This window comes from Euwallacea fornicatus, unplaced genomic scaffold (genome assembly GCF_040115645.1).
Source record: "Euwallacea fornicatus isolate EFF26 unplaced genomic scaffold, ASM4011564v1 scaffold_61, whole genome shotgun sequence".
Lineage (NCBI taxonomy): Eukaryota > Metazoa > Arthropoda > Insecta > Coleoptera > Curculionidae > Euwallacea > Euwallacea fornicatus.
Window position 1 is genome coordinate 317531 of NW_027096029.1, and position 144179 is coordinate 461709.

Consider the following 144179-nt stretch of genomic DNA (forward strand, 5'->3'; position numbering starts at 1 on the left):
GCATCTTGTTGCATTTCCAAGAAAAATAGTACTTTATGTGCTCAAACACACAACTTTCGTAACATTTCAAACTTCGAAGCTCGATAACTTCGGCAAACAAACTCCAAGATTCTTAAACGAAGTGTCAAATTAATCTGCTCCACGAGATCTTTGAGACGACACAACAAATCATGATTGCATCTTGTTGCATTTCCAAGAAAAATAGTACTTTATGTGCTCAAACACAGAACATTTGTAACATTTCAAATTTCGAAGCTCGATAACTTCAGCAAACAAACTCCAAGTTTCTTAAACGAAGTGTCAAATTAATCAGCTCGTCGAGATCGTTGAGATGTCACAATAAATGATAATTGCATCTTGTTGCATTTCCAAGAAAAATAGTACTTTATGTGCTCAAACACAGAACATTTGTACAATTTCGAATTTCGAAGCTCGATAACTTCGACAAACAAACTCCAAGTTTCTTAAACGAAGTGTCAAATTAATCAGCTCCACGAGATCTTTGAGACGTCACAACAAATCATGATTGCATCTTGTTGCATTTCCAAGAAAAATAGTACTTTATGTGCTCAAACACACAACTTTCGTAACATTTCAAACTTCGAATCTCGGTAACTTCGGCAAATGATCACAAAATTTCTTAAACGAAGTGTCAAATTAATCACCTCCACGAGATTTTTGAGACGTCACAACAAATCATGATTGCATCTTGTTGCATTTCCAAGAAAAATAGTACTTTATGTGCTCAAACACACAACTTTCGTAACATTTCAAACTTCGAAGCTCGATAACTTCGGCAAACAAACTCCAAGATTCTTAAACGAAGTGTCAAATTAATCTGCTCCACGAGATCTTTGAGACGACACAACAAATCATGATTGCATCTTGTTGCATTTCCAAGAAAAATAGTACTTTATGTGCTCAAACACAGAACATTTGTAACATTTCAAATTTCGAAGCTCGATAACTTCAGCAAACAAACTCCAAGTTTCTTAAACGAAGTGTCAAATTAATCAGCTCGTCGAGATCGTTGAGATGTCACAATAAATGATAATTGCATCTTGTTGCATTTCCAAGAAAAATAGTACTTTATGTGCTCAAACACAGAACATTTGTACAATTTCGAATTTCGAAGCTCGATAACTTCGACAAACAAACTCCAAGTTTCTTAAACGAAGTGTCAAATTAATCAGCTCCACGAGATCTTTGAGACGTCACAACAAATCATGATTGCATCTTGTTGCATTTCCAAGAAAAATAGTACTTTATGTGCTCAAACACACAACTTTCGTAACATTTCAAACTTCGAAGCTCGGTAACTTCGGCAAATGATCACCAAATTTCTTAAACAAAGTGTCAAATTAATCACCTCCACGAGATTTTTGAGACGTTACAACAAATCATGATTGCATCTTGTTGCATTTCCAAGACAAATAGTACTTTATATGTTCAAACACACAACTTTTGTAACATTTCAAATTTCGAAGCTCGATAACTTCGGCAAACAAACTTCAAGTTTCTTAAACGAGGTGTCAAATTAATCACCTCCACGAGATTTTTGAGACGTCACAACAAATCATGATTGCATCTTGTTGCATTTCCAAGACAAATAGTACTTTATATGTTCAAACACACAACTTTTGTAACATTTCAAACTTCGAAGCTCGATAACTTCGTCAAACAAACTTCAAGTTTCTTAAACGAGGTGTAAAATTAATCAGCTCGTCGAGATCTTTGAGACGTCACAACAAATCATGATTGCATCTTGTTGCATTTCCAAGAAAAATAGTACTTTATGTGCTCAAACACACAACTTTCGTAACATTTCAAACTTCGAAGCTCGTTAACTTCGACAAATGATCACCAAGTTTCTTAAACGAAGTGTCAAATTAATCAGCTCGTCGAGATCTTTGAGACGTCACAACAAATCATGATTGCATCTTGTTGCATTTCCAAGAAAAATAGTACTTTATGTGCTCAAACACACAACTTTTGTAACATTTCAAACTTCGAAGCTCGATAACTTCGGCAAACAAACTCCAAGTTTCTTAAACGATGTGTCAAATTAATCAGCTCGTCGAGATCTTTGAGACGTCACAACAAATCATGATTACATCTTGTTGCATTTCCAAGAAAAATAGTACTTTATGTGCTCAAACACAGAACATTTGTAACATTTCAAATTTTGAAGCTCGATAACTTCGGCAAACAAACTTCAAGTTTCTTAAACGAGGTGTAAAATTAATCAGCTCGTCGAGATCTTTGAGACGTCACAACAAATCATGATTGCATCTTGTTGCATTTCCAAGAAAAATAGTACTTTATGTGCTCAAACACACAACTTTTGTAACATTTCAAACTTCGAAGCTCGATAACTTCGGCAAACAAACTCCAAGTTTCTTAAACGAGGTGTCAAATTAATCAGCTCGTCGAGATCTTTGAGACGTCACAACAAACGATAATTGCATCTTGTTGCATTTCCAAGAAAAATAGTACTTTATGTGCTCAAACACAGAACATTTGTAACATTTCAAATTTCGAAGCTCGATAACTTCAGCAAACAAACTCCAAGTTTCTTAAACGAAGTGTCAAATTAATCAGCTCGTCGAGATCTTTGAGATGTCACAATAAATGATAATTGCATCTTGTTGCATTTCCAAGAAAAATAGTACTTTATGTGCTCAAACACAGAACATTTGTACAATTTCGAATTTCGAAGCTCGATAACTTCGACAAACAAACTCCAAGTTTCTTAAACGAAGTGTCAAATTAATCAGCTCGTCGAGATCTTTGAGATGTCACAACAAATCATGATTGCATCTTGTTGCATTTCCAAGAAAAATAGTACTTTATGTGCTCAAACACACAACTTTCGTAACATTTCAAACTTCGAAGCTCGGTAACTTCGGCAAATGATCACCAAATTTCTTAAACAAAGTGTCAAATTAATCACCTCCACGAGATTTTTGAGACGTTACAACAAATCATGATTGCATCTTGTTGCATTTCCAAGACAAATAGTACTTTATATGTTCAAACACACAACTTTTGTAACATTTCAAATTTCGAAGCTCGATAACTTCGGCAAACAAACTTCAAGTTTCTTAAACGAGGTGTCAAATTAATCACCTCCACGAGATTTTTGAGACGTCACAACAAATCATGATTGCATCTTGTTGCATTTCCGAGACAAATAGTACTTTATATGTTCAAACACACAACTTTTGTAACATTTCAAACTTCGAAGCTCGATAACTTCGTCAAACAAACTTCAAGTTTCTTAAACGAGGTGTAAAATTAATCAGCTCGTCGAGATCTTTGAGACGTCACAACAAATCATGATTGCATCTTGTTGCATTTCCAAGAAAAATAGTACTTTATGTGCTCAAACACACAACTTTTGTAACATTTCAAACTTCGAAGCTCGATAACTTCGGCAAACAAACTCCAAGTTTCTTAAACGAGGTGTCAAATTAATCAGCTCGTCGAGATCTTTGAGACGTCACAACAAATGATAATTGCATCTTGTTGCATTTCCAAGAAAAATAGTACTTTATGTGCTCAAACACACAACTTTCGTAACATTTCAAACTTGGAAGCTCGTTAACTTCAACAAATGATCACCAAGTTTCTTAAACGAAGTGTCAAATTAATCAGCTCGTCGAGATCTTTGAGATGTCACAACAAATGATAATTGCATCTTGTTGCATTTCCAAGAAAAATAGTACTTTATGTGCTCAAACACACAACTTTCGTAACATTTCAAACTTCGAAGCTCGTTAACTTCGACAAATGATCACCAAGTTTCTTAAACGAAGTGTCAAATTAATCAGCTCGTCGAGATCTTTGAGACGTCACAACAAATCATGATTGCATCTTGTTGCATTTCCAAGAAAAATAGTACTTTATGTGCTCAAACACACAACTTTTGTAACATTTCAAACTTCGAAGCTCGATAACTTCGGCAAACAAACTCCAAGTTTCTTAAACGATGTGTCAAATTAATCAGCTCGTCGAGATCTTTGAGACGTCACAACAAATCATGATTACATCTTGTTGCATTTCCAAGAAAAATAGTACTTTATGTGCTCAAACACAGAACATTTGTAACATTTCAAATTTTGAAGCTCGATAACTTCGGCAAACAAACTTCAAGTTTCTTAAACGAGGTGTAAAATTAATCAGCTCGTCGAGATCTTTGAGACGTCACAACAAATCATGATTGCATCTTGTTGCATTTCCAAGAAAAATAGTACTTTATGTGCTCAAACACACAACTTTTGTAACATTTCAAACTTCGAAGCTCGATAACTTCGGCAAACAAACTCCAAGTTTCTTAAACGAGGTGTCAAATTAATCAGCTCGTCGAGATCTTTGAGACGTCACAACAAACGATAATTGCATCTTGTTGCATTTCCAAGAAAAATAGTACTTTATGTGCTCAAACACAGAACATTTGTAACATTTCAAATTTCGAAGCTCGATAACTTCAGCAAACAAACTCCAAGTTTCTTAAACGAAGTGTCAAATTAATCAGCTCGTCGAGATCTTTGAGATGTCACAATAAATGATAATTGCATCTTGTTGCATTTCCAAGAAAAATAGTACTTTATGTGCTCAAACACAGAACATTTGTACAATTTCGAATTTCGAAGCTCGATAACTTCGACAAACAAACTCCAAGTTTCTTAAACGAAGTGTCAAATTAATCAGCTCGTCGAGATCTTTGAGATGTCACAACAAATCATGATTGCATCTTGTTGCATTTCCAAGAAAAATAGTACTTTATGTGCTCAAACACACAACTTTCGTAACATTTCAAACTTCGAAGCTCGGTAACTTCGGCAAATGATCACCAAATTTCTTAAACAAAGTGTCAAATTAATCACCTCCACGAGATTTTTGAGACGTTACAACAAATCATGATTGCATCTTGTTGCATTTCCAAGACAAATAGTACTTTATATGTTCAAACACACAACTTTTGTAACATTTCAAATTTCGAAGCTCGATAACTTCGGCAAACAAACTTCAAGTTTCTTAAACGAGGTGTCAAATTAATCACCTCCACGAGATTTTTGAGACGTCACAACAAATCATGATTGCATCTTGTTGCATTTCCGAGACAAATAGTACTTTATATGTTCAAACACACAACTTTTGTAACATTTCAAACTTCGAAGCTCGATAACTTCGTCAAACAAACTTCAAGTTTCTTAAACGAGGTGTAAAATTAATCAGTTCGTCGAGATCTTTGAGACGTCACAACAAATCATGATTGCATCTTGTTGCATTTCCAAGAAAAATAGTACTTTATGTGCTCAAACACACAACTTTTGTAACATTTCAAACTTCGAAGCTCGATAACTTCGGCAAACAAACTCCAAGTTTCTTAAACGAGGTGTCAAATTAATCAGCTCGTCGAGATCTTTGAGACGTCACAACAAATGATAATTGCATCTTGTTGCATTTCCAAGAAAAATAGTACTTTATGTGCTCAAACACACAACTTTCGTAACATTTCAAACTTGGAAGCTCGTTAACTTCAACAAATGATCACCAAGTTTCTTAAACGAAGTGTCAAATTAATCAGCTCGTCGAGATCTTTGAGATGTCACAACAAATGATAATTGCATCTTGTTGCATTTCCAAGAAAAATAGTACTTTATGTGCTCAAACACACAACTTTCGTAACATTTCAAACTTCGAAGCTCGTTAACTTCGACAAATGATCACCAAGTTTCTTAAACGAAGTGTCAAATTAATCAGCTCGTCGAGATCTTTGAGACGTCACAACAAATCATGATTGCATCTTGTTGCATTTCCAAGAAAAATAGTACTTTATGTGCTCAAACACACAACTTTTGTAACATTTCAAACTTCGAAGCTCGATAACTTCGGCAAACAAACTCCAAGTTTCTTAAACGATGTGTCAAATTAATCAGCTCGTCGAGATCTTTGAGACGTCACAACAAATCATGATTGCATCTTGTTGCATTTCCAAGAAAAATAGTACTTTATGTGCTCAAACACAGAACATTTGTAACATTTCAAATTTCGAAGCTCGATAACTTCAGCAAACAAACTCCAAGTTTCTTAAACGAAGTGTCAAATTAATCAGCTCGTCGAGATCTTTGAGATGTCACAACAAATCATGATTGCATCTTGTTGCATTTCCAAGAAAAATAGTACTTTATGTGCTCAAACACACAACTTTCGTAACATTTCAAACTTCGAAGCTCGGTAACTTCGGCAAATGATCACCAAATTTCTTAAACAAAGTGTCAAATTAATCACCTCCACGAGATTTTTGAGACGTTACAACAAATCATGATTGCATCTTGTTGCATTTCCAAGACAAATAGTACTTTATATGTTCAAACACACAACTTTTGTAACATTTCAAATTTCGAAGCTCGATAACTTCGGCAAACAAACTTCAAGTTTCTTAAACGAGGTGTCAAATTAATCACCTCCACGAGATTTTTGAGACGTCACAACAAATCATGATTGCATCTTGTTGCATTTCCGAGACAAATAGTACTTTATATGTTCAAACACACAACTTTTGTAACATTTCAAACTTCGAAGCTCGATAACTTCGTCAAACAAACTTCAAGTTTCTTAAACGAGGTGTAAAATTAATCAGCTCGTCGAGATCTTTGAGACGTCACAACAAATCATGATTGCATCTTGTTGCATTTCCAAGAAAAATAGTACTTTATGTGCTCAAACACACAACTTTTGTAACATTTCAAACTTCGAAGCTCGATAACTTCGGCAAACAAACTCCAAGTTTCTTAAACGAGGTGTCAAATTAATCAGCTCGTCGAGATCTTTGAGACGTCACAACAAATGATAATTGCATCTTGTTGCATTTCCAAGAAAAATAGTACTTTATGTGCTCAAACACACAACTTTCGTAACATTTCAAACTTGGAAGCTCGTTAACTTCAACAAATGATCACCAAGTTTCTTAAACGAAGTGTCAAATTAATCAGCTCGTCGAGATCTTTGAGATGTCACAACAAATGATAATTGCATCTTGTTGCATTTCCAAGAAAAATAGTACTTTATGTGCTCAAACACACAACTTTCGTAACATTTCAAACTTCGAAGCTCGTTAACTTCGACAAATGATCACCAAGTTTCTTAAACGAAGTGTCAAATTAATCAGCTCGTCGAGATCTTTGAGACGTCACAACAAATCATGATTGCATCTTGTTGCATTTCCAAGAAAAATAGTACTTTATGTGCTCAAACACACAACTTTTGTAACATTTCAAACTTCGAAGCTCGATAACTTCGGCAAACAAACTCCAAGTTTCTTAAACGATGTGTCAAATTAATCAGCTCGTCGAGATCTTTGAGACGTCACAACAAATCATGATTGCATCTTGTTGCATTTCCAAGAAAAATAGTACGTTATGTGCTCAAACACAGAACATTTGTACAATTTCGAATTTCGAAGCTCGATAACTTCGGCAAACAAACTTCAAGTTTCTTAAACGAAGTGTCAAATTAATCAGCTCCACAAGATCTTTGAGACGTCACAACAAATCATGATTGCATCTTGTTGCATTTCCAAGAAAATTAGTACTTTATGTGCTCAAACACACAACTTTTGTAACATTTCAAACTTCGAAGCTCGATAACTTCGACAAATGATCACCAAATTTCTTAAACGAAGTGTCAAATTAATCAGCTCGTCGAGATCTTTGAGATGTCACAACAAATGATAATTGCATCTTGTTGCATTTCCAAGAAAAATAGTACTTTATGTGCTCAAACACACAACTTTCGTAACATTTCAAACTTCGAAGCTCGTTAACTTCGACAAATGATCACCAAGTTTCTTAAACGAAGTGTCAAATTAATCAGCTCGTCGAGATCTTTGAGATGTCACAACAAATGATAATTGCATCTTGTTGCATTTCCAAGAAAAATAGTACTTTATGTGCTCAAACACACAACTTTCGTAACATTTCAAACTTCGAAGCTCGTTAACTTCGACAAATGATCACCAAGTTTCTTAAACGAAGTGTCAAATTAATCAGCTCGTCGAGATCTTTGAGACGTCACAACAAATCATGATTGCATCTTGTTGCATTTCCAAGAAAAATAGTACTTTATGTGCTCAAACACACAACTTTTGTAACATTTCAAACTTCGAAGCTCGATAACTTCGGCAAACAAACTCCAAGTTTCTTAAACGAAGTGTTAAATTAATCAGCTCCACGAGATCTTTGAGACGTCACAACAAATCATGATTGCATCTTGTTGCATTTCCAAGAAAAATAGTACTTTATGTGCTCAAACACACAACTTTCGTAACATTTCAAACTTCGAAGCTCGGTAACTTCGGCAAATGATCACCAAATTTCTTAAACAAAGTGTCAAATTAATCACCTCCACGAGATTTTTGAGACGTTACAACAAATCATGATTGCATCTTGTTGCATTTCCAAGACAAATAGTACTTTATATGTTCAAACACACAACTTTTGTAACATTTCAAACTTCGAAGCTCGATAACTTCGTCAAACAAACTTCAAGTTTCTTAAACGATGTGTCAAATTAATCAGCTCGTCGAGATCTTTGAGACGTCACAACAAATCATGATTGCATCTTGTTGCATTTCCAAGAAAAATAGTACTTTATGTGCTCAAACACAGAACATTTGTAACATTTCAAATTTCGAAGCTCGATAACTTCGGCAAACAAACTTCAAGTTTCTTAAACGAGGTGTCAAATTAATCAGCTCGTCGAGATCTTTGAGACGTCACAACAAATGATAATTGCATCTTGTTGCATTTCCAAGAAAAATAGTACTTTATGTGCTCAAACACACAACTTTCGTAACATTTCAAACTTGGAAGCTCGTTAACTTCGACAAATGATCACCAAGTTTCTTAAACGAAGTGTCAAATTAATCAGCTCGTCGAGATCTTTGAGATGTCACAACAAATGATAATTGCATCTTGTTGCATTTCCAAGAAAAATAGTACTTTATGTGCTCAAACACACAACTTTCGTAACATTTCAAACTTGGAAGCTCGTTAACTTCGACAAATGATCACCAAGTTTCTTAAACGAAGTGTCAAATTAATCAGCTCGTCGAGATCTTTGAGATGTCACAACAAATGATAATTGCATCTTGTTGCATTTCCAATAAAAATAGTACTTTATGTGCTCAAACACACAACTTTCGTAACATTTCAAACTTCGAAGCTCGTTAACTTCGACAAATGATCACCAAGTTTCTTAAACGAAGTGTCAAATTAATCAGCTCGTCGAGATCTTTGAGACGTCACAACAAATCATGATTGCATCTTGTTGCATTTCCACGAAAAATAGTACTTTATGTGCTCAAACACACAACTTTTGTAACATTTCAAACTTCGAAGCTCGATAACTTCGGCAAACAAACTCCAAGTTTCTTAAACGAGGTGTCAAATTAATCAGCTCGTCGAGATCTTTGAGACGTCACAACAAATGATAATTGCATCTTGTTGCATTTCCAAGAAAAATAGTACTTTATGTGCTCAAACACACAACTTTCGTAACATTTCAAACTTGGAAGCTCGTTAACTTCGACAAATGATCACCAAGTTTCTTAAACGAAGTGTCAAATTAATCAGCTCGTCGATATCTTTGAGATGTCACAACAAATGATAATTGCATCTTGTTGCATTTCCAATAAAAATAGTACTTTATGTGCTCAAACACACAACTTTCGTAACATTTCAAACTTCGAAGCTCGTTAACTTCGACAAATGATCACCAAGTTTCTTAAACGAAGTGTCAAATTAATCAGCTCGTCGAGATCTTTGAGACGTCACAACAAATCATGATTGCATCTTGTTGCATTTCCAAGAAAAATAGTACTTTATGTGCTCAAACACACAACTTTTGTAACATTTCAAACTTCGAAGCTCGATAACTTCGGCAAACAAACTCCAAGTTTCTTAAACGATGTGTCAAATTAATCAGCTCGTCGAGATCTTTGAGACGTCACAACAAATCATGATTACATCTTGTTGCATTTCCAAGAAAAATAGTACTTTATGTGCTCAAACACAGAACATTTGTACAATTTCGAATTTCGAAGCTCGATAACTTCGACAAACAAACTCCAAGTTTCTTAAACGAAGTGTCAAATTAATCAGCTCCACGAGATCTTTGAGACGTCACAACAAATCATGATTGCATCTTGTTGCATTTCCAAGAAAAATAGTACTTTATGTGCTCAAACACACAACTTTCGTAACATTTCAAACTTCGAAGCTCGGTAACTTCGGCAAATGATCACCAAATTTCTTAAACAAAGTGTCAAATTAATCACCTCCACGAGATTTTTGAGACGTTACAACAAATCATGATTGCATCTTGTTGCATTTCCAAGACAAATAGTACTTTATATGTTCAAACACACAACTTTTGTAACATTTAAAATTTCGAAGCTCGATAACTTCGGCAAACAAACTTCAAGTTTCTTAAACGAGGTGTCAAATTAATCACCTCCACGAGATTTTTGAGACGTCACAACAAATCATGATTGCATCTTGTTGCATTTCCAAGACAAATAGTACTTTATATGTTCAAACACACAACTTTTGTAACATTTCAAACTTCGAAGCTCGATAACTTCGTCAAACAAACTTCAAGTTTCTTAAACGAGGTGTAAAATTAATCAGCTCGTCGAGATCTTTGAGACGTCACAACAAATCATGATTGCATCTTGTTGCATTTCCAAGAAAAATAGTACTTTATGTGCTCAAACACAACTTTCGTAACATTTCAAACTTCGAAACTCGTTAACTTCGACAAATGATCACCAAGTTTCTTAAACGAAGTGTCAAATTAATCAGCTCGTCGAGATCTTTGAGACGTCACAACAAATCATGATTGCATCTTGTTGCATTTCCAAGAAAAATAGTACTTTATGTGCTCAAACACACAACTTTTGTAACATTTCAAACTTCGAAGCTCGATAACTTCGGCAAACAAACTCCAAGTTTCTTAAACGATGTGTCAAATTAATCAGCTCGTCGAGATCTTTGAGACGTCACAACAAATCATGATTACATCTTGTTGCATTTCCAAGAAAAATAGTACTTTATGTGCTCAAACACAGAACATTTGTAACATTTCAAATTTCGAAGCTCGATAACTTCGGCAAACAAACTTCAAGTTTCTTAAACGAGGTGTAAAATTAATCAGCTCGTCGAGATCTTTGAGACGTCACAACAAATCATGATTGCATCTTGTTGCATTTCCAAGAAAAATAGTACTTTATGTGCTCAAACACACAACTTTTGTAACATTTCAAACTTCGAATCTCGATAACTTCGGCAAACAAACTCCAAGTTTCTTAAACGAGGTGTCAAATTAATCAGCTCGTCGAGATCTTTGAGACGTCACAACAAATGATAATTGCATCTTGTTGCATTTCCAAGAAAAATAGTACTTTATGTGCTCAAACACACAACTTTCGTAACATTTCAAACTTGGAAGCTCGTTAACTTCGACAAATGATCACCAAGTTTCTTAAACGAAGTGTCAAATTAATCAGCTCGTCGAGATCTTTGAGATGTCACAACAAATGATAATTGCATCTTGTTGCATTTCCAAGAAAAATAGTACTTTATGTGCTCAAACACACAACTTTCGTAACATTTCAAACTTGGAAGCTCGTTAACTTCGACAAATGATCACCAAGTTTCTTAAACGAAGTGTCAAATTAATCAGCTCGTCGAGATCTTTGAGATGTCACAACAAATGATAATTGCATCTTGTTGCATTTCCAATAAAAATAGTACTTTATGTGCTCAAACACACAACTTTCGTAACATTTCAAACTTCGAAGCTCGTTAACTTCGACAAATGATCACCAAGTTTCTTAAACGAAGTGTCAAATTAATCAGCTCGTCGAGATCTTTGAGACGTCACAACAAATCATGATTGCATCTTGTTGCATTTCCACGAAAAATAGTACTTTATGTGCTCAAACACACAACTTTTGTAACATTTCAAACTTCGAAGCTCGATAACTTCGGCAAACAAACTCCAAGTTTCTTAAACGAGGTGTCAAATTAATCAGCTCGTCGAGATCTTTGAGACGTCACAACAAATGATAATTGCATCTTGTTGCATTTCCAAGAAAAATAGTACTTTATGTGCTCAAACACACAACTTTCGTAACATTTCAAACTTGGAAGCTCGTTAACTTCGACAAATGATCACCAAGTTTCTTAAACGAAGTGTCAAATTAATCAGCTCGTCGATATCTTTGAGATGTCACAACAAATGATAATTGCATCTTGTTGCATTTCCAATAAAAATAGTACTTTATGTGCTCAAACACACAACTTTCGTAACATTTCAAACTTCGAAGCTCGTTAACTTCGACAAATGATCACCAAGTTTCTTAAACGAAGTGTCAAATTAATCAGCTCGTCGAGATCTTTGAGACGTCACAACAAATCATGATTGCATCTTGTTGCATTTCCAAGAAAAATAGTACTTTATGTGCTCAAACACACAACTTTTGTAACATTTCAAACTTCGAAGCTCGATAACTTCGGCAAACAAACTCCAAGTTTCTTAAACGATGTGTCAAATTAATCAGCTCGTCGAGATCTTTGAGACGTCACAACAAATCATGATTACATCTTGTTGCATTTCCAAGAAAAATAGTACTTTATGTGCTCAAACACAGAACATTTGTACAATTTCGAATTTCGAAGCTCGATAACTTCGACAAACAAACTCCAAGTTTCTTAAACGAAGTGTCAAATTAATCAGCTCCACGAGATCTTTGAGACGTCACAACAAATCATGATTGCATCTTGTTGCATTTCCAAGAAAAATAGTACTTTATGTGCTCAAACACACAACTTTCGTAACATTTCAAACTTCGAAGCTCGGTAACTTCGGCAAATGATCACCAAATTTCTTAAACAAAGTGTCAAATTAATCACCTCCACGAGATTTTTGAGACGTTACAACAAATCATGATTGCATCTTGTTGCATTTCCAAGACAAATAGTACTTTATATGTTCAAACACACAACTTTTGTAACATTTCAAATTTCGAAGCTCGATAACTTCGGCAAACAAACTTCAAGTTTCTTAAACGAGGTGTCAAATTAATCACCTCCACGAGATTTTTGAGACGTCACAACAAATCATGATTGCATCTTGTTGCATTTCCAAGACAAATAGTACTTTATATGTTCAAACACACAACTTTTGTAACATTTCAAACTTCGAAGCTCGATAACTTCGTCAAACAAACTTCAAGTTTCTTAAACGAGGTGTAAAATTAATCAGCTCGTCGAGATCTTTGAGACGTCACAACAAATCATGATTGCATCTTGTTGCATTTCCAAGAAAAATAGTACTTTATGTGCTCAAACACAACTTTCGTAACATTTCAAACTTCGAAGCTCGTTAACTTCGACAAATGATCACCAAGTTTCTTAAACGAAGTGTCAAATTAATCAGCTCGTCGAGATCTTTGAGACGTCACAACAAATCATGATTGCATCTTGTTGCATTTCCAAGAAAAATAGTACTTTATGTGCTCAAACACACAACTTTTGTAACATTTCAAACTTCGAAGCTCGATAACTTCGGCAAACAAACTCCAAGTTTCTTAAACGATGTGTCAAATTAATCAGCTCGTCGAGATCTTTGAGACGTCACAACAAATCATGATTACATCTTGTTGCATTTCCAAGAAAAATAGTACTTTATGTGCTCAAACACAGAACATTTGTAACATTTCAAATTTCGAAGCTCGATAACTTCGGCAAACAAACTTCAAGTTTCTTAAACGAGGTGTAAAATTAATCAGCTCGTCGAGATCTTTGAGACGTCACAACAAATCATGATTGCATCTTGTTGCATTTCCAAGAAAAATAGTACTTTATGTGCTCAAACACACAACTTTTGTAACATTTCAAACTTCGAAGCTCGATAACTTCGGCAAACAAACTCCAAGTTTCTTAAACGAGGTGTCAAATTAATCAGCTCGTCGAGATCTTTGAGACGTCACAACAAATGATAATTGCATCTTGTTGCATTTCCAAGAAAAATAGTACTTTATGTGCTCAAACACAGAACATTTGTACAATTTCGAATTTCGAAGCTCGATAACTTCGACAAACAAACTCCAAGTTTCTTAAACGAAGTGTCAAATTAATCAGCTCCACGAGATCTTTGAGACGTCACAACAAATCATGATTGCATCTTGTTGCATTTCCAAGAAAAATAGTACTTTATGTGCTCAAACACACAACTTTCGTAACATTTCAAACTTCGAAGCTCGGTAACTTCGGCAAATGATCACCAAATTTCTTAAACAAAGTGTCAAATTAATCACCTCCACGAGATTTTTGAGACGTTACAACAAATCATGATTGCATCTTGTTGCATTTCCAAGACAAATAGTACTTTATATGTTCAAACACACAACTTTTGTAACATTTCAAATTTCGAAGCTCGATAACTTCGGCAAACAAACTTCAAGTTTCTTAAACGAGGTGTCAAATTAATCACCTCCACGAGATTTTTGAGACGTCACAACAAATCATGATTGCATCTTGTTGCATTTCCAAGACAAATAGTACTTTATATGTTCAAACACACAACTTTTGTAACATTTCAAACTTCGAAGCTCGATAACTTCGTCAAACAAACTTCAAGTTTCTTAAACGAGGTGTAAAATTAATCAGCTCGTCGAGATCTTTGAGACGTCACAACAAATCATGATTGCATCTTGTTGCATTTCCAAGAAAAATAGTACTTTATGTGCTCAAACACACAACTTTTGTAACATTTCAAACTTCGAAGCTCGATAACTTCGGCAAACAAACTCCAAGTTTCTTAAACGAGGTGTCAAATTAATCAGCTCGTCGAGATCTTTGAGACGTCATAACAAATGATAATTGCATCTTGTTGCATTTCCAAGAAAAATAGTACTTTATGTGCTCAAACACACAACTTTCGTAACATTTCAAACTTGGAAGCTCGTTAACTTCGACAAATGATCACCAAGTTTCTTAAACGAAGTGTCAAATTAATCAGCTCGTCGAGATCTTTGAGATGTCACAACAAATGATAATTGCATCTTGTTGCATTTCCAAGAAAAATAGTACTTTATGTGCTCAAACACACAACTTTCGTAACATTTCAAACTTCGAAGCTCGTTAACTTCGACAAATGATCACCAAGTTTCTTAAACGAAGTGTCAAATTAATCAGCTCGTCGAGATCTTTGAGACGTCACAACAAATCATGATTGCATCTTGTTGCATTTCCAAGAAAAATAGTACTTTATGTGCTCAAACACACAACTTTTGTAACATTTCAAACTTCGAAGCTCGATAACTTCGGCAAACAAACTCCAAGTTTCTTAAACGATGTGTCAAATTAATCAGCTCGTCGAGATCTTTGAGACGTCACAACAAATCATGATTACATCTTGTTGCATTTCCAAGAAAAATAGTACTTTATGTGCTCAAACACAGAACATTTGTAACATTTCAAATTTCGAAGCTCGATAACTTCGGCAAACAAACTTCAAGTTTCTTAAACGAGGTGTAAAATTAATCAGCTCGTCGAGATCTTTGAGACGTCACAACAAATCATGATTGCATCTTGTTGCATTTCCAAGAAAAAGAGTACTTTATGTGCTCAAACACACAACTTTTGTAACATTTCAAACTTCGAAGCTCGATAACTTCGGCAAACAAACTCCAAGTTTCTTAAACGATGTGTCAAATTAATCAGCTCGTCGAGATCTTTGAGACGTCACAACAAATCATGATTACATCTTGTTGCATTTCCAAGAAAAATAGTACTTTATGTGCTCAAACACAGAACATTTGTAACATTTCAAATTTCGAAGCTCGATAACTTCGGCAAACAAACTTCAAGTTTCTTAAACGAGGTGTAAAATTAATCAGCTCGTCGAGATCTTTGAGACGTCACAACAAATCATGATTACATCTTGTTGCATTTCCAAGAAAAATAGTACTTTATGTGCTCAAACACAGAACATTTGTAACATTTCAAATTTCGAAGCTCGATAACTTCGGCAAACAAACTTCAAGTTTCTTAAACGAGGTGTAAAATTAATCAGCTCGTCGAGATCTTTGAGACGTCACAACAAATCATGATTGCATCTTGTTGCATTTCCAAGAAAAATAGTACTTTATGTGCTCAAACACACAACTTTCGTAACATTTCAAACTTGGAAGCTCGTTAACTTCGACAAATGATCACCAAGTTTCTTAAACGAAGTGTCAAATTAATCAGCTCGTCGATATCTTTGAGATGTCACAACAAATGATAATTGCATCTTGTTGCATTTCCAATAAAAATAGTACTTTATGTGCTCAAACACACAACTTTCGTAACATTTCAAACTTCGAAGCTCGTTAACTTCGACAAATGATCACCAAGTTTCTTAAACGAAGTGTCAAATTAATCAGCTCGTCGAGATCTTTGAGACGTCACAACAAATCATGATTGCATCTTGTTGCATTTCCAAGAAAAATAGTACTTTATGTGCTCAAACACACAACTTTTGTAACATTTCAAACTTCGAAGCTCGATAACTTCGGCAAACAAACTCCAAGTTTCTTAAACGATGTGTCAAATTAATCAGCTCGTCGAGATCTTTGAGACGTCACAACAAATCATGATTACATCTTGTTGCATTTCCAAGAAAAATAGTACTTTATGTGCTCAAACACAGAACATTTGTACAATTTCGAAGCTCGATAACTTCGACAAACAAACTCCAAGTTTCTTAAACGAAGTGTCAAATTAATCAGCTCCACGAGATCTTTGAGACGTCACAACAAATCATGATTGCATCTTGTTGCATTTCCAAGAAAAATAGTACTTTATGTGCTCAAACACACAACTTTCGTAACATTTCAAACTTCGAAGCTCGGTAACTTCGGCAAATGATCACCAAATTTCTTAAACAAAGTGTCAAATTAATCACCTCCACGAGATTTTTGAGACGTTACAACAAATCATGATTGCATCTTGTTGCATTTCCAAGACAAATAGTACTTTATATGTTCAAACACACAACTTTTGTAACATTTCAAATTTCGAAGCTCGATAACTTCGGCAAACAAACTTCAAGTTTCTTAAACGAGGTGTAAAATTAATCAGCTCGTCGAGATCTTTGAGACGTCACAACAAATCATGATTGCATCTTGTTGCATTTCCAAGAAAAATAGTACTTTATGTGCTCAAACACACAACTTTTGTAACATTTCAAACTTCGAAGCTCGATAACTTCGGCAAACAAACTCCAAGTTTCTTAAACGAGGTGTCAAATTAATCAGCTCGTCGAGATCTTTGAGACGTCACAACAAATGATAATTGCATCTTGTTGCATTTCCAAGACAAATAGTACTTTATATGTTCAAACACACAACTTTTGTAACATTTCAAACTTCGAAGCTCGATAACTTCGTCAAACAAACTTCAAGTTTCTTAAACGAGGTGTAAAATTAATCAGCTCGTCGAGATCTTTGAGACGTCACAACAAATCATGATTGCATCTTGTTGCATTTCCAAGAAAAATAGTACTTTATGTGCTCAAACACAACTTTCGTAACATTTCAAACTTCGAAGCTCGTTAACTTCGACAAATGATCACCAAGTTTCTTAAACGAAGTGTCAAATTAATCAGCTCGTCGAGATCTTTGAGACGTCACAACAAATCATGATTGCATCTTGTTGCATTTCCAAGAAAAATAGTACTTTATGTGCTCAAACACACAACTTTTGTAACATTTCAAACTTCGAAGCTCGATAACTTCGGCAAACAAACTCCAAGTTTCTTAAACGATGTGTCAAATTAATCAGCTCGTCGAGATCTTTGAGACGTCACAACAAATCATGATTACATCTTGTTGCATTTCCAAGAAAAATAGTACTTTATGTGCTCAAACACAGAACATTTGTAACATTTCAAATTTCGAAGCTCGATAACTTCGGCAAACAAACTTCAAGTTTCTTAAACGAGGTGTAAAATTAATCAGCTCGTCGAGATCTTTGAGACGTCACAACAAATCATGATTGCATCTTGTTGCATTTCCAAGAAAAATAGTACTTTATGTGCTCAAACACACAACTTTTGTAACATTTCAAACTTCGAAGCTCGATAACTTCGGCAAACAAACTCCAAGTTTCTTAAACGAGGTGTCAAATTAATCAGCTCGTCGAGATCTTTGAGACGTCACAACAAATGATAATTGCATCTTGTTGCATTTCCAAGAAAAATAGTACTTTATGTGCTCAAACACAGAACATTTGTACAATTTCGAATTTCGAAGCTCGATAACTTCGACAAACAAACTCCAAGTTTCTTAAACGAAGTGTCAAATTAATCAGCTCCACGAGATCTTTGAGACGTCACAACAAATCATGATTGCATCTTGTTGCATTTCCAAGAAAAATAGTACTTTATGTGCTCAAACACACAACTTTCGTAACATTTCAAACTTCGAAGCTCGGTAACTTCGGCAAATGATCACCAAATTTCTTAAACAAAGTGTCAAATTAATCACCTCCACGAGATTTTTGAGACGTTACAACAAATCATGATTGCATCTTGTTGCATTTCCAAGACAAATAGTACTTTATATGTTCAAACACACAACTTTTGTAACATTTCAAATTTCGAAGCTCGATAACTTCGGCAAACAAACTTCAAGTTTCTTAAACGAGGTGTCAAATTAATCACCTCCACGAGATTTTTGAGACGTCACAACAAATCATGATTGCATCTTGTTGCATTTCCAAGACAAATAGTACTTTATATGTTCAAACACACAACTTTTGTAACATTTCAAACTTCGAAGCTCGATAACTTCGTCAAACAAACTTCAAGTTTCTTAAACGAGGTGTAAAATTAATCAGCTCGTCGAGATCTTTGAGACGTCACAACAAATCATGATTGCATCTTGTTGCATTTCCAAGAAAAATAGTACTTTATGTGCTCAAACACACAACTTTTGTAACATTTCAAACTTCGAAGCTCGATAACTTCGGCAAACAAACTCCAAGTTTCTTAAACGAGGTGTCAAATTAATCAGCTCGTCGAGATCTTTGAGACGTCATAACAAATGATAATTGCATCTTGTTGCATTTCCAAGAAAAATAGTACTTTATGTGCTCAAACACACAACTTTCGTAACATTTCAAACTTGGAAGCTCGTTAACTTCGACAAATGATCACCAAGTTTCTTAAACGAAGTGTCAAATTAATCAGCTCGTCGAGATCTTTGAGATGTCACAACAAATGATAATTGCATCTTGTTGCATTTCCAAGAAAAATAGTACTTTATGTGCTCAAACACACAACTTTCGTAACATTTCAAACTTCGAAGCTCGTTAACTTCGACAAATGATCACCAAGTTTCTTAAACGAAGTGTCAAATTAATCAGCTCGTCGAGATCTTTGAGACGTCACAACAAATCATGATTGCATCTTGTTGCATTTCCAAGAAAAATAGTACTTTATGTGCTCAAACACACAACTTTTGTAACATTTCAAACTTCGAAGCTCGATAACTTCGGCAAACAAACTCCAAGTTTCTTAAACGATGTGTCAAATTAATCAGCTCGTCGAGATCTTTGAGACGTCACAACAAATCATGATTACATCTTGTTGCATTTCCAAGAAAAATAGTACTTTATGTGCTCAAACACAGAACATTTGTAACATTTCAAATTTCGAAGCTCGATAACTTCGGCAAACAAACTTCAAGTTTCTTAAACGAGGTGTAAAATTAATCAGCTCGTCGAGATCTTTGAGACGTCACAACAAATCATGATTGCATCTTGTTGCATTTCCAAGAAAAAGAGTACTTTATGTGCTCAAACACACAACTTTTGTAACATTTCAAACTTCGAAGCTCGATAACTTCGGCAAACAAACTCCAAGTTTCTTAAACGATGTGTCAAATTAATCAGCTCGTCGAGATCTTTGAGACGTCACAACAAATCATGATTACATCTTGTTGCATTTCCAAGAAAAATAGTACTTTATGTGCTCAAACACAGAACATTTGTAACATTTCAAATTTCGAAGCTCGATAACTTCGGCAAACAAACTTCAAGTTTCTTAAACGAGGTGTAAAATTAATCAGCTCGTCGAGATCTTTGAGACGTCACAACAAATCATGATTACATCTTGTTGCATTTCCAAGAAAAATAGTACTTTATGTGCTCAAACACAGAACATTTGTAACATTTCAAATTTCGAAGCTCGATAACTTCGGCAAACAAACTTCAAGTTTCTTAAACGAGGTGTAAAATTAATCAGCTCGTCGAGATCTTTGAGACGTCACAACAAATCATGATTGCATCTTGTTGCATTTCCAAGAAAAAGAGTACTTTATGTGCTCAAACACACAACTTTTGTAACATTTCAAACTTCGAAGCTCGATAACTTCGGCAAACAAACTCCAAGTTTCTTAAACGAGGTGTCAAATTAATCAGCTCGTCGAGATCTTTGAGATGTCACAACAAATGATAATTGCATCTTGTTGCATTTCCAAGAAAAATAGTACTTTATGTGCTCAAACACACAACTTTCGTAACATTTCAAACTTCGAAGCTCGATAACTTCGGCAAACAAACTCCAAGTTTCTTAAACGAGGTGTCAAATTAATCAGCTCGTCGAGATCTTTGAGACGTCACAACAAATGATAATTGCATCTTGTTGCATTTCCAAGAAAAATAGTACTTTATGTGCTCAAACACACAACTTTCGTAACATTTCAAACTTGGAGGCTCGTTAACTTCGACAAATGATCACCAAGTTTCTTAAACGAAGTGTCAAATTAATCAGCTCGTCGAGATCTTTGAGACGTCACAACAAATCATGATTGCATCTTGTTGCATTTCCAAGAAAAATAGTACTTTATGTGCTCAAACACACAACTTTCGTAACATTTCAAACTTCGAAGCTCGTTAACTTCGACAAATGATCACCAAGTTTCTTAAACGAAGTGTCAAATTAATCAGCTCGTCGAGATCTTTGAGACGTCACAACAAATCATGATTGCATCTTGTTGCATTTCCAAGAAAAATAGTACTTTATGTGCTCAAACACACAACTTTTGTAACATTTCAAACTTCGAAGCTCGATAACTTCGGCAAACAAACTCCAAGTTTCTTAAACGATGTGTCAAATTAATCAGCTCGTCGAGATCTTTGAGACGTCACAACAAATCATGATTACATCTTGTTGCATTTCCAAGAAAAATAGTACTTTATGTGCTCAAACACAGAACATTTGTAACATTTCAAATTTCGAAGCTCGATAACTTCGGCAAACAAACTTCAAGATTCTTAAACGAGGTGTAAAATTAATCAGCTCGTCGAGATCTTTGAGACGTCACAACAAATCATGATTGCATCTTGTTGCATTTCCAAGAAAAATAGTACTTTATGTGCTCAAACACACAACTTTTGTAACATTTCAAACTTCGAAGCTCGATAACTTCGGCAAACAAACTCCAAGTTTCTTAAACGAGGTGTCAAATTAATCAGCTCGTCGAGATCTTTGAGACGTCACAACAAATGATAATTGCATCTTGTTGCATTTCCAAGAAAAATAGTACTTTATGTGCTCAAACACAGAACATTTGTAACATTTCAAATTTCGAAGCTCGATAACTTCAGCAAACAAACTCCACGTTTCTTAAACGAAGTGTCAAATTAATCAGCTCGTCGAGATCTTTGAGATGTCACAATAAATGATAATTGCATCTTGTTGCATTTCCAAGAAAAATAGTACTTTATGTGCTCAAACACAGAACATTTGTACAATTTCGAATTTCGAAGCTCGATAACTTCGGCAAACAAACTCCAAGTTTCTTAAACGATGTGTCAAATTAATCAGCTCGTCGAGATCTTTGAGACGTCACAACAAATCATGATTACATCTTGTTGCATTTCCAAGAAAAAGAGTACTTTATGTGCTCAAACACACAACTTTTGTAACATTTCAAACTTCGAAGCTCGATAACTTCGGCAAACAAACTCCAAGTTTCTTAAACGAGGTGTCAAATTAATCAGCTCGTCGAGATCTTTGAGATGTCACAACAAATGATAATTGCATCTTGTTGCATTTCCAAGAAAAATAGTACTTTATGTGCTCAAACACACAACTTTCGTAACATTTCAAACTTCGAAGCTCGATAACTTCGGCAAACAAACTCCAAGTTTCTTAAACGAGGTGTCAAATTAATCAGCTCGTCGAGATCTTTGAGACGTCACAACAAATGATAATTGCATCTTGTTGCATTTCCAAGAAAAATAGTACTTTATGTGCTCAAACACACAACTTTCGTAACATTCCAAACTTGGAGGCTCGTTAACTTCGACAAATGATCACCAAGTTTCTTAAACGAAGTGTCAAATTAATCAGCTCGTCGAGATCTTTGAGATGTCACAACAAATGATAATTGCATCTTGTTGCATTTCCAAGAAAAATAGTACTTTATGTGCTCAAACACACAACTTTCGTAACATTTCAAACTTCGAAGCTCGTTAACTTCGACAAATGATCACCAAGTTTCTTAAACGAAGTGTCAAATTAATCAGCTCGTCGAGATCTTTGAGACGTCACAACAAATCATGATTGCATCTTGTTGCATTTCCAAGAAAAATAGTACTTTATGTGCTCAAACACACAACTTTTGTAACATTTCAAACTTCGAAGCTCGATAACTTCGGCAAACAAACTCCAAGTTTCTTATACGATGTGTCAAATTAATCAGCTCGTCGAGATCTTTGAGACGTCACAACAAATCATGATTGCATCTTGTTGCATTTCCAAGAAAAATAGTACTTTATGTGCTCAAACACAGAACATTTGTAACATTTCAAATTTCGAAGCTCGATAACTTCGGCAAACAAACTTCAAGTTTCTTAAACGAAGTGTCAAATTAATCAGCTCCACAAGATCTTTGAGACGTCACAACAAATCATGATTGCATCTTGTTGCATTTCCAAGAAAAATAGTACTTTATGTGCTCAAACACACAACTTTCGTAACATTTCAAACTTCGAAGCTCGTAAACTTCGACAAATGATCACCAAGTTTCTTAAACGAAGTGTCAAATTAATCAGCTCGTCGAGATCTTTGAGACGTCACAACAAATGATAATTGCATCTTGTTGCATTTCCAAGAAAAATAGTACTTTATGTGCTCAAACACACAACTTTCGTAACATTTCAAACTTGGAAGCTCGTTAACTTCGACAAATGATCACCAAGTTTCTTAAACGAAGTGTCAAATTAATCAGCTCGTCGAGATCTTTGAGACGTCACAACAAATCATGATTGCATCTTGTTGCATTTCCAAGAAAAATAGTACTTTATGTGCTCAAACACACAACTTTTGTAACATTTCAAACTTCGAAGCTCGATAACTTCGGCAAACAAACTCCAAGTTTCTTAAACGATGTGTCAAATTAATCAGCTCGTCGAGATCTTTGAGACGTCACAACAAATCATGATTGCATCTTGTTGCATTTCCAAGAAAAATAGTACTTTATGTGCTCAAACACAGAACATTTGTAACATTTCAAATTTCGAAGCTCGATAACTTCGGCAAACAAACTTCAAGTTTCTTAAACGAGGTGTAAAATTAATCAGCTCGTCGAGATCTTTGAGACGTTACAACAAATCATGATTGCATCTTGTTGCATTTCCAAGAAAAATAGTACTTTATGTGCTCAAACACACAACTTTTGTAACATTTCAAACTTCGAAGCTCGATAACTTCGGCAAACAAACTCCAAGTTTCTTAAACGAGGTGTCAAATTAATCAGCTCGTCGAGATCTTTGAGATGTCACAACAAATGATAATTGCATCTTGTTGCATTTCCAATAAAAATAGTACTTTATGTGCTCAAACACACAACTTTCGTAACATTTCAAACTTCGAAGCTCGTTAACTTCGACAAATGATCACCAAGTTTCTTAAACGAAGTGTCAAATTAATCAGCTTGTCGAGATCTTTGAGACGTCACAACAAATCATGATTGCATCTTGTTGCATTTCCACGAAAAATAGTACTTTATGTGCTCAAACACACAACTTTTGTAACATTTCAAACTTCGAAGCTCGATAACTTCGGCAAACAAACTCCAAGTTTCTTAAACGATGTGTCAAATTAATCAGCTCGTCGAGATCTTTGAGACGTCACAACAAATCATGATTGCATCTTGTTGCATTTCCAAGAAAAATAGTACTTTATGTGCTCAAACACAGAACATTTGTAACATTTCAAATTTCGAAGCTCGATAACTTCGGCAAACAAACTTCAAGTTTCTTAAACGAAGTGTCAAATTAATCAGCTCCACAAGATCTTTGAGACGTCACAACAAATCATGATTGCATCTTGTTGCATTTCCAAGAAAAATAGTACTTTATGTGCTCAAACACACAACATTCGTAACATTTCAAATTTCGAAGCTCGATAACTTCGACAAATGATCACCAAATTTCTTAAACGAAGTGTCACATTAATCAGCTCCACGAGATCTTTGAGACGTCACAACAAATCATGATTGCATCTTGTTGCATTTCCAAGAAAAATAGTATTTTATGTGCTCAAACACACAACTTTTGTAACATTTCAAATTTCGAAGCTCGATAACTTCAACAAACAAACTCCAAGTTTCTTAAACGAGGTGTAAAATTAATCAGCTCGTCGAGATCTTTGAGATGTCAAAACAAATGATAATTGCATCTTGTTGCATTTCCAAGAAAAATAGTACTTTATGTGCTCAAACACACAACTTTTGTAACATTTCAAACTTCGAAGCTCGGTAACTTCGGCAAATGATCACCAAATTTCTTAAACGAAGTGTCAAATTAATCACCTCCACGAGATTTTTGAGACGTCACAACAAATCATGATTGCATCTTGTTGCATTTCCAAGAAAAATAGTACTTTATGTGCTCAAACACACAACTTTCGTAACATTTCAAACTTCGAAGCTCGGTAACTTCGGCAAATGATCACCAAATTTCTTAAACGAAGTGTCAAATTAATCACCTCCACGAGATTTTTGAGACGTCACAACAAATCATGATTGCATCTTGTTGCATTTCCAAGACAAATAGTACTTTATATGTTCAAACACACAACTTTTGTAACATTTCAAACTTCGAAGCTCGATAATTTCGTCAAACAAACTTCAAGTTTCTTAAACGAGGTGTAAAATTAATCAGCTCGTCGAGATCTTTGAGATGTCAAAACAAATGATAATTGCATCTTGTTGCATTTCCAAGAAAAATAGTACTTTATGTGCTCAAACACACAACTTTCGTAACATTTCAAACTGTGAAGCTCGTTAACTTCGACAAATGATCACGAAATTTCTTAAACGAAGTGTCAAATTAATCACCTCCACGAGATCTTTGAGACGTCACAACAAATCATGATTGCATCTTGTTGCATTTCCAAGAAAAATAGTACTTTATGTGCTCCAACACACAACTTTCGTAACATTTCAAACTGTGAAGCTCGTTAACTTCGACAAATGATCACGAAATTTCTTAAACGAAGTGTCAAATTAATCACCTCCACGAGATTTTTGAGACGTCACAACAAATCATGATTGCATCTTGTTGCATTTCCAAGACAAATAGTACTTTATATGTTCAAACACACAACTTTTGTAACATTTCAAACTTCGAAGCTCGATAATTTCGTCAAACAAACTTCAAGTTTCTTAAACGAGGTGTAAAATTAATCAGCTCGTCGAGATCTTTGAGATGTCAAAACAAATGGTAATTGCATCTTGTTGCATTTCCAAGAAAAATAGTACTTTATGTGCTCAAACACACAACTTTTGTAACATTTCAAACTTCGAAGCTCGGTAACTTCGGCAAATGATCACCAAATTTCTTAAACGAAGTGTCAAATTAATCACCTCCACGAGATTTTTGAGACGTCACAACAAATCATGATTGCATCTTGTTGCATTTCCAAGAAAAAGAGTACTTTATGTGCTCAAACACACAACTTTTGTAACATTTCAAATTTCGAAGCTCGATAACTTCAACAAACAAACTCCAAGTTTCTTAAACGAAGTGTCAAATTAATCAGCTCGTCGAGATCTTTGAGATGTCTAAACAAATGATAATTGCATCTTGTTGCATTTCCAAGAAAAATAGTACTTTATGTGCTCAAACACACAACTTTTGTAACATTTCAAACTTCGAAGCTCGGTAACTTCGGCAAATGATCACCAAATTTCTTAAACGAAGTGTCAAATTAATCACTTCCACGAGATTTTTGAGACGTCACGACAAATCATGATTGCATCTTGTTGCATTTCCAAGAAAAATAGTACTTTATGTGCTCAAACACACAACTTTCGTAACATTTCAAACTTCGAAGCTCGTTAACTTCGACAAATGATCACCAAGTTTCTTAAACGAAGTGTCAAATTAATCAGCTCGTCGAGATCTTTGAGACGTCACAACAAATCATGATTGCATCTTGTTGCATTTCCAAGAAAAATAGTACTTTATGTGCTCAAACACACAACTTTTGTAACATTTCAAATTTCGAAGCTCGATAACTTCAACAAACAAACTCCAAGTTTCTTAAACGAAGTGTCAAATTAATCAGCTCGTCGAGATCTTTGAGATGTCTAAACAAATGATAATTGCATCTTGTTGCATTTCCAAGAAAAATAGTACTTTATGTGCTCAAACACACAACTTTTGTAACATTTCAAACTTCGAAGCTCGGTAACTTCGACAAATGATCACCAAGTTTCTTAAACGAAGTGTCAAATTAATCAGCTCGTCGAGATCTTTGAGACGTCACAACAAATGATAATTGCATCTTGTTGCATTTCCAAGAAAAATAGTACTTTATGTGCTCAAACACACAACTTTCGTAACATTTCAAACTTGGAAGCTCGTTAACTTCGACAAATGATCACCAAGTTTCTTAAACGAAGTGTCAAATTAATCAGCTCGTCGAGATCTTTGAGACGTCACAACAAATCATGATTGCATCTTGTTGCATTTCCAAGAAAAATAGTACTTTATGTGCTCAAACACACAACTTTTGTAACATTTCAAACTTCGAAGCTCGATAACTTCGGCAAACAAACTCCAAGTTTCTTAAACGATGTGTCAAATTAATCAGCTCGTCGAGATCTTTGAGACGTCACAACAAATCATGATTGCATCTTGTTGCATTTCCAAGAAAAATAGTACTTTATGTGCTCAAACACAGAACATTTGTAACATTTCAAATTTCGAAGCTCGATAACTTCGGCAAACAAACTTCAAGTTTCTTAAACGAGGTGTAAAATTAATCAGCTCGTCGAGATCTTTGAGACGTTACAACAAATCATGATTGCATCTTGTTGCATTTCCAAGAAAAATAGTACTTTATGTGCTCAAACACACAACTTTTGTAACATTTCAAACTTCGAAGCTCGATAACTTCGGCAAACAAACTCCAAGTTTCTTAAACGAGGTGTCAAATTAATCAGCTCGTCGAGATCTTTGAGATGTCACAACAAATGATAATTGCATCTTGTTGCATTTCCAATAAAAATAGTACTTTATGTGCTCAAACACACAACTTTCGTAACATTTCAAACTTCGAAGCTCGTTAACTTCGACAAATGATCACCAAGTTTCTTAAACGAAGTGTCAAATTAATCAGCTCGTCGAGATCTTTGAGACGTCACAACAAATCATGATTGCATCTTGTTGCATTTCCACGAAAAATAGTACTTTATGTGCTCAAACACACAACTTTTGTAACATTTCAAACTTCGAAGCTCGATAACTTCGGCAAACAAACTCCAAGTTTCTTAAACGATGTGTCAAATTAATCAGCTCGTCGAGATCTTTGAGACGTCACAACAAATCATGATTGCATCTTGTTGCATTTCCAAGAAAAATAGTACTTTATGTGCTCAAACACAGAACATTTGTAACAGTTCAAATTTCGAAGCTCGATAACTTCGGCAAACAAACTTCAAGTTTCTTAAACGAAGTGTCAAATTAATCAGCTCCACAAGATCTTTGAGACGTCACAACAAATCATGATTGCATCTTGTTGCATTTCCAAGAAAAATAGTACTTTATGTGCTCAAACACACAACATTCGTAACATTTCAAACTTTGAAGCTCGTTAACTTCGACAAATGATCACCAAATTTCTTAAACGAAGTGTCACATTAATCAGCTCCACGAGATCTTTGAGACGTCACAACAAATCATGATTGCATCTTGTTGCATTTCCAAGAAAAATAGTATTTTATGTGCTCAAACACACAACTTTTGTAACATTTCAAATTTCGAAGCTCGATAACTTCAACAAACAAACTCCAAGTTTCTTAAACGAGGTGTAAAATTAATCAGCTCGTCGAGATCTTTGAGATGTCAAAACAAATGATAATTGCATCTTGTTGCATTTCCAAGAAAAATAGTACTTTATGTGCTCAAACACACAACTTTTGTAACATTTCAAACTTCGAAGCTCGGTAACTTCGGCAAATGATCACCAAATTTCTTAAACGAAGTGTCAAATTAATCACCTCCACGAGATTTTTGAGACGTCACAACAAATCATGATTGCATCTTGTTGCATTTCCAAGAAAAATAGTACTTTATGTGCTCAAACACACAACTTTCGTAACATTTCAAACTTCGAAGCTCGGTAACTTCGGCAAATGATCACCAAATTTCTTAAACGAAGTGTCAAATTAATCACCTCCACGAGATTTTTGAGACGTCACAACAAATCATGATTGCATCTTGTTGCATTTCCAAGACAAATAGTACTTTATATGTTCAAACACACAACTTTTGTAACATTTCAAACTTCGAAGCTCGATAACTTCGTCAAACAAACTTCAAGTTTCTTAAACGAGGTGTAAAATTAATCAGCTCGTCGAGATCTTTGAGATGTCAAAACAAATGATAATTGCATCTTGTTGCATTTCCAAGAAAAATAGTACTTTATGTGCTCAAACACACAACTTTTGTAACATTTCAAACTTCGAAGCTCGGTAACTTCGGCAAATGATCACCAAATTTCTTAAACGAAGTGTCAAATTAATCACCTCCACGAGATTTTTGAGACGTCACAACAAATCATGATTGCATCTTGTTGCATTTCCAAGAAAAAGAGTACTTTATGTGCTCAAACACACAACTTTTGTAACATTTCAAATTTCGAAGCTCGATAACTTCAACAAACAAACTCCAAGTTTCTTAAACGAAGTGTCAAATTAATCAGCTCGTCGAGATCTTTGAGATGTCTAAACAAATGATAATTGCATCTTGTTGCATTTCCAAGAAAAATAGTACTTTATGTGCTCAAACACACAACTTTTGTAACATTTCAAACTTCGAAGCTCGGTAACTTCGGCAAATGATCACCAAATTTCTTAAACGAAGTGTCAAATTAATCACTTCCACGAGATTTTTGAGACGTCACGACAAATCATGATTGCATCTTGTTGCATTTCCAAGAAAAATAGTACTTTATGTGCTCAAACACACAACTTTCGTAACATTTCAAACTTCGAAGCTCGTTAACTTCGACAAATGATCACCAAGTTTCTTAAACGAAGTGTCAAATTAATCAGCTCGTCGAGATCTTTGAGACGTCACAACAAATCATGATTGCATCTTGTTGCATTTCCAAGAAAAATAGTACTTTATGTGCTCAAACACACAACTTTTGTAACATTTCAAACTTCGAAGCTCGATAACTTCGGCAAACAAACTCCAAGTTTCTTAAACGATGTGTCAAATTAATCAGCTCGTCGAGATCTTTGAGACGTCACAACAAATCATGATTGCATCTTGTTGCATTTCCAAGAAAAATAGTACTTTATGTGCTCAAACACACAACTTTTGTAACATTTCAAACTTCGAAGCTCGATAACTTCGGCAAACAAACTTCAAGTTTCTTAAACGAGGTGTCAAATTAATCAGCTCGTCGAGATCTTTGAGATGTCACAATAAATGATAATTGCATCTTGTTGCATTTCCAAGAAAAATAGTACTTTATGTGCTCAAACACAGAACATTTGTACAATTTCGAATTTCGAAGCTCGATAACTTCGGCAAACAAACTCCAAGTTTCTTAAACGATGTGTCAAATTAATCAGCTCGTCGAGATCTTTGAGACGTCACAACAAATCATGATTACATCTTGTTGCATTTCCAAGAAAAAGAGTACTTTATGTGCTCAAACACACAACTTTTGTAACATTTCAAACTTCGAAGCTCGATAACTTCGGCAAACAAACTCCAAGTTTCTTAAACGAGGTGTCAAATTAATCAGCTCGTCGAGATCTTTGAGATGTCACAACAAATGATAATTGCATCTTGTTGCATTTCCAAGAAAAATAGTACTTTATGTGCTCAAACACACAACTTTCGTAACATTTCAAACTTCGAAGCTCGATAACTTCGGCAAACAAACTCCAAGTTTCTTAAACGAGGTGTCAAATTAATCAGCTCGTCGAGATCTTTGAGATGTCACAACAAATGATAATTGCATCTTGTTGCATTTCCAAGAAAAATAGTACTTTATGTGCTCAAACACACAACTTTCGTAACATTTCAAACTTCGAAGCTCGTTAACTTCGACAAATGATCACCAAGTTTCTTAAACGAAGTGTCAAATTAATCAGCTCGTCGAGATCTTTGAGACGTCACAACAAATCATGATTGCATCTTGTTGCATTTCCAAGAAAAATAGTACTTTATGTGCTCAAACACACAACTTTTGTAACATTTCAAACTTCGAAGCTCGATAACTTCGGCAAACAAACTCCAAGTTTCTTATACGATGTGTCAAATTAATCAGCTCGTCGAGATCTTTGAGACGTCACAACAAATCATGATTGCATCTTGTTGCATTTCCAAGAAAAATAGTACTTTATGTGCTCAAACACAGAACATTTGTAACATTTCAAATTTCGAAGCTCGATAACTTCGGCAAACAAACTTCAAGTTTCTTAAACGAAGTGTCAAATTAATCAGCTCCACAAGATCTTTGAGACGTCACAACAAATCATGATTGCATCTTGTTGCATTTCCAAGAAAAATAGTACTTTATGTGCTCAAACACACAACTTTCGTAACATTTCAAACTTCGAAGCTCGTTAACTTCGACAAATGATCACCAAGTTTCTTAAACGAAGTGTCAAATTAATCAGCTCGTCGAGATCTTTGAGACGTCACAACAAATGATAATTGCATCTTGTTGCATTTCCAAGAAAAATAGTACTTTATGTGCTCAAACACACAACTTTCGTAACATTTCAAACTTGGAAGCTCGTTAACTTCGACAAATGATCACCAAGTTTCTTAAACGAAGTGTCAAATTAATCAGCTCGTCGAGATCTTTGAGACGTCACAACAAATCATGATTGCATCTTGTTGCATTTCCAAGAAAAATAGTACTTTATGTGCTCAAACACACAACTTTTGTAACATTTCAAACTTCGAAGCTCGATAACTTCGGCAAACAAACTCCAAGTTTCTTAAACGATGTGTCAAATTAATCAGCTCGTCGAGATCTTTGAGACGTCACAACAAATCATGATTGCATCTTGTTGCATTTCCAAGAAAAATAGTACTTTATGTGCTCAAACACAGAACATTTGTAACATTTCAAATTTCGAAGCTCGATAACTTCGGCAAACAAACTTCAAGTTTCTTAAACGAGGTGTAAAATTAATCAGCTCGTCGAGATCTTTGAGACGTTACAACAAATCATGATTGCATCTTGTTGCATTTCCAAGAAAAATAGTACTTTATGTGCTCAAACACACAACTTTTGTAACATTTCAAACTTCGAAGCTCGATAACTTCGGCAAACAAACTCCAAGTTTCTTAAACGAGGTGTCAAATTAATCAGCTCGTCGAGATCTTTGAGATGTCACAACAAATGATAATTGCATCTTGTTGCATTTCCAATAAAAATAGTACTTTATGTGCTCAAACACACAACTTTCGTAACATTTCAAACTTCGAAGCTCGTTAACTTCGACAAATGATCACCAAGTTTCTTAAACGAAGTGTCAAATTAATCAGCTTGTCGAGATCTTTGAGACGTCACAACAAATCATGATTGCATCTTGTTGCATTTCCACGAAAAATAGTACTTTATGTGCTCAAACACACAACTTTTGTAACATTTCAAACTTCGAAGCTCGATAACTTCGGCAAACAAACTCCAAGTTTCTTAAACGATGTGTCAAATTAATCAGCTCGTCGAGATCTTTGAGACGTCACAACAAATCATGATTGCATCTTGTTGCATTTCCAAGAAAAATAGTACTTTATGTGCTCAAACACAGAACATTTGTAACATTTCAAATTTCGAAGCTCGATAACTTCGGCAAACAAACTTCAAGTTTCTTAAACGAAGTGTCAAATTAATCAGCTCCACAAGATCTTTGAGACGTCACAACAAATCATGATTGCATCTTGTTGCATTTCCAAGAAAAATAGTACTTTATGTGCTCAAACACACAACATTCGTAACATTTCAAATTTCGAAGCTCGATAACTTCGACAAATGATCACCAAATTTCTTAAACGAAGTGTCACATTAATCAGCTCCACGAGATCTTTGAGACGTCACAACAAATCATGATTGCATCTTGTTGCATTTCCAAGAAAAATAGTATTTTATGTGCTCAAACACACAACTTTTGTAACATTTCAAATTTCGAAGCTCGATAACTTCAACAAACAAACTCCAAGTTTCTTAAACGAGGTGTAAAATTAATCAGCTCGTCGAGATCTTTGAGATGTCAAAACAAATGATAATTGCATCTTGTTGCATTTCCAAGAAAAATAGTACTTTATGTGCTCAAACACACAACTTTTGTAACATTTCAAACTTCGAAGCTCGGTAACTTCGGCAAATGATCACCAAATTTCTTAAACGAAGTGTCAAATTAATCACCTCCACGAGATTTTTGAGACGTCACAACAAATCATGATTGCATCTTGTTGCATTTCCAAGAAAAATAGTACTTTATGTGCTCAAACACACAACTTTCGTAACATTTCAAACTTCGAAGCTCGGTAACTTCGGCAAATGATCACCAAATTTCTTAAACGAAGTGTCAAATTAATCACCTCCACGAGATTTTTGAGACGTCACAACAAATCATGATTGCATCTTGTTGCATTTCCAAGACAAATAGTACTTTATATGTTCAAACACACAACTTTTGTAACATTTCAAACTTCGAAGCTCGATAATTTCGTCAAACAAACTTCAAGTTTCTTAAACGAGGTGTAAAATTAATCAGCTCGTCGAGATCTTTGAGATGTCAAAACAAATGATAATTGCATCTTGTTGCATTTCCAAGAAAAATAGTACTTTATGTGCTCAAACACACAACTTTCGTAACATTTCAAACTGTGAAGCTCGTTAACTTCGACAAATGATCACGAAATTTCTTAAACGAAGTGTCAAATTAATCACCTCCACGAGATCTTTGAGACGTCACAACAAATCATGATTGCATCTTGTTGCATTTCCAAGAAAAATAGTACTTTATGTGCTCCAACACACAACTTTCGTAACATTTCAAACTGTGAAGCTCGTTAACTTCGACAAATGATCACGAAATTTCTTAAACGAAGTGTCAAATTAATCACCTCCACGAGATTTTTGAGACGTCACAACAAATCATGATTGCATCTTGTTGCATTTCCAAGACAAATAGTACTTTATATGTTCAAACACACAACTTTTGTAACATTTCAAACTTCGAAGCTCGATAATTTCGTCAAACAAACTTCAAGTTTCTTAAACGAGGTGTAAAATTAATCAGCTCGTCGAGATCTTTGAGATGTCAAAACAAATGGTAATTGCATCTTGTTGCATTTCCAAGAAAAATAGTACTTTATGTGCTCAAACACACAACTTTTGTAACATTTCAAACTTCGAAGCTCGGTAACTTCGGCAAATGATCACCAAATTTCTTAAACGAAGTGTCAAATTAATCACCTCCACGAGATTTTTGAGACGTCACAACAAATCATGATTGCATCTTGTTGCATTTCCAAGAAAAAGAGTACTTTATGTGCTCAAACACACAACTTTTGTAACATTTCAAATTTCGAAGCTCGATAACTTCAACAAACAAACTCCAAGTTTCTTAAACGAAGTGTCAAATTAATCAGCTCGTCGAGATCTTTGAGATGTCTAAACAAATGATAATTGCATCTTGTTGCATTTCCAAGAAAAATAGTACTTTATGTGCTCAAACACACAACTTTTGTAACATTTCAAACTTCGAAGCTCGGTAACTTCGGCAAATGATCACCAAATTTCTTAAACGAAGTGTCAAATTAATCACTTCCACGAGATTTTTGAGACGTCACGACAAATCATGATTGCATCTTGTTGCATTTCCAAGAAAAATAGTACTTTATGTGCTCAAACACACAACTTTCGTAACATTTCAAACTTCGAAGCTCGTTAACTTCGACAAATGATCACCAAGTTTCTTAAACGAAGTGTCAAATTAATCAGCTCGTCGAGATCTTTGAGACGTCACAACAAATCATGATTGCATCTTGTTGCATTTCCAAGAAAAATAGTACTTTATGTGCTCAAACACACAACTTTTGTAACATTTCAAATTTCGAAGCTCGATAACTTCAACAAACAAACTCCAAGTTTCTTAAACGAAGTGTCAAATTAATCAGCTCGTCGAGATCTTTGAGATGTCTAAACAAATGATAATTGCATCTTGTTGCATTTCCAAGAAAAATAGTACTTTATGTGCTCAAACACACAACTTTTGTAACATTTCAAACTTCGAAGCTCGGTAACTTCGACAAATGATCACCAAGTTTCTTAAACGAAGTGTCAAATTAATCAGCTCGTCGAGATCTTTGAGACGTCACAACAAATGATAATTGCATCTTGTTGCATTTCCAAGAAAAATAGTACTTTATGTGCTCAAACACACAACTTTCGTAACATTTCAAACTTGGAAGCTCGTTAACTTCGACAAATGATCACCAAGTTTCTTAAACGAAGTGTCAAATTAATCAGCTCGTCGAGATCTTTGAGACGTCACAACAAATCATGATTGCATCTTGTTGCATTTCCAAGAAAAATAGTACTTTATGTGCTCAAACACACAACTTTTGTAACATTTCAAACTTCGAAGCTCGATAACTTCGGCAAACAAACTCCAAGTTTCTTAAACGATGTGTCAAATTAATCAGCTCGTCGAGATCTTTGAGACGTCACAACAAATCATGATTGCATCTTGTTGCATTTCCAAGAAAAATAGTACTTTATGTGCTCAAACACAGAACATTTGTAACATTTCAAATTTCGAAGCTCGATAACTTCGGCAAACAAACTTCAAGTTTCTTAAACGAGGTGTAAAATTAATCAGCTCGTCGAGATCTTTGAGACGTTACAACAAATCATGATTGCATCTTGTTGCATTTCCAAGAAAAATAGTACTTTATGTGCTCAAACACACAACTTTTGTAACATTTCAAACTTCGAAGCTCGATAACTTCGGCAAACAAACTCCAAGTTTCTTAAACGAGGTGTCAAATTAATCAGCTCGTCGAGATCTTTGAGATGTCACAACAAATGATAATTGCATCTTGTTGCATTTCCAATAAAAATAGTACTTTATGTGCTCAAACACACAACTTTCGTAACATTTCAAACTTCGAAGCTCGTTAACTTCGACAAATGATCACCAAGTTTCTTAAACGAAGTGTCAAATTAATCAGCTCGTCGAGATCTTTGAGACGTCACAACAAATCATGATTGCATCTTGTTGCATTTCCACGAAAAATAGTACTTTATGTGCTCAAACACACAACTTTTGTAACATTTCAAACTTCGAAGCTCGATAACTTCGGCAAACAAACTCCAAGTTTCTTAAACGATGTGTCAAATTAATCAGCTCCACAAGATCTTTGAGACGTCACAACAAATCATGATTGCATCTTGTTGCATTTCCAAGAAAAATAGTACTTTATGTGCTCAAACACACAACATTCGTAACATTTCAAACTTTGAAGCTCGTTAACTTCGACAAATGATCACCAAATTTCTTAAACGAAGTGTCACATTAATCAGCTCCACGAGATCTTTGAGACGTCACAACAAATCATGATTGCATCTTGTTGCATTTCCAAGAAAAATAGTATTTTATGTGCTCAAACACACAACTTTTGTAACATTTCAAATTTCGAAGCTCGATAACTTCAACAAACAAACTCCAAGTTTCTTAAACGAAGTGTCAAATTAATCAGCTCGTCGAGATCTTTGAGATGTCTAAACAAATGATAATTGCATCTTGTTGCATTTCCAAGAAAAATAGTACTTTATGTGCTCAAACACACAACTTTTGTAACATTTCAAACTTCGAAGCTCGGTAACTTCGGCAAATGATCACCAAATTTCTTAAACGAAGTGTCAAATTAATCACTTCCACGAGATTTTTGAGACGTCACGACAAATCATGATTGCATCTTGTTGCATTTCCAAGAAAAATAGTACTTTATGTGCTCAAACACACAACTTTCGTAACATTTCAAACTTCGAAGCTCGTTAACTTCGAAGCTCGTTAACTTCGACAAATGATCACCAAGTTTCTTAAACGAAGTGTCAAATTAATCAGCTCGTCGAGATCTTTGAGACGTCACAACAAATCATGATTGCATCTTGTTGCATTTCCAAGAAAAATAGTACTTTATGTGCTCAAACACACAACTTTTGTAACATTTCAAACTTCGAAGCTCGATAACTTCGGCAAACAAACTCCAAGTTTCTTAAACGATGTGTCAAATTAATCAGCTCGTCGAGATCTTTGAGACGTCACAACAAATCATGATTGCATCTTGTTGCATTTCCAAGAAAAATAGTACTTTATGTGCTCAAACACAGAACATTTGTAACATTTCAAATTTCGAAGCTCGATAACTTCGGCAAACAAACTTCAAGTTTCTTAAACGAGGTGTCAAATTAATCAGCTCGTCGAGATCTTTGAGACGTCACAACAAATGATAATTGCATCTTGTTGCATTTCCAAGAAAAATAGTACTTTATGTGCTCAAACACACAACTTTCGTAACATTTCAAACTTGGAAGCTCGTTAACTTCGACAAATGATCACCAAGTTTCTTAAACGAAGTGTCAAATTAATCAGCTCGTCGAGATCTTTGAGATGTCACAACAAATGATAATTGCATCTTGTTGCATTTCCAAGAAAAATAGTACTTTATGTGCTCAAACACACAACTTTCGTAACATTTCAAACTTGGAAGCTCGTTAACTTCGACAAATGATCACCAAGTTTCTTAAACGAAGTGTCAAATTAATCAGCTCGTCGAGATCTTTGAGATGTCACAACAAATGATAATTGCATCTTGTTGCATTTCCAAGAAAAATAGTACTTTATGTGCTCAAACACACAACTTTCGTAACATTTCAAACTTCGAAGCTCGTTAACTTCGACAAATGATCACCAAATTTCTTAAACAAAGTGTCAAATTAATCACCTCCACGAGATTTTTGAGACGTCACAACAAATCATGATTGCATCTTGTTGCATTTCCAAGACAAATAGTACTTTATATGCTCAAACACAGAATATTTGTAACATTTCAAATTTCGAAGCTCGATAACTTCGGCAAACAAACTTCAAGTTCCTTAAACGAGGTGTCAAATTAATCACCTCCACGAGATTTTTGAGACGTCACAACAAATCATGATTGCATCTTGTTGCATTTCCAAGACAAATAGTACTTTATATGTTCAAACACACAACTTTTGTAACATTTCAAACCTCGAAGCTCGATAACTTCGTTAAACAAACTTCATGTTTCTTAAACGAGGTGTAAAATTAATCAGCTCGTCGAGATCTTTGAGACGTCACAACAAATCATGATTACATCTTGTTGCATTTCCAAGAAAAATAGTACTTTATGTGCTCAAACACAGAACATTTGTAACATTTCAAATTTCGAAGCTCGATAACTTCGGCAAACAAACTCCAAGTTTCTTAAACGAGGTGTCAAATTAATCAGCTCGTCGAGATCTTTGAGACGTCACAACAAATCATGATTGCATCTTGTTGCATTTCCAAGAAAAATAGTACTTTATGTGCTCAAACACACAACTTTCGTAACATTTCAAACTTGGAAGCTCGTTAACTTCGACAAATGATCACCAAGTTTCTTAAACGAAGTGTCAAATTAATCAGCTCGTCGAGATCTTTGAGACGTCACAACAAATCATGATTGCATCTTGTTGCATTTCCAAGAAAAATAGTACTTTATGTGCTCAAACACAAAACTTTCGTAACATTTCAAACTTCGAAGCTCGTTAACTTCGACAAATGATCACCAAGTTTCTTAAACGAAGTGTCAAATTAATCAGCTCGTCGAGATCTTTGAGACGACACAACAAATCATGATTGCATCTTGTTGCATTTCCAAGAAAAATAGTACTTTATGTGCTCAAACACATAACTTTTGTAACATTTCAAACTTCGAAGCTCGATAACTTCGGCAAACAAACTCCAAGTTTCTTAAACGATGTGTCAAATTAATCAGCTCGTCGAGATCTTTGAGACGTCACAACAAATCATGATTGCATCTTGTTGCATTTCCAAGAAAAATAGTACTTTATGTGCTCAAACACACGACATTCGTAACATTTCAAACTTTGAAGCTCGTTAACTTCGACAAATGATCACCAAATTTCTTAAACGAAGTGTCACATTAATCAGCTCCACGAGATCTTTGAGACGTCACAACAAATCATGATTGCATCTTGTTGCATTTCCAAGAAAAATAGTACTTTATGTGCTCAAACACAGAACATTTGTAACATTTCGAATTTCTAAGCTCGATAACTTCGACAAACAAACTCCAAGTTTCTTAAACGAAGTGTCAAATTAATCAGCTCCACGAGATCTTTGAGACGTCACAACAAATCATGATTGCATCTTGTTGCATTTCCAAGAAAAATAGTACTTTATGTGCTCAAACACACAACTTTCGTAACATTTCAAACTTCGATGCTCGGTAACTTCGGCAAATGATCACCAAATTTCTTAAACAAAGTGTCAAATTAATCACCTCCACGAGATTTTTGAGACGTCACAACAAATCATGATTGCATCTTGTTGCATTTCCAAGACAAATAGTACTTTATATGCTCAAACACAGAATATTTGTAACATTTCAAATTTCGAAGCTCGATAACTTCGGCAAACAAACTTCAAGTTTCTTAAACGAGGTGTCAAATTAATCACCTCCACGAGATTTTTGAGACGTCACAACAAATCATGATTGCATCTTGTTGCATTTCCAAGACAAATAGTACTTTATATGTTCAAACACACAACTTTTGTAACATTTCAAACTTCGAAGCTCGATAACTTCGGCAAACAAACTCCAAGTTTCTTAAACGATGTGTCAAATTAATCAGCTCGTCGAGATCTTTGAGACGTCACAACAAATCATGATTGCATCTTGTTGCATTTCCAAGAAAAATAGTACTTTATGTGCTCAAACACACAACATTCGTAACATTTCAAACTTTGAAGCTCGTTAACTTCGACAAATGATCACCAAATTTCTTAAACGAAGTGTCACATTAATCAGCTCCACGAGATCTTTGAGACGTCACAACAAATCATGATTGCATCTTGTTGCATTTCCAAGACAAATAGTACTTTATATGTTCAAACACACAACTTTTGTAACATTTCAAATTTCGAAGCTCGATAACTTCAACAAACAAACTCCAAGTTTCTTAAACGAAGTGTCAAATTAATCAGCTCGTCGAGATCTTTGAGACGTCACAAGAAATCATGATTGCATCTTGTTGCATTTCCAAGAAAAATAGTACTTTATGTGCTCAAACACACAACTTTCGTAACATTTCAAACTTCGAAGCTCGTTAACTTCGACAAATGATCACCAAGTTTCTTAAACGAAGTGTCAAATTAATCAGCTCGTCGAGATCTTTGAGACGTCACAACAAATGATAATTGCATCTTGTTGCATTTCCCAGAAAAATAGTACTTTATGTGCTCAAACACACAACTTTCGTAACATTTCAAACTTCGAAGCTCGGTAACTTCGGCAAATGATCACCAAATTTCTTAAACGAAGTGTCAAATTAATCACCTCCACGAGATTTTTGAGACGTCACAACAAATCATGATTGCATCTTGTTGCATTTCCAAGACAAATAGTACTTTATATGTTCAAACACACAACTTTTGTAACATTTCAAATTTCGAAGCTCGATAACTTCGTCAAACAAACTTCAAGTTTCTTAAACGAGGTGTAAAATTAATCAGCTCGTCGAGATCTTTGAGATGTCAAAACAAATGATAATTGCATCTTGTTGCATTTCCAAGAAAAATAGTACTTTATGTGCTCAAACACACAACTTTTGTAACATTTCAAACTTCGAAGCTCGGTAACTTCGACAAATGATCACCAAGTTTCTTAAACGAAGTGTCAAATTAATCAGCTCGTCGAGATCTTTGAGACGTCACAACAAATCATGATTGCATCTTGTTGCATTTCCAAGAAAAATAGTACTGTATGTGCTCAAACACACAACTTTTGTAACATTTCAAACTTCGAAGCTCGATAACTTCGGCAAACAAACTCCAAGTTTCTTAAACGAGGTGTCAAATTAATCAGCTCGTCGAGATCTTTGAGACGTCACAACAAATGATAATTGCATCTTGTTGCATTTCCAAGAAAAATAGTACTTTATGTGCTCAAACACACAACTTTCGTAACATTTCAAACTTGGAAGCTCGTTAACTTCGACAAATGATCACCAAGTTTCTTAAACGAAGTGTCAAATTAATCACTTCCACGAGATTTTTGAGACGTCACAACAAATCATGATTGCATCTTGTTGCATTTCCAAGAAAAATAGTACTTTATGTGCTCAAACACACAACTTTCGTAACATTTCAAACTTCGAAGCTCGTTAACTTCGACAAATGATCACCAAGTTTCTTAAACGAAGTGTCAAATTAATCAGCTCGTCGAGATCTTTGAGACGTCACAACAAATCATGATTGCATCTTGTTGCATTTCCAAGAAAAATAGTACTTTATGTGCTCAAACACACAACTTTTGTAACATTTCAAACTTCGAAGCTCGATAACTTCGGCAAACAAACTCCAAGTTTCTTAAACGATGTGTCAAATTAATCAGCTCGTCGAGATCTTTGAGACGTCACAACAAATCATGATTGCATCTTGTTGCATTTCCAAGAAAAATAGTACTTTATGTGCTCAAACACAGAACATTTGTAACATTTCAAATTTCGAAGCTCGATAACTTCGGCAAACAAACTTCAAGTTTCTTAAACGAGGTGTCAAATTAATCAGCTCGTCGAGATCTTTGAGACGTCACAACAAATGATAATTGCATCTTGTTGCATTTCCAAGAAAAATAGTACTTTATGTGCTCAAACACACAACTTTCGTAACATTTCAAACTTGGAAGCTCGTTAACTTCGACAAATGATCACCAAGTTTCTTAAACGAAGTGTCAAATTAATCACTTCCACGAGATTTTTGAGACGTCACAACAAATCATGATTGCATCTTGTTGCATTTCCAAGAAAAATAGTACTTTATGTGCTCAAACACACAATTTTTGTAACATTTCAAACTTCGAAGCTCGATAACTTCGGCAAACAAACTCCAAGTTTCTTAAACGAGGTGTCAAATTAATCAGCTCGTCGAGATCTTTGAGACGTCACAACAAATCATGATTGCATCTTGTTGCATTTCCAAGAAAAATAGTACTTTATGTGCTCAAACACACAACTTTTGTAACATTTCAAACTTCGAAGCTCGATAACTTCGGCAAACAAACTCCAAGTTTCTTAAACGATGTGTCAAATTAATCAGCTCGTCGAGATCTTTGAGACGTCACAACAAATCATGATTGCATCTTGTTGCATTTCCAAGAAAAATAGTACTTTATGTGCTCAAACACAGAACATTTGTAACATTTCAAATTTCGAAGCTCGATAACTTCGGCAAACAAACTTCAAGTTTCTTAAACGAGGTGTCAAATTAATCAGCTCGTCGAGATCTTTGAGACGTCACAACAAATGATAATTGCATCTTGTTGCATTTCCAAGAAAAATAGTACTTTATGTGCTCAAACACACAACTTTCGTAACATTTCAAACTTGGAAGCTCGTTAACTTCGACAAATGATCACCAAGTTTCTTAAACGAAGTGTCAAATTAATCACTTCCACGAGATTTTTGAGACGTCACAACAAATCATGATTGCATCTTGTTGCATTTCCAAGAAAAATAGTACTTTATGTGCTCAAACACACAACTTTCGTAACATTTCAAACTTCGAAGCTCGTTAACTTCGACAAATGATCACCAAGTTTCTTAAACGAAGTGTCAAATTAATCAGCTCGTCGAGATCTTTGAGACGTCACAACAAATCATGATTGCATCTTGTTGCATTTCCAAGAAAAATAGTACTTTATGTGCTCAAACACACAACTTTTGTAACATTTCAAACTTCGAAGCTCGATAACTTCGGCAAACAAACTCCAAGTTTCTTAAACGATGTGTCAAATTAATCAGCTCGTCGAGATCTTTGAGACGTCACAACAAATCATGATTGCATCTTGTTGCATTTCCAAGAAAAATAGTACTTTATGTGCTCAAACACACAACTTTTGTAACAATTCAAACTTTGAAGCTCGTTAACTTCGACAAATGATCACCAAATTTCTTAAACGAAGTGTCAAATTAATCAGCTCCACGAGATCTTTGAGACGTCACAACAAATCATGATTGCATCTTGTTGCATTTCCAAGAAAAATAGTACTTTATGTGCTCAAACACACAATTTTTGTAACATTTCAAACTTCGAAGCTCGATAACTTCGGCAAACAAACTCCAAGTTTCTTAAACGAGGTGTCAAATTAATCAGCTCGTCGAGATCTTTGAGACGTCACAACAAATCATGATTGCATCTTGTTGCATTTCCAAGAAAAATAGTACTTTATGTGCTCAAACACACAACTTTCGGAACATTTCAAACTTGGAAGCTCGATAACTTCGGCAAACAAACTCCAAGTTTCTTAAACGAAGTGTCAAATTAATCAGCTCGTTGAGATCTTTGAGATGTCACAACAAATGATAATTGCATCTTGTTGCATTTCCAAGAAAAATAGTACTTTATGTGCTCAAACACACAACTTTCGTAACATTTCAAACTTCGAAGCTCGTTAACTTCGGCAAACAAACTCCAAGTTTCTTAAACGAGGTGTCAAATTAATCAGCTCGTCGAGATCTTTGAGACGTCACAACAAATGATAATTGCATCTTGTTGCATTTCCAAGAAAAATAGTACTTTATGTGCTCAAACACACAACTTTCGTAACATTTCAAACTTGGAAGCTCGTTAACTTCGACAAATGATCACCAAGTTTCTTAAACGAAGTGTCAAATTAATCACTTCCACGAGATTTTTGAGACGTCACAACAAATCATGATTGCATCTTGTTGCATTTCCAAGAAAAATAGTACTTTATGTGCTCAAACACACAACTTTCGTAACATTTCAAACTTCGAAGCTCGTTAACTTCGACAAATGATCACCAAGTTTCTTAAACGAAGTGTCAAATTAATCAGCTCGTCGAGATCTTTGAGACGTCACAACAAATCATGATTGCATCTTGTTGCATTTCCAAGAAAAATAGTACTTTATGTGCTCAAACACACAACTTTTGTAACATTTCAAACTTCGAAGCTCGATAACTTCGGCAAACAAACTCCAAGTTTCTTAAACGATGTGTCAAATTAATCAGCTCGTCGAGATCTTTGAGACGTCACAACAAATCATGATTGCATCTTGTTGCATTTCCAAGAAAAATAGTACTTTATGTGCTCAAACACAGAACATTTGTAACATTTCAAATTTCGAAGCTCGATAACTTCGGCAAACAAACTTCAAGTTTCTTAAACGAGGTGTCAAATTAATCAGCTCGTCGAGATCTTTGAGACGTCACAACAAATGATAATTGCATCTTGTTGCATTTCCAAGAAAAATAGTACTTTATGTGCTCAAACACACAACTTTCGTAACATTTCAAACTTGGAAGCTCGTTAACTTCGACAAATGATCACCAAGTTTCTTAAACGAAGTGTCAAATTAATCACTTCCACGAGATTTTTGAGACGTCACAACAAATCATGATTGCATCTTGTTGCATTTCCAAGAAAAATAGTACTTTATGTGCTCAAACACACAATTTTTGTAACATTTCAAACTTCGAAGCTCGATAACTTCGGCAAACAAACTCCAAGTTTCTTAAACGAGGTGTCAAATTAATCAGCTCGTCGAGATCTTTGAGACGTCACAACAAATCATGATTGCATCTTGTTGCATTTCCAAGAAAAATAGTACTTTATGTGCTCAAACACACAACTTTTGTAACATTTCAAACTTCGAAGCTCGATAACTTCGGCAAACAAACTCCAAGTTTCTTAAACGATGTGTCAAATTAATCAGCTCGTCGAGATCTTTGAGACGTCACAACAAATCATGATTGCATCTTGTTGCATTTCCAAGAAAAATAGTACTTTATGTGCTCAAACACAGAACATTTGTAACATTTCAAATTTCGAAGCTCGATAACTTCGGCAAACAAACTTCAAGTTTCTTAAACGAGGTGTCAAATTAATCAGCTCGTCGAGATCTTTGAGACGTCACAACAAATGATAATTGCATCTTGTTGCATTTCCAAGAAAAATAGTACTTTATGTGCTCAAACACACAACTTTCGTAACATTTCAAACTTGGAAGCTCGTTAACTTCGACAAATGATCACCAAGTTTCTTAAACGAAGTGTCAAATTAATCACTTCCACGAGATTTTTGAGACGTCACAACAAATCATGATTGCATCTTGTTGCATTTCCAAGAAAAATAGTACTTTATGTGCTCAAACACACAACTTTCGTAACATTTCAAACTTCGAAGCTCGTTAACTTCGACAAATGATCACCAAGTTTCTTAAACGAAGTGTCAAATTAATCAGCTCGTCGAGATCTTTGAGACGTCACAACAAATCATGATTGCATCTTGTTGCATTTCCAAGAAAAATAGTACTTTATGTGCTCAAACACACAACTTTTGTAACATTTCAAACTTCGAAGCTCGATAACTTCGGCAAACAAACTCCAAGTTTCTTAAACGATGTGTCAAATTAATCAGCTCGTCGAGATCTTTGAGACGTCACAACAAATCATGATTGCATCTTGTTGCATTTCCAAGAAAAATAGTACTTTATGTGCTCAAACACACAACTTTTGTAACATTTCAAACTTTGAAGCTCGTTAACTTCGACAAATGATCACCAAATTTCTTAAACGAAGTGTCAAATTAATCAGCTCCACGAGATCTTTGAGACGTCACAACAAATCATGATTGCATCTTGTTGCATTTCCAAGAAAAATAGTACTTTATGTGCTCAAACACACAATTTTTGTAACATTTCAAACTTCGAAGCTCGATAACTTCGGCAAACAAACTCCAAGTTTCTTAAACGAGGTGTCAAATTAATCAGCTCGTCGAGATCTTTGAGACGTCACAACAAATCATGATTGCATCTTGTTGCATTTCCAAGAAAAATAGTACTTTATGTGCTCAAACACACAACTTTCGTAACATTTCAAACTTGGAAGCTCGATAACTTCGGCAAACAAACTCCAAGTTTCTTAAACGAAGTGTCAAATTAATCAGCTCGTTGAGATCTTTGAGATGTCACAACAAATGATAATTGCATCTTGTTGCATTTCCAAGAAAAATAGTACTTTATGTGCTCAAACACACAACTTTCGTAACATTTCAAACTTCGAAGCTCGTTAACTTCGGCAAACAAACTCCAAGTTTCTTAAACGAAGTGTCAAATTAATCAGCTCGTTGAGATCTTTGAGATGTCACAACAAATGATAATTGCATCTTGTTGCATTTCCAAGAAAAATAGTACTTTATGTGCTCAAACACACAACTTTCGTAACATTTCAAACTTCGAAGCTCGTTAACTTCGACAAATGATCACCAAGTTTCTTAAACGAGGTGTCAAATTAATCAGCTCCACGAGATCTTTGAGACGTCACAACAAATCATGATTGCATCTTGTTGCATTTCCAAGAAAAATAGTACTTTATGTGCTCAAACACACAACTTTCGTAACATTTCAAACTTCGAAGCTCGTTAACTTCGACAAATGATCACCAAGTTTCTTAAACGAAGTGTCAAATTAATCAGCTCGTCGAGATCTTTGAGACGTCACAACAAATCATGATTGCATCTTGTTGCATTTCCAAGAAAAATAGTACTTTATGTGCTCAAACACACAACTTTTGTAACATTTCAAACTTCGAAGCTCGATAACTTCGGCAAACAAACTCCAAGTTTCTTAAACGATGTGTCAAATTAATCAGCTCGTCGAGATCTTTGAGACGTCACAACAAATCATGATTGCATCTTGTTGCATTTCCAAGAAAAATAGTACTTTATGTGCTCAAACACAGAACATTTGTAACATTTCAAATTTCGAAGCTCGATAACTTCGGCAAACAAACTTCAAGTTTCTTAAACGAGGTGTCAAATTAATCAGCTCGTCGAGATCTTTGAGACGTCACAACAAATGATAATTGCATCTTGTTGCATTTCCAAGAAAAATAGTACTTTATGTGCTCAAACACACAACTTTTGTAACATTTCAAACTTCGAAGCTCGATAACTTCGGCAAACAAACTCCAAGTTTCTTAAACGAAGTGTCAAATTAATCAGCTCGTCGAGATCTTTGAGATGTCACAACAAATGATAATTGCATCTTGTTGCATTTCCAAGAAAAATAGTACTTTATGTGCTCAAACACACAACTTTCGTAACATTTCAAACTTGGAAGCTCGTTAACTTCGACAAATGATCACCAAGTTTCTTAAACGAAGTGTCAAATTAATCAGCTCGTCGAGATCTTTGAGATGTCACAACAAATGATAATTGCATCTTGTTGCATTTCCAAGAAAAATAGTACTTTATGTGCTCAAACACACAACTTTCGTAACATTTCAAACTTGGAAGCTCGTTAACTTCGACAAATGATCACCAAGTTTCTTAAACGAAGTGTCAAATTAATCAGCTCGTCGAGATCTTTGAGATGTCACAACAAATGATAATTGCATCTTGTTGCATTTCCAAGAAAAATAGTACTTTATGTGCTCAAACACACAACTTTCGTAACATTTCAAACTTCGAAGCTCGTTAACTTCGACAAATGATCACCAAATTTCTTAAACAAAGTGTCAAATTAATCACCTCCACGAGATTTTTGAGACGTCACAACAAATCATGATTGCATCTTGTTGCATTTCCAAGACAAATAGTACTTTATATGCTCAAACACAGAATATTTGTAACATTTCAAATTTCGAAGCTCGATAACTTCGGCAAACAAACTTCAAGTTCCTTAAACGAGGTGTCAAATTAATCACTTCCACGAGATTTTTGAGACGTCACAACAAATCATGATTGCATCTTGTTGCATTTCCAAGACAAATAGTACTTTATGTGCTCAAACACACAACTTTCGTAACATTTCAAACTTCGAAGCTCGTTAACTTCGACAAATGATCACCAAATTTCTTAAACAAAGTGTCAAATTAATCACCTCCACGAGATTTTTGAGACGTCACAACAAATCATGATTGCATCTTGTTGCATTTCCAAGACAAATAGTACTTTATATGCTCAAACACAGAATATTTGTAACATTTCAAATTTCGAAGCTCGATAACTTCGGCAAACAAACTTCAAGTTCCTTAAACGAGGTGTCAAATTAATCACTTCCACGAGATTTTTGAGACGTCACAACAAATCATGATTGCATCTTGTTGCATTTCCAAGACAAATAGTACTTTATGTGCTCAAACACACAACTTTTGTAACATTTCAAACTTCGAAGCTCGGTAACTTCGGCAAATGATCACCAAATTTCTTAAACGAAGTGTCAAATTAATCACTTCCACGAGATTTTTGAGACGTCACAACAAATCATGATTGCATCTTGTTGCATTTCCAAGAAAAATAGTACTTTATGTGCTCAAACACACAACTTTCGTAACATTTCAAACTTCGAAGCTCGTTAACTTCGACAAATGATCACCAAGTTTCTTAAACGAAGTGTCAAATTAATCAGCTCGTCGAGATCTTTGAGACGTCACAACAAATCATGATTGCATCTTGTTGCATTTCCAAGAAAAATAGTACTTTATGTGCTCAAACACACAACTTTTGTAACATTTCAAACTTCGAAGCTCGATAACTTCGGCAAACAAACTCCAAGTTTCTTAAACGATGTGTCAAATTAATCAGCTCGTCGAGATCTTTGAGACGTCACAACAAATCATGATTGCATCTTGTTGCATTTCCAAGAAAAATAGTACTTTATGTGCTCAAACACAGAACATTTGTAACATTTCAAATTTCGAAGCTCGATAACTTCGGCAAACAAACTTCAAGTTTCTTAAACGAGGTGTCAAATTAATCAGCTCGTCGAGATCTTTGAGACGTCACAACAAATGATAATTGCATCTTGTTGCATTTCCAAGAAAAATAGTACTTTATGTGCTCAAACACACAACTTTTGTAACATTTCAAACTTCGAAGCTCGATAACTTCGGCAAACAAACTCCAAGTTTCTTAAACGAAGTGTCAAATTAATCAGCTCGTCGAGATCTTTGAGATGTCACAACAAATGATAATTGCATCTTGTTGCATTTCCAAGAAAAATAGTACTTTATGTGCTCAAACACACAACTTTCGTAACATTTCAAACTTGGAAGCTCGTTAACTTCGACAAATGATCACCAAGTTTCTTAAACGAAGTGTCAAATTAATCAGCTCGTCGAGATCTTTGAGATGTCACAACAAATGATAATTGCATCTTGTTGCATTTCCAAGAAAAATAGTACTTTATGTGCTCAAACACACAACTTTCGTAACATTTCAAACTTGGAAGCTCGTTAACTTCGACAAATGATCACCAAGTTTCTTAAACGAAGTGTCAAATTAATCAGCTCGTCGAGATCTTTGAGATGTCACAACAAATGATAATTGCATCTTGTTGCATTTCCAAGAAAAATAGTACTTTATGTGCTCAAACACACAACTTTCGTAACATTTCAAACTTCGAAGCTCGTTAACTTCGACAAATGATCACCAAATTTCTTAAACAAAGTGTCAAATTAATCACCTCCACGAGATTTTTGAGACGTCACAACAAATCATGATTGCATCTTGTTGCATTTCCAAGACAAATAGTACTTTATATGCTCAAACACAGAATATTTGTAACATTTCAAATTTCGAAGCTCGATAACTTCGGCAAACAAACTTCAAGTTCCTTAAACGAGGTGTCAAATTAATCACTTCCACGAGATTTTTGAGACGTCACAACAAATCATGATTGCATCTTGTTGCATTTCCAAGACAAATAGTACTTTATATGTTCAAACACACAACTTTTGTAACATTTCAAATTTCGAAGCTCGATAACTTCGTCAAACAAACTTCATGTTTCTTAAACGAGGTGTAAAATTAATCAGCTCGTCGAGATCTTTGAGACGTCACAACAAATCATGATTGCATCTTGTTGCATTTCCAAGAAAAATAGTACTTTATGTGCTCAAACACACAACTTTTGTAACATTTCAAACTTCGAAGCTCGATAACTTCGGCAAACAAACTCCAAGTTTCTTAAACGAGGTGTCAAATTAATCAGCTCGTCGAGATCTTTGAGACGTCACAACAAATCATGATTGCATCTTGTTGCATTTCCAAGAAAAATAGTACTTTATGTGCTCAAACACACAACTTTCGTAACATTTCAAACTTGGAAGCTCGTTAACTTCGACAAATGATCACCAAGTTTCTTAAACGAAGTGTCAAATTAATCAGCTCGTCGAGATCTTTGAGACGTCACAACAAATCATGATTGCATCTTGTTGCATTTCCAAGAAAAATAGTACTTTATGTGCTCAAACACAAAACTTTCGTAACATTTCAAACTTCGAAGCTCGTTAACTTCGACAAATGATCACCAAGTTTCTTAAACGAAGTGTCAAATTAATCAGCTCGTCGAGATCTTTGAGACGACACAACAAATCATGATTGCATCTTGTTGCATTTCCAAGAAAAATAGTACTTTATGTGCTCAAACACATAACTTTTGTAACATTTCAAACTTCGAAGCTCGATAACTTCGGCAAACAAACTCCAAGTTTCTTAAACGATGTGTCAAATTAATCAGCTCGTCGAGATCTTTGAGACGTCACAACAAATCATGATTGCATCTTGTTGCATTTCCAAGAAAAATAGTACTTTATGTGCTCAAACACACAACATTCGTAACATTTCAAACTTTGAAGCTCGTTAACTTCGACAAATGATCACCAAATTTCTTAAACGAAGTGTCACATTAATCAGCTCCACGAGATCTTTGAGACGTCACAACAAATCATGATTGCATCTTGTTGCATTTCCAAGAAAAATAGTACTTTATGTGCTCAAACACAGAACATTTGTAACATTTCGAATTTCTAAGCTCGATAACTTCGACAAACAAACTCCAAGTTTCTTAAACGAAGTGTCAAATTAATCAGCTCCACGAGATCTTTGAGACGTCACAACAAATCATGATTGCATCTTGTTGCATTTCCAAGAAAAATAGTACTTTATGTGCTCAAACACACAACTTTAGTAACATTTCAAACTTCGATGCTCGGTAACTTCGGCAAATGATCACCAAATTTCTTAAACAAAGTGTCAAATTAATCACCTCCACGAGATTTTTGAGACGTCACAACAAATCATGATTGCATCTTGTTGCATTTCCAAGACAAATAGTACTTTATATGCTCAAACACAGAATATTTGTAACATTTCAAATTTCGAAGCTCGATAACTTCGGCAAACAAACTTCAAGTTTCTTAAACGAGGTGTCAAATTAATCACCTCCACGAGATTTTTGAGACGTCACAACAAATCATGATTGCATCTTGTTGCATTTCCAAGACAAATAGTACTTTATATGTTCAAACACACAACTTTTGTAACATTTCAAACTTCGAAGCTCGATAACTTCGTCAAACAAACTTCATGTTTCTTAAACGAGGTGTAAAATTAATCAGCTCGTCGAGATCTTTGAGACGTCACAACAAATCATGATTGCATCTTGTTGCATTTCCAAGAAAAATAGTACTTTATGTGCTCAAACACACAATTTTTGTAACATTTCAAACTTCGAAGCTCGATAACTTCGGCAAACAAACTCCAAGTTTCTTAAACGAGGTGTCAAATTAATCAGCTCGTCGAGATCTTTGAGACGTCACAACAAATCATGATTGCATCTTGTTGCATTTCCAAGAAAAATAGTACTTTATGTGCTCAAACACACAACTTTCGTAACATTTCAAACTTGGAAGCTCGATAACTTCGGCAAACAAACTCCAAGTTTCTTAAACGAAGTGTCAAATTAATCAGCTCGTTGAGATCTTTGAGATGTCACAACAAATGATAATTGCATCTTGTTGCATTTCCAAGAAAAATAGTACTTTATGTGCTCAAACACACAACATTCGTAACATTTCAAACTTTGAAGCTCGTTAACTTCGACAAACAAACTCCAAGTTTCTTAAACGATGTGTCAAATTAATCAGCTCGTCGAGATCTTTGAGACGTCACAACAAATCATGATTGCATCTTGTTGCATTTCCAAGAAAAATAGTACTTTATGTGCTCAAACACACAACATTCGTAACATTTCAAACTTTGAAGCTCGTTAACTTCGACAAATGATCACCAAATTTCTTAAACGAAGTGTCACATTAATCAGCTCCACGAGATCTTTGAGACGTCACAACAAATCATGATTGCATCTTGTTGCATTTCCAAGAAAAATAGTACTTTATGTGCTCAAACACAGAACATTTGTAACATTTCGAATTTCTAAGCTCGATAACTTCGACAAACAAACTCCAAGTTTCTTAAACGAAGTGTCAAATTAATCAGCTCCACGAGATCTTTGAGACGTCACAACAAATCATGATTGCATCTTGTTGCATTTCCAAGAAAAATAGTACTTTATGTGCTCAAACACACAAGTTTCGTAACATTTCAAACTTCGATGCTCGGTAACTTCGGCAAATGATCACCAAATTTCTTAAACAAAGTGTCAAATTAATCACCTCCACGAGATTTTTGAGACGTCACAACAAATCATGATTGCATCTTGTTGCATTTCCAAGACAAATAGTACTTTATATGCTCAAACACAGAATATTTGTAACATTTCAAATTTCGAAGCTCGATAACTTCGGCAAACAAACTTCAAGTTTCTTAAACGAGGTGTCAAATTAATCACCTCCACGAGATTTTTGAGACGTCACAACAAATCATGATTGCATCTTGTTGCATTTCCAAGACAAATAGTACTTTATATGTTCAAACACACAACTTTTGTAACATTTCAAACTTCGAAGCTCGATAACTTCGTCAAACAAACTTCATGTTTCTTAAACGAGGTGTAAAATTAATCAGCTCGTCGAGATCTTTGAGACGTCACAACAAATCATGATTGCATCTTGTTGCATTTCCAAGAAAAATAGTACTTTATGTGCTCAAACACACAATTTTTGTAACATTTCAAACTTCGAAGCTCGATAACTTCGGCAAACAAACTCCAAGTTTCTTAAACGAGGTGTCAAATTAATCAGCTCGTCGAGATCTTTGAGACGTCACAACAAATCATGATTGCATCTTGTTGCATTTCCAAGAAAAATAGTACTTTATGTGCTCAAACACACAACTTTCGTAACATTTCAAACTTGGAAGCTCGATAACTTCGGCAAACAAACTCCAAGTTTCTTAAACGAAGTGTCAAATTAATCAGCTCGTCGAGATCTTTGAGACGTCACAACAAATCATGATTGCATCTTGTTGCATTTCCAAGAAAAATAGTACTTTATGTGCTCAAACACACAACTTTTGTAACATTTCAAACTTCGAAGCTCGTTAACTTCGACAAATGATCACCAAGTTTCTTAAACGAGGTGTCAAATTAATCAGCTCCACGAGATCTTTGAGACGTCACAACAAATCATGATTGCATCTTGTTGCATTTCCAAGAAAAATAGTACTTTATGTGCTCAAACACACAACTTTTGTAACATTTCAAACTTCGAAGCTCGATAACTTCGGCAAACAAACTCCAAGTTTCTTAAACGATGTGTCAAATTAATCAGCTCGTCGAGATCTTTGAGACGTCACAACAAATCATGATTGCATCTTGTTGCATTTCCAAGAAAAATAGTACTTTATGTGCTCAAACACACAACTTTTGTAACATTTCAAACTTCGAAGCTCGATAACTTCGGCAAACAAACTCCAAGTTTCTTAAACGAAGTGTCAAATTAATCAGCTCTACGAGATCTTTGAGACGTCACAACAAATCATGATTGCATCTTGTTGCATTTCCAAGAAAAATAGTACTTTATGTGCTCAAACACACAACATTCGTAACATTTCAAACTTTGAAGCTCGTTAACTTCGGCAAATGATCACCAAATTTCTTAAACGAAGTGTCACATTAATCAGTTCCACGAGATCTTTGAGACGTCACAACAAATCATGATTGCATCTTGTTGCATTTCCAAGAAAAATAGTACTTTATGTGCTCAAACACACAACTTTCGTAACATTTCAAACTTCGAAGCTCGTTAACTTCGACAAATGATCACCAAGTTTCTTAAACGAAGTGTCAAATTAATCAGCTCGTCGAGATCTTTGAGATGTCACAACAAATGATAATTGCATCTTGTTGCATTTCCAAGAAAAATAGTACTTTATGTGCTCAAACACACAACTTTCGTAACATTTCAAACTTGGAAGCTCGTTAACTTCGACAAATGATCACCAAATTTCTTAAACGAAGTGTCAAATTAATCAGCTCCACGAGATCTTTGAGACGTCACAACAAATCATGATTGCATCTTGTTGCATTTCCAAGAAAAATAGTACTTTATGTGCTCAAACACACAACTTTCGTAACATTTCAAACTTCGAAGCTCGTTAACTTCGACAAATGATCACCAAGTTTCTTAAACGAAGTGTCAAATTAATCAGCTCGTCGAGATCTTTGAGATGTCACAACAAATGATAATTGCATCTTGTTGCATTTCCAAGAAAAATAGTACTTTATGTGCTCAAACACACAACTTTCGTAACATTTCAAACTTCGAAGCTCGTTAACTTCGACAAATGATCACCAAGTTTCTTAAACGAAGTGTCAAATTAATCAGCTCGTCGAGATCTTTGAGACGTCACAACAAATCATGATTGCATCTTGTTGCATTTCCAAGAAAAATAGTACTTTATGTGCTCAAACACACAACTTTTGTAACATTTCAAACTTCGAAGCTCGTTAACTTCGACAAATGATCACCAAGTTTCTTAAACGAGGTGTCAAATTAATCAGCTCCACGAGATCTTTGAGACGTCACAACAAATCATGATTGCATCTTGTTGCATTTCCAAGAAAAATAGTACTTTATGTGCTCAAACACACAACTTTCGTAACATTTCAAACTTGGAAGCTCGTTAACTTCGACAAATGATCACCAAATTTCTTAAACGAAGTGTCAAATTAATCAGCTCCACGAGATCTTTGAGACGTCACAACAAATCATGATTGCATCTTGTTGCATTTCCAAGAAAAATAGTACTTTATGTGCTCAAACACACAACTTTCGTAACATTTCAAACTTGGAAGCTCGTTAACTTCGACAAATGATCACCAAATTTCTTAAACGAAGTGTCAAATTAATCAGCTCCACGAGATCTTTGAGACGTCACAACAAATCATGATTGCATCTTGTTGCATTTCCAAGAAAAATAGTACTTTATGTGCTCAAACACACAACTTTTGTAACATTTCAAACTTCGAAGCTCGATAACTTCGGCAAACAAACTCCAAGTTTCTTAAACGAGGTGTCAAATTAATCAGCTCGTCGAGATCTTTGAGACGTCACAACAAATCATGATTGCATCTTGTGGCATTTCCAAGAAAAATAGTACTTTATGTGCTCAAACACAGAACATTTGTAACATTTCAAATTTCGAAGCTCGATAACTTCGGCAAACAAACTTCAAGTTTCTTAAACGAAGTGTCAAATTAATCAGCTCCACGAGATCTTTGAGACGTCACAACAAATCATGATTGCATCTTCTTGCATTTCCAAGAAAAATAGTACTTTATGTGCTCAAACACACAACTTTCGTAACATTTCAAACTGTGAAGCTCGTTAACTTCGACAAATGATCACGAAATTTCTTAAACGAAGTGTCAAATTAATCACCTCCACGAGATTTTTGAGACGTCACAACAAATCATGATTGCATCTTGTTGCATTTCCAAGAAAAATAGTACTTTATGTGCTCAAACACACAACTTTCGTAACATTTCAAACTTGGAAGATCGTTAACTTCGACAAATGATCACCAAATTTCTTAAACGAAGTGTCAAATTAATCAGCTCCACGAGATCTTTGAGACGTCACAACAAATCATGATTGCATCTTGTTGCATTTCCAAGAAAAATAGTACTTTATGTGCTCCAACACACAACTTTCGTAACATTTCAAACTGTGAAGCTCGTTAACTTCGACAAATGATCACGAAATTTCTTAAACGAAGTGTCAAATTAATCACCTCCACGAGATTTTTGAGACGTCACAACAAATCATGATTGCATCTTGTTGCATTTCCAAGAAAAATAGTACTTTATGTGCTCAAACACACAACTTTCGTAACATTTCAAACTTGGAAGATCGTTAACTTCGACAAATGATCACCAAATTTCTTAAACGAAGTGTCAAATTAATCAGCTCCACGAGATCTTTGAGACGTCACAACAAATCATGATTGCATATTGTTGCATTTCCAAGAAAAATAGTACTTTATGTGCTCAAACACACAACTTTTGTAACATTTCAAATTTCGAAGCTCGATAACTTCGGCAAACAAACTCCAAGTTTTTTAAACGAAGTGTCAAATTAATCAGCTCCACGAGATCTTTGAGACGTCACAACAAATCATGATTGCATCTTGTTGCATTTCCAAGAAAAATAGTACTTTATGTGCTCAAACACACAACTTTCGTAACATTTCAAACTTCGAAGCTCGTTAACTTCGACAAATGATCACCAAGTTTCTTAAACGAAGTGTCAAATTAATCAGCTCGTCGAGATCTTTGAGACGTCACAACAAATCATGATTGCATCTTGTTGCATTTCCAAGAAAAATAGTACTTTATGTGCTCAAACACACAACTTTTGTAACATTTCAAACTTCGAAGCTCGATAACTTCGGCAAACAAACTCCAAGTTTCTTAAACGAAGTGTCAAATTAATCAGCTCGTCGAGATCTTTGAGATGTCACAACAAATGATAATTGCATCTTGTTGCATTTCCAAGAAAAATAGTACTTTATGTGCTCAAACACACAACTTTTGTAACATTTCAAACTTCGAAGCTCGATAACTTCGGCAAACAAACTCCACGTTTCTTAAACGAAGTGTCAAATTAATCAGCTCTACGAGATCTTTGAGACGTCACAACAAATCATGATTGCATCTTGTTGCATTTCCAAGAAAAATAGTACTTTATGTGCTCAAACACACAACTTTCGTAACATTTCAAACTTGGAAGCTCGTTAACTTCGACAAATGATCACCAAGTTTCTTAAACGAAGTGTCAAATTAATCAGCTCGTCGAGATCTTTGAGATGTCACAACAAATGATAATTCCATCTTGTTGCATTTCCAAGAAAAATAGTACTTTATGTGCTCAAACACACAACTTTTGTAACATTTCGAATTTCGAAGCTCGATAACTTCGACAAACAAACTCCAAGTTTCTTAAACGAAGTGTCAAATTAATCAGCTCCACGAGATCTTTGAGACGTCACAACAAATCATGATTGCATCTTGTTGCATTTCCAAGAAAAATAGTACTTTATGTGCTCAAACACACAACTTTCGTAACATTTCAAACTTGGAAGATCGTTAACTTCGACAAATGATCACCAAATTTCTTAAACGAAGTGTCAAATTAATCAGCTCCACGAGATCTTTGAGACGTCACAACAAATCATGATTGCATCTTGTTGCATTTCCAAGAAAAATAGTACTTTATGTGCTCAAACACACAACTTTCGTAACATTTCAAACTTGGAAGCTCGTTAACTTCGACAAATGATCACCAAATTTCTTAAACGAAGTGTCAAATTAATCAGCTCCACGAGATCTTTGAGACGTCACAACAAATCATGATTGCATCTTGTTGCATTTCCAAGAAAAATAGTACTTTATGTGCTCAAACACACAACTTTCGTAACATTTCAAACTTCGAAGCTCGTTAACTTCGACAAATGATCACCAAGTTTCTTAAACGAAGTGTCAAATTAATCAGCTCGTCGAGATCTTTGAGATGTCACAACAAATGATAATTGCATCTTGTTGCATTTCCAAGAAAAATAGTACTTTATGTGCTCAAACACACAACTTTCGTAACATTTCAAACTTCGAAGCTCGTTAACTTCGACAAATGATCACCAAGTTTCTTAAACGAAGTGTCAAATTAATCAGCTCGTCGAGATCTTTGAGACGTCACAACAAATCATGATTGCATCTTGTTGCATTTCCAAGAAAAATAGTACTTTATGTGCTCAAACACACAACTTTTGTAACATTTCAAACTTCGAAGCTCGTTAACTTCGACAAATGATCACCAAGTTTCTTAAACGAGGTGTCAAATTAATCAGCTCCACGAGATCTTTGAGACGTCACAACAAATCATGATTGCATCTTGTTGCATTTCCAAGAAAAATAGTACTTTATGTGCTCAAACACACAACTTTCGTAACATTTCAAACTTGGAAGCTCGTTAACTTCGACAAATGATCACCAAATTTCTTAAACGAAGTGTCAAATTAATCAGCTCCACGAGATCTTTGAGACGTCACAACAAATCATGATTGCATCTTGTTGCATTTCCAAGAAAAATAGTACTTTATGTGCTCAAACACACAACTTTCGTAACATTTCAAACTTGGAAGCTCGTTAACTTCGACAAATGATCACCAAATTTCTTAAACGAAGTGTCAAATTAATCAGCTCCACGAGATCTTTGAGACGTCACAACAAATCATGATTGCATCTTGTTGCATTTCCAAGAAAAATAGTACTTTATGTGCTCAAACACACAACTTTTGTAACATTTCAAACTTCGAAGCTCGATAACTTCGGCAAACAAACTCCAAGTTTCTTAAACGAGGTGTCAAATTAATCAGCTCGTCGAGATCTTTGAGACGTCACAACAAATCATGATTGCATCTTGTGGCATTTCCAAGAAAAATAGTACTTTATGTGCTCAAACACAGAACATTTGTAACATTTCAAATTTCGAAGCTCGATAACTTCGGCAAACAAACTTCAAGTTTCTTAAACGAAGTGTCAAATTAATCAGCTCCACGAGATCTTTGAGACGTCACAACAAATCATGATTGCATCTTGTTGCATTTCCAAGAAAAATAGTACTTTATGTGCTCAAACACACAACTTTCGTAACATTTCAAACTGTGAAGCTCGTTAACTTCGACAAATGATCACGAAATTTCTTAAACGAAGTGTCAAATTAATCACCTCCACGAGATTTTTGAGACGTCACAACAAATCATGATTGCATCTTGTTGCATTTCCAAGAAAAATAGTACTTTATGTGCTCAAACACACAACTTTCGTAACATTTCAAACTTGGAAGATCGTTAACTTCGACAAATGATCACCAAATTTCTTAAACGAAGTGTCAAATTAATCAGCTCCACGAGATCTTTGAGACGTCACAACAAATCATGATTGCATCTTGTTGCATTTCCAAGAAAAATAGTACTTTATGTGCTCCAACACACAACTTTCGTAACATTTCAAACTGTGAAGCTCGTTAACTTCGACAAATGATCACGAAATTTCTTAAACGAAGTGTCAAATTAATCACCTCCACGAGATTTTTGAGACGTCACAACAAATCATGATTGCATCTTGTTGCATTTCCAAGAAAAATAGTACTTTATGTGCTCAAACACACAACTTTCGTAACATTTCAAACTTGGAAGATCGTTAACTTCGACAAATGATCACCAAATTTCTTAAACGAAGTGTCAAATTAATCAGCTCCACGAGATCTTTGAGACGTCACAACAAATCATGATTGCATATTGTTGCATTTCCAAGAAAAATAGTACTTTATGTGCTCAAACACACAACTTTTGTAACATTTCAAATTTCGAAGCTCGATAACTTCGGCAAACAAACTCCAAGTTTTTTAAACGAAGTGTCAAATTAATCAGCTCCACGAGATCTTTGAGACGTCACAACAAATCATGATTGCATCTTGTTGCATTTCCAAGAAAAATAGTACTTTATGTGCTCAAACACACAACTTTCGTAACATTTCAAACTTCGAAGCTCGTTAACTTCGACAAATGATCACCAAGTTTCTTAAACGAAGTGTCAAATTAATCAGCTCGTCGAGATCTTTGAGACGTCACAACAAATCATGATTGCATCTTGTTGCATTTCCAAGAAAAATAGTACTTTATGTGCTCAAACACACAACTTTTGTAACATTTCAAACTTCGAAGCTCGATAACTTCGGCAAACAAACTCCAAGTTTCTTAAACGAAGTGTCAAATTAATCAGCTCGTCGAGATCTTTGAGATGTCACAACAAATGATAATTGCATCTTGTTGCATTTCCAAGAAAAATAGTACTTTATGTGCTCAAACACACAACTTTTGTAACATTTCAAACTTCGAAGCTCGATAACTTCGGCAAACAAACTCCACGTTTCTTAAACGAAGTGTCAAATTAATCAGCTCTACGAGATCTTTGAGACGTCACAACAAATCATGATTGCATCTTGTTGCATTTCCAAGAAAAATAGTACTTTATGTGCTCAAACACACAACTTTCGTAACATTTCAAACTTGGAAGCTCGTTAACTTCGACAAATGATCACCAAGTTTCTTAAACGAAGTGTCAAATTAATCAGCTCGTCGAGATCTTTGAGATGTCACAACAAATGATAATTGCATCTTGTTGCATTTCCAAGAAAAATAGTACTTTATGTGCTCAAACACACAACTTTTGTAACATTTCGAATTTCGAAGCTCGATAACTTCGACAAACAAACTCCAAGTTTCTTAAACGAAGTGTCAAATTAATCAGCTCCACGAGATCTTTGAGACGTCACAACAAATCATGATTGCATCTTGTTGCATTTCCAAGAAAAATAGTACTTTATGTGCTCAAACACACAACATTCGTAACATTTCAAACTTTGAAGCTCGTTAACTTCGACAAATGATCACCAAATTTCTTAAACGAAGTGTCACATTAATCAGCTCCACGAGATCTTTGAGACGTCACAACAAATCATGATTGCATCTTGTTGCATTTCCAAGAAAAATAGTATTTTATGTGCTCAAACACACAACTTTTGTAACATTTCAAATTTCGAAGCTCGATAACTTCAACAAACAAACTCCAAGTTTCTTAAACGAAGTGTCAAATTAATCAGCTCGTCGAGATCTTTGAGACGTCACAAGAAATCATGATTGCATCTTGTTGCATTTCCAAGAAAAATAGTACTTTATGTGCTCAAACACACAACTTTCGTAACATTTCAAACTTCGAAGCTCGTTAACTTCGACAAATGATCACCAAGTTTCTTAAACGAAGTGTCAAATTAATCAGCTCGTCGAGATCTTTGAGACGTCACAACAAATGATAATTGCATCTTGTTGCATTTCCCAGAAAAATAGTACTTTATGTGCTCAAACACACAACTTTCGTAACATTTCAAACTTCGAAGCTCGGTAACTTCGGCAAATGATCACCAAATTTCTTAAACGAAGTGTCAAATTAATCACCTCCACGAGATTTTTGAGACGTCACAACAAATCATGATTGCATCTTGTTGCATTTCCAAGACAAATAGTACTTTATATGTTCAAACACACAATTTTTGTAACATTTCAAACTTCGAAGCTCGATAACTTCGGCAAACAAACTCCAAGTTTCTTAAACGAGGTGTCAAATTAATCAGCTCGTCGAGATCTTTGAGACGTCACAACAAATCATGATTGCATCTTGTTGCATTTCCAAGAAAAATAGTACTTTATGTGCTCAAACACACAACTTTCGTAACATTTCAAACTTGGAAGCTCGTTAACTTCGACAAATGATCACCAAGTTTCTTAAACGAAGTGTCAAATTAATCAGCTCGTCGAGATCTTTGAGATGTCACAACAAATGATAATTGCATCTTGTTGCATTTCCAAGAAAAATAGTACTTTATGTGCTCAAACACACAACTTTCGTAACATTTCAAACTTCGAAGCTCGTTAACTTCGACAAATGATCACCAAGTTTCTTAAACGAAGTGTCAAATTAATCAGCTCGTCGAGATCTTTGAGACGTCACAACAAATCATGATTGCATCTTGTTGCATTTCCAAAAAAAATAGTACTTTATGTGCTCAAACACACAACTTTTGTAACATTTCAAACTTCGAAGCTCGTTAACTTCGACAAATGATCACCAAGTTTCTTAAACGAGGTGTCAAATTAATCAGCTCCACGAGATCTTTGAGACGTCACAACAAATCATGATTGCATCTTGTTGCATTTCCAAGAAAAATAGTACTTTATGTGCTCAAACACACAACTTTTGTAACATTTCAAACTTCGAAGCTCGATAACTTCGGCAAACAAACTCCAAGTTTCTTAAACGATGTGTCAAATTAATCAGCTCGTCGAGATCTTTGAGACGTCACAACAAATTATGATTGCATCTTGTTGCATTTCCAAGAAAAATAGTACTTTATGTGCTCAAACACACAACTTTTGTAACATTTCAAACTTCGAAGCTCGATAACTTCGGCAAACAAACTCCAAGTTTCTTAAACGAAGTGTCAAATTAATCAGCTCGTCGAGATCTTTGAGATGTCACAACAAATGATAATTGCATCTTGTTGCATTTCCAAGAAAAATAGTACTTTATGTGCTCAAACACACAACTTTTGTAACATTTCAAACTTCGAAGCTCGATAACTTCGGCAAACAAACTCCAAGTTTCTTAAACGAAGTGTCAAATTAATCAGCTCTACGAGATCTTTGAGACGTCACAACAAATCATGATTGCATCTTGTTGCATTTCCAAGAAAAATAGTACTTTATGTGCTCAAACACAGAACATTTGTAACATTTCAAATTTCGAAGCTCGATAACTTCGGCAAACAAACTTCAAGTTTCTTAAACGAAGTTTCAAATTAATCAGCTCCACAAGATCTTTGAGACGTCACAACAAATCATGATTGCATCTTGTTGCATTTCCAAGAAAAATAGTACTTTATGTGCTCAAACACACAACATTCGTAACATTTCAAACTTTGAAGCTCGTTAACTTCGACAAATGATCACCAAATTTCTTAAACGAAGTGTCACATTAATCAGCTCCACGAGATCTTTGAGACGTCACAACAAATCATGATTGCATCTTGTTGCATTTCCAAGAAAAATAGTACTTTATGTGCTCAAACACACAACTTTCGTAACATTTCAAACTTCGAAGCTCGTTAACTTCGACAAATGATCACCAAGTTTCTTAAACGAAGTGTCAAATTAATCAGCTCGTCGAGATCTTTGAGATGTCACAACAAATGATAATTGCATCTTGTTGCATTTCCAAGAAAAATAGTACTTTATGTGCTCAAACACACAACTTTCGTAACATTTCAAACTTCGAAGCTCGTTAACTTCGACAAATGATCACCAAGTTTCTTAAACGAAGTGTCAAATTAATCAGCTCGTCGAGATCTTTGAGACGTCACAACAAATCATGATTGCATCTTGTTGCATTTCCAAGAAAAATAGTACTTTATGTGCTCAAACACACAACTTTTGTAACATTTCAAAATTCGAAGCTCGATAACTTCGGCAAACAAACTCCAAGTTTCTTAAACGATGTGTCAAATTAATCAGCTCGTCGAGATCTTTGAGACGTCACAACAAATCATGATTGCATCTTGTTGCATTTCCAAGAAAAATAGTACTTTATGTGCTCAAACACAGAACATTTGTAACATTTCAAATTTCGAAGCTCGATAACTTCGGCAAACAAACTTCAAGTTTCTTAAACGAAGTGTCAAATTAATCAGCTCCACGAGATCTTTGAGACGTCACAACAAATCATGATTGCATCTTGTTGCATTTCAAAGAAAAATAGTACTTTATGTGCTCAAACACAGAACATTTGTAACATTTCGAATTTCGAAGCTCGATAACTGCGGCAAACAAACTCCAAGTTTCTTAAACGAGGTGTCAAATTAATCAGCTCGTCGAGATCTTTGAGACGTCACAACAAATCATGATTGCATCTTGTTGCATTTCCAAGAAATATAGTACTTTATGTGCTCAAACACACAACTTTCGTAACATTTCAAACTGTGAAGCTCGTTAACTTCGACAAATGATCACGAAATTTCTTAAACGAAGTGTCAAATTAATCACCTCCACGAGATTTTTGAGACGTCACAACAAATCATGATTGCATCTTGTTGCATTTCCAAGAAAAATAGTACTTTATGTGCTCAAACACACAACTTTCGTAACATTTCAAACTTGGAAGCTCGTTAACTTCGACAAATGATCACCAAATTTCTTAAACGAAGTGTCAAATTAATCAGCTCCACGAGATCTTTGAGACGTCACAACAAATCATGATTGCATCTTGTTGCATTTCCAAGAAAAATAGTACTTTATGTGCTCAAACACAGAACATTTGTAACATTTCAAATTTCGAAGCTCGATAACTTCGGCAAACAAACTTCAAGTTTCTTAAACGAAGTGTCAAATTAATCAGCTCCACGAGATCTTTGAGACGTCACAACAAATCATGATTGCATCTTGTTGCATTTCCAAGAAAAATAGTACTTTATGTGCTCCAACACACAACTTTCGTAACATTTCAAACTGTGAAGCTCGTTAACTTCGACAAATGATCACCAAATTTCTTAAACGAAGTGTCAAATTAATCAGCTCCACGAGATCTTTGAGACGTCACAACAAATCATGATTGCATCTTGTTGCATTTCCAAGAAAAATAGTACTTTATGTGCTCAAACACACAACTTTTGTAACATTTCAAATTTCGAAGCTCGATAACTTCGGCAAACAAACTTCAAGTTTCTTAAACGAAGTTTCAAATTAATCAGCTCCACAAGATCTTTGAGACGTCACAACAAATCATGATTGCATCTTGTTGCATTTCCAAGAAAAATAGTACTTTATGTGCTCAAACACACAACATTCGTAACATTTCAAACTTTGAAGCTCGTTAACTTCGACAAATGATCACCAAATTTCTTAAACGAAGTGTCACATTAATCAGCTCCACGAGATCTTTGAGACGTCACAACAAATCATGATTGCATCTTGTTGCATTTCCAAGAAAAATAGTACTTTATGTGCTCAAACACACAACTTTCGTAACATTTCAAACTTCGAAGCTCGTTAACTTCGACAAATGATCACCAAGTTTCTTAAACGAAGTGTCAAATTAATCAGCTCGTCGAGATCTTTGAGATGTCACAACAAATGATAATTGCATCTTGTTGCATTTCCAAGAAAAATAGTACTTTATGTGCTCAAACACACAACTTTCGTAACATTTCAAACTTGGAAGCTCGTTAACTTCGACAAATGATCACCAAGTTTCTTAAACGAAGTGTCAAATTAATCAGCTCGTCGAGATCTTTGAGACGTCACAACAAATCATGATTGCATCTTGTTGCATTTCCAAGAAAAATAGTACTTTATGTGCTCAAACACACAATTTTTGTAACATTTCAAACTTCGAAGCTCGATAACTTCGGCAAACAAACTCCAAGTTTCTTAAACGAGGTGTCAAATTAATCAGCTCGTCGAGATCTTTGAGACGTCACAACAAATCATGATTGCATCTTGTTGCATTTCCAAGAAAAATAGTACTTTATGTGCTCAAACACACAACTTTCGTAACATTTCAAACTTGGAAGCTCGTTAACTTCGACAAATGATCACCAAGTTTCTTAAACGAAGTGTCAAATTAATCAGCTCGTCGAGATCTTTGAGATGTCACAACAAATCATGATTGCATCTTGTTGCATTTCAAAGAAAAATAGTACTTTATGTGCTCAAACACAGAACATTTGTAACATTTCGAATTTCGAAGCTCGATAACTGCGGCAAACAAACTCCAAGTTTCTTAAACGAGGTGTCAAATTAATCAGCTCGTCGAGATCTTTGAGACGTCACAAGAAATCATGATTGCATCTTGTTGCATTTCCAAGAAAAATAGTACTTTATGTGCTCAAACACACAACTTTTGTAACATTTCAAAATTCGAAGCTCGATAACTTCGGCAAACAAACTTCAAGTTTCTTAAACGAAGTGTCAAATTAATCAGCTCCACGAGATCTTTGAGACGTCACAACAAATCATGATTGCATCTTGTTGCATTTCAAAGAAAAATAGTACTTTATGTGCTCAAACACAGAACATTTGTAACATTTCGAATTTCGAAGCTCGATAACTGCGGCAAACAAACTCCAAGTTTCTTAAACGAGGTGTCAAATTAATCAGCTCGTCGAGATCTTTGAGACGTCACAACAAATCATGATTGCATCTTGTTGCATTTCCAAGAAAAATAGTACTTTATGTGCTCAAACACACAACTTTCGTAACATTTCAAACTTGGAAGCTCGTTAACTTCGACAAATGATCACCAAGTTTCTTAAACGAAGTGTCAAATTAATCAGCTCGTCGAGATCTTTGAGACGTCACAACAAATCATGATTGCATCTTGTTGCATTTCCAAGAAAAATAGTACTTTATGTGCTCAAACACACAATTTTTGTAACATTTCAAACTTCGAAGCTCGATAACTTCGGCAAACAAACTCCAAGTTTCTTAAACGAGGTGTCAAATTAATCAGCTCGTCGAGATCTTTGAGACGTCACAACAAATCATGATTGCATCTTGTTGCATTTCCAAGAAAAATAGTACTTTATGTGCTCAAACACACAACTTTCGTAACATTTCAAACTTGGAAGCTCGTTAACTTCGACAAATGATCACCAAGTTTCTTAAACGAAGTGTCAAATTAATCAGCTCGTCGAGATCTTTGAGACGTCACAAGAAATCATGATTGCATCTTGTTGCATTTCCAAGAAAAATAGTACTTTATGTGCTCAAACACAGAACATTTGTAACATTTCAAATTTCGAAGCTCGATAACTTCGGCAAACAAACTTCAAGTTTCTTAAACGAAGTGTCAAATTAATCAGCTCCACGAGATCTTTGAGACGTCACAACAAATCATGATTGCATCTTGTTGCATTTCAAAGAAAAATAGTACTTTATGTGCTCAAACACAGAACATTTGTAACATTTCAAATTTCGAAGCTCGATAACTTCGGCAAACAAACTTCAAGTTTCTTAAACGAAGTTTCAAATTAATCAGCTCCACGAGATCTTTGAGACGTCACAACAAATCATGATTGCATCTTGTTGCATTTCCAAGAAAAATAGTACTTTATGTGCTCAAACACACAACTTTCGTAACATTTCAAACTTGGAAGCTCGTTAACTTCGACAAATGATCACCAAATTTCTTAAACGAAGTGTCACATTAATCAGCTCCACGAGATCTTTGAGACGTCACAACAAATCATGATTGCATCTTGTTGCATTTCCAAGAAAAATAGTACTTTATGTGCTCAAACACACAACTTTCGTAACATTTCAAACTTCGAAGCTCGTTAACTTCGACAAATGATCACCAAGTTTCTTAAACGAAGTGTCAAATTAATCAGCTCGTCGAGATCTTTGAGATGTCACAACAAATGATAATTGCATCTTGTTGCATTTCCAAGAAAAATAGTACTTTATGTGCTCAAACACACAACTTTCGTAACATTTCAAACTTCGAAGCTCGTTAACTTCGACAAATGATCACCAAGTTTCTTAAACGAAGTGTCAAATTAATCAGCTCGTCGAGATCTTTGAGACGTCACAACAAATCATGATTGCATCTTGTTGCATTTCCAAGAAAAATAGTACTTTATGTGCTCAAACACACAACTTTTGTAACATTTCAAAATTCGAAGCTCGATAACTTCGGCAAACAAACTCCAAGTTTCTTAAACGATGTGTCAAATTAATCAGCTCCACGAGATCTTTGAGACGTCACAACAAATCATGATTGCATCTTGTTGCATTTCAAAGAAAAATAGTACTTTATGTGCTCAAACACAGAACATTTGTAACATTTCGAATTTCGAAGCTCGATAACTGCGGCAAACAAACTCCAAGTTTCTTAAACGAGGTGTCAAATTAATCAGCTCGTCGAGATCTTTGAGACGTCACAACAAATCATGATTGCATCTTGTTGCATTTCCAAGAAAAATAGTACTTTATGTGCTCAAACACACAACTTTCGTAACATTTCAAACTTGGAAGCTCGTTAACTTCGACAAATGATCACCAAGTTTCTTAAACGAAGTGTCAAATTAATCAGCTCGTCGAGATCTTTGAGACGTCACAACAAATCATGATTGCATCTTGTTGCATTTCCAAGAAAAATAGTACTTTATGTGCTCAAACACACAATTTTTGTAACATTTCAAACTTCGAAGCTCGATAACTTCGGCAAACAAACTCCAAGTTTCTTAAACGAGGTGTCAAATTAATCAGCTCGTCGAGATCTTTGAGACGTCACAACAAATCATGATTGCATCTTGTTGCATTTCCAAGAAAAATAGTACTTTATGTGCTCAAACACACAACTTTCGTAACATTTCAAACTTGGAAGCTCGTTAACTTCGACAAATGATCACCAAGTTTCTTAAACGAAGTGTCAAATTAATCAGCTCGTCGAGATCTTTGAGACGTCACAAGAAATCATGATTGCATCTTGTTGCATTTCCAAGAAAAATAGTACTTTATGTGCTCAAACACAGAACATTTGTAACATTTCAAATTTCGAAGCTCGATAACTTCGGCAAACAAACTTCAAGTTTCTTAAACGAAGTGTCAAATTAATCAGCTCCACGAGATCTTTGAGACGTCACAACAAATCATGATTGCATCTTGTTGCATTTCAAAGAAAAATAGTACTTTATGTGCTCAAACACAGAACATTTGTAACATTTCAAATTTCGAAGCTCGATAACTTCGGCAAACAAACTTCAAGTTTCTTAAACGAAGTTTCAAATTAATCAGCTCCACAAGATCTTTGAGACGTCACAACAAATCATGATTGCATCTTGTTGCATTTCCAAGAAAAATAGTACTTTATGTGCTCAAACACACAACATTCGTAACATTTCAAACTTTGAAGCTCGTTAACTTCGACAAATGATCACCAAATTTCTTAAACGAAGTGTCACATTAATCAGCTCCACGAGATCTTTGAGACGTCACAACAAATCATGATTGCATCTTGTTGCATTTCCAAGAAAAATAGTACTTTATGTGCTCAAACACACAACTTTCGTAACATTTCAAACTTCGAAGCTCGTTAACTTCGACAAATGATCACCAAGTTTCTTAAACGAAGTGTCAAATTAATCAGCTCGTCGAGATCTTTGAGATGTCACAACAAATGATAATTGCATCTTGTTGCATTTCCAAGAAAAATAGTACTTTATGTGCTCAAACACACAACTTTCGTAACATTTCAAACTTCGAAGCTCGTTAACTTCGACAAATGATCACCAAGTTTCTTAAACGAAGTGTCAAATTAATCAGCTCGTCGAGATCTTTGAGACGTCACAACAAATCATGATTGCATCTTGTTGCATTTCCAAGAAAAATAGTACTTTATGTGCTCAAACACACAACTTTTGTAACATTTCAAAATTCGAAGCTCGATAACTTCGGCAAACAAACTCCAAGTTTCTTAAACGATGTGTCAAATTAATCAGCTCGTCGAGATCTTTGAGACGTCACAACAAATCATGATTGCATCTTGTTGCATTTCCAAGAAAAATAGTACTTTATGTGCTCAAACACAGAACATTTGTAACATTTCAAATTTCGAAGCTCGATAACTTCGGCAAACAAACTTCAAGTTTCTTAAACGAAGTGTCAAATTAATCAGCTCCACGAGATCTTTGAGACGTCACAACAAATCATGATTGCATCTTGTTGCATTTCAAAGAAAAATAGTACTTTATGTGCTCAAACACAGAACATTTGTAACATTTCGAATTTCGAAGCTCGATAACTGCGGCAAACAAACTCCAAGTTTCTTAAACGAGGTGTCAAATTAATCAGCTCGTCGAGATCTTTGAGACGTCACAACAAATCATGATTGCATCTTGTTGCATTTCCAAGAAAAATAGTACTTTATGTGCTCAAACACACAACTTTCGTAACATTTCAAACTGTGAAGCTCGTTAACTTCGACAAATGATCACGAAATTTCTTAAACGAAGTGTCAAATTAATCACCTCCACGAGATTTTTGAGACGTCACAACAAATCATGATTGCATCTTGTTGCATTTCCAAGAAAAATAGTACTTTATGTGCTCAAACACACAACTTTCGTAACATTTCAAACTTGGAAGCTCGTTAACTTCGACAAATGATCACCAAATTTCTTAAACGAAGTGTCAAATTAATCAGCTCCACGAGATCTTTGAGACGTCACAACAAATCATGATTGCATCTTGTTGCATTTCCAAGAAAAATAGTACTTTATGTGCTCAAACACACAACTTTTGTAACATTTCAAATTTCGAAGCTCGATAACTTCGGCAAACAAACTTCAAGTTTCTTAAACGAAGTTTCAAATTAATCAGCTCCACAAGATCTTTGAGACGTCACAACAAATCATGATTGCATCTTGTTGCATTTCCAAGAAAAATAGTACTTTATGTGCTCAAACACACAACATTCGTAACATTTCAAACTTTGAAGCTCGTTAACTTCGACAAATGATCACCAAATTTCTTAAACGAAGTGTCACATTAATCAGCTCCACGAGATCTTTGAGACGTCACAACAAATCATGATTGCATCTTGTTGCATTTCCAAGAAAAATAGTACTTTATGTGCTCAAACACACAACTTTCGTAACATTTCAAACTTCGAAGCTCGTTAACTTCGACAAATGATCACCAAGTTTCTTAAACGAAGTGTCAAATTAATCAGCTCGTCGAGATCTTTGAGATGTCACAACAAATGATAATTGCATCTTGTTGCATTTCCAAGAAAAATAGTACTTTATGTGCTCAAACACACAACTTTCGTAACATTTCAAACTTCGAAGCTCGTTAACTTCGACAAATGATCACCAAGTTTCTTAAACGAAGTGTCAAATTAATCAGCTCGTCGAGATCTTTGAGACGTCACAACAAATCATGATTGCATCTTGTTGCATTTCCAAGAAAAATAGTACTTTATGTGCTCAAACACACAACTTTTGTAACATTTCAAAATTCGAAGCTCGATAACTTCGGCAAACAAACTCCAAGTTTCTTAAACGATGTGTCAAATTAATCAGCTCGTCGAGATCTTTGAGACGTCACAACAAATCATGATTGCATCTTGTTGCATTTCCAAGAAAAATAGTACTTTATGTGCTCAAACACAGAACATTTGTAACATTTCAAATTTCGAAGCTCGATAACTTCGGCAAACAAACTTCAAGTTTCTTAAACGAAGTGTCAAATTAATCAGCTCCACGAGATCTTTGAGACGTCACAACAAATCATGATTGCATCTTGTTGCATTTCAAAGAAAAATAGTACTTTATGTGCTCAAACACAGAACATTTGTAACATTTCGAATTTCGAAGCTCGATAACTGCGGCAAACAAACTCCAAGTTTCTTAAACGAGGTGTCAAATTAATCAGCTCGTCGAGATCTTTGAGACGTCACAAGAAATCATGATTGCATCTTGTTGCATTTCCAAGAAAAATAGTACTTTATGTGCTCAAACACACAACTTTTGTAACATTTCAAAATTCGAAGCTCGATAACTTCGGCAAACAAACTCCAAGTTTCTTAAACGATGTGTCAAATTAATCAGCTCGTCGAGATCTTTGAGACGTCACAACAAATCATGATTGCATCTTGTTGCATTTCCAAGAAAAATAGTACTTTATGTGCTCAAACACAGAACATTTGTAACATTTCAAATTTCGAAGCTCGATAACTTCGGCAAACAAACTTCAAGTTTCTTAAACGAAGTGTCAAATTAATCAGCTCCACGAGATCTTTGAGACGTCACAACAAATCATGATTGCATCTTGTTGCATTTCAAAGAAAAATAGTACTTTATGTGCTCAAACACAGAACATTTGTAACATTTCGAATTTCGAAGCTCGATAACTGCGGCAAACAAACTCCAAGTTTCTTAAACGAGGTGTCAAATTAATCAGCTCGTCGAGATCTTTGAGACGTCACAACAAATCATGATTGCATCTTGTTGCATTTCCAAGAAAAATAGTACTTTATGTGCTCAAACACACAACTTTCGTAACATTTCAAACTGTGAAGCTCGTTAACTTCGACAAATGATCACGAAATTTCTTAAACGAAGTGTCAAATTAATCACCTCCACGAGATTTTTGAGACGTCACAACAAATCATGATTGCATCTTGTTGCATTTCCAAGAAAAATAGTACTTTATGTGCTCAAACACACAACTTTCGTAACATTTCAAACTTGGAAGCTCGTTAACTTCGACAAATGATCACCAAATTTCTTAAACGAAGTGTCAAATTAATCAGCTCCACGAGATCTTTGAGACGTCACAACAAATCATGATTGCATCTTGTTGCATTTCCAAGAAAAATAGTACTTTATGTGCTCAAACACACAACTTTTGTAACATTTCAAACTTCGAAGCTCGATAACTTCGGCAAACATACTCCAAGTTTCTTAAACGAGGTGTCAAATTAATCAGCTCGTCGAGATCTTTGAGACGTCACAACAAATTATGATTGCATCTTGTTGCATTTCCAAGAAAAATAGTACTTTATGTGCTCAAACACAGAACATTTGTAACATTTCAAATTTCGAAGCTCGATAACTTCGGCAAACAAACTTCAAGTTTCTTAAACGAAGTGTCAAATTAATCAGCTCCACGAGATCTTTGAGACGTCACAACAAATCATGATTGCATCTTGTTGCATTTCCAAGAAAAATAGTACTTTATGTGCTCAAACACACAACTTTCGTAACATTTCAAACTTGGAAGCTCGTTAACTTCGACAAATGATCACCAAATTTCTTAAACGAAGTGTCAAATTAATCAGCTCCACGAGATCTTTGAGACGTCACAACAAATCATGATTGCATCTTGTTGCATTTCCAAGAAAAATAGTACTTTATGTGCTCAAACACACAACTTTTGTAACATTTCAAATTTCGAAGCTCGATAACTTCGGCAAACAAACTTCAAGTTTCTTAAACGAAGTTTCAAATTAATCAGCTCCACAAGATCTTTGAGACGTCACAACAAATCATGATTGCATCTTGTTGCATTTCCAAGAAAAATAGTACTTTATGTGCTCAAACACACAACATTCGTAACATTTCAAACTTTGAAGCTCGTTAACTTCGACAAATGATCACCAAATTTCTTAAACGAAGTGTCACATTAATCAGCTCCACGAGATCTTTGAGACGTCACAACAAATCATGATTGCATCTTGTTGCATTTCCAAGAAAAATAGTACTTTATGTGCTCAAACACACAACTTTCGTAACATTTCAAACTTCGAAGCTCGTTAACTTCGACAAATGATCACCAAGTTTCTTAAACGAAGTGTCAAATTAATCAGCTCGTCGAGATCTTTGAGATGTCACAACAAATGATAATTGCATCTTGTTGCATTTCCAAGAAAAATAGTACTTTATGTGCTCAAACACACAACTTTCGTAACATTTCAAACTTCGAAGCTCGTTAACTTCGACAAATGATCACCAAGTTTCTTAAACGAAGTGTCAAATTAATCAGCTCGTCGAGATCTTTGAGACGTCACAACAAATCATGATTGCATCTTGTTGCATTTCCAAGAAAAATAGTACTTTATGTGCTCAAACACACAACTTTTGTAACATTTCAAAATTCGAAGCTCGATAACTTCGGCAAACAAACTCCAAGTTTCTTAAACGATGTGTCAAATTAATCAGCTCGTCGAGATCTTTGAGACGTCACAACAAATCATGATTGCATCTTGTTGCATTTCCAAGAAAAATAGTACTTTATGTGCTCAAACACAGAACATTTGTAACATTTCAAATTTCGAAGCTCGATAACTTCGGCAAACAAACTTCAAGTTTCTTAAACGAAGTGTCAAATTAATCAGCTCCACGAGATCTTTGAGACGTCACAACAAATCATGATTGCATCTTGTTGCATTTCAAAGAAAAATAGTACTTTATGTGCTCAAACACAGAACATTTGTAACATTTCGAATTTCGAAGCTCGATAACTGCGGCAAACAAACTCCAAGTTTCTTAAACGAGGTGTCAAATTAATCAGCTCGTCGAGATCTTTGAGACGTCACAAGAAATCATGATTGCATCTTGTTGCATTTCCAAGAAAAATAGTACTTTATGTGCTCAAACACACAACTTTTGTAACATTTCAAAATTCGAAGCTCGATAACTTCGGCAAACAAACTCCAAGTTTCTTAAACGATGTGTCAAATTAATCAGCTCGTCGAGATCTTTGAGACGTCACAACAAATCATGATTGCATCTTGTTGCATTTCCAAGAAAAATAGTACTTTATGTGCTCAAACACAGAACATTTGTAACATTTCAAATTTCGAAGCTCGATAACTTCGGCAAACAAACTTCAAGTTTCTTAAACGAAGTGTCAAATTAATCAGCTCCACGAGATCTTTGAGACGTCACAACAAATCATGATTGCATCTTGTTGCATTTCAAAGAAAAATAGTACTTTATGTGCTCAAACACAGAACATTTGTAACATTTCGAATTTCGAAGCTCGATAACTGCGGCAAACAAACTCCAAGTTTCTTAAACGAGGTGTCAAATTAATCAGCTCGTCGAGATCTTTGAGACGTCACAACAAATCATGATTGCATCTTGTTGCATTTCCAAGAAAAATAGTACTTTATGTGCTCAAACACACAACTTTCGTAACATTTCAAACTGTGAAGCTCGTTAACTTCGACAAATGATCACGAAATTTCTTAAACGAAGTGTCAAATTAATCACCTCCACGAGATTTTTGAGACGTCACAACAAATCATGATTGCATCTTGTTGCATTTCCAAGAAAAATAGTACTTTATGTGCTCAAACACACAACTTTCGTAACATTTCAAACTTGGAAGCTCGTTAACTTCGACAAATGATCACCAAATTTCTTAAACGAAGTGTCAAATTAATCAGCTCCACGAGATCTTTGAGACGTCACAACAAATCATGATTGCATCTTGTTGCATTTCCAAGAAAAATAGTACTTTATGTGCTCAAACACACAACTTTTGTAACATTTCAAACTTCGAAGCTCGATAACTTCGGCAAACATACTCCAAGTTTCTTAAACGAGGTGTCAAATTAATCAGCTCGTCGAGATCTTTGAGACGTCACAACAAATTATGATTGCATCTTGTTGCATTTCCAAGAAAAATAGTACTTTATGTGCTCAAACACAGAACATTTGTAACATTTCAAATTTCGAAGCTCGATAACTTCGGCAAACAAACTTCAAGTTTCTTAAACGAAGTGTCAAATTAATCAGCTCCACGAGATCTTTGAGACGTCACAACAAATCATGATTGCATCTTGTTGCATTTCCAAGAAAAATAGTACTTTATGTGCTCCAACACACAACTTTCGTAACATTTCAAACTGTGAAGCTCGTTAACTTCGACAAATGATCACCAAATTTCTTAAACGAAGTGTCAAATTAATCAGCTCCACGAGATCTTTGAGACGTCACAACAAATCATGATTGCATCTTGTTGCATTTCCAAGAAAAATAGTACTTTATGTGCTCAAACACACAACTTTTGTAACATTTCAAATTTCGAAGCTCGATAACTTCGGCAAACAAACTTCAAGTTTCTTAAACGAAGTTTCAAATTAATCAGCTCCACAAGATCTTTGAGACGTCACAACAAATCATGATTGCATCTTGTTGCATTTCCAAGAAAAATAGTACTTTATGTGCTCAAACACACAACATTCGTAACATTTCAAACTTTGAAGCTCGTTAACTTCGACAAATGATCACCAAATTTCTTAAACGAAGTGTCACATTAATCAGCTCCACGAGATCTTTGAGACGTCACAACAAATCATGATTGCATCTTGTTGCATTTCCAAGAAAAATAGTACTTTATGTGCTCAAACACACAACTTTCGTAACATTTCAAACTTCGAAGCTCGTTAACTTCGACAAATGATCACCAAGTTTCTTAAACGAAGTGTCAAATTAATCAGCTCGTCGAGATCTTTGAGACGTCACAACAAATCATGATTGCATCTTGTTGCATTTCCAAGAAAAATAGTACTTTATGTGCTCAAACACACAACTTTTGTAACATTTCAAAATTCGAAGCTCGATAACTTCGGCAAACAAACTCCAAGTTTCTTAAACGATGTGTCAAATTAATCAGCTCGTCGAGATCTTTGAGACGTCACAACAAATCATGATTGCATCTTGTTGCATTTCCAAGAAAAATAGTACTTTATGTGCTCAAACACAGAACATTTGTAACATTTCAAATTTCGAAGCTCGATAACTTCGGCAAACAAACTTCAAGTTTCTTAAACGAAGTGTCAAATTAATCAGCTCCACGAGATCTTTGAGACGTCACAACAAATCATGATTGCATCTTGTTGCATTTCAAAGAAAAATAGTACTTTATGTGCTCAAACACAGAACATTTGTAACATTTCGAATTTCGAAGCTCGATAACTGCGGCAAACAAACTCCAAGTTTCTTAAACGAGGTGTCAAATTAATCAGCTCGTCGAGATCTTTGAGACGTCACAACAAATCATGATTGCATCTTGTTGCATTTCCAAGAAAAATAGTACTTTATGTGCTCAAACACACAACTTTCGTAACATTTCAAACTGTGAAGCTCGTTAACTTCGACAAATGATCACGAAATTTCTTAAACGAAGTGTCAAATTAATCACCTCCACGAGATTTTTGAGACGTCACAACAAATCATGATTGCATCTTGTTGCATTTCCAAGAAAAATAGTACTTTATGTGCTCAAACACACAACTTTCGTAACATTTCAAACTTGGAAGCTCGTTAACTTCGACAAATGATCACCAAATTTCTTAAACGTAGTGTCAAATTAATCAGCTCCACGAGATCTTTGAGACGTCACAACAAATCATGATTGCATCTTGTTGCATTTCCAAGAAAAATAGTACTTTATGTGCTCAAACACACAACTTTTGTAACATTTCAAACTTCGAAGCTCGATAACTTCGGCAAACATACTCCAAGTTTCTTAAACGAGGTGTCAAATTAATCAGCTCGTCGAGATCTTTGAGACGTCACAACAAATTATGATTGCATCTTGTTGCATTTCCAAGAAAAATAGTACTTTATGTGCTCAAACACAGAACATTTGTAACATTTCAAATTTCGAAGCTCGATAACTTCGGCAAACAAACTTCAAGTTTCTTAAACGAAGTGTCAAATTAATCAGCTCCACGAGATCTTTGAGACGTCACAACAAATCATGATTGCATCTTGTTGCATTTCCAAGAAAAATAGTACTTTATGTGCTCCAACACACAACTTTCGTAACATTTCAAACTGTGAAGCTCGTTAACTTCGACAAATGATCACCAAATTTCTTAAACGAAGTGTCAAATTAATCAGCTCCACGAGATCTTTGAGACGTCACAACAAATCATGATTGCATCTTGTTGCATTTCCAAGAAAAATAGTACTTTATGTGCTCAAACACACAACTTTTGTAACATTTCAAATTTCGAAGCTCGATAACTTCGGCAAACAAACTCCAAGTTTTTTAAACGAAGTGTCAAATTAATCAGCTCCACGAGATCTTTGAGATGTCACAACAAATGATAATTGCATCTTGTTGCATTTCCAAGAAAAATAGTACTTTATGTGCTCAAACACACAACTTTTGTAACATTTCAAACTTCGAAGCTCGATAACTTCGGCAAACAAACTCCAAGTTTCTTAAACGAAGTGTCAAATTAATCAGCTCCACGAGATCTTTGAGACGTCACAACAAATCATGATTGCATCTTGTTGCATTTCCAAGAAAAATAGTACTTTATGTGCTCAAACACACAACTTTTGTAACATTTCAAACTTCGAAGCTCGATAACTTCGGCAAACAAACTCCAAGTTTCTTAAACGAAGTGTCAAATTAATCAGCTCCACGAGATCTTTGAGACGTCACAACAAATCATGATTGCATCTTGTTGCATTTCCAAGAAAAATAGTACTTTATGTGCTCAAACACACAACTTTCGTAACATTTCAAACTTGGAAGCTCGTTAACTTCGACAAATGATCACCAAGTTTCTTAAACGAAGTGTCAAATTAATCAGCTCGTCGAGATCTTTGAGATGTCACAACAAATGATAATTGCATCTTGTTGCATTTCCAAGAAAAATAGTACTTTATGTGCTCAAACACACAACTTTCGTAACATTTCAAAATTCGAAGCTCGTTAACTTCGACAAATGATCACCAAGTTTCTTAAACGAAGTGTCAAATTAATCAGCTCGTCGAGATCTTTGAGACGTCACAACAAATCATGATTGCATCTTGTTGCATTTCCAAGAAAAATAGTACTGTATGTGCTCAAACACACAACTATTGTAACATTTCAAACTTCGAAGCTCGTTAACTTCGACAAATGATCACCAAGTTTCTTAAACGAAGTGTCAAATTAATCAGCTCGTCGAGATCTTTGAGACGTCACAACAAATCATGATTGCATCTTGTTGCATTTCCAAGAAAAATAGTACTTTATGTGCTCAAACACACAACTTTTGTAACATTTCAAAATTCGAAGCTCGATAACTTCGGCAAACAAACTCCAAGTTTCTTAAACGATGTGTCAAATTAATCAGCTCGTCGAGATCTTTGAGACGTCACAACAAATCATGATTGCATCTTGTTGCATTTCCAAGAAAAATAGTACTTTATGTGCTCAAACACAGAACATTTGTAACATTTCAAATTTCGAAGCTCGATAACTTCGGCAAACAAACTTCAAGTTTCTTAAACGAAGTGTCAAATTAATCAGCTCCACGAGATCTTTGAGACGTCACAACAAATCATGATTGCATCTTGTTGCATTTCAAAGAAAAATAGTACTTTATGTGCTCAAACACAGAACATTTGTAACATTTCGAATTTCGAAGCTCGATAACTGCGGCAAACAAACTCCAAGTTTCTTAAACGAGGTGTCAAATTAATCAGCTCGTCGAGATCTTTGAGACGTCACAAGAAATCATGATTGCATCTTGTTGCATTTCCAAGAAAAATAGTACTTTATGTGCTCAAACACACAACTTTTGTAACATTTCAAAATTCGAAGCTCGATAACTTCGGCAAACAAACTCCAAGTTTCTTAAACGATGTGTCAAATTAATCAGCTCGTCGAGATCTTTGAGACGTCACAACAAATCATGATTGCATCTTGTTGCATTTCCAAGAAAAATAGTACTTTATGTGCTCAAACACAGAACATTTGTAACATTTCAAATTTCGAAGCTCGATAACTTCGGCAAACAAACTTCAAGTTTCTTAAACGAAGTGTCAAATTAATCAGCTCCACGAGATCTTTGAGACGTCACAACAAATCATGATTGCATCTTGTTGCATTTCAAAGAAAAATAGTACTTTATGTGCTCAAACACAGAACATTTGTAACATTTCGAATTTCGAAGCTCGATAACTGCGGCAAACAAACTCCAAGTTTCTTAAACGAGGTGTCAAATTAATCAGCTCGTCGAGATCTTTGAGACGTCACAACAAATCATGATTGCATCTTGTTGCATTTCCAAGAAAAATAGTACTTTATGTGCTCAAACACACAACTTTCGTAACATTTCAAACTGTGAAGCTCGTTAACTTCGACAAATGATCACGAAATTTCTTAAACGAAGTGTCAAATTAATCACCTCCACGAGATTTTTGAGACGTCACAACAAATCATGATTGCATCTTGTTGCATTTCCAAGAAAAATAGTACTTTATGTGCTCAAACACACAACTTTCGTAACATTTCAAACTTGGAAGCTCGTTAACTTCGACAAATGATCACCAAATTTCTTAAACGAAGTGTCAAATTAATCAGCTCCACGAGATCTTTGAGACGTCACAACAAATCATGATTGCATCTTGTTGCATTTCCAAGAAAAATAGTACTTTATGTGCTCAAACACACAACTTTTGTAACATTTCAAACTTCGAAGCTCGATAACTTCGGCAAACATACTCCAAGTTTCTTAAACGAGGTGTCAAATTAATCAGCTCGTCGAGATCTTTGAGACGTCACAACAAATTATGATTGCATCTTGTTGCATTTCCAAGAAAAATAGTACTTTATGTGCTCAAACACAGAACATTTGTAACATTTCAAATTTCGAAGCTCGATAACTTCGGCAAACAAACTTCAAGTTTCTTAAACGAAGTGTCAAATTAATCAGCTCCACGAGATCTTTGAGACGTCACAACAAATCATGATTGCATCTTGTTGCATTTCCAAGAAAAATAGTACTTTATGTGCTCCAACACACAACTTTCGTAACATTTCAAACTGTGAAGCTCGTTAACTTCGACAAATGATCACCAAATTTCTTAAACGAAGTGTCAAATTAATCAGCTCCACGAGATCTTTGAGACGTCACAACAAATCATGATTGCATCTTGTTGCATTTCCAAGAAAAATAGTACTTTATGTGCTCAAACACACAACTTTTGTAACATTTCAAATTTCGAAGCTCGATAACTTCGGCAAACAAACTTCAAGTTTCTTAAACGAAGTTTCAAATTAATCAGCTCCACAAGATCTTTGAGACGTCACAACAAATCATGATTGCATCTTGTTGCATTTCCAAGAAAAATAGTACTTTATGTGCTCAAACACACAACATTCGTAACATTTCAAACTTTGAAGCTCGTTAACTTCGACAAATGATCACCAAATTTCTTAAACGAAGTGTCACATTAATCAGCTCCACGAGATCTTTGAGACGTCACAACAAATCATGATTGCATCTTGTTGCATTTCCAAGAAAAATAGTACTTTATGTGCTCAAACACACAACTTTCGTAACATTTCAAACTTCGAAGCTCGTTAACTTCGACAAATGATCACCAAGTTTCTTAAACGAAGTGTCAAATTAATCAGCTCGTCGAGATCTTTGAGACGTCACAACAAATCATGATTGCATCTTGTTGCATTTCCAAGAAAAATAGTACTTTATGTGCTCAAACACACAACTTTTGTAACATTTCAAAATTCGAAGCTCGATAACTTCGGCAAACAAACTCCAAGTTTCTTAAACGATGTGTCAAATTAATCAGCTCGTCGAGATCTTTGAGACGTCACAACAAATCATGATTGCATCTTGTTGCATTTCCAAGAAAAATAGTACTTTATGTGCTCAAACACAGAACATTTGTAACATTTCAAATTTCGAAGCTCGATAACTTCGGCAAACAAACTTCAAGTTTCTTAAACGAAGTGTCAAATTAATCAGCTCCACGAGATCTTTGAGACGTCACAACAAATCATGATTGCATCTTGTTGCATTTCAAAGAAAAATAGTACTTTATGTGCTCAAACACAGAACATTTGTAACATTTCGAATTTCGAAGCTCGATAACTGCGGCAAACAAACTCCAAGTTTCTTAAACGAGGTGTCAAATTAATCAGCTCGTCGAGATCTTTGAGACGTCACAACAAATCATGATTGCATCTTGTTGCATTTCCAAGAAAAATAGTACTTTATGTGCTCAAACACACAACTTTCGTAACATTTCAAACTGTGAAGCTCGTTAACTTCGACAAATGATCACGAAATTTCTTAAACGAAGTGTCAAATTAATCACCTCCACGAGATTTTTGAGACGTCACAACAAATCATGATTGCATCTTGTTGCATTTCCAAGAAAAATAGTACTTTATGTGCTCAAACACACAACTTTCGTAACATTTCAAACTTGGAAGCTCGTTAACTTCGACAAATGATCACCAAATTTCTTAAACGTAGTGTCAAATTAATCAGCTCCACGAGATCTTTGAGACGTCACAACAAATCATGATTGCATCTTGTTGCATTTCCAAGAAAAATAGTACTTTATGTGCTCAAACACACAACTTTTGTAACATTTCAAACTTCGAAGCTCGATAACATCGGCAAACATACTCCAAGTTTCTTAAACGAGGTGTCAAATTAATCAGCTCGTCGAGATCTTTGAGACGTCACAACAAATTATGATTGCATCTTGTTGCATTTCCAAGAAAAATAGTACTTTATGTGCTCAAACACAGAACATTTGTAACATTTCAAATTTCGAAGCTCGATAACTTCGGCAAACAAACTTCAAGTTTCTTAAACGAAGTGTCAAATTAATCAGCTCCACGAGATCTTTGAGACGTCACAACAAATCATGATTGCATCTTGTTGCATTTCCAAGAAAAATAGTACTTTATGTGCTCCAACACACAACTTTCGTAACATTTCAAACTGTGAAGCTCGTTAACTTCGACAAATGATCACCAAATTTCTTAAACGAAGTGTCAAATTAATCAGCTCCACGAGATCTTTGAGACGTCACAACAAATCATGATTGCATCTTGTTGCATTTCCAAGAAAAATAGTACTTTATGTGCTCAAACACACAACTTTTGTAACATTTCAAATTTCGAAGCTCGATAACTTCGGCAAACAAACTCCAAGTTTTTTAAACGAAGTGTCAAATTAATCAGCTCCACGAGATCTTTGAGATGTCACAACAAATGATAATTGCATCTTGTTGCATTTCCAAGAAAAATAGTACTTTATGTGCTCAAACACACAACTTTTGTAACATTTCAAACTTCGAAGCTCGATAACTTCGGCAAACAAACTCCAAGTTTCTTAAACGAAGTGTCAAATTAATCAGCTCCACGAGATCTTTGAGACGTCACAACAAATCATGATTGCATCTTGTTGCATTTCCAAGAAAAATAGTACTTTATGTGCTCAAACACACAACTTTTGTAACATTTCAAACTTCGAAGCTCGATAACTTCGGCAAACAAACTCCAAGTTTCTTAAACGAAGTGTCAAATTAATCAGCTCCACGAGATCTTTGAGACGTCACAACAAATCATGATTGCATCTTGTTGCATTTCCAAGAAAAATAGTACTTTATGTGCTCAAACACACAACTTTCGTAACATTTCAAACTTGGAAGCTCGTTAACTTCGACAAATGATCACCAAGTTTCTTAAACGAAGTGTCAAATTAATCAGCTCGTCGAGATCTTTGAGATGTCACAACAAATGATAATTGCATCTTGTTGCATTTCCAAGAAAAATAGTACTTTATGTGCTCAAACACACAACTTTCGTAACATTTCAAAATTCGAAGCTCGTTAACTTCGACAAATGATCACCAAGTTTCTTAAACGAAGTGTCAAATTAATCAGCTCGTCGAGATCTTTGAGACGTCACAACAAATCATGATTGCATCTTGTTGCATTTCCAAGAAAAATAGTACTGTATGTGCTCAAACACACAACTATTGTAACATTTCAAACTTCGAAGCTCGATAACTTCGGCAAATGATCACCAAATTGCTTAAACGAAGTGTCAAATTAATCAGCTCCACGAGATCTTTGAGACGTCACAACAAATCATGATTGCATCTTGTTGCATTCCCGAGAAAATTAGTACTTTGTGTGCTCAAACACACAACTTTAGTAACATTTCAAACTTCGAAGCTCGATAACTTCTGCAAAAAAACTCCAAGTTTCATAAACGAAGTGTCAAATTAATCAGCTCGTCGAGATCTTTGAGACGTCACAACAAATCATGATTGCATCTTGTTGCATTTCCAAGAAAAATAGTACTTTATGTGCTTAAACACACAACTTTCGTAACATTTCAAACTTTGAAGCTCGTTAACTTCGACAAATGATCACCAAATTTCATAAACGATATGTCAAATTAATCAGCTCCACGAGATCTTTGAGACGTCACAACAAATCATGATTGCATCTTGTTGCATTTCCGAGAAAAATAGTACTTTGTGTGATCAAACACACAACTTTCGTAACATTTCAAAATTCGAATCTCGATAACATTGGCAAATGATCACCAAATTTCTTAAACGAAGTGTCAAATTAATCAGCTCCACGAGATCTTTGAGACGTCACAACAAATCATGATTGCATCTTGTTGCATTTCCAAGAAAAATAGTACTTTATGTGCTCAAACACACAACTTTTGTAACATTTCAAACTTCGAAGCTCGATAACTTCGGCAAACAAACTCCAAGTTTCTTAAACGAGGTGTCAACTTAATCAGCTCGTCGAGATCTTTGAGACGTCACAACAAATCATGATTGCATCTTGTTGCATTTCCAAGAAAAATAGTACTTTATGTGCTCAAACACACAACTTTCGTAACATTTCAAACTTGGAAGCTCGTTAACTTCGACAAATGATCACCAAGTTTCTTAAACGAAGTGTCAAATTAATCAGCTCGTCGAGATCTTTGAGATGTCACAACAAATGATAATTGCATCTTGTTGCATTTCCAAGAAAAATAGTACTTTATGTGCTCAAACACACAACTTTCGTAACATTTCAAACTTCGAAGCTCGTTAACTTCGACAAATGATCACCAAGTTTCTTAAACGAAGTGTCAAATTAATCAGCTCGTCGAGATCTTTGAGATGTCACAACAAATGATAATTGCATCTTGTTGCATTTCCAAGAAAAATAATACTTTATGTGCTCAAACACACAACTTTCGTAACATTTCAAACTTCGAAGCTCGTTAACTTCGACAAATGATCACCAAATTTCTTAAACGAAGTGTCAAATTAATCAGCTCCACGAGATCTTTGAGACGTCACAACAAATCATGATTGCATCTTGTTGCATTTCCAAGAAAAATAGTACTTTATGTGCTCAAACACACAACTTTTGTAACATTTCAAATTTCGAAGCTCGATAACTTCGGCAAACAAACTCCAAGTTTTTTAAACGAAGTGTCAAATTAATCAGCTCCACGAGATCTTTGAGACGTCACAACAAATCATGATTGCATCTTGTTGCATTTCCAAGAAAAATAGTACTTTATGTGCTCAAACACAGAACATTTGTAACATTTCAAATTTCGAAGCTCGATAACTTCAGCAAACAAACTCCAAGTTTCTTAAACGAAGTGTCAAATTAATCAGCTCGTCGAGATCTTTGAGATGTCACAACAAATGATAATTGCATCTTGTTGCATTTCCAAGAAAAATAGTACTTTATGTGCTCAAACACACAACTTTTGTAACATTTCAAACTTCGAAGCTCGATAACTTCGGCAAACAAACTCCAAGTTTCTTAAACGAAGTGTCAAATTAATCAGCTCCACGAGATCTTTGAGACGTCACAACAAATCATGATTGCATCTTGTTGCATTTCCAAGAAAAATAGTACTTTATGTGCTCAAACACACAACTTTTGTAACATTTCAAACTTCGAAGCTCGATAACTTCGGCAAACAAACTCCAAGTTTCTTAAACGAAGTGTCAAATTAATCAGCTCCACGAGATCTTTGAGACGTCACAACAAATCATGATTGCATCTTGTTGCATTTCCAAGAAAAATAGTACTTTATGTGCTCAAACACACAACTTTCGTAACATTTCAAACTTGGAAGCTCGTTAACTTCGACAAATGATCACCAAGTTTCTTAAACGAAGTGTCAAATTAATCAGCTCGTCGAGATCTTTGAGATGTCACAACAAATGATAATTGCATCTTGTTGCATTTCCAAGAAAAATAGTACTTTATGTGCTCAAACACACAACTTTCGTAACATTTCAAACTTCGAAGCTCGTTAACTTCGACAAATGATCACCAAGTTTCTTAAACGAAGTGTCAAATTAATCAGCTCATCGAGATCTTTGAGACGTCACAACAAATCATGATTGCATCTTGTTGCATTTCCAAGAAAAATAGTACTGTATGTGCTCAAACACACAACTATTGTAACATTTCAAACTTCGAAGCTCGATAACTTCGGCAAATGATCACCAAATTGCTTAAACGAAGTGTCAAATTAATCAGCTCCACGAGATCTTTGAGACGTCACAACAAATCATGATTGCATCTTGTTGCATTCCCGAGAAAATTAGTACTTTGTGTGCTCAAACACACAACTTTAGTAACATTTCAAACTTCGAAGCTCGATAACTTCGGCAAACAAACTCCAAGTTTTTTAAACGAAGTGTCAAATTAATCAGCTCCACGAGATCTTTGAGACGTCACAACAAATCATGATTGCATCTTGTTGCATTTCCAAGAAAAATAGTACTTTATGTGCTCAAACACAGAACATTTGTAACATTTCAAATTTCGAAGCTCGATAACTTCAGCAAACAAACTCCAAGTTTCTTAAACGAAGTGTCAAATTAATCAGCTCGTCGAGATCTTTGAGATGTCACAACAAATGATAATTGCATCTTGTTGCATTTCCGAGAAAAATAGTACTTTGTGTGATCAAACACACAACTTTCGTAACATTTCAAAATTCGAATCTCGATAACATTGGCAAATGATCACCAAATTTCTTAAACGAAGTGTCAAATTAATCAGCTCCACGAGATCTTTGAGACGTCACAACAAATCATGATTGCATCTTGTTGCATTTCCAAGAAAAATAGTACTTTATGTGCTCAAACACACAACTTTTGTAACATTTCAAACTTCGAAGCTCGATAACTTCGGCAAACAAACTCCAAGTTTCTTAAACGAGGTGTCAACTTAATCAGCTCGTCGAGATCTTTGAGACGTCACAACAAATCATGATTGCATCTTGTTGCATTTCCAAGAAAAATAGTACTTTATGTGCTCAAACACACAACTTTCGTAACATTTCAAACTTGGAAGCTCGTTAACTTCGACAAATGATCACCAAGTTTCTTAAACGAAGTGTCAAATTAATCAGCTCGTCGAGATCTTTGAGATGTCACAACAAATGATAATTGCATCTTGTTGCATTTCCAAGAAAAATAGTACTTTATGTGCTCAAACACACAACTTTCGTAACATTTCAAACTTCGAAGCTCGTTAACTTCGACAAATGATCACCAAGTTTCTTAAACGAAGTGTCAAATTAATCAGCTCGTCGAGATCTTTGAGATGTCACAACAAATGATAATTGCATCTTGTTGCATTTCCAAGAAAAATAATACTTTATGTGCTCAAACACACAACTTTCGTAACATTTCAAACTTCGAAGCTCGTTAACTTCGACAAATGATCACCAAGTTTCTTAAACGAAGTGTCAAATTAATCAGCTCGTCGAGATCTTTGAGACGTCACAACAAATCATGATTGCATCTTGTTGCATTTCCAAGAAAATTAGTACTTTGTGTGCTCAAACACACAACTTTAGTAACATTTCAAACTTCGAAGCTCGATAACTTCTGCAAAAAAACTCCAAGTTTCATAAACGAAGTGTCAAATTAATCAGCTCGTCGAGATCTTTGAGACGTCACAACAAATCATGATTGCATCTTGTTGCATTTCCAAGAAAAATAGTACTTTATGTGCTTAAACACACAACTTTCGTAACATTTCAAACTTTGAAGCTCGTTAACTTCGACAAATGATCACCAAATTTCATAAACGATATGTCAAATTAATCAGCTCGTCGAGATCTTTGAGATGTCACAACAAATCATGATTGCATCTTGTTGCATTTCCAAGAAAAATAGTACTTTGTGTGCTCAAACACACAACTATTGTAACATTTCAAACTTCGAAGCTCGATAACTTCGGCAAACAAACTCCAAGTTTCTTAAACGATGTGTCAAATTAATCAGCTCGTCGAGATCTTTGAGATGTCACAACAAATGATAATTGCATCTTGTTGCATTTCCAAGAAAAATAGTACTTTATGTGCTCAAACACACAACTTTTGTAACATTTCAAACTTCGAAGCTCGTTAACTTCGACAAATGATCACCAAGTTTCTTAAACGAAGTGTCAAATTAATCAGCTCATCGAGATCTTTGAGACGTCACAACAAATCATGATTGCATCTTGTTGCATTTCCAAGAAAAATAGTACTGTATGTGCTCAAACACACAACTATTGTAACATTTCAAACTTCGAAGCTCGATAACTTCGGCAAATGATCACCAAATTGCTTAAACGAAGTGTCAAATTAATCAGCTCCACGAGATCTTTGAGACGTCACAACAAATCATGATTGCATCTTGTTGCATTCCCGAGAAAATTAGTACTTTGTGTGCTCAAACACACAACTTTAGTAACATTTCAAACTTCGAAGCTCGATAACTTCGGCAAACAAACTCCAAGTTTTTTAAACGAAGTGTCAAATTAATCAGCTCCACGAGATCTTTGAGACGTCACAACAAATCATGATTGCATCTTGTTGCATTTCCAAGAAAAATAGTACTTTATGTGCTCAAACACAGAACATTTGTAACATTTCAAATTTCGAAGCTCGATAACTTCAGCAAACAAACTCCAAGTTTCTTAAACGAAGTGTCAAATTAATCAGCTCGTCGAGATCTTTGAGATGTCACAACAAATGATAATTGCATCTTGTTGCATTTCCGAGAAAAATAGTACTTTGTGTGATCAAACACACAACTTTCGTAACATTTCAAAATTCGAATCTCGATAACATTGGCAAATGATCACCAAATTTCTTAAACGAAGTGTCAAATTAATCAGCTCCACGAGATCTTTGAGACGTCACAACAAATCATGATTGCATCTTGTTGCATTTCCAAGAAAAATAGTACTTTATGTGCTCAAACACACAACTTTTGTAACATTTCAAACTTCGAAGCTCGATAACTTCGGCAAACAAACTCCAAGTTTCTTAAACGAGGTGTCAACTTAATCAGCTCGTCGAGATCTTTGAGACGTCACAACAAATCATGATTGCATCTTGTTGCATTTCCAAGAAAAATAGTACTTTATGTGCTCAAACACACAACTTTCGTAACATTTCAAACTTGGAAGCTCGTTAACTTCGACAAATGATCACCAAGTTTCTTAAACGAAGTGTCAAATTAATCAGCTCGTCGAGATCTTTGAGATGTCACAACAAATGATAATTGCATCTTGTTGCATTTCCAAGAAAAATAGTACTTTATGTGCTCAAACACACAACTTTCGTAACATTTCAAACTTCGAAGCTCGTTAACTTCGACAAATGATCACCAAGTTTCTTAAACGAAGTGTCAAATTAATCAGCTCGTCGAGATCTTTGAGATGTCACAACAAATGATAATTGCATCTTGTTGCATTTCCAAGAAAAATAATACTTTATGTGCTCAAACACACAACTTTCGTAACATTTCAAACTTCGAAGCTCGTTAACTTCGACAAATGATCACCAAGTTTCTTAAACGAAGTGTCAAATTAATCAGCTCGTCGAGATCTTTGAGACGTCACAACAAATCATGATTGCATCTTGTTGCATTTCCAAGAAAATTAGTACTTTGTGTGCTCAAACACACAACTTTAGTAACATTTCAAACTTCGAAGCTCGATAACTTCTGCAAAAAAACTCCAAGTTTCATAAACGAAGTGTCAAATTAATCAGCTCGTCGAGATCTTTGAGACGTCACAACAAATCATGATTGCATCTTGTTGCATTTCCAAGAAAAATAGTACTTTATGTGCTTAAACACACAACTTTCGTAACATTTCAAACTTTGAAGCTCGTTAACTTCGACAAATGATCACCAAATTTCATAAACGATATGTCAAATTAATCAGCTCCACGAGATCTTTGAGACGTCACAACAAATCATGATTGCATCTTGTTGCATTTCCGAGAAAAATAGTACTTTGTGTGATCAAACACACAACTTTCGTAACATTTCAAAATTCGAATCTCGATAACATTGGCAAATGATCACCAAATTTCTTAAACGAAGTGTCAAATTAATCAGCTCCACGAGATCTTTGAGACGTCACAACAAATCATGATTGCATCTTGTTGCATTTCCAAGAAAAATAGTACTTTGTGTGCTCAAACACACAACTATTGTAACATTTCAAACTTCGAAGCTCGATAACTTCGGCAAACAAACTCCAAGTTTCTTAAACGATGTGTCAAATTAATCAGCTCGTCGAGATCTTTGAGACGTCACAACAAATCATGATTGCATTTTGTTGCATTTCCGAGAAAAATAGTACTTTATGTGCTCAAACACACAACTTTTGTAACATTTCAAACTTCGAAGCTCGATAACTTCGGCAAACAAACTCCAAGTTTCTTAAACGAAGTGTCAAATTAATCAGCTCGTCGAGATCTTTGAGATGTCACAACAAATGATAATTGCATCTTGTTGCATTTCCAAGAAAAATAGTACTTTATGTGCTCAAACACACAACTTTTGTAACATTTCAAACTTCGAAGCTCGATAACTTCGGCAAACAAACTCCAAGTTTCTTAAACGAGGTGTCAAATTAATCAGCTCGTCGAGATCTTTGAGACGTCACAACAAATCATGATTGCATCTTGTTGCATTTCCAAGAAAAATAGTACTTTATGTGCTCAAACACACAACTTTCGTAACATTTCAAACTTGGAAGCTCGTTAACTTCGACAAATGATCACCAAGTTTCTTAAACGAAGTGTCAAATTAATCAGCTCGTCGAGATCTTTGAGATGTCACAACAAATGATAATTGCATCTTGTTGCATTTCCAAGAAAAATAGTACTTTATGTGCTCAAACACACAACTTTCGTAACATTTCAAACTTCGAAGCTCGTTAACTTCGACAAATGATCACCAAGTTTCTTAAACGAAGTGTCAAATTAATCAGCTCGTCGAGATCTTTGAGATGTCACAACAAATGATAATTGCATCTTGTTGCATTTCCAAGAAAAATAATACTTTATGTGCTCAAACACACAACTTTCGTAACATTTCAAACTTCGAAGCTCGTTAACTTCGACAAATGATCACCAAGTTTCTTAAACGAAGTGTCACATTAATCAGCTTGTCGAGATCTTTGAGACGTCACAACAAATCATGATTGCATCTTGTTGCATTTCCAAGAAAATTAGTACTTTGTGTGCTCAAACACACAACTTTAGTAACATTTCAAACTTCGAAGCTCGATAACTTCTGCAAAAAAACTCCAAGTTTCATAAACGAAGTGTCAAATTAATCAGCTCGTCGAGATCTTTGAGACGTCACAACAAATCATGATTGCATCTTGTTGCATTTCCAAGAAAAATAGTACTTTATGTGCTTAAACACACAACTTTCGTAACATTTCAAACTTTGAAGCTCGTTAACTTCGACAAATGATCACCAAATTTCATAAACGATATGTCAAATTAATCAGCTCCACGAGATCTTTGAGACGTCACAACAAATCATGATTGCATCTTGTTGCATTTCCGAGAAAAATAGTACTTTGTGTGATCAAACACACAACTTTCGTAACATTTCAAAATTCGAATCTCGATAACATTGGCAAATGATCACCAAATTTCTTAAACGAAGTGTCAAATTAATCAGCTCCACGAGATCTTTGAGACGTCACGACAATTCATGATTGCATTTTGTTGCATTTCCAAGAAAAATAGTACTTTATGTGCTCAAACACACAACTTTTGTAACATTTCAAACTTCGAAGCTCGATAACTTCGGCAAACAAACTCCAAGTTTCTTAAACGAAGTGTCAAATTAATCAGCTCGTCGAGATCTTTGAGATGTCACAACAAATGATAATTGCATCTTGTTGCATTTCCTAGAAAAATAGTACTTTATGTGCTCAAACACACAACTTTCGTAACATTTCAAACTTCGAAGCTCGTTAACTTCGACAAATGATCACCAAGTTTCTTAAACGAAGTGTCAAATTAATCAGCTCGTCGAGATCTTTGAGACGTCACAACAAATCATGATTGCATCTTGTTGCATTTCCAAGAAAAATAGTACTTTATGTGCTCAAACACACAACTTTTGTAACATTTCAAACTTCGAAGCTCGATAACTTCGGCAAACAAACTCCAAGTTTCTTAAACGAAGTGTCAAATTAATCAGCTCGTCGAGATCTTTGAGATGTCACAACAAATGATAATTGCATCTTGTTGCATTTCCAAGAAAAATAGTACTTTATGTGCTCAAACACACAACTTTTGTAACATTTCGAATTTCGAAGCTCGATAACTTCGACAAACAAACTCCAAGTTTCTTAAACGAAGTGTCAAATTAATCAGCTCCACGAGATCTTTGAGACGTCACAACAAATCATGATTGAATCTTGTTGCATTTCCAAGACAAATAGTACTTTATATGTTCAAACACACAACTTTCGTAACATTTCAAACTTCGAAGCTCGGTAACTTCGGCAAATGATCACCAAATTTCTTAAACGAAGTGTCAAATTAATCACCTCCACGAGATTTTTGAGACGTCACAATAAATCATGATTGCATCTTGTTGCATTTCCAAGAAAAATAGTACTTTATGTGCTTAAACACACAACTTTCGTAACATTTCAAACTTTGAAGCTCGTTAACTTCGACAAATGATCACCAAATTTCATAAACGATATGTCAAATTAATCAGCTCCACGAGATCTTTGAGACGTCACAACAAATCATGATTGCATCTTGTTGCATTTCCGAGAAAAATAGTACTTTGTGTGATCAAACACACAACTTTCGTAACATTTCAAAATTCGAATCTCGATAACATTGGCAAATGATCACCAAATTTCTTAAACGAAGTGTCAAATTAATCAGCTCGTCGAGATCTTTGAGACGTCACAACAAATCATGATTGCATTTTGTTGCATTTCCAAGAAAAATAGTACTTTATGTGCTCAAACACACAACTTTTGTAACATTTCAAACTTCGAAGCTCGATAACTTCGGCAAACAAACTCCAAGTTTCTTAAACGAAGTGTCAAATTAATCAGCTCGTCGAGATCTTTGAGATGTCACAACAAATGATAATTGCATCTTGTTGCATTTCCAAGAAAAATAGTACTTTATGTGCTCAAACACACAACTTTTGTAACATTTCAAACTTCGAAGCTCGATAACTTCGGCAAACAAACTCCAAGTTTCTTAAACGAGGTGTCAAATTAATCAGCTCGTCGAGATCTTTGAGACGTCACAACAAATCATGATTGCATCTTGTTGCATTTCCAAGAAAAATAGTACTTTATGTGCTCAAACACACAACTTTCGTAACATTTCAAACTTGGAAGCTCGTTAACTTCGACAAATGATCACCAAGTTTCTTAAACGAAGTGTCAAATTAATCAGCTCGTCGAGATCTTTGAGATGTCACAACAAATGATAATTGCATCTTGTTGCATTTCCAAGAAAAATAGTACTTTATGTGCTCAAACACACAACTTTCGTAACATTTCAAACTTCGAAGCTCGTTAACTTCGACAAATGATCACCAAGTTTCTTAAACGAAGTGTCAAATTAATCAGCTCGTCGAGATCTTTGAGATGTCACAACAAATGATAATTGCATCTTGTTGCATTTCCAAGAAAAATAATACTTTATGTGCTCAAACACACAACTTTCGTAACATTTCAAACTTCGAAGCTCGTTAACTTCGACAAATGATCACCAAGTTTCTTAAACGAAGTGTCACATTAATCAGCTTGTCGAGATCTTTGAGACGTCACAACAAATCATGATTGCATCTTGTTGCATTTCCAAGAAAATTAGTACTTTGTGTGCTCAAACACACAACTTTAGTAACATTTCAAACTTCGAAGCTCGATAACTTCTGCAAAAAAACTCCAAGTTTCATAAACGAAGTGTCAAATTAATCAGCTCGTCGAGATCTTTGAGACGTCACAACAAATCATGATTGCATCTTGTTGCATTTCCAAGAAAAATAGTACTTTATGTGCTTAAACACACAACTTTCGTAACATTTCAAACTTTGAAGCTCGTTAACTTCGACAAATGATCACCAAATTTCATAAACGATATGTCAAATTAATCAGCTCCACGAGATCTTTGAGACGTCACAACAAATCATGATTGCATCTTGTTGCATTTCCGAGAAAAATAGTACTTTGTGTGATCAAACACACAACTTTCGTAACATTTCAAAATTCGAATCTCGATAACATTGGCAAATGATCACCAAATTTCTTAAACGAAGTGTCAAATTAATCAGCTCCACGAGATCTTTGAGACGTCACGACAATTCATGATTGCATTTTGTTGCATTTCCAAGAAAAATAGTACTTTATGTGCTCAAACACACAACTTTTGTAACATTTCAAACTTCGAAGCTCGATAACTTCGGCAAACAAACTCCAAGTTTCTTAAACGAAGTGTCAAATTAATCAGCTCGTCGAGATCTTTGAGATGTCACAACAAATGATAATTGCATCTTGTTGCATTTCCTAGAAAAATAGTACTTTATGTGCTCAAACACACAACTTTCGTAACATTTCAAACTTCGAAGCTCGTTAACTTCGACAAATGATCACCAAGTTTCTTAAACGAAGTGTCAAATTAATCAGCTCGTCGAGATCTTTGAGACGTCACAACAAATCATGATTGCATCTTGTTGCATTTCCAAGAAAAATAGTACTTTATGTGCTCAAACACACAACTTTTGTAACATTTCAAACTTCGAAGCTCGATAACTTCGGCAAACAAACTCCAAGTTTCTTAAACGAAGTGTCAAATTAATCAGCTCGTCGAGATCTTTGAGATGTCACAACAAATGATAATTGCATCTTGTTGCATTTCCAAGAAAAATAGTACTTTATGTGCTCAAACACACAACTTTTGTAACATTTCGAATTTCGAAGCTCGATAACTTCGACAAACAAACTCCAAGTTTCTTAAACGAAGTGTCAAATTAATCAGCTCCACGAGATCTTTGAGACGTCACAACAAATCATGATTGAATCTTGTTGCATTTCCAAGACAAATAGTACTTTATATGTTCAAACACACAACTTTCGTAACATTTCAAACTTCGAAGCTCGGTAACTTCGGCAAATGATCACCAAATTTCTTAAACGAAGTGTCAAATTAATCACCTCCACGAGATTTTTGAGACGTCACAATAAATCATGATTGCATCTTGTTGCATTTCCAAGAAAAATAGTACTTTATGTGCTTAAACACACAACTTTCGTAACATTTCAAACTTTGAAGCTCGTTAACTTCGACAAATGATCACCAAATTTCATAAACGATATGTCAAATTAATCAGCTCCACGAGATCTTTGAGACGTCACAACAAATCATGATTGCATCTTGTTGCATTTCCGAGAAAAATAGTACTTTGTGTGATCAAACACACAACTTTCGTAACATTTCAAAATTCGAATCTCGATAACATTGGCAAATGATCACCAAATTTCTTAAACGAAGTGTCAAATTAATCAGCTCCACGAGATCTTTGAGACGTCACGACAATTCATGATTGCATTTTGTTGCATTTCCAAGAAAAATAGTACTTTATGTGCTCAAACACACAACTTTTGTAACATTTCAAACTTCGAAGCTCGATAACTTCGGCAAACAAACTCCAAGTTTCTTAAACGAAGTGTCAAATTAATCAGCTCGTCGAGATCTTTGAGATGTCACAACAAATGATAATTGCATCTTGTTGCATTTCCTAGAAAAATAGTACTTTATGTGCTCAAACACACAACTTTCGTAACATTTCAAACTTCGAAGCTCGTTAACTTCGACAAATGATCACCAAGTTTCTTAAACGAAGTGTCAAATTAATCAGCTCGTCGAGATCTTTGAGACGTCACAACAAATCATGATTGCATCTTGTTGCATTTCCAAGAAAAATAGTACTTTATGTGCTCAAACACACAACTTTTGTAACATTTCAAACTTCGAAGCTCGATAACTTCGGCAAACAAACTCCAAGTTTCTTAAACGAAGTGTCAAATTAATCAGCTCGTCGAGATCTTTGAGATGTCACAACAAATGATAATTGCATCTTGTTGCATTTCCAAGAAAAATAGTACTTTATGTGCTCAAACACACAACTTTTGTAACATTTCGAATTTCGAAGCTCGATAACTTCGACAAACAAACTCCAAGTTTCTTAAACGAAGTGTCAAATTAATCAGCTCCACGAGATCTTTGAGACGTCACAACAAATCATGATTGAATCTTGTTGCATTTCCAAGACAAATAGTACTTTATATGTTCAAACACACAACTTTCGTAACATTTCAAACTTCGAAGCTCGGTAACTTCGGCAAATGATCACCAAATTTCTTAAACGAAGTGTCAAATTAATCACCTCCACGAGATTTTTGAGACGTCACAATAAATCATGATTGCATTTTGTTGCATTTCCAAGAAAAATAGTACTTTGTGTGCTCAAACACACAACTTTAGTAACGTTTCAAACTTCGAAGCTCGATAACTTCGGCAAACAAACTCCAAGTTTCTTAAACGAAGAGTCAAATTAATCAGCTCCACGAGATCTTTGAGACGTCACAACAAATCATGATTGCATCTTGTTGCATTCCCGAGAAAATTAGTACTTTGTGTGCTCAAACACACAACTTTAGTAACATTTCAAACTTCGAAGCTCGATAACATTGGCAAATGATCACCAAATTTCTTAAACGAAGTGTCAAATTAATCAGCTCCACGAGATCTTTGAGACGTCACGACAATTCATGATTGCATTTTGTTGCATTTCCAAGAAAAATAGTACTTTGTGTGCTCAAACACACAACTATTGTAACATTTCAAACTTCGAAGCTCGATAACTTCGGCAAATGATCAACAAATTTCTTAAACGAAGTGTCAAATTAATCAGCTCCACGAGATCTTTGAGACGTCACAACAAATCATGATTGCATCTTGTTGCATTCCCGAGAAAATTAGTACTTTGTGTGCTCAAACACACAACTTTAGTAACATTTCAAACTTCGAAGCTCGATAACTTCTGCAAAAAAACTCCAAGTTTCATAAACGAAGTGTCAAATTAATCAGCTCGTCGAGATCTTTGAGACGTCACAACAAATCATGATTGCATCTTGTTGCATTTCCAAGAAAAATAGTACTTTATGTGCTTAAACACACAACTTTCGTAACATTTCAAACTTTGAAGCTCGTTAACTTCGACAAATGATCACCAAATTTCATAAACGATATGTCAAATTAATCAGCTCCACGAGATCTTTGAGGCGTCACAACAAATCATGATTGCATCTTGTTGCATTTCCGAGAAAAATAGTACTTTGTGTGATCAAACACACAACTTTCGTAACATTTCAAAATTCGAATCTCGATAACATTGGCAAATGATCACCAAATTTCTTAAACGAAGTGTCAAATTAATCAGCTCCACGAGATCTTTGAGACGTCACAACAAATCATGATTGCATCTTGTTGCATTTCCAAGAAAAATAGTACTTTGTGTGCTCAAACACACAACTATTGTAACATTTCAAACTTCGAAGCTCGATAACTTCGGCAAACAAACTCCAAGTTTCTTAAACGATGTGTCAAATTAATCAGCTCGTCGAGATCTTTGAGACGTCACTACAAATCATGATTGCATCTTGTTGCATTTCCGAGAAAAATAGTACTTTATGTGCTCAAACACACAACTTTTGTAACATTTCAAACTTCGAAACTCGATAACTTCGGCAAACAAACTCCAAGTTTCTTAAACGAAGTGTCAAATTAATCAGCTCGTCGAGATCTTTGAGATGTCACAACAAATGATAATTGCATCTTGTTGCATTTCCAAGAAAAATAGTACTTTATGTGCTCAAACACACAACTTTCGTAACATTTCAAACTTCGAAGCTCGTTAACTTCGACAAATGATCACCAAGTTTCTTAAACGAAGTGTCAAATTAATCAGCTCGTCGAGATCTTTGAGACGTCACAACAAATCATGATTGCATCTTGTTGCATTTCCAAGAAAAATAGTACTTTATGTGCTCAAACACACAACTTTTGTAACATTTCAAACTTCGAAGCTCGATAACTTCGGCAAACAAACTCCAAGTTTCTTAAACGAAGTGTCAAATTAATCAGCTCGTCGAGATCTTTGAGATGTCAAAACAAATGATAATTGCATCTTGTTGCATTTCCAAGAAAAATAGTACTTTATGTGCTCAAACACACAACTTTTGTAACATTTCAAACTTCGAAGCTCGATAACTTCGGCAAACAAACTCCAAGTTTCTTAAACGAAGTGTCAAATTAATCAGCTCTACGAGATCTTTGAGATGTCACAACAAATGATAATTGCATCTTGTTGCATTTCCAAGAAAAATAGTACTTTATGTGCTCAAACACACAACTTTTGTAACATTTCAAACTTCGAAGCTCGATAACTTCGGCAAACAAACTCCAAGTTTCTTAAACGAAGTGTCAAATTAATCAGCTCGTCGAGATCTTTGAGATGTCACAACAAATGATAATTGCATCTTGTTGCATTTCCAAGAAAAATAGTACTTTATGTGCTCAAACACACAACTTTCGTAACATTTCAAACTTCGAAGCTCGTTAACTTCGACAAATGATCACCAAGTTTCTTAAACGAAGTGTCAAATTAATCAGCTCTACGAGATCTTTGAGACCTCACAACAAATCATGATTGCATCTTGTTGCATTTCCAAGAAAAATAGTACTTTATGTGCTCAAACACACAACTTTCGTAACATTTCAAACTTGGAAGCTCGTTAACTTCGACAAATGATCACCAAGTTTCTTAAACGAAGTGTCAAATTAATCAGCTCGTCGAGATCTTTGAGACGTCACAACAAATCATGATTGCATCTTGTTGCATTTCCAAGAAAAATAGTACTTTATGTGCTCAAACACACAACTTTTGTAACATTTCAAACTTCGAAGCTCGATAACTTCGGCAAACAAACTCCAAGTTTCTTAAACGAAGTGTCAAATTAATCAGCTCGTCGAGATCTTTGAGACGTCACAACAAATCATGATTGCATCTTGTTGCATTTCCAAGAAAAATAGTACTTTATGTGCTCAAACACACAACTTTTGTAACATTTCAAACTTCGAAGCTCGACAACTTCGGCAAACAAACTCCAAGTTTCTTAAACGAAGTGTCAAATTAATCAGCTCGTCGAGATCTTTGAGATGTCACAACAAATCATGATTGCATCTTGTTGCATTTCCAAGAAAAATAGTACTTTGTGTGCTCAAACACACAACTATTGTAACATTTCAAACTTCGAAGCTCGATAACTTCGGCAAACAAACTCCAAGTTTCTTAAACGATGTGTCAAATTAATCAGCTCGTCGAGATCTTTGAGACGTCACAACAAATCATGATTGCATTTTGTTGCATTTCCGAGAAAAATAGTACTTTATGTGCTCAAACACACAACTTTTGTAACATTTCAAACTTCGAAGCTCGATAACTTCGGCAAACAAACTCCAAGTTTCTTAAACGAAGTGTCAAATTAATCAGCTCGTCGAGATCTTTGAGATGTCACAACAAATCATGATTGCATCTTGTTGCATTTCCAAGAAAAATAGTACTTTGTGTGCTCAAACACACAACTATTGTAACATTTCAAACTTCGAAGCTCGATAACTTCGGCAAACAAACTCCAAGTTTCTTAAACGAAGTGTCAAATTAATCAGCTCGTCGAGATCTTTGAGACGTCACAACAAATCATGATTGCATTTTGTTGCATTTCCGAGAAAAATAGTACTTTATGTGCTCAAACACACAACTTTTGTAACATTTCAAACTTCGAAGCTCGATAACTTCGGCAAACAAACTCCAAGTTTCTTAAACGAAGTGTCAAATTAATCAGCTCGTCGAGATCTTTGAGATGTCACAACAAATCATGATTGCATCTTGTTGCATTTCCAAGAAAAATAGTACTTTATGTGCTCAAACACACAACTTTTGTAACATTTCAAACTTCGAAGCTCGATAACTTCGGCAAACAAACTCCAAGTTTTTTAAACGAAGTGTCAAATTAATCAGCTCGTCGAGATCTTTGAGATGTCACAACAAATCATGATTGCATCTTGTTGCATTTCCAAGAAAAATAGTACTTTGTGTGCTCAAACACACAACTATTGTAACATTTCAAACTTCGAAGCTCGATAACTTCGGCAAACAAACTCCAAGTTTCTTAAACGATGTGTCAAATTAATCAGCTCGTCGAGATCTTTGAGACGTCACAACAAATCATGATTGCATTTTGTTGCATTTCCGAGAAAAATAGTACTTTATGTGCTCAAACACACAACTTTTGTAACATTTCAAACTTCGAAGCTCGATAACTTCGGCAAACAAACTCCAAGTTTCTTAAACGAAGTGTCAAATTAATCAGCTCGTCGAGATCTTTGAGATGTCACAACAAATGATAATTGCATCTTGTTGCATTTCCAAGAAAAATAGTACTTTATGTGCTCAAACACACCACTTTCGTAACATTTCAAACTTCGAAGCTCGTTAACTTCGACAAATGATCACCAAGTTTCTTAAACGAAGTGTCAAATTAATCAGCTCGTCGAGATCTTTGAGACGTCACAACAAATCATGATTGCATCTTGTTGCATTTCCAAGAAAAATAGTACTTTATGTGCTCAAACACACAACTTTTGTAACATTTCAAACTTCGAAGCTCGATAACTTCAGCAAACAAACTTCAAGTTTCTTAAACGAAGTTTCAAATTAATCAGCTCGTCGAGATCTTTGAGATGTCACAACAAATCATGATTGCATCTTGTTGCATTTCCAAGAAAAATAGTACTTTATGTGCTCAAACACACAACTTTCGTAACATTTCAAACTTCGAAGCTCGTTAACTGCGACAAATGATCACCAAGTTTCTTAAACGAAGTGTCAAATTAATCAGCTCGTCGAGATCTTTGAGATGTCACAACAAATGATAATTGCATCTTGTTGCATTTCCAAGAAAAATAGTACTTTATGTGCTCAAACACACAACTTTCGTAACATTTCAAAATTCGAAGCTCGTTAACTTCGACAAATGATCACCAAGTTTCTTAAACGAAGTGTCAAATTAATCAGCTCGTCGAGATCTTTGAGACGTCACAACAAATCATGATTGCATCTTGTTGCATTTCCAAGAAAAATAGTACTTTATGTGCTCAAACACACAACTTTTGTAACATTTCAAACTTCGAAGCTCGATAACTTCGGCAAACAAACTCCAAGTTTCTTAAACGAAGTGTCAAATTAATCAGCTCGTCGAGATCTTTGAGACGTCACAACAAATCATGATTGCATCTTGTTGCATTTCCAAGAAAAATAGTACTTTATGTGCTCAAACACACAACTTTTGTAACATTTCAAACTTCGAAGCTCGATAACTTCGGCAAACAAACTCCAAGTTTCTTAAACGAAGTGTCAAATTAATCAGCTCGTCGAGATCTTTGAGATGTCACAACAAATCATGATTGCATCTTGTTGCATTTCCAAGAAAAATAGTACTTTGTGTGCTCAAACACACAACTATTGTAACATTTCAAACTTCGAAGCTCGATAACTTCGGCAAACAAACTCTAAGTTTCTTAAACGATGTGTCAAATTAATCAGCTCGTCGAGATCTTTGAGACGTCACAAAAAATCATGATTGCATTTTGTTGCATTTCCGAGAAAAATAGTACTTTATGTGCTCAAACACACAACTTTTGTAACATTTCAAACTTCGAAGCTCGATAACTTCGGCAAACAAACTCCAAGTTTCTTAAACGAAGTGTCAAATTAATCAGCTCGTCGAGATCTTTGAGATGTCACAACAAATCATGATTGCATCTTGTTGCATTTCCAAGAAAAATAGTACTTTATGTGCTCAAACACACCACTTTCGTAACATTTCAAACTTCGAAGCTCGTTAACTTCGACAAATGATCACCAAGTTTCTTAAACGAAGTGTCAAATTAATCAGCTCGTCGAGATCTTTGAGACGTCACAACAAATCATGATTGCATCTTGTTGCATTTCCAAGAAAAATAGTACTTTATGTGCTCAAACACACAACTTTTGTAACATTTCAAACTTCGAAGCTCGATAACTTCGGCAAACAAACTCCAAGTTTCTTAAACGAAGTGTCAAATTAATCAGCTCGTCGAGATCTTTGAGATGTCACAACAAATGATAATTGCATCTTGTTGCATTTCCAAGAAAAATAGTACTTTATGTGCTCAAACACACAACTTTTGTAACATTTCGAATTTCGAAGCTCGATAACTTCGACAAACAAACTCCAAGTTTCTTAAACGAAGTGTCAAATTAATCAGCTCCACGAGATCTTTGAGACGTCACAACAAATCATGATTGAATCTTGTTGCATTTCCAAGACAAATAGTACTTTATATGTTCAAACACACAACTTTCGTAACATTTCAAACTTCGAAGCTCGGTAACTTCGGCAAATGATCACCAAATTTCTTAAACGAAGTGTCAAATTAATCACCTCCACGAGATTTTTGAGACGTCACAATAAATCATGATTGCATTTTGTTGCATTTCCAAGAAAAATAGTACTTTGTGTGCTCAAACACACAACTTTAGTAACGTTTCAAACTTCGAAGCTCGATAACTTCGGCAAACAAACTCCAAGTTTCTTAAACGAAGAGTCAAATTAATCAGCTCCACGAGATCTTTGAGACGTCACAACAAATCATGATTGCATCTTGTTGCATTCCCGAGAAAATTAGTACTTTGTGTGCTCAAACACACAACTTTAGTAACATTTCAAACTTCGAAGCTCGATAACTTCGGCAAACAAACTCCAAGTTTCTTAAACGAAGTGTCAAATTAATCAGCTCGTCGAGATCTTTGAGACGTCACAACAAATCATGATTGCATCTTGTTGCATTTCCAAGAAAAATAGTACTTTATGTGCTCAAACACACAACTTTTGTAACATTTCAAACTTCGAAGCTCGATAACTTCGGCAAACAAACTCCAAGTTTCTTAAACGAAGTGTCAAATTAATCAGCTCGTCGAGATCTTTGAGATGTCACAACAAATCATGATTGCATCTTGTTGCATTTCCAAGAAAAATAGTACTTTGTGTGCTCAAACACACAACTATTGTAACATTTCAAACTTCGAAGCTCGATAACTTCGGCAAACAAACTCTAAGTTTCTTAAACGATGTGTCAAATTAATCAGCTCGTCGAGATCTTTGAGACGTCACAAAAAATCATGATTGCATTTTGTTGCATTTCCGAGAAAAATAGTACTTTATGTGCTCAAACACACAACTTTTGTAACATTTCAAACTTCGAAGCTCGATAACTTCGGCAAACAAACTCCAAGTTTCTTAAACGAAGTGTCAAATTAATCAGCTCGTCGAGATCTTTGAGATGTCACAACAAATCATGATTGCATCTTGTTGCATTTCCAAGAAAAATAGTACTTTATGTGCTCAAACACACCACTTTCGTAACATTTCAAACTTCGAAGCTCGTTAACTTCGACAAATGATCACCAAGTTTCTTAAACGAAGTGTCAAATTAATCAGCTCGTCGAGATCTTTGAGACGTCACAACAAATCATGATTGCATCTTGTTGCATTTCCAAGAAAAATAGTACTTTATGTGCTCAAACACACAACTTTTGTAACATTTCAAACTTCGAAGCTCGATAACTTCGGCAAACAAACTCCAAGTTTCTTAAACGAAGTGTCAAATTAATCAGCTCGTCGAGATCTTTGAGATGTCACAACAAATGATAATTGCATCTTGTTGCATTTCCAAGAAAAATAGTACTTTATGTGCTCAAACACACAACTTTTGTAACATTTCAAACTTCGAAGCTCGATAACTTCGGCAAACAAACTCCAAGTTTCTTAAACGAAGTGTCAAATTAATCAGCTCGTCGAGATCTTTGAGATGTCACAACAAATGATAATTGCATCTTGTTGCATTTCCAAGAAAAATAGTACTTTATGTGCTCAAACACACAACTATTGTAACATTTCAAACTTCGAAGCTCGATAACTTCGGCAAACAAACTCCAAGTTTCTTAAACGATGTGTCAAATTAATCAGCTCGTCGAGATCTTTGAGACGTCACAACAAATCATGATTGCATTTTGTTGCATTTCCGAGAAAAATAGTACTTTATGTGCTCAAACACACAACTTTTGTAACAATTCAAACTTCGAAGCTCGATAACTTCGGCAAACAAACTCCAAGTTTCTTAAACGAAGTGTCAAATTAATCAGCTCCACGAGATCTTTGAGACGTCACAACAAATCATGATTGCATCTTGTTGCATTTCCAAGAAAAATAGTACTTTATGTGCTCAAACACACAACTTTTGTAACATTTCAAACTTCGAAGCTCGATAACTTCGGCAAACAAACTCCAAGTTTCTTAAACGAAGTGTCAAATTAATCAGCTCGTCGAGATCTTTGAGATGTCACAACAAATGATAATTGCATCTTGTTGCATTTCCAAGAAAAATAGTACTTTATGTGCTCAAACACACCACTTTCGTAACATTTCAAACTTCGAAGCTCGTTAACTTCGACAAATGATCACCAAGTTTCTTAAACGAAGTGTCAAATTAATCAGCTCGTCGAGATCTTTGAGACGTCACAACAAATCATGATTGCATCTTGTTGCATTTCCAAGAAAAATAGTACTTTATGTGCTCAAACACACAACTTTTGTAACATTTCAAACTTCGAAGCTCGATAACTTCGGCAAACAAACTCCAAGTTTCTTAAACGAAGTGTCAAATTAATCAGCTCGTCGAGATCTTTGAGATGTCACAACAAATGATAATTGCATCTTGTTGCATTTCCAAGAAAAATAGTACTTTATGTGCTCAAACACACAACTTTCGTAACATTTCAAACTTCGAAGCTCGTTAACTTCGACAAATGATCACCAAGTTTCTTAAACGAAGTGTCAAATTAATCAGCTCGTCGAGATCTTTGAGACGTCACAACAAATCATGATTGCATCTTGTTGCATTTCCAAGAAAAATAGTACTTTATGTGCTCAAACACACAACTTTTGTAACATTTCAAACTTCGAAGCTCGATAACTTCGGCAAACAAACTCCAAGTTTCTTAAACGAAGTGTCAAATTAATCAGCTCGTCGAGATCTTTGAGATGTCACAACAAATGATAATTGCATCTTGTTGCATTTCCAAGAAAAATAGTACTTTATGTGCTCAAACACACAACTTTTGTAACATTTCAAATTTCGAAGCTCGATAACTTCGGCAAACAAACTCCAAGTTTCTTAAACGAAGTGTCAAATTAATCAGCTCGTCGAGATCTTTGAGATGTCACAACAAATCATGATTGCATCTTGTTGCATTTCCAAGAAAAATAGTACTTTATGTGCTCAAACACACAACTTTTGTAACATTTCAAACTTCGAAGCTCGATAACTTCGGCAAACAAACTCCAAGTTTCTTAAACGAAGTGTCAAATTAATCAGCTCTACGAGATCTTTGAGATGTCACAACAAATGATAATTGCATCTTGTTGCATTTCCAAGAAAAATAGTACTTTATGTGCTCAAACACACAACTTTTGTAACATTTCAAACTTCGAAGCTCGATAACTTCGGCAAACAAACTCCAAGTTTCTTAAACGAAGTGTCAAATTAATCAGCTCGTCGAGATCTTTGAGATGTCACAACAAATGATAATTGCATCTTGTTGCATTTCCAAGAAAAATAGTACTTTATGTGCTCAAACACACAACTTTCGTAACATTTCAAACTTCGAAGCTCGTTAACTTCGACAAATGATCACCAAGTTTCTTAAACGAAGTGTCAAATTAATCAGCTCTACGAGATCTTTGAGACCTCACAACAAATCATGATTGCATCTTGTTGCATTTCCAAGAAAAATAGTACTTTATGTGCTCAAACACACAACTTTCGTAACATTTCAAACTTGGAAGCTCGTTAACTTCGACAAATGATCACCAAGTTTCTTAAACGAAGTGTCAAATTAATCAGCTCGTCGAGATCTTTGAGACGTCACAACAAATCATGATTGCATCTTGTTGCATTTCCAAGAAAAATAGTACTTTATGTGCTCAAACACACAACTTTTGTAACATTTCAAACTTCGAAGCTCGATAACTTCGGCAAACAAACTCCAAGTTTCTTAAACGAAGTGTCAAATTAATCAGCTCGTCGAGATCTTTGAGACGTCACAACAAATCATGATTGCATCTTGTTGCATTTCCAAGAAAAATAGTACTTTATGTGCTCAAACACACAACTTTTGTAACATTTCAAACTTCGAAGCTCGATAACTTCGGCAAACAAACTCCAAGTTTCTTAAACGAAGTGTCAAATTAATCAGCTCGTCGAGATCTTTGAGATGTCACAACAAATCATGATTGCATCTTGTTGCATTTCCAAGAAAAATAGTACTTTGTGTGCTCAAACACACAACTATTGTAACATTTCAAACTTCGAAGCTCGATAACTTCGGCAAACAAACTCCAAGTTTCTTAAACGATGTGTCAAATTAATCAGCTCGTCGAGATCTTTGAGACGTCACAACAAATCATGATTGCATTTTGTTGCATTTCCGAGAAAAATAGTACTTTATGTGCTCAAACACACAACTTTTGTAACATTTCAAACTTCGAAGCTCGATAACTTCGGCAAACAAACTCCAAGTTTCTTAAACGAAGTGTCAAATTAATCAGCTCGTCGAGATCTTTGAGATGTCACAACAAATCATGATTGCATCTTGTTGCATTTCCAAGAAAAATAGTACTTTGTGTGCTCAAACACACAACTATTGTAACATTTCAAACTTCGAAGCTCGATAACTTCGGCAAACAAACTCCAAGTTTCTTAAACGAAGTGTCAAATTAATCAGCTCGTCGAGATCTTTGAGATGTCACAACAAATGATAATTGCATCTTGTTGCATTTCCAAGAAAAATAGTACTTTATGTGCTCAAACACACAACTTTTGTAACATTTCAAACTTCGAAGCTCGATAACTTCGGCAAACAAACTCCAAGTTTCTTAAACGAAGTGTCAAATTAATCAGCTCGTCGAGATCTTTGAGATGTCACAACAAATGATAATTGCATCTTGTTGCATTTCCAAGAAAAATAGTACTTTATGTGCTCAAACACACAACTTTCGTAACATTTCAAACTTCGAAGCTCGTTAACTTCGACAAATGATCACCAAGTTTCTTAAACGAAGTGTCAAATTAATCAGCTCGTCGAGATCTTTGAGACGTCACAACAAATCATGATTGCATCTTGTTGCATTTCCAAGAAAAATAGTACTTTAAGTGCTCAAACACACAACTTTTGTAACATTTCAAATTTCGAAGCTCGATAACTTCAGCAAACAAACTTCAAGTTTCTTAAACGAAGTTTCAAATTAATCAGCTCCACAAGATCTTTGAGACGTCACAACAAATCATGATTGCATCTTGTTGCATTTCCAAGAAAAATAGTACTTTATGTGCTCAAACACACAACTTTCGTAACATTTCAAACTTGGAAGCTCGTTAACTTCGACAAATGATCACCAAGTTTCTTAAACGAAGTGTCAAATTAATCAGCTCGTCGAGATCTTTGAGATGTCACAACAAATGATAATTGCATCTTGTTGCATTTCCAAGAAAAATAGTACTTTATGTGCTCAAACACACAACTTTCGTAACATTTCAAACTTGGAAGCTCGTTAACTTCGACAAATGATCACCAAGTTTCTTAAACGAAGTGTCAAATTAATCAGCTCGTCGAGATCTTTGAGATGTCACAACAAATGATAATTGCATCTTGTTGCATTTCCAAGAAAAATAGTACTTTATGTGCTCAAACACACAACTTTTGTAACATTTCAAATTTCGAAGCTCGATAACTTCGGCAAACAAACTCCAAGTTTTTTAAACGAAGTGTCAAATTAATCAGCTCCACGAGATCTTTGAGACGTCACAACAAATCATGATTGCATCTTGTTGCATTTCCAAGAAAAATAGTACTTTATGTGCTCAAACACAGAACATTTGTAACATTTCAAATTTCGAAGCTCGATAACTTCAGCAAACAAACTCCAAGTTTCTTAAACGAAGTGTCAAATTAATCAGCTCGTCGAGATCTTTGAGATGTCACAACAAATGATAATTGCATCTTGTTGCATTTCCAAGAAAAATAGTACTTTATGTGCTCAAACACACAACTTTTGTAACATTTCAAACTTCGAAGCTCGATAACTTCGGCAAACAAACTCCAAGTTTCTTAAACGAAGTGTCAAATTAATCAGCTCGTCGAGATCTTTGAGATGTCACAACAAATGATAATTGCATCTTGTTGCATTTCCAAGAAAAATAGTACTTTATGTGCTCAAACACACAACTTTTGTAACATTTCAAACTTCGAAGCTCGATAACTTCGGCAAACAAACTCCAAGTTTCTTAAACGAAGTGTCAAATTAATCAGCTCTACGAGATCTTTGAGACGTCACAACAAATCATGATTGCATCTTGTTGCATTTCCAAGAAAAATAGTACTTTATGTGCTCAAACACACAACTTTCGTAACATTTCAAACTTCGAAGCTCGTTAACTTCGACAAATGATCACCAAGTTTCTTAAACGAAGTGTCAAATTAATCAGCTCGTCGAGATCTTTGAGATGTCACAACAAATGATAATTGCATCTTGTTGCATTTCCAAGAAAAATAGTACTTTATGTGCTCAAACACACAACTTTCGTAACATTTCAAACTTCGAAGCTCGTTAACTTTGACAAATGATCACCAAGTTTCTTAAACGAAGTGTCAAATTAATCAGCTCGTCGAGATCTTTGAGACGTCACAACAAATCATGATTGCATCTTGTTGCATTTCCAAGAAAAATAGTACTTTAAGTGCTCAAACACACAACTTTTGTAACATTTCAAACTTCGAAGCTCGATAACTTCGGCAAACAAACTCCAAGTTTCTTAAACGATGTGTCAAATTAATCAGCTCGTCGAGATCTTTGAGACGTCACAACAAATCATGATTGCATCTTGTTGCATTTCCAAGAAAAATAGTACTTTATGTGCTCAAACACAGAACATTTGTAACATATCAAATTTCGAAGCTCGATAACTTCAGCAAACAAACTTCAAGTTTCTTAAACGAAGTTTCAAATTAATCAGCTCCACAAGATCTTTGAGACGTCACAACAAATCATGATTGCATCTTGTTGCATTTCCAAGAAAAATAGTACTTTATGTGCTCAAACACAGAACATTTGTAACATTTCAAATTTCGAAGCTCGATAACTTCAGCAAACAAACTCCAAGTTTCTTAAACGAAGTGTCAAATTAATCAGCTCGTCGAGATCTTTGAGATGTCACAACAAATGATAATTGCATCTTGTTGCATTTCCAAGAAAAATAGTACTTTATGTGCTCAAACACACAACTTTTGTAACATTTCAAACTTCGAAGCTCGATAACTTCGGCAAACAAACTCCAAGTTTCTTAAACGAAGTGTCAAATTAATCAGCTCGTCGAGATCTTTGAGATGTCACAACAAATGATAATTGCATCTTGTTGCATTTCCAAGAAAAATAGTACTTTATGTGCTCAAACACACAACTTTCGTAACATTTCAAACTTCGAAGCTCGTTAACTTCGACAAATGATCACCAAGTTTCTTAAACGAAGTGTCAAATTAATCAGCTCGTCGAGATCTTTGAGACGTCACAACAAATCATGATTGCATCTTGTTGCATTTCCAAGAAAAATAGTACTTTATGTGCTCAAACACACAACTTTTGTAACATTTCAAACTTCGAAGCTCGATAACTTCAGCAAACAAACTTCAAGTTTCTTAAACGAAGTTTCAAATTAATCAGCTCGTCGAGATCTTTGAGATGTCACAACAAATCATGATTGCATCTTGTTGCATTTCCAAGAAAAATAGTACTTTATGTGCTCAAACACACAACATTCGTAACATTTCAAACTTTGAAGCTCGTTAACTTCGACAAATGATCACCAAATTTCTTAAACGAAGTGTCACATTAATCAGCTCCACGAGATCTTTGAGACGTCACAACAAATCATGATTGCATCTTGTTGCATTTCCAAGAAAAATAGTACTTTATGTGCTCAAACACACAACTTTCGTAACATTTCAAACTTCGAAGCTCGTTAACTTCGACAAATGATCACCAAGTTACTTAAACGAAGTGTCAAATTAATCAGCTCGTCGAGATCTTTGAGATGTCACAACAAATGATAATTGCATCTTGTTGCATTTCCAAGAAAAATAGTACTTTATGTGCTCAAACACACAACTTTCGTAACATTTCAAACTTCGAAGCTCGTTAACTTCGACAAATGATCACCAAGTTTCTTAAACGAAGTGTCAAATTAATCAGCTCGTCGAGATCTTTGAGACGTCACAACAAATCATGATTGCATCTTGTTGCATTTCCAAGAAAAATAGTACTTTATGTGCTCAAACACACAACTTTTGTAACATTTCAAACTTCGAAGCTCGATAACTTCGGCAAACAAACTCCAAGTTTCTTAAACGAAGTGTCAAATTAATCAGCTCGTCGAGATCTTTGAGACGTCACAACAAATCATGATTGCATCTTGTTGCATTTCCAAGAAAAATAGTACTTTATGTGCTCAAACACACAACTTTTGTAACATTTCAAACTTCGAAGCTCGATAACTTCGGCAAACAAACTCCAAGTTTCTTAAACGAAGTGTCAAATTAATCAGCTCGTCGAGATCTTTGAGATGTCACAACAAATCATGATTGCATCTTGTTGCATTTCCAAGAAAAATAGTACTTTGTGTGCTCAAACACACAACTATTGTAACATTTCAAACTTCGAAGCTCGATAACTTCGGCAAACAAACTCCAAGTTTCTTAAACGATGTGTCAAATTAATCAGCTCGTCGAGATCTTTGAGACGTCACAACAAATCATGATTGCATTTTGTTGCATTTCCGAGAAAAATAGTACTTTATGTGCTCAAACACACAACATTTGTAACATTTCAAACTTCGAAGCTCGATAACTTCGGCAAACAAACTCCAAGTTTCTTAAACGAAGTGTCAAATTAATCAGCTCGTCGAGATCTTTGAGATGTCACAACAAATGATAATTGCATCTTGTTGCATTTCCAAGAAAAATAGTACTTTATGTGCTCAAACACACCACTTTCGTAACATTTCAAACTTCGAAGCTCGTTAACTTCGACAAATGATCACCAAGTTTCTTAAACGAAGTGTCAAATTAATCAGCTCGTCGAGATCTTTGAGACGTCACAACAAATCATGATTGCATCTTGTTGCATTTCCAAGAAAAATAGTACTTTATGTGCTCAAACACACAACTTTTGTAACATTTCAAACTTCGAAGCTCGATAACTTCGGCAAACAAACTCCAAGTTTCTTAAACGAAGTGTCAAATTAATCAGCTCGTCGAGATCTTTGAGATGTCACAACAAATGATAATTGCATCTTGTTGCATTTCCAAGAAAAATAGTACTTTATGTGCTCAAACACACAACTTTCGTAACATTTCAAACTTCGAAGCTCGTTAACTTCGACAAATGATCACCAAATTTCTTAAACGAAGTGTCAAATTAATCAGCTCGTCGAGATCTTTGAGACGTCACAACAAATCATGATTGCATCTTGTTGCATTTCCAAGAAAAATAGTACTTTATGTGCTCAAACACACAACTTTTGTAACATTTCAAACTTCGAAGCTCGATAACTTCGGCAAACAAACTCCAAGTTTCTTAAACGAAGTGTCAAATTAATCAGCTCGTCGAGATCTTTGAGATGTCACAACAAATCATGATTGCATCTTGTTGCATTTCCAAGAAAAATAGTACTTTGTGTGCTCAAACACACAACTATTGTAACATTTCAAACTTCGAAGCTCGTTAACTTCGGCAAACAAACTCCAAGTTTCTTAAACGATGTGTCAAATTAATCAGCTCGTCGAGATCTTTGAGACGTCACAACAAATCATGATTGCATTTTGTTGCATTTCCGAGAAAAATAGTACTTTATGTGCTCAAACACACAACTTTTGTAACATTTCAAACTTCGAAGCTCGATAACTTCGGCAAACAAACTCCAAGTTTCTTAAACGAAGTGTCAAATTAATCAGCTCGTCGAGATCTTTGAGATGTCACAACAAATGATAATTGCATCTTGTTGCATTTCCAAGAAAAATAGTACTTTATGTGCTCAAACACACCACTTTCGTAACATTTCAAACTTCGAAGCTCGTTAACTTCGACAAATGATCACCAAGTTTCTTAAACGAAGTGTCAAATTAATCAGCTCGTCGAGATCTTTGAGACGTCACAACAAATCATGATTGCATCTTGTTGCATTTCCAAGAAAAATAGTACTTTATGTGCTCAAACACACAACTTTTGTAACATTTCAAACTTCGAAGCTCGATAACTTCGGCAAACAAACTCCATGTTTCTTAAACGAAGTGTCAAATTAATCAGCTCGTCGAGATCTTTGAGATGTCATAACAAATGATAATTGCATCTTGTTGCATTTCCAAGAAAAATAGTACTTTATGTGCTCAAACACACAACTTTCGTAACATTTCAAACTTCGAAGCTCGTTAACTTCGACAAATGATCACCAAGTTTCTTAAACGAAGTGTCAAATTAATCAGCTCGTCGAGATCTTTGAGACGTCACAACAAATCATGATTGCATCTTGTTGCATTTCCAAGAAAAATAGTACTTTATGTGCTCAAACACACAACTTTTGTAACATTTCAAACTTCGAAGCTCGATAACTTCGGCAAACAAACTCCAAATTTCTTAAACGAAGTGTCAAATTAATCAGCTCGTCGAGATCTTTGAGATGTCACAACAAATGATAATTGCATCTTGTTGCATTTCCAAGAAAAATAGTACTTTATGTGCTCAAACACACAACTTTCGTAACATTTCAAACTTCGAAGCTCGTTAACTTCGACAAATGATCACCAAGTTTCTTAAACGAAGTGTCAAATTAATCAGCTCGTCGAGATCTTTGAGATGTCACAACAAATGATAATTGCATCTTGTTGCATTTCCAAGAAAAATAGTACTTTATGTGCTCAAACACACAACTTTTGTAACAATTCAAACTTCGAAGCTCGATAACTTCGGCAAACAAACTCCAAGTTTCTTAAACGAAGTGTCAAATTAATCAGCTCCACGAGATCTTTGAGACGTCACAACAAATCATGATTGCATCTTGTTGCATTTCCAAGAAAAATAGTACTTTATGTGCTCAAACACACAACTTTCGTAACATTTCAAACTTGGAAGCTCGTTAACATCGACAAATGATCACCAAGTTTCTTAAACGAAGTGTCAAATTAATCAGCTCGTCGAGATCTTTGAGATGTCACAACAAATGATAATTGCATCTTGTTGCATTTCCAAGAAAAATAGTACTTTATGTGCTCAAACACACAACTTTCGTAACATTTCAAACTTCGAAGCTCGATAACTTCGGCAAATGATCACCAAATTTCTTAAACGAAGTGTCAAATTAATCAGCTCCACGAGATATTTGAGACGTCACAACAAATCATGATTGCATCTTGTTGCATTTCCAAGACAAATAGTACTTTATATGTTCAAACACACAACTTTCGTAACATTTCAAACTTCGAAGCTCGATAACTTCGGCAAACAAACTCCAAGTTTCTTAAACGAAGTGTCAAATTAATCAGCTCTACGAGATCTTTGAGACGTCACAACAAATCATGATTGCATCTTGTTGCATTTCCAAGAAAAATAGTACTTTATGTGCTCAAACACAGAACATTTGTAACATTTCAAATTTCGAAGCTCGATAACTTCAGCAAACAAACTCCAAGTTTCTTAAACGAAGTGTCAAATTAATCAGCTCGTCGAGATCTTTGAGATGTCACAACAAATGATAATTGCATCTTGTTGCATTTCCAAGAAAAATAGTACTTTATGTGCTCAAACACACAACTTTTGTAACATTTCAAACTTCGAAGCTCGATAACTTCGGCAAACAAACTCCAAGTTTCTTAAACGAAGTGTCAAATTAATCAGCTCTACGAGATCTTTGAGACGTCACAACAAATCATGATTGCATCTTGTTGCATTTCCAAGAAAAATAGTACTTTATGTGCTCAAACACACAACTTTCGTAACATTTCAAACTTCGAAGCTCGTTAACTTCGACAAATGATCACCAAGTTTCTTAAACGAAGTGTCAAATTAATCAGCTCGTCGAGATCTTTGAGACGTCACAACAAATCATGATTGCATCTTGTTGCATTTCCAAGAAAAATAGTACTTTATGTGCTCAAACACACAACTTTTGTAACATTTCAAACTTCGAAGCTCGATAACTTCGGCAAACAAACTCCAAGTTTCTTAAACGAAGTGTCAAATTAATCAGCTCGTCGAGATCTTTGAGATGTCACAACAAATGATAATTGCATCTTGTTGCATTTCCAAGAAAAATAGTACTTTATGTGCTCAAACACACAACTTTTGTAACAATTCAAACTTCGAAGCTCGATAACTTCGGCAAACAAACTCCAAGTTTCTTAAACGAAGTGTCAAATTAATCAGCTCCACGAGATCTTTGAGACGTCACAACAAATCATGATTGCATCTTGTTGCATTTCCAAGAAAAATAGTACTTTATGTGCTCAAACACACAACTTTCGTAACATTTCAAACTTGGAAGCTCGTTAACATCGACAAATGATCACCAAGTTTCTTAAACGAAGTGTCAAATTAATCAGCTCGTCGAGATCTTTGAGATGTCACAACAAATGATAATTGCATCTTGTTGCATTTCCAAGAAAAATAGTACTTTATGTGCTCAAACACACAACTTTCGTAACATTTCAAACTTCGAAGCTCGTTAACTTCGACAAATGATCACCAAGTCTCTTAAACGAAGTGTCAAATTAATCAGCTGGTCGAGATCTTTGAGATGTCACAACAAATGATAATTGCATCTTGTTGCATTTCCAAGAAAAATAGTACTTTATGTGCTCAAACACACAACTTTCGTAACATTTCAAACTTCGAAGCTCGATAACTTCGGCAAACAAACTCCAAGTTTCTTAAACGATGTGTCAAATTAATCAGCTCGTCGAGATCTTTGAGACGTCACAACAAATCATGATTGCATCTTGTTGCATTTCCAAGAAAAATAGTACTTTATGTGCTCAAACACAGAACATTTGTAACATATCAAATTTCGAAGCTCGATAACTTCAGCAAACAAACTTCAAGTTTCTTAAACGAAGTTTCAAATTAATCAGCTCCACAAGATCTTTGAGACGTCACAACAAATCATGATTGCATCTTGTTGCATTTCCAAGAAAAATAGTACTTTATGTGCTCAAACACAGAACATTTGTAACATTTCAAATTTCGAAGCTCGATAACTTCAGCAAACAAACTCCAAGTTTCTTAAACGAAGTGTCAAATTAATCAGCTCGTCGAGATCTTTGAGATGTCACAACAAATGATAATTGCATCTTGTTGCATTTCCAAGAAAAATAGTACTTTATGTGCTCAAACACACAACTTTTGTAACATTTCAAACTTCGAAGCTCGATAACTTCGGCAAACAAACTCCAAGTTTCTTAAACGAAGTGTCAAATTAATCAGCTCGTCGAGATCTTTGAGATGTCACAACAAATGATAATTGCATCTTGTTGCATTTCCAAGAAAAATAGTACTTTATGTGCTCAAACACACAACTTTCGTAACATTTCAAACTTCGAAGCTCGTTAACTTCGACAAATGATCACCAAGTTTCTTAAACGAAGTGTCAAATTAATCAGCTCGTCGAGATCTTTGAGACGTCACAACAAATCATGATTGCATCTTGTTGCATTTCCAAGAAAAATAGTACTTTATGTGCTCAAACACACAACTTTTGTAACATTTCAAACTTCGAAGCTCGATAACTTCAGCAAACAAACTTCAAGTTTCTTAAACGAAGTTTCAAATTAATCAGCTCGTCGAGATCTTTGAGATGTCACAACAAATCATGATTGCATCTTGTTGCATTTCCAAGAAAAATAGTACTTTATGTGCTCAAACACACAACATTCGTAACATTTCAAACTTTGAAGCTCGTTAACTTCGACAAATGATCACCAAATTTCTTAAACGAAGTGTCACATTAATCAGCTCCACGAGATCTTTGAGACGTCACAACAAATCATGATTGCATCTTGTTGCATTTCCAAGAAAAATAGTACTTTATGTGCTCAAACACACAATTTTCGTAACATTTCAAACTTCGAAGCTCGTTAACTTCGACAAATGATCACCAAGTTACTTAAACGAAGTGTCAAATTAATCAGCTCGTCGAGATCTTTGAGATGTCACAACAAATGATAATTGCATCTTGTTGCATTTCCAAGAAAAATAGTACTTTATGTGCTCAAACACACAACTTTCGTAACATTTCAAACTTCGAAGCTCGTTAACTTCGACAAATGATCACCAAGTTTCTTAAACGAAGTGTCAAATTAATCAGCTCGTCGAGATCTTTGAGACGTCACAACAAATCATGATTGCATCTTGTTGCATTTCCAAGAAAAATAGTACTTTATGTGCTCAAACACACAACTTTTGTAACATTTCAAACTTCGAAGCTCGATAACTTCGGCAAACAAACTCCAAGTTTCTTAAACGAAGTGTCAAATTAATCAGCTCGTCGAGATCTTTGAGACGTCACAACAAATCATGATTGCATCTTGTTGCATTTCCAAGAAAAATAGTACTTTATGTGCTCAAACACACAACTTTTGTAACATTTCAAACTTCGAAGCTCGATAACTTCGGCAAACAAACTCCAAGTTTCTTAAACGAAGTGTCAAATTAATCAGCTCGTCGAGATCTTTGAGATGTCACAACAAATCATGATTGCATCTTGTTGCATTTCCAAGAAAAATAGTACTTTGTGTGCTCAAACACACAACTATTGTAACATTTCAAACTTCGAAGCTCGATAACTTCGGCAAACAAACTCCAAGTTTCTTAAACGATGTGTCAAATTAATCAGCTCGTCGAGATCTTTGAGACGTCACAACAAATCATGATTGCATTTTGTTGCATTTCCGAGAAAAATAGTACTTTATGTGCTCAAACACACAACATTTGTAACATTTCAAACTTCGAAGCTCGATAACTTCGGCAAACAAACTCCAAGTTTCTTAAACGAAGTGTCAAATTAATCAGCTCGTCGAGATCTTTGAGATGTCACAACAAATGATAATTGCATCTTGTTGCATTTCCAAGAAAAATAGTACTTTATGTGCTCAAACACACCACTTTCGTAACATTTCAAACTTCGAAGCTCGTTAACTTCGACAAATGATCACCAAGTTTCTTAAACGAAGTGTCAAATTAATCAGCTCGTCGAGATCTTTGAGACGTCACAACAAATCATGATTGCATCTTGTTGCATTTCCAAGAAAAATAGTACTTTATGTGCTCAAACACACAACTTTTGTAACATTTCAAACTTCGAAGCTCGATAACTTCGGCAAACAAACTCCAAGTTTCTTAAACGAAGTGTCAAATTAATCAGCTCGTCGAGATCTTTGAGATGTCACAACAAATGATAATTGCATCTTGTTGCATTTCCAAGAAAAATAGTACTTTATGTGCTCAAACACACAACTTTCGTAACATTTCAAACTTCGAAGCTCGTTAACTTCGACAAATGATCACCAAATTTCTTAAACGAAGTGTCAAATTAATCAGCTCGTCGAGATCTTTGAGACGTCACAACAAATCATGATTGCATCTTGTTGCATTTCCAAGAAAAATAGTACTTTATGTGCTCAAACACACAACTTTTGTAACATTTCAAACTTCGAAGCTCGATAACTTCGGCAAACAAACTCCAAGTTTCTTAAACGAAGTGTCAAATTAATCAGCTCGTCGAGATCTTTGAGATGTCACAACAAATCATGATTGCATCTTGTTGCATTTCCAAGAAAAATAGTACTTTGTGTGCTCAAACACACAACTATTGTAACATTTCAAACTTCGAAGCTCGTTAACTTCGGCAAACAAACTCCAAGTTTCTTAAACGATGTGTCAAATTAATCAGCTCGTCGAGATCTTTGAGACGTCACAACAAATCATGATTGCATTTTGTTGCATTTCCGAGAAAAATAGTACTTTATGTGCTCAAACACACAACTTTTGTAACATTTCAAACTTCGAAGCTCGATAACTTCGGCAAACAAACTCCAAGTTTCTTAAACGAAGTGTCAAATTAATCAGCTCGTCGAGATCTTTGAGATGTCACAACAAATGATAATTGCATCTTGTTGCATTTCCAAGAAAAATAGTACTTTATGTGCTCAAACACACCACTTTCGTAACATTTCAAACTTCGAAGCTCGTTAACTTCGACAAATGATCACCAAGTTTCTTAAACGAAGTGTCAAATTAATCAGCTCGTCGAGATCTTTGAGACGTCACAACAAATCATGATTGCATCTTGTTGCATTTCCAAGAAAAATAGTACTTTATGTGCTCAAACACACAACTTTTGTAACATTTCAAACTTCGAAGCTCGATAACTTCGGCAAACAAACTCCATGTTTCTTAAACGAAGTGTCAAATTAATCAGCTCGTCGAGATCTTTGAGATGTCATAACAAATGATAATTGCATCTTGTTGCATTTCCAAGAAAAATAGTACTTTATGTGCTCAAACACACAACTTTCGTAACATTTCAAACTTCGAAGCTCGTTAACTTCGACAAATGATCACCAAGTTTCTTAAACGAAGTGTCAAATTAATCAGCTCGTCGAGATCTTTGAGACGTCACAACAAATCATGATTGCATCTTGTTGCATTTCCAAGAAAAATAGTACTTTATGTGCTCAAACACACAACTTTTGTAACATTTCAAACTTCGAAGCTCGATAACTTCGGCAAACAAACTCCAAATTTCTTAAACGAAGTGTCAAATTAATCAGCTCGTCGAGATCTTTGAGATGTCACAACAAATGATAATTGCATCTTGTTGCATTTCCAAGAAAAATAGTACTTTATGTGCTCAAACACACAACTTTTGTAACATTTCAAACTTCGAAGCTCGATAACTTCGGCAAACAAACTCCAAGTTTCTTAAACGAAGTGTCAAATTAATCAGCTCTACGAGATCTTTGAGACGTCACAACAAATCATGATTGCATCTTGTTGCATTTCCAAGAAAAATAGTACTTTATGTGCTCAAACACACAACTTTCGTAACATTTCAAACTTGGAAGCTCGTTAACTTCGACAAATGATCACCAAGTTTCTTAAACGAAGTGTCAAATTAATCAGCTCGTCGAGATCTTTGAGATGTCACAACAAATGATAATTGCATCTTGTTGCATTTCCAAGAAAAATAGTACTTTATGTGCTCAAACACACAACTTTTGTAACATTTCAAACTTCGAAGCTCGATAACTTCGGCAAACAAACTCCAAGTTTCTTAAACGAAGTGTCAAATTAATCAGCTCTACGAGATCTTTGAGACGTCACAACAAATCATGATTGCATCTTGTTGCATTTCCAAGAAAAATAGTACTTTATGTGCTCAAACACACAACTTTCGTAACATTTCAAACTTGGAAGCTCGTTAACTTCGACAAATGATCACCAAGTTTCTTAAACGAAGTGTCAAATTAATCAGCTCGTCGAGATCTTTGAGATGTCACAACAAATGATAATTGCATCTTGTTGCATTTCCAAGAAAAATAGTACTTTATGTGCTCAAACACACAACTTTTGTAACATTTCAAATTTCGAAGCTCGATAACTTCGGCAAACAAACTCCAAGTTTTTTAAACGAAGTGTCAAATTAATCAGCTTCACGAGATCTTTGAGACGTCACAACAAATCATGATTGCATCTTGTTGCATTTCCAAGAAAAATAGTACTTTATGTGCTCAAACACAGAACATTTGTAACATTTCAAATTTCGAAGCTCGATAACTTCAGCAAACAAACTCCAAGTTTCTTAAACGAAGTGTCAAATTAATCAGCTCGTCGAGATCTTTGAGATGTCACAACAAATGATAATTGCATCTTGTTGCATTTCCAAGAAAAATAGTACTTTATGTGCTCAAACACACAACTTTTGTAACATTTCAAACTTCGAAGCTCGATAACTTCGGCAAACAAACTCCAAGTTTCTTAAACGAAGTGTCAAATTAATCAGCTCTACGAGATCTTTGAGACGTCACAACAAATCATGATTGCATCTTGTTGCATTTCCAAGAAAAATAGTACTTTATGTGCTCAAACACACAACTTTCGTAACATTTCAAACTTCGAAGCTCGTTAACTTCGACAAATGATCACCAAGTTTCTTAAACGAAGTGTCAAATTAATCAGCTCGTCGAGATCTTTGAGACGTCACAACAAATCATGATTGCATCTTGTTGCATTTCCAAGAAAAATAGTACTTTATGTGCTCAAACACACAACTTTTGTAACATTTCAAACTTCGAAGCTCGATAACTTCGGCAAACAAACTCCAAGTTTCTTAAACGAAGTGTCAAATTAATCAGCTCGTCGAGATCTTTGAGATGTCACAACAAATGATAATTGCATCTTGTTGCATTTCCAAGAAAAATAGTACTTTATGTGCTCAAACACACAACTTTTGTAACAATTCAAACTTCGAAGCTCGATAACTTCGGCAAACAAACTCCAAGTTTCTTAAACGAAGTGTCAAATTAATCAGCTCCACGAGATCTTTGAGACGTCACAACAAATCATGATTGCATCTTGTTGCATTTCCAAGAAAAATAGTACTTTATGTGCTCAAACACACAACTTTCGTAACATTTCAAACTTGGAAGCTCGTTAACATCGACAAATGATCACCAAGTTTCTTAAACGAAGTGTCAAATTAATCAGCTCGTCGAGATCTTTGAGATGTCACAACAAATGATAATTGCATCTTGTTGCATTTCCAAGAAAAATAGTACTTTATGTGCTCAAACACACAACTTTCGTAACATTTCAAACTTCGAAGCTCGTTAACTTCGACAAATGATCACCAAGTCTCTTAAACGAAGTGTCAAATTAATCAGCTGGTCGAGATCTTTGAGATGTCACAACAAATGATAATTGCATCTTGTTGCATTTCCAAGAAAAATAGTACTTTATGTGCTCAAACACACAACTTTCGTAACATTTCAAACTTCGAAGCTCGTTAACTTCGACAAATGATCACCAAGTTTCTTAAACGAAGTGTCAAATTAATCAGCTCGTCGAGATCTTTGAGATGTCACAACAAATGATAATTGCATCTTGTTGCATTTCCAAGAAAAATAGTACTTTATGTGCTCAAACACACAACTTTTGTAACAATTCAAACTTCGAAGCTCGATAACTTCGGCAAACAAACTCCAAGTTTCTTAAACGAAGTGTCAAATTAATCAGCTCGTCGAGATCTTTGAGATGTCACAACAAATGATAATTGCATCTTGTTGCATTTCCAAGAAAAATAGTACTTTATGTGCTCAAACACACAACTTTTGTAACAATTCAAACTTCGAAGCTCGATAACTTCGGCAAACAAACTCCAAGTTTCTTAAACGAAGTGTCAAATTAATCAGCTCCACGAGATCTTTGAGACGTCACAACAAATCATGATTGCATCTTGTTGCATTTCCAAGAAAAATAGTACTTTATGTGCTCAAACACACAACTTTCGTAACATTTCAAACTTGGAAGCTCGTTAACATCGACAAATGATCACCAAGTTTCTTAAACGAAGTGTCAAATTAATCAGCTCGTCGAGATCTTTGAGATGTCACAACAAATGATAATTGCATCTTGTTGCATTTCCAAGAAAAATAGTACTTTATGTGCTCAAACACACAACTTTCGTAACATTTCAAACTTCGAAGCTCGTTAACTTCGACAAATGATCACCAAGTCTCTTAAACGAAGTGTCAAATTAATCAGCTCGTCGAGATCTTTGAGATGTCACAACAAATGATAATTGCATCTTGTTGCATTTCCAAGAAAAATAGTACTTTATGTGCTCAAACACACAACTTTCGTAACATTTCAAACTTCGAAGCTCGTTAACTTCGACAAATGATCACCAAGTTTCTTAAACGAAGTGTCAAATTAATCAGCTCGTCGAGATCTTTGAGATGTCACAACAAATGATAATTGCATCTTGTTGCATTTCCAAGAAAAATAGTACTTTATGTGCTCAAACACACAACTTTTGTAACAATTCAAACTTCGAAGCTCGATAACTTCGGCAAACAAACTCCAAGTTTCTTAAACGAAGTGTCAAATTAATCAGCTCCACGAGATCTTTGAGACGTCACAACAAATCATGATTGCATCTTGTTGCATTTCCAAGAAAAATAGTACTTTATGTGCTCAAACACACAACTTTCGTAACATTTCAAACTTGGAAGCTCGTTAACATCGACAAATGATCACCAAGTTTCTTAAACGAAGTGTCAAATTAATCAGCTCGTCGAGATCTTTGAGATGTCACAACAAATGATAATTGCATCTTGTTGCATTTCCAAGAAAAATAGTACTTTATGTGCTCAAACACACAACTTTCGTAACATTTCAAACTTCGAAGCTCGATAACTTCGGCAAATGATCACCAAATTTCTTAAACGAAGTGTCAAATTAATCAGCTCCACGAGATATTTGAGACGTCACAACAAATCATGATTGCATCTTGTTGCATTTCCAAGACAAATAGTACTTTATATGTTCAAACACACAACTTTCGTAACATTTCAAACTTCGAAGCTCGGTAACTTCGGCAAATGATCACCAAATTTCTTAAACGAAGTGTCAAATTAATCACCTCCACGAGATTTTTGAGACGTCACAACAAATCATGATTGCATCTTGTTGCATTTCCAAGACAAATAGTACTTTATATGTTCAAACACACAACTTTTGTAACATTTCAAACTTCGAAGCTCGATAACTTCGGCAAATGATCACCAAATTTCTTAAACGAAGTGTCAAATTAATCAGCTCCACGAGATATTTGAGACGTCACAACAAATCATGATTGCATCTTGTTGCATTTCCAAGACAAATAGTACTTTATATGTTCAAACACACAACTTTTGTAACATTTCAAACTTCGAAGCTCGATAACATTGGCAAATGATCACCAAATTTCTTAAACGAAGTGTCAAATTAATCAGCTCGTCGAGATCTTTGAGACGTCACAACAAATCATGATTGCATCTTGTTGCATTTCCAAGAAAAATAGTACTTTATGTGCTCAAACACACAACTTTTGTAACATTTCAAACTTCGAAGCTCGATAACTTCGGCAAACAAACACCAAGTTTCTTAAACGAAGAGTCAAATTAATCAGCTCCACGAGATCTTTGAGACGTCACAACAAATCATGATTGCATCTTGTTGCATTCCCGAGAACATTAGTACTTTGTGTGCTCAAACACACAACTTTAGTAACATTTCAAACTTCGAAGTTCGATAACATTGGCAAATGATCACCAAATTTCTTAAACGAAGTGTCAAATTAATCAGCTCGTCGAGATCTTTGAGACGTCACAACAAATCATGATTGCATCTTGTTGCATTTACAAGAAAAATAGTACTTTATGTGCTCAAACACACAACTTTTGTAACATTTCAAACTTCGAAGCTCGATAACTTCGGCAAACAAACTCCAAGTTTCTTAAACGAAGTGTCAAATTAATCAGCTCCACGAGATCTTTGAGACGTCACAACAAATCATGATTGCATCTTGTTGCATTTCCAAGAAAAATAGTACTTTATGTGCTCAAACACACAACTTTCGTAACATTTCAAACTTCGAAGCTCGGTAACTTCGGCAAATGATCACCAAATTTCTTAAACAAAGTGTCAAATTAATCACCTCCACGAGATTTTTGAGACGTTACAACAAATCATGATTGCATCTTGTTGCATTTCCAAGACAAATAGTACTTTATATGTTCAAACACACAACTTTTGTAACATTTCAAACTTCGAAGCTCGATAACTTCGTCAAACAAACTTCAAGTTTCTTAAACGATGTGTCAAATTAATCAGCTCGTCGAGATCTTTGAGACGTCACAACAAATCATGATTGCATCTTGTTGCATTTCCAAGAAAAATAGTACTTTATGTGCTCAAACACAGAACATTTGTAACATTTCAAATTTCGAAGCTCGATAACTTCGGCAAACAAACTTCAAGTTTCTTAAACGAGGTGTCAAATTAATCAGCTCGTCGAGATCTTTGAGACGTCACAACAAATGATAATTGCATCTTGTTGCATTTCCAAGAAAAATAGTACTTTATGTGCTCAAACACACAACTTTTGTAACATTTCAAACTTCGAAGCTCGATAACTTCGGCAAACAAACTCCAAGTTTCTTAAACGAAGTGTCAAATTAATCAGCTCTACGAGATCTTTGAGAAGTCACAACAAATCATGATTGCATCTTGTTGCATTTCCAAGAAAAATAGTACTTTATGTGCTCAAACACACAACTTTCGTAACATTTCAAACTTGGAAGCTCGTTAACTTCGACAAATGATCACCAAGTTTCTTAAACGAAGTGTCAAATTAATCAGCTCGTCGAGATCTTTGAGATGTCACAACAAATGATAATTGCATCTTGTTGCATTTCCAAGAAAAATAGTACTTTATGTGCTCAAACACACAACTTTTGTAACATTTCAAATTTCGAAGCTCGATAACTTCGGCAAACAAACTCCAAGTTTTTTAAACGAAGTGTCAAATTAATCAGCTCCACGAGATCTTTGAGACGTCACAACAAATCATGATTGCATCTTGTTGCATTTCCAAGAAAAATAGTACTTTATGTGCTCAAACACAGAACATTTGTAACATTTCAAATTTCGAAGCTCGATAACTTCAGCAAACAAACTCCAAGTTTCTTAAACGAAGTGTCAAATTAATCAGCTCGTCGAGATCTTTGAGATGTCACAACAAATGATAATTGCATCTTGTTGCATTTCCAAGAAAAATAGTACTTTATGTGCTCAAACACACAACTTTTGTAACATTTCAAACTTCGAAGCTCGATAACTTCGGCAAACAAACTCCAAGTTTCTTAAACGAAGTGTCAAATTAATCAGCTCCACGCGATCTTTGAGACGTCACAACAAATCATGATTGCATCTTGTTGCATTTCCAAGAAAAATAGTACTTTATGTGCTCGAACACAGAACATTTGTAACATTTCGAATTTCGAAGCTCGATAACTTCGACAAACAAACTCCAAGTTTCTTAAACGAAGTGTCAAATTAATCAGCTCCACGAGATCTTTGAGACGTCACAACAAATCATGATTGCATCTTGTTGCATTTCCAAGACAAATAGTACTTTATATGTTCAAACACACAACTTTCGTAACATTTCAAACTTCGAAGCTCGGTAACTTCGGCAAATGATCACCAAATTTCTTAAACGAAGTGTCAAATTAATCACCTCCACGAGATTTTTGAGACGTCACAACAAATCATGATTGCATCTTGTTGCATTTCCAAGACAAATAGTACTTTATATGTTCAAACACACAACTTTTGTAACATTTCAAACTTCGAAGCTCGATAACTTCGGCAAATGATCACCAAATTTCTTAAACGAAGTGTCAAATTAATCAGCTCCACGAGATATTTGAGACGTCACAACAAATCATGATTGCATCTTGTTGCATTTCCAAGACAAATAGTACTTTATATGTTCAAACACACAACTTTTGTAACATTTCAAACTTCGAAGCTCGATAACTTCGGCAAACAAACTCCAAGTTTCTTAAACGAAGAGTCAAATTAATCAGCTCCACGAGATCTTTGAGACGTCACAACAAATCATGATTGCATCTTGTTGCATTCCCGAGAACATTAGTACTTTGTGTGCTCAAACACACAACTTTAGTAACATTTCAAACTTCGAAGCTCGATAACATTGGCAAATGATCACCAAATTTCTTAAACGAAGTGTCAAATTAATCAGCTCGTCGAGATCTTTGAGACGTCACAACAAATCATGATTGCATCTTGTTGCATTTCCAAAAAAAATAGTACTTTATGTGCTCAAACACACAACTTTTGTAACATTTCAAACTTCGAAGCTCGATAACTTCGGCAAACAAACTCCAAGTTTCTTAAACGAAGTGTCAAATTAATCAGCTCGTCGAGATCTTTGAGACGTCACAACAAATCATGATTGCATCTTGTTGCATTTCCAAGAAAAATAGTACTTTATGTGCTCAAACACAGAACATTTGTAACATTTCAAATTTCGAAGCGCGATAACTTCGGCAAACAAACTTCAAGTTTCTTAAACGAAGTTTCAAATTAATCAGCTCCACAAGATCTTTGAGACGTCACAACAAATCATGATTGCATCTTGTTGCATTTCCAAGAAAAATAGTACTTTATGTGCTCAAACACACAACTTTCGAAACATTTCAAACTTGGAAGCTCGTTAACTTCGACAAATGATCACCAAGTTTCTTAAACGATGTGTCAAATTAATCAGCTCGTCGAGATCTTTGAGATGTCACAACAAATGATAATTGCATCTTGTTGCATTTCCAAGAAAAATAGTACTTTATGTGCTCAAACACACAACTTTCGTAACATTTCAAACTTCGAAGCTCGTTAACTTCGACAAATGATCACCAAGTTTCTTAAACGAAGTGTCAAATTAATCAGCTCGTCGAGATCTTTGAGACGTCACAACAAATCATGATTGCATCTTGTTGCATTTCCAAGAAAAATAGTACTTTATGTGCTCAAACACACAACTTTTGTAACATTTCAAACTTCGAAGCTCGATAACTTCGGCAAACAAACTCCAAGTTTCTTAAACGATGTGTCAAATTAATCAGCTCGTCGAGATCTTTGAGACGTCACAACAAATCATGATTGCATCTTGTTGCATTTCCAAGACAAATAGTACTTTATATGTTCAAACACACAACTTTCGTAACATTTCAAACTTCGAAGCTCGGTAACTTCGGCAAATGATCACCAAATTTCTTAAACGAAGTGTCAAATTAATCACCTCCACGAGATTTTTGAGACGTCACAACAAATCATGATTGCATCTTGTTGCATTTCCAAGACAAATAGTACTTTATATGTTCAAACACACAACTTTTGTAACATTTCAAACTTCGAAGCTCGATAACTTCGGCAAATGATCACCAAATTTCTTAAACGAAGTGTCAAATTAATCAGCTCCACGAGATATTTGAGACGTCACAATAAATCATGATTGCATTTTGTTGCATTTCCAAGAAAAATAGTACTTTATGTACTCAAACACACAACTATTGTAACATTTCTAACTTCGAAGCTCGATAACTTCGGCAAACAAACTCCAAGTTTCTTAAACGAAGAGTCAAATTAATCAGCTCCACGAGATCTTTGAGACGTCACAACAAATCATGATTGCATCTTGTTGCATTCCCGAGAAAATTAGTACTTTGTGTGCTCAAACACACAACTTTAGTAACATTTCAAACTTCGAAGCTCGATAACATTGGCAAATGATCACCAAATTTCTTAAACGAAGTGTCAAATTAATCAGCTCCACGAGATCTTTGAGACGTCACGACAATTCATGATTGCATTTTGTTGCATTTCCAAGAAAAATAGTACTTTGTGTGCTCAAACACACAACTATTGTAACATTTCAAACTTCGAAGCTCGATAACTTCGGCAAATGATCACCAAATTTCTTAAACGAAGTGTCATATTAATCAGCTCCACGAGATCTTTGAGACGTCACAACAAATCATGATTGCATCTTGTTGCATTTCCAAAAAAAATAGTACTTTATGTGCTCAAACACACAACTATTGTAACATTTCAAACTTCGAAGCTCGATAACTTCGGCAAACAAACTCCAAGTTTCTTAAACGAAGTGTCAAATTAATCAGCTCGTCGAGATCTTTGAGACGTCACAACAAATGATAATTGCATCTTGTTGCATTTCCAAGACAAATAGTACTTTATATGTTCAAACACACAACTTTTGTAACATTTCAAACTTCGAAGCTCGATAACTTCGGCAAATGATCACCAAATTTCTTAAACGAAGTGTCAAATTAATCAGCTCCACGAGATATTTGAGACGTCACAATAAATCATGATTGCATTTTGTTGCATTTCCAAGAAAAATAGTACTTTATGTACTCAAACACACAACTATTGTAACATTTCTAACTTCGAAGCTCGATAACTTCGGCAAACAAACTCCAAGTTTCTTAAACGAAGAGTCAAATTAATCAGCTCCACGAGATCTTTGAGACGTCACAACAAATCATGATTGCATCTTGTTGCATTCCCGAGAAAATTAGTACTTTGTGTGCTCAAACACACAACTTTAGTAACATTTCAAACTTCGAAGCTCGATAACATTGGCAAATGATCACCAAATTTCTTAAACGAAGTGTCAAATTAATCAGCTCCACGAGATCTTTGAGACGTCACGACAATTCATGATTGCATTTTGTTGCATTTCCAAGAAAAATAGTACTTTGTGTGCTCAAACACACAACTATTGTAACATTTCAAACTTCGAAGCTCGATAACTTCGGCAAATGATCACCAAATTTCTTAAACGAAGTGTCATATTAATCAGCTCCACGAGATCTTTGAGACGTCACAACAAATCATGATTGCATCTTGTTGCATTCCCGAGAAAATTAGTACTTTGTGTGCTCAAACACACAACTTTAGTAACATTTCAAACTTCGAAGCTCGATAACTTCTGCAAAAAAACTCCAAGTTTCATAAACGAAGTGTCAAATTAATCAGCTCGTCGAGATCTTTGAGACGTCACAACAAATCATGATTGCATCTTGTTGCATTTCCAAGAAAAATAGTACTTTATGTGCTTAAACACACAACTTTCGTAACATTTCAAACTTTGAAGCTCGTTAACTTCGACAAATGATCACCAAGTTTCTTAAACGAAGTGTCAAATTAATCAGCTCGTCGAGATCTTTGAGACGTCACAACAAATCATGATTGCATCTTGTTGCATTTCCAAGAAAAATAGTACTTTATGTGCTCAAACACACAACTTTTGTAACATTTCAAACTTCGAAGCTCGATAACTTCGGCAAACAAACTCCAAGTTTCTTAAACGAAGTGTCAAATTAATCAGCTCGTCGAGATCTTTGAGATGTCACAACAAATGATAATTGCATCTTGTTGCATTTCCAAGAAAAATAGTACTTTATGTGCTCAAACACACAACTTTTGTAACATTTCAAACTTCGAAGCTCGATAACTTCGGCAAACAAACTCCAAGTTTCTTAAACGAAGTGTCAAATTAATCAGCTCCACGAGATCTTTGAGACGTCACAACAAATCATGATTGCATCTTGTTGCATTTCCAAGAAAAATAGTACTTTATGTGCTCAAACACACAACTTTTGTAACATTTCAAATTTCGAAGCTCGATAACTTCGGCAAACAAACTTCAAGTTTCTTAAACGAGGTGTAAAATTAATCAGCTCGTCGAGATTTTTGAGACGTCACAACAAATCATGATTGCATCTTGTTGCATTTCCAAGAAAAATAGTACTTTATGTGCTCAAACACACAACTTTCGTAACATTTCAAACTTCGAAGCTCGTTAACTTCGACAAATGATCACCAAGTTTCTTAAACGAAGTGTCAAATTAATCAGCTCCACGAGATCTTTGAGACGTCACAACAAATCATGATTGCATCTTGTTGCATTTCCAAGACAAATAGTACTTTATATGTTCAAACACACAACTTTCGTAACATTTCAAACTTCGAAGCTCGGTAACTTCGGCAAATGATCACCAAATTTCTTAAACGAAGTGTCAAATTAATCACCTCCACGAGATTTTTGAGACGTCACAACAAATCATGATTGCATCTTGTTGCATTTCCAAGACAAATAGTACTTTATATGTTCAAACACACAACTTTTGTAACATTTCAAACTTCGAAGCTCGATAACTTCGGCAAATGATCACCAAATTTCTTAAACGAAGTGTCAAATTAATCAGCTCCACGAGATATTTGAGACGTCACAACAAATCATGATTGCATCTTGTTGCATTTCCAAGACAAATAGTACTTTATATGTTCAAACACACAACTTTTGTAACATTTCAAACTTCGAAGCTCGATAACATTGGCAAATGATCACCAAATTTCTTAAACGAAGTGTCAAATTAATCAGCTCGTCGAGATCTTTGAGACGTCACAACAAATCATGATTGCATCTTGTTGCATTTCCAAGAAAAATAGTACTTTATGTGCTCAAACACACAACTTTTGTAACATTTCAAACTTCGAAGCTCGATAACTTCGGCAAACAAACTCCAAGTTTCTTAAACGAAGAGTCAAATTAATCAGCTCCACGAGATCTTTGAGACGTCACAACAAATCATGATTGCATCTTGTTGCATTCCCGAGAACATTAGTACTTTGTGTGCTCAAACACACAACTTTAGTAACATTTCAAATTTCGAAGCTCGATAACATTGGCAAATGATCACCAAATTTCTTAAACGAAGTGTCAAATTAATCAGCTCGTCGAGATCTTTGAGACGTCACAACAAATCATGATTGCATCTTGTTGCATTTCCAAGAAAAATAGTACTTTATGTGCTCAAACACACAACTTTTGTAACATTTCAAATTTCGAAGCTCGATAACTTCAGCAAACAAACTCCAAGTTTCTTAAACGAAGTGTCAAATTAATCAGCTCGTCGAGATCTTTGAGATGTCACAACAAATGATAATTGCATCTTGTTGCATTTCCAAGAAAAATAGTACTTTATGTGCTCAAACACACAACTTTTGTAACATTTCAAACTTCGAAGCTCGATAACTTCGGCAAACAAACTCCAAGTTTCTTAAACGAAGTGTCAAATTAATCAGCTCCACGCGATCTTTGAGACGTCACAACAAATCATGATTGCATCTTGTTGCATTTCCAAGAAAAATAGTACTTTATGTGCTCGAACACAGAACATTTGTAACATTTCGAATTTCGAAGCTCGATAACTTCGACAAACAAACTCCAAGTTTCTTAAACGAAGTGTCAAATTAATCAGCTCCACGAGATCTTTGAGACGTCACAACAAATCATGATTGCATCTTGTTGCATTTCCAAGACAAATAGTACTTTATATGTTCAAACACACAACTTTCGTAACATTTCAAACTTCGAAGCTCGGTAACTTCGGCAAATGATCACCAAATTTCTTAAACGAAGTGTCAAATTAATCACCTCCACGAGATTTTTGAGACGTCACAACAAATCATGATTGCATCTTGTTGCATTTCCAAGACAAATAGTACTTTATATGTTCAAACACACAACTTTTGTAACATTTCAAACTTCGAAGCTCGATAACTTCGGCAAATGATCACCAAATTTCTTAAACGAAGTGTCAAATTAATCAGCTCCACGAGATATTTGAGACGTCACAACAAATCATGATTGCATCTTGTTGCATTTCCAAGACAAATAGTACTTTATATGTTCAAACACACAACTTTTGTAACATTTCAAACTTCGAAGCTCGATAACATTGGCAAATGATCACCAAATTTCTTAAACGAAGTGTCAAATTAATCAGCTCGTCGAGATCTTTGAGACGTCACAACAAATCATGATTGCATCTTGTTGCATTTCCAAGAAAAATAGTACTTTATGTGCTCAAACACACAACTTTTGTAACATTTCAAACTTCGAAGCTCGATAACTTCGGCAAACAAACTCCAAGTTTCTTAAACGAAGAGTCAAATTAATCAGCTCCACGAGATCTTTGAGACGTCACAACAAATCATGATTGCATCTTGTTGCATTCCCGAGAACATTAGTACTTTGTGTGCTCAAACACACAACTTTAGTAACATTTCAAACTTCGAAGCTCGATAACATTGGCAAATGATCACCAAATTTCTTAAACGAAGTGTCAAATTAATCAGCTCGTCGAGATCTTTGAGACGTCACAACAAATCATGATTGCATCTTGTTGCATTTCCAAGAAAAATAGTACTTTATGTGCTCAAACACACAACTTTTGTAACATTTCAAACTTCGAAGCTCGATAACTTCGGCAAACAAACTCCAAGTTTCTTAAACGAAGTGTCAAATTAATCAGCTCGTCGAGATCTTTGAGACGTCACAACAAATCATGATTGCATCTTGTTGCATTTCCAAGAAAAATAGTACTTTATGTGCTCAAACACAGAACATTTGTAACATTTCAAATTTCGAAGCTCGATAACTTCGGCAAACAAACTTCAAGTTTCTTAAACGAAGTTTCAAATTAATCAGCTCCACAAGATCTTTGAGACGTCACAACAAATCATGATTGCATCTTGTTGCATTTCCAAGAAAAATAGTACTTTATGTGCTCAAACACACAACTTTCGTAACATTTCAAACTTGGAAGCTCGTTAACTTCGACAAATGATCACCAAGTTTCTTAAACGAAGTGTCAAATTAATCAGCTCGTCGAGATCTTTGAGATGTCACAACAAATGATAATTGCATCTTGTTGCATTTCCAAGAAAAATAGTACTTTATGTGCTCAAACACACAACTTTTGTAACATTTCAAACTTCGAAGCTCGATAACTTCGGCAAACAAACTCCAAGTTTCTTAAACGAAGTGTCAAATTAATCAGCTCGTCGAGATCTTTGAGACGTCACAACAAATCATGATTGCATCTTGTTGCATTTCCAAGAAAAATAGTACTTTATGTGCTCAAACACACAACTTTCGTAACATTTCAAACTTGGAAGCTCGTTAACTTCGACAAATGATCACCAAGTTTCTTAAACGAAGTGTCAAATTAATCAGCTCGTCGAGATCTTTGAGACGTCACAACAAATCATGATTGCATCTTGTTGCATTTCCAAGAAAAATAGTACTTTATGTGCTCAAACACACAACTTTTGTAACATTTCAAACTTCGAAGCTCGATAACTTCGGCAAACAAACTCCAAGTTTCTTAAACGAAGTGTCAAATTAATCAGCTCGTCGAGATCTTTGAGATGTCACAACAAATGATAATTGCATCTTGTTGCATTTCCAAGAAAAATAGTACTTTATGTGCTCAAACACACAACTTTTGTAACATTTCAAACTTCGAAGCTCGATAACTTCGGCAAACAAACTCCAAGTTTCTTAAACGAAGTGTCAAATTAATCAGCTCCACGAGATCTTTGAGACGTCACAACAAATCATGATTGCATCTTGTTGCATTTCCAAGAAAAATAGTACTTTATGTGCTCAAACACACAACTTTCGTAACATTTCAAACTTGGAAGCTCGTTAACTTCGACAAATGATCACCAAGTTTCTTAAACGAAGTGTCAAATTAATCAGCTCGTCGAGATCTTTGAGATGTCACAACAAATGATAATTGCATCTTGTTTCATTTCCAAGAAAAATAGTACTTTATGTGCTCAAACACACAACTTTCGTAACATTTCAAACTTCGAAGCTCGTTAACTTCGACAAATGATCACCAAGTTTCTTAAACGAAGTGTCAAATTAATCAGCTCGTCGAGATCTTTGAGACGTCACAACAAATCATGATTGCATCTTGTTGCATTTCCAAGAAAAATAGTACTTTATGTGCTCAAACACACAACTTTTGTAACATTTCAAACTTCGAAGCTCGATAACTTCGGCAAACAAACTCCAAGTTTCTTAAACGAAGTGTCAAATTAATCAGCTCCACGAGATCTTTGAGACGTCACAACAAATCATGATTGCATCTTGTTGCATTTCCAAGAAAAATAGTACTTTATGTGCTCAAACACACAACTTTCGTAACATTTCAAACTTGGAAGCTCGTTAACTTCGACAAATGATCACCAAGTTTCTTAAACGAAGTGTCAAATTAATCAGCTCGTCGAGATCTTTGAGATGTCACAACAAATGATAATTGCATCTTGTTGCATTTCCAAGAAAAATAGTACTTTATGTGCTCAAACACACAACTTTTGTAACATTTCAAACTTCGAAGCTCGATAACTTCGGCAAACAAACTCCAAGTTTCTTAAACGAAGTGTCAAATTAATCAGCTCGTCGAGATCTTTGAGATGTCACAACAAATGATAATTGCATCTTGTTGCATTTCCAAGAAAAATAGTACTTTATGTGCTCAAACACACAACTTTTGTAACATTTCAAACTTCGAAGCTCGATAACTTCGGCAAACAAACTGCAAGTTTCTTCAACGAAGTGTCAAATTAATCAGCTCTACGAGATCTTTGAGACGTCACAACAAATCATGATTGCATCTTGTTGCATTTCCAAGAAAAATAGTACTTTATGTGTTCAAACACACAACTTTCGTAACATTTCAAACTTGGAAGCTCGTTAACTTCGACAAATGATCACCAAGTTTCTTAAACGAAGTGTCAAATTAATCAGCTCGTCGAGATCTTTGAGACGTCACAACAAATCATGATTGCATCTTGTTGCATTTCCAAGAAAAATAGTACTTTATCTGCTCAAACACACAACTTTTGTAACATTTCAAACTTCGAAGCTCGATAACTTCGGCAAACAAACTCCAAGTTTCTTAAACGATGTGTCAAATTAATCAGCTCCACGAGATCTTTGAGACGTCACAACAAATCATGATTGCATCTTGTTGCATTTCCAAGAAAAATAGTACTTTATGTGCTCAAACACACAACTTTCGTAACATTTCAAACTTCGAAGCTCGTTAACTTCGACAAATGATCACCAAGTTTCTTAAACGAAGTGTCAAATTAATCAGCTCGTCGAGATCTTTGAGACGTCACAACAAATCATGATTGCATCTTGTTGCATTTCCAAGAAAAATAGTACTTTATGTGCTCAAACACACAACTTTTGTAACATTTCAAACTTCGAAGCTCGATAACTTCGGCAAACAAACTCCAAGTTTCTTAAACGATGTGTCAAATTAATCAGCTCGTCGAGATCTTTGAGACGTCACAACAAATCATGATTGCATCTTGTTGCATTTCCAAGAAAAATAGTACTTTATGTGCTCAAACACACAACTTTCGTAACATTTCAAACTTCGAAGCTCGTTAACTTCGACAAATGATCACCAAGTTTCTTAAACGAAGTGTCAAATTAATCAGCTCGTCAAGATCTTTGAGATGTCACAACAAATGATAATTGCATCTTGTTGCATTTCCAAGAAAAATAGTACTTTATGTGCTCAAACACACAACTTTCGTAACATTTCAAACTTCGAAGCTCGTTAACTTCGACAAATGATCACCAAGTTTCTTAAACGAAGTGTCAAATTAATCAGCTCGTCGAGATCTTTGAGACGTCACAACAAATCATGATTGCATCTTGTTGCATTTCCAAGAAAAATAGTACTTTATGTGCTCAAACACAGAACATTTGTAACATTTCAAATTTCGAAGCTCGATAACTTCGGCAAACAAACTTCAAGTTTCTTAAACGAAGTTTCAAATTAATCAGCTCCACAAGATCTTTGAGACGTCACAACAAATCATGATTGCATCTTGTTGCATTTCCAAGAAAAATAGTACTTTATGTGCTCAAACACACAACTTTCGTAACATTTCAAACTTCGAAGCTCGATAACTTCGGCAAACAAACTCCAAGTTTCTTAAACGAAGTGTCAAATTAATCAGCTCCACGAGATCTTTGAGACGTCACAACAAATCATGATTGCATCTTGTTGCATTTCCAAGAAAAATAGTACTTTATGTGCTCAAACACAGAACATTTGTAACATTTCAAATTTCGAAGCTCGATAACTTCGGCAAACAAACTTCAAGTTTCTTAAACGAGGTGTAAAATTAATCAGCTCGTCGAGATCTTTGAGACGTCACAACAAATCATGATTGCATCTTGTTGCATTTCCAAGAAAAATAGTACTTTATGTGCTCAAACACACAACTTTCGTAACATTTCAAACTTCGAAGCTCGTTAACTTCGACAAATGATCACCAAGTTTCTTAAACGAAGTGTCAAATTAATCAGCTCGTCGAGATCTTTGAGACGTCACAACAAATCATGATTGCATCTTGTTGCATTTCCAAGAAAAATAGTACTTTATGTGCTCAAACACACAACTTTTGTAACATTTCAAACTTCGAAGCTCGATAACTTCGGCAAACAAACTCCAAGTTTCTTAAACGAAGTGTCAAATTAATCAGCTCCACGAGATCTTTGAGACGTCACAACAAATCATGATTGCATCTTGTTGCATTTCCAAGAAAAATAGTACTTTATGTGCTCAAACACACAACTTTCGTAACATTTCAAACTTGGAAGCTCGTTAACTTCGACAAATGATCACCAAGTTTCTTAAACGAAGTGTCAAATTAATCAGCTCGTCAAGATCTTTGAGATGTCACAACAAATGATAATTGCATCTTGTTGCATTTCCAAGAAAAATAGTACTTTATGTGCTCAAACACACAACTTTCGTAACATTTCAAACTTCGAAGCTCGTTAACTTCGACAAATGATCACCAAGTTTCTTAAACGAAGTGTCAAATTAATCAGCTCGTCGAGATCTTTGAGACGTCACAACAAATCATGATTGCATCTTGTTGCATTTCCAAGAAAAATAGTACTTTATGTGCTCAAACACACAACTTTTGTAACATTTCAAACTTCGAAGCTCGATAACTTCGGCAAACAAACTCCAAGTTTCTTAAACGATGTGTCAAATTAATCAGCTCGTCGAGATCTTTGAGACGTCACAACAAATCATGATTGCATCTTGTTGCATTTCCAAGAAAAATAGTACTTTATGTGCTCAAACACAGAACATTTGTAACATTTCAAATTTCGAAGCTCGATAACTTCGGCAAACAAACTTCAAGTTTCTTAAACGAAGTTTCAAATTAATCAGCTCCACAAGATCTTTGAGACGTCACAACAAATCATGATTGCATCTTGTTGCATTTCCAAGAAAAATAGTACTTTATGTGCTCAAACACACAACTTTCGTAACATTTCAAACTTGGAAGCTCGTTAACTTCGACAAATGATCACCAAGTTTCTTAAACGAAGTGTCAAATTAATCAGCTCGTCGAGATCTTTGAGATGTCACAACAAATAATAATTGCATCTTGTTGCATTTCCAAGAAAAATAGTACTTTATGTGCTCAAACACACAACTTTCGTAACATTTCAAACTTCGAAGCTCGTTAACTTCGACAAATGATCACCAAGTTTCTTAAACGAAGTGTCAAATTAATCAGCTCGTCGAGATCTTTGAGACGTCACAACAAATCATGATTGCATCTTGTTGCATTTCCAAGAAAAATAGTACTTTATGTGCTCAAACACACAACTTTTGTAACATTTCAAACTTCGAAGCTCGATAACTTCGGCAAACAAACTCCAAGTTTCTTAAACGATGTGTCAAATTAATCAGCTCGTCGAGATCTTTGAGACGTCACAACAAATCATGATTGCATCTTGTTGCATTTACAAGAAAAATAGTACTTTATGTGCTCAAACACAGAACATTTGTAACATTTCAAATTTCGAAGCTCGATAACTTCGGCAAACAAACTTCAAGTTTCTTAAACGAGGTGTAAAATTAATCAGCTCGTCGAGATCTTTGAGACGTCACAACAAATCATGATTGCATCTTGTTGCATTTCCAAGAAAAATAGTACTTTATGTGCTCAAACACACAACTTTCGTAACATTTCAAACTTCGAAGCTCGTTAACTTCGACAAATGATCACCAAGTTTCTTAAACGAAGTGTCAAATTAATCAGCTCGTCGAGATCTTTGAGACGTCACAACAAATCATGATTGCATCTTGTTGCATTTCCAAGAAAAATAGTACTTTATGTGCTCAAACACACAACTTTTGTAACATTTCAAACTTCGAAGCTCGATAACTTCGGCAAACAAACTCCAAGTTTCTTAAACGAAGTGTCAAATTAATCAGCTCCACGAGATCTTTGAGACGTCACAACAAATCATGATTGCATCTTGTTGCATTTCCAAGAAAAATAGTACTTTATGTGCTCAAACACACAACTTTTGTAACATTTCAAACTTCGAAGCTCGATAACTTCGGCAAACAAACTCCAAGTTTCTTAAACGAAGTGTCAAATTAATCAGCTCCACGAGATCTTTGAGACGTCACAACAAATCATGATTGCATCTTGTTGCATTTCCAAGAAAAATAGTACTTTATGTGCTCAAACACACAACTTTCGTAACATTTCAAACTTGGAAGCTCGTTAACTTCGACAAATGATCACCAAGTTTCTTAAACGAAGTGTCAAATTAATCAGCTCGTCAAGATCTTTGAGATGTCACAACAAATGATAATTGCATCTTGTTGCATTTCCAAGAAAAATAGTACTTTATGTGCTCAAACACACAACTTTCGTAACATTTCAAACTTCGAAGCTCGTTAACTTCGACAAATGATCACCAAGTTTCTTAAACGAAGTGTCAAATTAATCAGCTCGTCGAGATCTTTGAGACGTCACAACAAATCATGATTGCATCTTGTTGCATTTCCAAGAAAAATAGTACTTTATGTGCTCAAACACACAACTTTTGTAACATTTCAAACTTCGAAGCTCGATAACTTCGGCAAACAAACTCCAAGTTTCTTAAACGATGTGTCAAATTAATCAGCTCGTCGAGATCTTTGAGACGTCACAACAAATCATGATTGCATCTTGTTGCATTTCCAAGAAAAATAGTACTTTATGTGCTCAAACACAGAACATTTGTAACATTTCAAATTTCGAAGCTCGATAACTTCGGCAAACAAACTTCAAGTTTCTTAAACGAAGTTTCAAATTAATCAGCTCCACAAGATCTTTGAGACGTCACAACAAATCATGATTGCATCTTGTTGCATTTCCAAGAAAAATAGTACTTTATGTGCTCAAACACACAACTTTCGTAACATTTCAAACTTGGAAGCTCGTTAACTTCGACAAATGATCACCAAGTTTCTTAAACGAAGTGTCAAATTAATCAGCTCGTCGAGATCTTTGACATGTCACAACAAATGATAATTGCATCTTGTTGCATTTCCAAGAAAAATAGTACTTTATGTGCTCAAACACACAACTTTCGTAACATTTCAAACTTCGAAGCTCGTTAACTTCGACAAATGATCACCAAGTTTCTTAAACGAAGTGTCAAATTAATCAGCTCGTCGAGATCTTTGAGACGTCACAACAAATCATGATTGCATCTTGTTGCATTTCCAAGAAAAATAGTACTTTATGTGCTCAAACACACAACTTTTGTAACATTTCAAACTTCGAAGCTCGATAACTTCGGCAAACAAACTCCAAGTTTCTTAAACGATGTGTCAAATTAATCAGCTCGTCGAGATCTTTGAGACGTCACAACAAATCATGATTGCATCTTGTTGCATTTCCAAGAAAAATAGTACTTTATGTGCTCAAACACAGAACATTTGTAACATTTCAAATTTCGAAGCTCGATAACTTCGGCAAACAAACTTCAAGTTTCTTAAACGAGGTGTAAAATTAATCAGCTCGTCGAGATCTTTGAGACGTCACAACAAATCATGATTGCATCTTGTTGCATTTCCAAGAAAAATAGTACTTTATGTGCTCAAACACACAACTTTCGTAACATTTCAAACTTCGAAGCTCGTTAACTTCGACAAATGATCACCAAGTTTCTTAAACGAAGTGTCAAATTAATCAGCTCGTCGAGATCTTTGAGACGTCACAACAAATCATGATTGCATCTTGTTGCATTTCCAAGAAAAATAGTACTTTATGTGCTCAAACACACAACTTTTGTAACATTTCAAACTTCGAAGCTCGATAACTTCGGCAAACAAACTCCAAGTTTCTTAAACGAAGTGTCAAATTAATCAGCTCGTCGAGATCCTTGAGATGTCACAACAAATGATAATTGCATCTTGTTGCATTTCCAAGAAAAATAGTACTTTATGTGCTCAAACACACAACTTTTGAAACATTTCAAACTTCGAAGCTCGATAACTTCGGCAAACAAACTCCAAGTTTCTTAAACGAAGTGTCAAATTAATCACCTCCACGAGATTTTTGAGACGTCACAACAAATCATGATTGCATCTTGTTGCATTTCCAAGACAAATAGTACTTTATATGTTCAAACACACAACTTTTGTAACATTTCAAACTTCGAAGCTCGATAACTTCGGCAAATGATCACCAAATTTCTTAAACGAAGTGTCAAATTAATCAGCTCCACGAGATATTTGAGACGTCACAACAAATCATGATTGCATCTTGTTGCATTTCCAAGACAAATAGTACTTTATATGTTCAAACACACAACTTTTGTAACATTTCAAACTTCGAAGCTCGATAACATTGGCAAATGATCACCAAATTTCTTAAACGAAGTGTCAAATTAATCAGCTCGTCGAGATCTTTGAGACGTCACAACAAATCATGATTGCATCTTGTTGCATTTCCAAGAAAAATAGTACTTTATGTGCTCAAACACACAACTTTTGTAACATTTCAAACTTCGAAGCTCGATAACTTCGGCAAACAAACTCCAAGTTTCTTAAACGAAGAGTCAAATTAATCAGCTCCACGAGATCTTTGAGACGTCACAACAAATCATGATTGCATCTTGTTGCATTCCCGAGAACATTAGTACTTTGTGTGCTCAAACACACAACTTTAGTAACATTTCAAATTTCGAAGCTCGATAACATTGGCAAATGATCACCAAATTTCTTAAACGAAGTGTCAAATTAATCAGCTCGTCGAGATCTTTGAGACGTCACAACAAATCATGATTGCATCTTGTTGCATTTCCAAGAAAAATAGTACTTTATGTGCTCAAACACACAACTTTTGTAACATTTCAAATTTCGAAGCTCGATAACTTCAGCAAACAAACTCCAAGTTTCTTAAACGAAGTGTCAAATTAATCAGCTCGTCGAGATCTTTGAGATGTCACAACAAATGATAATTGCATCTTGTTGCATTTCCAAGAAAAATAGTACTTTATGTGCTCAAACACACAACTTTTGTAACATTTCAAACTTCGAAGCTCGATAACTTCGGCAAACAAACTCCAAGTTTCTTAAACGAAGTGTCAAATTAATCAGCTCCACGCGATCTTTGAGACGTCACAACAAATCATGATTGCATCTTGTTGCATTTCCAAGAAAAATAGTACTTTATGTGCTCGAACACAGAACATTTGTAACATTTCGAATTTCGAAGCTCGATAACTTCGACAAACAAACTCCAAGTTTCTTAAACGAAGTGTCAAATTAATCAGCTCCACGAGATCTTTGAGACGTCACAACAAATCATGATTGCATCTTGTTGCATTTCCAAGACAAATAGTACTTTATATGTTCAAACACACAACTTTCGTAACATTTCAAACTTCGAAGCTCGGTAACTTCGGCAAATGATCACCAAATTTCTTAAACGAAGTGTCAAATTAATCACCTCCACGAGATTTTTGAGACGTCACAACAAATCATGATTGCATCTTGTTGCATTTCCAAGACAAATAGTACTTTATATGTTCAAACACACAACTTTTGTAACATTTCAAACTTCGAAGCTCGATAACTTCGGCAAATGATCACCAAATTTCTTAAACGAAGTGTCAAATTAATCAGCTCCACGAGATATTTGAGACGTCACAACAAATCATGATTGCATCTTGTTGCATTTCCAAGACAAATAGTACTTTATATGTTCAAACACACAACTTTTGTAACATTTCAAACTTCGAAGCTCGATAACATTGGCAAATGATCACCAAATTTCTTAAACGAAGTGTCAAATTAATCAGCTCGTCGAGATCTTTGAGACGTCACAACAAATCATGATTGCATCTTGTTGCATTTCCAAGAAAAATAGTACTTTATGTGCTCAAACACACAACTTTTGTAACATTTCAAACTTCGAAGCTCGATAACTTCGGCAAACAAACTCCAAGTTTCTTAAACGAAGAGTCAAATTAATCAGCTCCACGAGATCTTTGAGACGTCACAACAAATCATGATTGCATCTTGTTGCATTCCCGAGAACATTAGTACTTTGTGTGCTCAAACACACAACTTTAGTAACATTTCAAACTTCGAAGCTCGATAACATTGGCAAATGATCACCAAATTTCTTAAACGAAGTGTCAAATTAATCAGCTCGTCGAGATCTTTGAGACGTCACAACAAATCATGATTGCATCTTGTTGCATTTCCAAGAAAAATAGTACTTTATGTGCTCAAACACACAACTTTTGTAACATTTCAAACTTCGAAGCTCGATAACTTCGGCAAACAAACTCCAAGTTTCTTAAACGAAGTGTCAAATTAATCAGCTCGTCGAGATCTTTGAGACGTCACAACAAATCATGATTGCATCTTGTTGCATTTCCAAGAAAAATAGTACTTTATGTGCTCAAACACAGAACATTTGTAACATTTCAAATTTCGAAGCTCGATAACTTCGGCAAACAAACTTCAAGTTTCTTAAACGAAGTTTCAAATTAATCAGCTCCACAAGATCTTTGAGACGTCACAACAAATCATGATTGCATCTTGTTGCATTTCCAAGAAAAATAGTACTTTATGTGCTCAAACACACAACTTTCGTAACATTTCAAACTTGGAAGCTCGTTAACTTCGACAAATGATCACCAAGTTTCTTAAACGAAGTGTCAAATTAATCAGCTCGTCGAGATCTTTGAGATGTCACAACAAATGATAATTGCATCTTGTTGCATTTCCAAGAAAAATAGTACTTTATGTGCTCAAACACACAACTTTTGTAACATTTCAAACTTCGAAGCTCGATAACTTCGGCAAACAAACTCCAAGTTTCTTAAACGAAGTGTCAAATTAATCAGCTCGTCGAGATCTTTGAGACGTCACAACAAATCATGATTGCATCTTGTTGCATTTCCAAGAAAAATAGTACTTTATGTGCTCAAACACACAACTTTCGTAACATTTCAAACTTGGAAGCTCGTTAACTTCGACAAATGATCACCAAGTTTCTTAAACGAAGTGTCAAATTAATCAGCTCGTCGAGATCTTTGAGACGTCACAACAAATCATGATTGCATCTTGTTGCATTTCCAAGAAAAATAGTACTTTATGTGCTCAAACACACAACTTTTGTAACATTTCAAACTTCGAAGCTCGATAACTTCGGCAAACAAACTCCAAGTTTCTTAAACGAAGTGTCAAATTAATCAGCTCGTCGAGATCTTTGAGATGTCACAACAAATGATAATTGCATCTTGTTGCATTTCCAAGAAAAATAGTACTTTATGTGCTCAAACACACAACTTTTGTAACATTTCAAACTTCGAAGCTCGATAACTTCGGCAAACAAACTCCAAGTTTCTTAAACGAAGTGTCAAATTAATCAGCTCCACGAGATCTTTGAGACGTCACAACAAATCATGATTGCATCTTGTTGCATTTCCAAGAAAAATAGTACTTTATGTGCTCAAACACACAACTTTCGTAACATTTCAAACTTGGAAGCTCGTTAACTTCGACAAATGATCACCAAGTTTCTTAAACGAAGTGTCAAATTAATCAGCTCGTCGAGATCTTTGAGATGTCACAACAAATGATAATTGCATCTTGTTTCATTTCCAAGAAAAATAGTACTTTATGTGCTCAAACACACAACTTTCGTAACATTTCAAACTTCGAAGCTCGTTAACTTCGACAAATGATCACCAAGTTTCTTAAACGAAGTGTCAAATTAATCAGCTCGTCGAGATCTTTGAGACGTCACAACAAATCATGATTGCATCTTGTTGCATTTCCAAGAAAAATAGTACTTTATGTGCTCAAACACACAACTTTTGTAACATTTCAAACTTCGAAGCTCGATAACTTCGGCAAACAAACTCCAAGTTTCTTAAACGAAGTGTCAAATTAATCAGCTCCACGAGATCTTTGAGACGTCACAACAAATCATGATTGCATCTTGTTGCATTTCCAAGAAAAATAGTACTTTATGTGCTCAAACACACAACTTTCGTAACATTTCAAACTTGGAAGCTCGTTAACTTCGACAAATGATCACCAAGTTTCTTAAACGAAGTGTCAAATTAATCAGCTCGTCGAGATCTTTGAGATGTCACAACAAATGATAATTGCATCTTGTTGCATTTCCAAGAAAAATAGTACTTTATGTGCTCAAACACACAACTTTTGTAACATTTCAAACTTCGAAGCTCGATAACTTCGGCAAACAAACTCCAAGTTTCTTAAACGAAGTGTCAAATTAATCAGCTCGTCGAGATCTTTGAGATGTCACAACAAATGATAATTGCATCTTGTTGCATTTCCAAGAAAAATAGTACTTTATGTGCTCAAACACACAACTTTTGTAACATTTCAAACTTCGAAGCTCGATAACTTCGGCAAACAAACTGCAAGTTTCTTCAACGAAGTGTCAAATTAATCAGCTCTACGAGATCTTTGAGACGTCACAACAAATCATGATTGCATCTTGTTGCATTTCCAAGAAAAATAGTAC